The following is a 120,502-nucleotide window of genomic DNA, read 5'->3' on the forward strand; positions in this document are numbered from 1 at the left end:
ATGTAGCTATGAGGGCTCGTACACCTTGAAATGTGGTTGATGGAAAGGGAATATTGCAGTTAGCAGCACAATAATATCTTATTATTTTGAGAAAGAGTCTAATTAATGATGGAATGCTGTTGTGAGCCCATGAGAACTGAAGATTAAAATTCATTTGTTCCCTATTTTCTTGTAAGGTTTAATAATTCCCCAAAATCTGAATTGTTGTCAGAAAAAGTAACTTGGCACCTTGGCTTTTGTTACGTATAGAGTAACTCCAGCTAATGTGTATGCTGTAGGACTTACCATAGGCATAATCTTTCAATTCTTCTTAAACTGTGGATGAACTCAATGTAGTCTGTATCCAAGTGAGTTATTTCTACAATGTAAACTACTGAGCATTTTTCTAATACGTTGTCAAGAGCTGGTAATCAGATGGACTATTTATTCTTAACTTTTTCTGATCTTCTGTTGCTTTCCCAAAGCTTAGCATTTGACTGAGACATAATCACTGTGGCAGATCAGTTCTTGTGGCATGCCTTGCTGCAGTGTTCAGGGAGGCATGAAAGAGGGGTTGCCTCTTTGCTCCTATCATCTGCTGGTGCTGGCGCTGCATCCACGGTGATCTTCTCTGCTGCTCAGACCTCGCCTGCATTTGTCCAAGGGCTGATGTTTCCAGCTGTTGCTCACTTAAGAGAACCTAATTCTTCAGTGACACATTTGGATACCAGATCATCAGTATTGCTTCAGATTATTTGTATCACTGCTTTCTTGTGCACAAAGCTAACGCTGGATATTTTTTTTTGTCCAGCATGTCTGCTGAAGTGTGGAGCTCTGGGCTTTGTTGCTTCGACTGTTGAGAGTTATTGAATCTGTATTTGAAAGATGTATTTCTAAACTGTTTGAATTTTTTTTTTTTTCTTTTTTTAGATTATGAAAAAATCTTCTCTCTTCTTGAAGAGGTACAAGGACCTATGGAAATCCAGAAGTATTTCATTGAATTTGCTATCAAGGAAGCAGCAAGGTTTGTATGGGTAAAAATGACTCGGTCATAAATGGTTACTTTTGATTATGTTAATAAAATATAAAAATTTTTCAGTACTGCTACTTTGTTTTCCTATTCTGACGTATTTCAGTTAGCATAGTTGTTCTAGCTCTCAGTCTGCCCTTACATTTCCTGGAGTAAATGGCCATTAGGTGAAGAAAATGTAGAATAGAAAGATGGTGGTTGTTGGAAGAAAAACTCAGAATTTGTCTGAGTTGGGAATGGTGGCTGTACTAAATCACATTTGCCAGTCCAATCCTGAAATAAAGGAAGCTCTTCTATGCTGGTAACAGAGGCTCTGGTAGTAGTGTTTGTCATAGCTAAATGATACTGGGTTGTCAAACTGTTGTTTTTTGGGAAATAAATAAATGAATAACCTTCTTTCTCTTCCTTAGGTTTAAAAAACGTGTCTTAATACAACACTTAGAGAGAATACTAGAGGAACTAGAGTTCAACAGCCTACCCAACAGAGTTAATCATGTCAACAGTAGATAATAGTTTACCAGCCAGACGAATACGGACCAGGAATGAGTTTGCTGTGCCGCGGAAGAGTGGAAGAGAATGCAGCTGTTGCCGTCACCATCTTGGCAGTCAACTGATTTTACTGTCAGAGTCTGAGAAGAAGCAGTGGAGCTTTAACTTTACAAACCTCTATCGGCAGGAGCTGGGCTATAACCTTAAGGATTTGCTATGAAAGGTGTGGCTTTTTTCCTGTGGAGGGTGCTATTTGCTCGACAGGCTGAAGAAAATAACCATTGCTGCCCCTCCTGCAGGTGATGAGAATTTACTCATTTGAACACTGTCATTAGACATTTACGTGCTATAGGCAGCAGGTTGCACTAAATGGGGCACTGTCAAATGCACACACTGTCTGCATCGTGGAGAGAGATCCCATGTGTTCCCCAAAAAAAAAAACCCTCCCAGAAACACCTGCACTGGTAATATTGCATGTTGCCACCACAGAGACAAGGGTCTTGTTCCTGAGAACTACTAGCCATGCCTTTAAACTTGAGATTCAGTGTAGATTGAGAGTAAAGAAACTGCTATTGTGTTAATGAAAGCTAAAGACAGCCCTGTGACTGTTACCACCTGATGGTCACTAAACAATCTACCTCAGACTCTCTTCTGTTTTGTCTGCAGACATTATGAAAGTGCACCTGAGGCTTCCCAGGTCCCCGACTTCAGTTCTCTTTCATCCTGTGAGGAGGACGGAGATTCTTCAGGTGGCCTTGGCACACGCTGTGCTTTGGAAGCACTAAAAGGAAACGCTTTTAAAAACGTGTATTTTAATGTTCATACAAAAGAGATTATTTTGAACAGTATTGTTACCAGATCACTAATTTGATATTTTAACTGTATAAATTTTTTTGGAACATAATGTATATATAAAATAAACCATTTTATTAATTTTTAAGACGTGCTGATCTGAGGAGTCTGTAGCGGGCAGCATTGAGTTCCACCAGTTGTCTGTCAGCAGCAGGCTGCTGATGTTTTTGTAATTCTGGTCTGCACGCCCTCAAACTCAGCTTATGGTCGTGTTTGTATTCATCTTGCTATGGCACGAGCCCTGGGGTGCCTTGCCCCATCAGTCAGTTCAGCTTGTGCAGGGTGCACGTTTTCACTCACTGAGTTCCGTCTGACCAAATCCGTGGTTACCTGAGTTGGTATCCTCTCCTCTATTCCTCTTTTGTCAAAAGGCAATTTTATATTCACAGAACATGCAAAGAAGACTGAAGCACCTGCATGTAATTCAATTCTTCCTTTTAACAGTCCCAATAAGATGCCAGTAGTAGGTGGCTCTTCAGATAATTCTGTATTTTCAGTTGTTCACGTATAAAAACATCCTCTGATCCTTTAACAGCTTTGTTTTAAACGACAGGATGAAGTTGTGCTCATGTGAATGAGCTCTTTATGAAGTACTGTGAACATCCTAAGGATTCTATTTGACCAGCCAGCACGAGAGGCAGGGAAACTGATCAGAGTTGGTGACCTGGACTTCTGTTCCTACTGGTGTTTTCAGGACTAGCCAGCCTGTGAGATGTGTTTTCCTTGTTCTCTGAAGCACCTTCTGGAAGTGGTAGTTTGACTGTTGGAATTACACCAGTGAAATTCAGAAACAAAATAAATTCCAGCAGCAGCAACTCTCTGTTTTAATGTTATGTGGATGAAGTGATACAGGGAAAGAAGTGACTGTAAACTCTTAGCTGTTACTTATCTGTACAGTTGAACATATTTTTAAAAGATACAGTCCTACCTCGGAGATAAGTGATACAGATTGGGATTCGGCTCTTCAGAATCGTTATGTGGAGGTCGTATGTCACCAGAATGGACCTTGCATGCCAAATGTTGGGTTCTTGAGATGGAATTGATTGACAGTAGGTCACATGTACTGCCTGTACATGGTTTTAAAATGCATAGTGCGTCGAATTGCTTGTGATTACGCTGTTTTTTAATAGTAGGTGGTAAGAGGAGATGGGCTTCTTCCAGTCAATTCTTACTTAATTTTCTTTACTGATTCCAGGAGAGCTACTTGATCACGGTGTGCCTGTGCAGAGGCTGAGTTTTTAGCTAGTGACCTTGTTTGTGTAGTATCTGAACATAATCTTTTGATGTGATACAGTTGGCTGCCAAATCAGGTGTAGGGAGATGGTGGCCTTGTTTGGAAACCTGTATATCAGAAAATGCACAGGAATAAAATGAATCTGGGGAAGAACATCAGAGGAGAAGCAGCTTTACACTGAACTGGACATGAATCTTCATAAGAAAGAAAGAAGACATACCATCTTCAGATTGTTCAATGAGAAGATGAAGAAAAGTCTGGATGCACACGGTCCTACATCCCAAGTGGAGCACATAATGAACATTGTTTGCTTAGGAAGCCAGTGGATGTTCTCAGACTTGTGTTAAGGAGAATATTAACAGAATCCTTTGTAAAACAAACAACCTTGTTTGACGTGGGTGGCAAATGCATTGAAAAAAATACAGCCATGGCTTTCAAATAGCACAGTTCACTTTGATGTGCAACCAGGACAGCCAGGAAGGGTTGTGCTGGTGTCAGACCTTCCTTCTTGTGCGTGGAGACCGGGACCCCTGCAGCAGTGCTACTGAGTGCATCTGGTCAGCTTCTGAGCAGCAGGAGTGTTCCATGGGATGAGGAAACGGGCACAGGCTGGGCAGTGGAAATGTGTCTGTGGATGGAATTTGGAAAGCTGCGTGTGCTTTGTTTGTACTTGAGTTTGTTGAGCCCTTGTACAAGATTGGAATAATGCAGCACATCTAAAGTGAAATGTTAGGGGAAAAAAAACACAACTGTAGCTTGCTGTGTTTTCCATAAGGAGCATCATTTAACAGTCCAAGTTAACAGTGTATCTTCCTGCTAAAGGTGGAAAAGTGTGGTGCCCTGGTGTCCAGATATCTGTATGTGTTCTGCTTTTTCTGTTGACCCTGATTGGGCATCCTCAGTGCTTATTGTCTTCATTCTTCTCTTACAAACAAGAAGCTTTTCTCTTTCCTGAAGTGAGCCTGCAGACTTGCTGCTCTCAGGCCCACTTGCTGATGTCTCTTTGGTGCTCCTGTTTCCAGTTTGCGTGCTGTGCGTTTATGATGTGCAGGGATGTATTCTTCCCCAGGCCTAGCCAACATCAGAAAGCAACTGTCATCTTCTGAAATAACAGCTGGAGAGGCTGTTGCTCAGCTATGCTTGGCTTTGCAATGGTTAAGAGGTTTCATGTCTCCCATTACAGGAAAAAGTAATTTTCCCGTAACATTTTTGTTCTGTAGTTTTCTCTGGGTCCTGCCTCTGAGCTGGCTGGCTGAAATGGCAGTGATGTAGTGCATTAAGTTTTGTTTCTTTAATATCTGCTAAGAAGCTTCTGATGGAAAAAATAAGAGTGAAAATGGATTGCCTAATGGAAACAAACAGTTTGTAAAGCTGGAGTGTTTCATAACAGCCAGCATGGCAATATCACACCTTTAGCAAATGGGCTCTGTAGCACTTGTCCTGAAGAATATGCAACCTAGTTAAGCTGAAAATGAGGCCAAAGACACCTCAAATCTGGCAAAAACAGCATTTGGCAGAGATCTGAAGGATGTTAGTCACTGGATTTAAATGGAGCTACAACTTTCAGGTCTGCAAAAACAAGCTCTGAAGTCTGTCAAGTGGAAAAGGAAGAAACGGGAGAAGGAGAATGCTTTGGGATTTAGCAAAAGCTTGTGGCCTACAGGAATGGTTGTCAATGCTGTGATCAGCTTTTTGAGTGCCTTACTTACAGTGAGATTTCAGGTGGGGAAGACTAAACCAAAGCTACCAAGTGTGTCTGATTTACTGGGCCATCCCAGTCCAGCTGCAAATCAGCACATTACTTCATCCGTGGAGGCGGCCTGCTGGCTTGGCTTCAGTGTTGGTGCTTTTCTCTCTCCTGTGTTGATAGTGCTTGCAACTGGCTCTCGGTAGTGGCTGACGCAGCGTGGAGTTCTGCAGGAACCCTGTTGTCCATCAGGGAGTGCGAGTGCAGGGTTTGAGAGAGTTGGTGGGAACGGCAGCTGCCTCTTGGATGCTGTAAAAGCCAGTTTCGTTTCATCTGTTTTCTGCTTCAGAACCTTATTGAAGAAGCCTATGAGACTGTTCTCAGGGCTGGGGGTGCAGATGTGGTGACTTCAGCAGCTGATTGTTGAGAGTTCAGAAAAAGGGGGAAGAAATGCTGAGGAAGAGGTTAAACTGTTGTACAACCTTGCAGTCGGCTCAGTGTTTCAGATGTGGTGAAACAACATCACTGTGTATGGCTGCCCTGGACTGGCAGCCACGTGGGTTTTCCTGGAATGGAGACTGCTGATACCGTGTCAAGAAAAGGAGCCTTTAACATGAATTGGGGAGCTGATAAAGAAGCCGGCGTCTTTGTTTTTGAACTTGGACCAAAGCTCGCGTACAGTTTCTGGTTAAGCTGAGAAGAACAGCTTGGTCTGGGAAACACAGCAGAATGGAAACCCCCCAATCGGATTTTTGCTGCAGATCTGTTTTCTGAGAGCTGGGGGAAGTTTTATCTCTTTTATCTTCTGCAATGGGAGCTTCACAGTTATTTTTGATTCTAGGATCAGCTCCAGCTGCAGTGGAAGTAGCCAAACCCTTGGCATTTTTGCTGTCATCTCAGTCACTGCCACTCCTCTAATGCAGGCAGCACTGTGTGATGTCCCTGAAAATACAGTGCACCTCTGGCAAGTTTCTGGGTACCTGTGCTGCCCTGGCCATGCTGAGCAGGACAAAGCTGTTGGCGAGGCATCTGTGTGCTGTGCCTGTTTGTAAAATGCTTGCAGGACAGTGAAAAGGAGGAGAGGCTCAGAGTGTTTCTGTAGCCAAAAGGGCAAAGCTTGTTCTGCACGGCCTGCCTGGTTTTTGTCATTTTCTCAGAGTGCGTGCGTATTTTAATTTTACATTCTATTTGTCAATATTTGATTTGTAGAACATATCAGAGAGACCTTCCATCCTTTAGGAGCAATGCAGTCGGAAGGCTTTCCCTCTTGCTGCTGTGCAGAGGAAGAACCGTGCCCTGCAGCCATCCCACTGCATGGGCCTGGATGGGTGCAGTGGTTGGGTGCACTGACAGCACGCTGGCTGTTTGGCAGTGGGCAGCAGGAGTGTGGAAAGGCAGATGCTATTTCTTGAAATGGTGGTAGTGGTGTGAGCAGGTACTGCGTGCACAACTTGTTTCACGTAGGAAATGGTTGGTGTAATTGAGCTCTGAGCTCGGGACATTGAAGGCTTTTTGTCAGTTTCTCTTGCTGCAGCGGTTCTTGGTAAGGGGTGCCTCAGGAATCAAGGCTGCTTTTGTAAGTTGGACAGAAATAACAGTGAGCCTTCCTCCCCAGGACTAAAAAGTGCTAAAATTTTTGCTGATTGCAGACTATTATAATGCAGCTGCTCGACAGTGGCATCCCAGCCATGGAAAAATAACATCAGTTCTTGAAGCTATTTTCCAGTCTGTGCAGCATATTACAATCCTTTGTGCACAGCTGGCACATTTAACTTTGATTGTGTTGTTTAAGTGGCTGATCTGAGAGCAGCTTGGATCCCAGTTGCTTGCAGAATTCAAAGCTAAGATTGTCCTAGTTGATCTGCAGTTGGGTATTTTGGAAGGGAGACAAACTATCTCAAGTGCTTCCTGGGCTGCTAATTAGGGTGTCACGGCACTCCTCTGAGAGCATCTTTAAAGAAGGATGGAGGGACTTACCCAAGGTCGTATAGCATGTCACTAGCTAAGATTATAAAATGCATGCCCTAATTTGGTCTTGTACGCTGAATTCTTTCCCTGGTGTTGGAAATCCCACCCTACAGCAGCATGCAGGCTGCTGGGCCTGTGCTGTCAGTGGGCTGAGGAGAGCTGGAGAGAAGGGGCTGGGACAGCGGGGGGGGGGAGGAGGGCTGCAGAGATGTGGCCAAAGGCCATAGGCTGCTGTCTCCTCTTAAAACTCGAGTTCTGGTTTCTGACCTGAGCTGCTCCAGCACCTTGTCTTTCTCAGCCGTTACAAAAGCGTGTTTTAAATTCCTCTGGCATCCCTGGATTCAGTGCTCTCTCTTCTGCCAACAAGCAGTGGGCAGAGCGTAGAAGCCACAATCCAAAGTAGTCATTAGTGGGAGAGGAGATGGTGGGGGACTGGCGAGCTCTAGAAAAGGCCGTTTGAAATACATTGCGTTCAGCACATCCTTCTGCAGGAGTACGGGCAGAGAGCAGGAATACAAAGTCAGTGTACTTGAAATGCTGTGGCAGCACCATTCCCTTGCCCAGGGCTGGGTGTGGGCAGGGCGTGCAGGGGCTCAGTGCTGCCCTGGGCAGGGAGCTCACCTGGTGCAGGTGAGGTGAGGTGAGGGCAGGAGACTCTGCTCCTTCCTGGCAGCTGGCAGCATGTTCCCCAGGGGGAAGGCGGTCTGTGGTGAGTCACAGCCCGGGCTGAGAAAGGAAGCTGCTGCTGGGTAGGTTGGGTGCTGGCTTTTTCCATAAGTGAGTGCAACACAGCCCCAAGGAGGCTCTGACTTCACAGGGCAACTGAAAGCTGCCTGGGTTCCAGCTGCAAAATGCTGCGTTCACACAGATGTAACCAGAGAGCGCTTTCCTTCCTAGGGCCTGCATTGCACCTCAGGACTTGGTGTGCCCACCACGTTGAGGCAGGACAGGGCTGAGTGAGCAAGGACGTGAAGGGGACTGCTCATGTCACAGTAGGAAGCCTGTAGGAGTTTGAAAATGCCAGTTAAAGCTCTGCTCTGTCCATCCTTAGACATCAGTGCCCAGAGATGTCTCTCCTGAGATAGGTGCAAACCTCAGCCGTGCCTGTCTTTGGGAGGCTGTGTGCTTGTTCCCATTGCCAGCCGGGATTGTGGTTTTGGGCTGATGGGCATCTGTGCCCTGCTGCTCCTCTGGAACCGCATCTGCAGTGACTCACCTTGCTTCTTCCAGGGCTTCTGTCCTAACTTGTGTGTTGGCTGATCCCTGCTGAGTGTCCCAGCTGCTGGGAACGTTGCAGGTTTGAGTTCTTCTGAGCTGTGTGGCTCCCTCTTGGTGTGAGAAGCAAGGGCAGAAAGGAGAAAGCCTTGCAGCCCTCCCCAAACCACAAGAAATGAGCACTGTTCATGCTGTGCAGGGTAAGAGGAGATCTCGCCCTGTCTCTTCCAGAGGTTGTCCTCTGCTGTTAGCTCTGGCCAAACCCAAGCAGCAGCATTATGTTTGGGTTTATTAACCAGCCCTGTTCTACCCCAGAGGATATGTGGGTCTGTCCAATGGAAGAAGAGTGCAGGTCTCACTCTGCTGCAGGTTTTCCATTGCGATCCTTTTGGGGCTGTGCTATTCAGGTAGGTATTGCAGCAGCAACACAAGCAGAACTGCTTCCAAGTGGTGATGGTGGTGGAGCTGTGGCTGAAATCCCACTGGTTGCACTGAAGTCCCTGGGCACAGTTCTGTATGTGACAGAGGGCTGCCAACCACTTGTAGTGTCTGTTCTCTGCACTGGTGCACCCAGCACAAGGTGTAGATCCCTGCCTCAGCACTCACTGCAGCAGAGCCCTCTCAGGGCCCTGGGGCTCTGTGCACATCAGCTCTGGCCTTGCATCGCTGGCCCTGAACTTCCCTAAACCACACAGCTGAAAATTCTTGGGGGAGGAGAGGGTGATTTTTCTGTTTTAAATCTGGAGTGCCTGTGGCTAATCCTAGGGAACAGGTTCAGCAGCACCAGCAAGGGCAGGAGGGCACTGCCTGGCTGCCATGATTGCACTGGGCTCTGTGTGTTCCCGTGGACCACTGGTGTAGGATGGGCCATTGGTTGGATAATCCCATTTTCACCCTTTTTTCCCCTTCCTTCTTTTAAAAGTGACTGATTAAGTGAGACACTGCATTGCCTGCACCCCTGCCGAAGGGGTGCTCATGTTCACTGATGCTGTGTTCTATGCTCCTGTGTTCAGTGCTCCTGCACTCTGTGCTCCTGACAGCCTTCCTGCTTCTGCCAGGCTCTGTCTGGGCTGCCTCTCTGCTTCATGAACTCCAGTTTGCCTTTCGTGGCTGGAAAACAGATTAAATGAGCAAGACAGGAGAATTAATTAGCTGCCATTTTAAGGATATAGCTTTTGTTGCGGTCTGAAGTGTTTTGAAATGACATTGTGTCACTGAGACAAACGTCGGACTGATTAACAGGCCTTCACCTGCTGGGGTGCCCCATCTATTCCTACTGCACTTCTCCCCCAGGTGGTGAAGGTTCCAAGGTGACCCTCAAAGCCAAGCAGCCAGGAGGAGGTTTGCCTTCGCTGCTGGTTGTGGCCAGGGAAAGCTGGTACCAACGTTTTCTGCTTGTTTAACATTCAGAACAGCTTTTCTGTGCCCTTCCCCAGGATGCTGGCTGCCTGCCAGGCCTTGGGGCACCAGGAATTGCATGGGGATCTGCGGGATCCAGCTCCTATGGGGGGGAGAGGGGAGAGAAGAGAGACAGACCTTTGTGACACCAGACCTGGAACAAACGCGTGCCATTGAAGTCATTTTCAGAAGAGGTGCTGCAGTTCTGCCCTTACTGATCCCTCTTGGAGCACAGAGCTCTCCACCAGAGATCTCCCAGCCCCTGGCAGGGAACGATCTGTGACACAATGAATGCAGATTATCAGCTCCTTTTTTTATTTAGAATTTCATGTAGTAGAAATGTCACATCCTGCAGCCAAATCAGTTGAAGGCGGTAGAAGAGTGTTGGGTGAGGCTGAAGCTCTTCCTATTTGGTTTCATCCAAGGGGCTGTTGGCACAACTTATGTTTGCTTTTCAAGAAGGCTGGCTTATCTGTGAGGAACTGCCATGCAGGGTAAGCACACTGCATCCTTGGGAGCGGGTTAAGCTGCTTTAAGACACCAGTTGCTGGCTTTTGCACCCTTGTATTCAGTGCCGGATGCAGACAGCTGTGACAGCACAGGAAGCAGATGAAGGGTGAGCCTGCTGCTTTCTTCACTCTGTAGTTAAGCAAGCTCCTCTATTTTGATATCTTTCCAACCTTCCCCGTAAGAAAAGCAGAACAGGCAGTGCAAAGAGATCTTGCTCAAGTCTGCGATTGGAACTACCTCCAGCCTGGAAGCAGTCTGCCTGTTCCCCCAGCAGCTGTTGCAATAGCAGCCCTTGCTGGAGCCTGTCCTTGTGGGCAGGCAGGGCTAGGAAAGCCTTTGCTATGGTTAAACGGAAGGCAGAAAACATGTTGGCTGAGGGTTGCCAAGGCAGAAAACCACTGGCCTGTAACATTTTCATCCAAAGCGTCTTCTTTAGCTCCTTGCAGCACGTTATTTTCATTCCATGCGCTGATCTTATCTCCCAGAAATGAACACCAGGCCAGACACACACTGTCACACAGAGCTGCCATCATTAAGGCAAGATCACTTATTGTTGATAGAGTCACTTCAATATGCTCTCACTGGGGATTTCCTGCAGCAGGCTCCGGGTGAGAAATAAAGGCCACTCCCAAACACTTCTTAAGATATCAGTTTTTATTGGACATTGCAAGATCAATAAGAAAAAATAATTTGTACAGCTTTGTACACCATTGCTGCTGAAGAGTAAGGCTACTTGTCACATCACAGAGACCTGGTGCAGCCAACAGGGTGCTCCCAGCATGACTCACATCTGAGGAACTGATATTTCTCCAAGAATGACTTACAACTGTCAGATGGTAGCACTGCCCACCGTGGACAGGCCTGTGTAGCCTTACCATAGCACAAATGGGGCTTCTTAGACATATAAGGTGAGCAGCCTTGCTCTAAGATACCCTCTCCCAATGGCTCACTGCCAACCACAGTTGCAGGATCAGTCTGGTACAATGATTACAGACCTTTGGCCTCACTTTCCCTCCCTGACACCAGCTGGGGGGAACCAGAACATTTAAGGTTTTAACTGGCAGAGTAACCCTTTCCAACCAAACCCAGATGTTTAAGAGTGATTGTAGAGCAGCAGCTACGGGTATTGCTCTAGCATTGGGGCACCCAATCCATAGGATGGGCAGAGCTAGAAAGAGAGGCTTCAGTTTACACAGTAGTTTTGCTAAGCTTTTTGCCTTTGACGGTTCTTAGCTGTTTAAAAAACAGGTGCTAGAACAAAAGGTTGATTTTGCACAGAGGCAGTGAGACATCATCAATTCTAGTTGGCCCCATCAGTATCTCGCACTGCCCCCTCTTTGCTGTGGCAGGTAGGTGGGAGAAGAGCGTTCCACTGCTGGACTGAAATGCCAGACCAAGGAAAACGTGAGCACTGATTCAGCCCCTAAGAGGGGATGAGAATTTAGAAGTCAGTAGTTAAGGACCACATCATCTGTCCTAATAAACACAATCAAGACAGTCATTTTAAATCACTGCCAGGCTCAGCTAGAAAAAGAAATCAATTTTAATGGCTCTGTAGGCAGAAAAGGGGAAACTGTACTATAATTAGCTGAATACCTGTACTGTATTAATGCCAGCAAGCAGACACAGCTGCTGGACCTTGCTCTTGTAACCTTTACAGAAGGGACACTGCTTACTGATACTTAAATACCTCTCACAGAAAATGGGAACTAGTATCTGCTACCGTCCAGAGGTACTTCTGCACCATTCAGTCATCTGTATTCACAATCAAAGAACAAAAATGCAGTGGGTGAAGGAACTGAGCACAGTAGATCATTGATGTGATCAGCAGTGAGCTGCCTCCCCCACGCAGGCACCAACTGTACAGCCACATCCCTGGCAAACAGGGCAACGTAGGACAGTTTGCTTTTAAAGAAAGGAGGGCAACAAGGAAATCATTTGATGATGAAGAATTAAGGAGGGAAAAAAAAACAACCAAAACAAAACCCTTCACAAAACCACTTTCCAGTATTGTAAAAAAATAAAAACAAATGCAACCATTCTGACTTCCTGTACCTCCACCACACAGGTCTCTGTGGCTCTGTAGGAACAGGAAACACTGCCCTTCTTCTGCTGATAAGTGATGCAGTGCACACAGTATTTCTGAAGGAGTTTCTATAAACTGTAGTGCAAGCAAACTGAGAAAATAAATAGCACTCAAACATTCCCTCCTAGCAAAGAACAGTAATCGTGGTAAAATCTAGCTTGTCTTTCATTTTAGCTGAAGTTAGGTTACCTGCAACTTTGTTAGTATGTGAAATTTTGAAGATGTGCTTCACAGCATAACTGTAGAATAATTTACACCGCATTGCCAATTCGCTTTCATCAACAGCATACAAAGAAGGTCCTTAGTTTTTATATATATACTTTATAAAGTCTGGAAGATCAATATAAATACTGCTCCAGAAATTAAAAAAAAAGTGTTTACATCCCCGACTTCAATTTACATCTCTGTGTCCTGGGTTATTGTTAGGATCTGTAAAAGTCTTAGCGGCGCAGAGGTTCAAGTTTTCGAAATTTCAGTGATGAGCTGGATGACAAAGCATCTTGATTTGAAGAATTCACTGTGTCTGGGGACTGGAACAATACTCTACCACGATGATTAAATACATAAAAAGATGGATGGTTCCTTAACGTCTCAAACGTCCTTCAAAACAAAGGCAGATAGTCAGCGTTAATACTGTTTTAGAGCAGGACTTTTAGAAGAGTCAGGCTGGGGTATTCCAGCTTTTACAAAGCAATGCAGGTTTTGAAAGGAAACCTCAGGAAGGCCATGCTCACCTCACGTGTTTTCTAAACTAAGAGAAAATAAGACAAGGGGGAATGGCTTTAAATTAAAAGGGGACGTTTAGGTTAGATGTCAGCTCTTGATTGGAGGGCTGCACTGCTGCCCAGAGAGCTGTGCTCCACCCCTGCAGGTGTTCAAGGCTGGCTGGGATGAGGCCCTGGGCAGCCTGAACTGGTGGGGGCACCCAGCCCATGGCTTGGAAGTAATGATCTTCAAGGTCCCCTCCAAAGGCATTCCATGAAATACAAAGCCTGACAAATTCTGTGTGTTCAGTTTGCAGAGGCTGCCCATACTGCTGTCAAACTTCACTTTCCTTCCTTGAGCTCAGGGGCAGAGCTGTGGATGGCTATTTGCATGTATACCACACGTGACAGCCTCATGACTTGTAACACTGTCAGTTTCCCATTCCTTTCTACGTCTGAACTTCAGGGTTTTAAGTGCTATGAAGCAATGCTACGGCAATGTCAACTTGTTTAGTTTCCATATTCTCCTAGGCTTACAGGAGTGGACAAAAAGGCCACCCCTGCCATCCTAACTTCACATCCTTTTCAAAATCTCAATTCAAAGTTCATTATTTTCTTGAAATCTGCAGAAATCTGTCATTCTGCCTGGAATATTTCACTGTGAGATTCAAACAACACAGGCTTTTGCTGTGAAGAAGCCATAAGCAACGGGGGGTGTGACAGGCACACGGCCCTGTGATACGTGATACTGCCTCACAACAGTGCTCTGTGACTGCTGAGCTCTTACTCCCCAGGCAAACATTTCTGCACAGCAGGATTTTGGAACAGAAGAAGTAAAGGGAAAACATATTTAATTTGTTTCAGTTTTCTAACTCTCTGCCTTCAGTTCCACATGTTATTGGCTTCCCCAAATATGACTGATTCTGTGTGCCACAGCTGTGTGTGTGAAGGAGCTGAGCTAAGGAGAGGCCAAGCCTGATGCTGCCACTTTACAGACGTACCCCATTTGCACAGAGCGTAACGGATGTGTTTATGAGAAGAAATAAAACATACTTATTTTTTAGTTCTGAAGTGGCATCCATGTCTTTAAACTCTCCTGCGATATGTACAATCCCATAGCAGGTAACTGCAAAGGCTAACAGAGTCTGAAGAACTATCTGTAAGAGAGGGGAACAATGCAACACACCGATTACTAAATATTCTTCATGGTAACAAAAAAAAATATCTCATCTTTCAAACTGTGTCTCCTGCACTTTTCACCCAGTGACAGAAAGTGATTTCCAGTTCAACAGCAGGGAACTGAGGCACGGGATTATTCAGCAACAGAGATGAGAAAAGCTCACAGCACCTGACAACCTGTCTGTGCTGCATGAACTGCACTGATTCGCACAGCTCCATGGGGAGATCTGCACAACAACACGCTGTTCTTGTGCACTTAAGGATCTAATGTTCTTCCAGAGAAGTGTATCAGTGCCCAATGGTAGCTGCACAGAGGGGAGGGGTGCTGTTTGTAGGGGGTGAGCATCTCCTCACCTTTGAGGTTACACAAAACCAGAACAGAGAGCTGGAGTGGAATTTAAAAAAAGAAAAAAATAAAATACAGAAGGCCCTTTGGAAGCAGGTTGTGCTGGCATCAGACGGGCACAGAGCCACGCTAGATAAACAAATGTCAGCCAACAAGAGCCAGAGGGAGGATGGTGTTTATGCTGCAGAGCAGGAGACGAGGGCAGCAGCTGTCTGGAGCTCAGGCTGCACTCAGGGACTGCCTGGCTGAGAGGCAAAAGGACAGGGGGAAAGCAGAGGGCCGGGCCGTTGTGCCCTGACAGACACAGCTACGGGATGTGGGGATGGAGAAATCGCGTTCTTTTCAACAGAAGAAACCTGAATTGATGGGTAACCTAAAAGCTGCTCCGACACGGATTCCTGCCTATCACATCAACACAAAAGAGACCCAGCTACCAGCACGGCACCGCGCTTCTCAACCACCCGCCCGACCCCGACTTACATCTATGGGAAGCGTCTCGTCCTCCTTCTCTGTCAGCCGCATGTAGGAGCGATCTGCAACACACAAACGCGCGGGGCGTCCAACACGGAGCCCGGCCCGACCTCCGTGGACGCGGCACCTCCACCCCGCGCCGACCGCCGCGCACGGACACGGCCGGCCATCCCGGCCCAGTGCAGCTCCGAGCCCCGCGTCCCCCCCGCCCTGCAGGGCCGCAGCCCGGCCCCGAGTTCCCCGGCGTGCCGACCGCGCCCCGCCGACCCCCCCTCCAGCCCTCCGCGGCGCTGACGCCCGCACACTCACGCTGCGCCGCCGAGAAGGCCGCATGGGCCAAAGCGAAGAGGCCGAGTCCCACCAGCCCCTTCCACAGCGAGGCGGCCGCCATCCTGCCCGCCGCGCCGCCGCCAGGGGCGCCCCTACCGGGCGCGGGGTGATGGCGTCACGGGTGGGCGGGGCCACGAGGGGTCGGGACGGGAGGCTGGTGGGCGTGGCCTGCTGGTTTGTGGGGGAGCGGTATGTATGGTAGTGGGCGTGGCCTGAAGGGTTGTGGGCGGGGCAGTCCCGCACCCCTCCCCGCGCCGCAGCCCCGCTCGCTGCTCCTCACTCGCTTTGAGGACTTTTTCTCCTTTCGCCCACCTCGCAAACGGTCGCTTTGCGGCCCCGGCCGCGCAGCACCGCATCCTCGCCCCCACCCCGGCTCCAAACTTCGGCCCCGCGGTCTCCGCCCCTATCCGGGCTCCCGGCACCGCCGTCCCCGCCCCGCGCCTGCGCCCAGCGCCGCTTCCTGCTGGCGGCGGGGCCGGGCCGCGCCGTGCCGGGGCGATGGCGGGGCCGCGGCGGTGGCCGGGCTCGGGTCCGGTGCTGGCGGCGGGGCTATGGCTCGGGGCGGCGGCGGCGGCGGCGGGACGACCCGGGGCTCTGGAGGAGGAGATCGTGTCGGAGAAAGCGGCGGAGGAAAGCCACCGGCAGGACAGCGCCAACCTGCTGGTCTTCATCCTCCTGCTCACCCTCACCATCCTCACCATCTGGCTCTTCAAGCACCGCCGCGCCCGCTTCCTCCACGAGACCGGGCTCGCCATGATCTACGGTGAGGGACGCGGGCACGGCCGTCCCCTCCCGCCGGCACCCCGCGCACCCCCGGGGGCGGCGCCCCGATGCGCGCCTTCTCGCCTTCATCCCGGTGGCGGCGGGGTGCGGGCGGAGCCTGCGGGGGGCGCGGGCCGGGGAGCGCGGCGTGGCCCGCACCGTGCCCAGCTACGGGCTGTGCTGGAGCCCCGGGCACGGGCTGCTGCCGCATTTGGTCCTCCTTGTGCCTCGGGTGTGCAGGTGGAAACCCGGGTGTACCGGGGTCATGCGGTGTGGTTTGAAGGCCGAGCAGCCCTTGGCTGGGCGTTGTGCCGGGGGAATGATTAACGCGGGCACGGAGCCTTATCCAGGCAGGAGCGATGAGCGTAGCATAGGAAAGGCGTCTTCTGGTGGGTGTTGGAATCCACTTCCCTTCGTGCCGCCCACCCCGGGTGTTGTGCAGCCACGCTTGGTCGTGGCTGAGCTGCCCGTGGAAGGAAGCCCTGCTGTGAGGGTGGTGGCCCGCTGTGTTCCTCGCCTCTTGCTGCCCTACGGTTCAGCTGCAAGCGTCCTTCAGAAAGCTGTGGGGAGGCACGCGGTGCCTGCGCTCACCCATCCCTGCTCATCCATCCCTGCAGGCCCTGGTTGTCACCTCCTGGTTGCACTGTGCTCTCAGAGGATGAACCTCATCATCTCGGTTTCTAAAACATATCTTTTCCATCGGCTCTTTCACAGGCTGCACTTAGTGAGGTGTTGGCAAAAAAAAGTAACATCTCCTGTCTGACCAGGCAGAAAATCCCAACTTCTCACTGCTTTTTGTGCTCTGTACCTCGGGTCAGAACAGGGACGTGGTTTTGGTGGGAACCTGCTGTTCTGCAGCAACAACCTAAAAGCTGCTGGGAACAAAATCAGCAGCTTCAGCTTGGCCATACCCAGCTCCTGTGATGCTTTCAGCCCAGGGGAGATCAGTAGAAGACGTGGAAGTGCTGCAGCAGGAGAGCTGCACAACTCACATCTGGGCAGAGGAGCAGTTTGTAAAAGCTTGTCTTTTTCTAGTTGGAAAAAAAGAAAAGCCCAAGAACAGAACTTTTGCATGCATCTTTCGTGCTGACTAACTTCACAACTCCCTGGTGTCTGTGTTCTCACCCTGAGTTGTAAGCTGTTGCTTCGGGTGGATTTATACCTTACAAATTACACTGTTGGCTCAGGGCTGGTGTTCAGGAGCTGGAGTTATTTCACTGGGATAGACAGTAGGTGCTCAGCAGCCCCTAGGCTTCATTTCAGTGTTTAAAATTAGGTTCCCACACCCCAGGTACTCAGCATTTAGGCCAATTAAATGAGCAGTCTCGTTTTATTTCGGCTTGGGGGCTGGCGGGGATGTGCCGAAGCTTCTCCAGAAGTTCAGTTTCCTTGTACTGGTTCCCTCTTGGCCCCTGGATTCATCCCAGCTGGGTGTTGGCACGATGCTTTTGGGTGCTCACTGCATTTTTCTTTCCTTTTAGTGCCCAGATTAATGTGTGCCCTTGGCTTCCTGGTGCTGCTGCCATAATCTGTTAGCCTGTATTTTAAATCTTAACTGAGATATATTCAACAGCACCTGAAAAAAAAAAAAAAAAAAAAAAAAAGCCCGTGGGCTTTTCTTCTTTTTAATGAAGTTGGGATAAATGCAATGAAAATGAAGTCGTACTTTGCATAGAAGAGCTCCATGAATTCTCTGGCCTTGCCTGTAGCTCCTCGCTGCTCGCAGCTTCCTGGTGTCAGGTTCTCACTTTTGTCCCATGTTGATACCGGTGGGTGGCTCACAGATTGCTGCTAGGACAGCCCTTCAAATGCCAGAGGATTTTAAGGTATTTCCTAAGAGACCATCAGAAAGAAGAGGACATGCTGGGCTTGGTCTGCTTAGCCCAGGGCTGGTGCTGGTGTCTGACAAGTTGGGCCGTCTGGGTCAGGTTTGTGCCAGGAGCCTTTGGGCAGCTCCCTTACATGGGAGGTGAGCAGGGAAGGTTGGCTCCAGAGCATTCCCATTCCCTTCCTTCTCCTGTTGCTGGCCAGAGCTGGGATTTGGCTGGCATGCGGGGCTGGGAACAGCTGCGTGAGTAAGTGAGCTGGTAAGGATGAGCACCGCTATCAGATGTAGCCCCTCTTTGGGACAGGGATTAAGAGGCGAGAGGTGGGTGGGTCAGGATCCTTCCTGAATTCCCAGCCACCACCAAAACCTCTCCCTCCTTCCCCTGAGCAGGGCATCTCATTTCAAAGCCACGAGTCCTGGTGTCCTTGGGTGGGATTCCAGCTGAGGAGACAGACAGCTGCCACAGGAGTTTCTGGCTGTGCTGCCTGAATCAAGGAGTTTCCAAACTTTTTTGTGCAGAAGGCCAAGTGGGAAGAGTCCATGGGACATCCCGTGCTCACAGCCTGTGGCTGTCAGGAGGCACTGCTGGGAGAGTGTTCAGTGCACTGTGCCTGAGAGCGGGAGCTGGAGGAGCTCATGCTGGCAAATGCCATCTATCTGGATGCAAGACCTTGGCGTGCAGCTAACGAGCTGTGCTGCAAACGAGGAGTGCCGTATGAACTGCTGACTTGTAAATCCACCCCACTGGACCCCAGCAGGCAGCATTGGCTCACCCTTAGGTTGATGCTGGTGGTGTGGAGATAAAGCTTGCAGGGCACTGAGCAGAGCACTGTGATTGGCCCCAAATGTTACCTGAGTTACTGCAGCAGGGATTGCTGCTGGGAGGCTCCCTGGTGCAGGAGGTGGCGGCGTGGCTCCACTGCCTGGTGGGTACGGTCTTGCTGTGTGGGGAAGTAGGGAGCTATTCCCATTGTTTCGTGGAAGGAGGAGTGTAGAAGTTCATAGAATGACTCTGCTGGTTTGGAGTGAAGGAATTGATGGCACAAAAAGTGACCCCAAACCATCCGTGCTGTTCTGGCCAGTGTCTGTGAGCACCCCTTCACTCTGGCCTGGGACAGAAAGATGCTTACTGTCCTCAAAGCATTCACAACAGCTCCTGGTGTCTTTTTAAATCCCCTGCCAATTGTATTTCTCTGCTGGTGTTACATGTCCTATCAGGTCTTCACCTTCAAATGCTCACAGCGTCCATCCCCGGCCCTTTGTGCATCTCTCCCCAGGTGTCCTGGTTGGTGTGGTCCTGCGCTATGGCATCCACGTCCCCAGTGATGTCAACAACGTGACTCTGAGCTGCCAGGTGCAGACCAGCCCTGCCACACTGCTGGTGAACGTCAGCGGGAAGTTCTATGAGTACACTCTGAAGGGGGAAATCAGCGCCCACGAGCTCAACAATGTCCAGGACAATGAGATGCTGAGGAAGGTAAGGGTGCTGGCGAAGGGATGGGGTGCTCCTCACCAGTTCCAGTGGGTTTGTGCAAATACAGAAACCCTGTGTCCGCTGGATCAAGTGATTGTTTTAATCAGTATTTGCTTTGGTTCCATGCATTGTTAGCTAACGTGCAGTGTAATGAAGCTGTGGTTGCAGCTGATCTTAACTTGAGCTGCTTTGGGCTGTGGGTCTGAAAGATCCCTGACACCTCTATGCCCACCTTGTGGGAGTGCAGGGTATCTCATACCTCATTCTTCCTTCTTTTTTGTCTTGCAAAAGCTTAACAAACCATTCTACTGGTTTTTTGTGTGTGTTTGTTTTACAGGTGACTTTTGATCCTGAGGTGTTTTTCAACATTTTGCTTCCTCCAATTATATTTTATGCAGGCTACAGCTTAAAAAGGGTATGTGCCTTTACAATGCCCACGTTTTCAGTTCCTCTGCCACCAGAGCATTTTTCATACTTGAGAGTACTTTGAAGCTTGCTTAGCAGCCACAGCTGTGGAATGGAGTGCAGTGTTCCCAGTGCACATAGGATGGTGGGATGCAGGGTTTTGGGTCTCATTCTTGCCCCAGGAAGAGTTGGTGACCTCAGCTGTTGGCAGCACGGATTTGTGCAGGGGTTTGGATGTCAGCTGGGCCATTCCAGCCATCCCAACTTCTGAAACACTTTGGAGGAGGGAAGGTTTTAGAAAGCTCTGAAATGGAGAGGGAGAGGAAAACGATCCTGTTTAGCTTGCGGGAGAAGGAAGGAGAACTCATGCTGCATTAGGAAATCAGTTCCCAAGGCTCGGAGCAGCACCTTATTAAATGCATTGGTACAGGAAAATATCCTCATGTTTATTAATGCTGCACCAGCTGTGCTGCTCTGGCTGCACACCGTGCTGCTGTGCTCATGCAGCTCATGGTATTTGCAGCGGACACAGGCTGCAGTGGGTATCTCTCCATTGGCACAGCTTGAAATAAATTGTTAGTGAGGTGTCATTCATTTTCTTTCATTTTTTTTCCTTCTAGAGGCACTTCTTCAGGAACTTGGGATCGATTCTGGCGTACGCTTTTCTTGGCACTGCGATTTCCTGCCTGGTGATTGGGTGAGCAGCTGAGGCCGGGCGGTGCTGGGGAGGCTGTGAGCTGTGTGTGGATTGGGGCTGGGAGGTCAGGCAGGCTTCTTTGTACGCAGTGCTTCCTTTGCACCTCATGCAGAACATCCATACCTGCAGCCAGCAGGTGAAAAAACAGGTGCTAACTTGAAATTATTGAAAGTGCAGTCCTAGCAAGCATGAGACACACGAGTGGAGAGCAGAATCATAAATGTGTGTCCTGCCCTTACTTGCTGGAGACAGATGCCTGGCAAACACAGATTGTGTTTCTAACTATTTGTCTATGTGCACAGAGGGAGCTAGATAATTCCTGTTCTGAATAGCAATACGTGGATGTACGGTGTTTTCCACTGGAGATCCAGGGGATTCAGCCAAGCTCAGCACCTGCATTATCTCTTCCTAGCTGGAAGTTTGGGATGTTTTATAGTGAGGCCAAGGCTGTCCCACTGAAATGTGTTGGCGTGAAGTCTGTGAAGCAGACCCAGAGGTGTTGCCATGGCCCATCCAATTTCCCTGCCTGCTGCTCTTTGTGGCCATGTTGTCAGCAGGGGAGTTTCAGTGCCATCTCCTCCCAGTGCTGTTACTTTGGTGCTGTGCTGCCGGTGCTTTGGATTCCAGTTCTGCACTCTGCTTTGGGACCCCGGTGTTGCATCAGACTGAGTTCATGCAACGCAGCTCTTCAGTGTTCCTATCCTTGGACAACTCTGGGGAGTTACTTTGGCAGATTCTGGGGAACTCTTTGCTCTGCAGATCTGAGCAGTGGCCTCTTGTGCTCCCGCAGCTCGGTCCTGTATGGCTGTGTCGCACTGATGAAGGTCACCGGGCAGCTCGGGGGAGACTTCTACTTCACCGACTGCCTCCTCTTCGGGGCCATTGTATCAGCTACTGACCCAGGTATGTTAGGTGCTCTTTTTCCCTTGTTTTGCCTGTGTTTGGGGAAGAGGGGAAGAAAGGAGAGATCTGAAACCTGTGCAGTTTCCCATTTTCTGAATTTTGAAGGTTTATTTGCAGCGCTCTCAGCGGTCAGATTTCTTCCCTTTTGTTTCCTTCCAGTTGTGTGTAATATACTTTCCAAAATTCTGCTTTTCTTAGTCTTGGTCTGCTGTGAAGCCCAGTCTCTCTTTCACCTTTCCTGGGTCCATTGGGACAGGTGTCTGCTTCTGCTGTCTGCTTCTGACATCCTGCACAATTGGTGAATGCAGAACAATACTGTGTAGGAGGTTTTAGTTCAACCTTAATAAAACCAAATGCCTTCAGCCTCCGTTTGGATGGGATTTTGGAAGTGGCTAATCTAACAGAAAATTGATCTTCATGAGCAGTACTGAAGATAGTAATGACAACTTGGTCTGCTGAAGCAATTTGTAAATGAAAACTAAGAAAACCACACCTTGTCCAGCTGAACCTCACATGACTGATGGTTGCTTTTACATTGGTTGCTGTTTGTTTGCACATTCCAGTTTCCTCTAAAAAAGCAGGGCTGCTGCATTTGGGAAAGGTGTAGTGGAGTCACAGTAGCTCTGGGAGCTCTAAATGCAGATACTGGTCAGTTTTACATGAGAGGGAAGGGCTGCAGGCCTGGGTAAGCCAAATCTTCTGCCCTTCTGAAACAGGTGCTAGTGGCTGTCGTTTCTGATGAATTTGGCTGTTACCTGCTTATCTCATCAGTCATTTCCATTTTTGAAGACAAATTAAGGAGTGTTTGTATATGTATATGTGACTATTACTCCTGATAGTTTTATTAAAAAATCTAGCTGATGTGATTTCCCAGCTTCTCCAAGCATGTCCCCCTGAGGCTGAACCTCCTCTGTTCCTGGGGAACTGGAGTGCCTGCAATGGGGAGAGCACCCTGTGGGTGTGTGGGGAACCCCTATGGCAGATGGGCAGCCTCTTTAGGTAATGCTTAGAGATGATGCAGAGCTGTTGGTGAGACGTCCCTTCTTCAAGCTTGAAAGTAGAAGCAAGATTTCATGGGTGAAAAAAGAGCATAGGAGTTAAATCCCCATCAGTGTGCAAGAGGGAGTCCCTGAATATTCTCAATTCTAATGTATTTATCTTACTGGTATATCATAGAATCATAGAATGGCCTGTGTTGAAAAGGACCACAATGATCATCTAGTTTCAATCCCCCTGCTGTGTGCAGGGTTGCCAACCAGCAGACCAGGCTGCCCAGAGCCACATCCATTGTTGGAAAGGTGACCCCAAGAAGCTGGCTAGAGTTAGCAGCCCTTGGCAGCAGACTCTGCTCTCTGCTTCAGAATGCAGACCTGATGCCCAGGATGCATCTTCCTAAAAGGATGGGAAGGTCAATCATAAGACAAATCTGTGTCATAAAGAACAGAAGGAAGACAGGAAGAGCACAGGGGGGCAGCTGGTGCCTCTGGAAGTACAGAAGGCAGCTTTCTAAAAGGAACCTTTTGTCTTTGACACCAAACTGACGGCACCTTTTTGAATGTCTCTCTATTTTTCTATTTGTCAGTGACTGTTCTTGCCATATTCCATGAACTCCAGGTTGATGTTGAGCTCTATGCCCTTCTCTTTGGTGAAAGCGTCCTCAATGATGCCGTTGCCATAGTGCTGTCTTCGTAAGTTTGTCTGTTTTTACTTTTAATTGTTTTGTACCTTACATGTTGGGCACTGTGGGGAGCCACCAGGCCTCACTCCTGTAAAACAGGAGCATCAGTGCTGCCCAGACCAGAATTTCCTATTGAGTGTCCCCAGAAGCTGTAATGACCTTCTGATCACTCTCCTCCTTGAAGACGCTACTGGGGAATGTGGGTTGGAGTTACAGTGTCTTGCTGCATGATGTTGTGCTCTCTGATGGCCTGCTGACCCAGCCTCTCTGACGTGCCAAAAGCACTGCATCTCTATGCCAGCTACAGGATCCCACTGAAGCCCTTTGCTCAATGTCTGCTCCTGCCTGCCCCCCACCCACAAATGCTGTGTTGGTTTGGGTGGGAATAGATGCTACAGCAGCTGTCTGCTTTCTCTGCCCACTGTGCGTGCCTCAAGAAGAGGGCATTGCTGGATCCTGTGCTGAGCACCTGCACCAGAAAGTGGCTGCCTTTCTAAAGAGTGTTTTATAATATTCTTTAATATTTTATGTCCTCTGCATGTGGGACATATTTTATCCGCATTGCCTTTGTGTTGTCATCATGGGAGCCTATCTGGAAATACATCGTGTCTGCAGTTGTGACAGGTTAACTTATAGCTACGACTAATGCAGAAAACATTTCTGGAATATTTGTCACGCTGCTTGCGTGGGTTTTACTGACGTGGAGGCAGCACTGTGAGCTCCATACTGGTTTGCATTTACTAAATCGAGCATTTCTGGAACTGTTTGCATCACTCCTGCCCTGCAAAGAGGTGCATTGTGGCAGAGTTGGTGGCAGGGAACCTGGCTGTAAAAGGGAACTGAACCCAGAACTGAAAAATGGTGTGCAGTGTAGGGCTGGACTGCAGTTTGCTTCTCCCAAAGGGGATTTCACAGTGGCTGAAGCACGGCTTCCAAAAGGCGTGGGCAATGGTGCTTTATTAGTGGTGCCAAAAACAAAACCAGGAGGAAGGCTGCAAAAGGGTCAAGTGCCCAACCTACATCCAAACAGGGGGAAAGCAATTGGGATTTAAAAAAAACCCACACAAAACAACGAAGCCACAGAATGAGGCCATGGTGGTGAGTGGGAAGTAGAAGGTGGATGAAAGAAATGAAACCTGTGGCTTACGCTATAAAAGATGATGCAGAAGAATTAAAATTTATGAAAAGCAGGGAAATTTAGCAAGGGAAGGGACCCATTACAAGTTGGAAAGTGTTGGTTTATCCTTTGTGTTGCAGAAAAATGTTGGTCTGTTATTTGGGGGAAAGCTGGAGGAAGTGTGGGTGACAATAACTTTCCATTCCAGCATAACTCAGGAGGTTAAACAGCAACTGCCCAAAGGTCGTGTCCAAGAGGCAGCCAAGGGACGGCTAACCAGGAGTTAATGTTCTCAACACATGGACCTGAAAGAAAGCTGGTTGTGAACCAGCCCCATTCACCCTGCTGCCCTGTGAGATTGCACTTCAGCACCCAGAGCAGTGCAGCATAAACACAGTGCATGTTAAATGCAGTAAAACTGAGGAACTTGCAGTTCTCCATGGGATGTTTGCATCAGCTGCTTCTGCGGTGTCGGCAGAGAAGTGCTGGCTTCCCACTTAAATGCTCTGTGTTCCCAGAGGGTCTGGCTTTATGGGGAGCTGATGCCAGGCCCCCACATTGCCATTGTAAATAATGAACTGTTGCCTAGCAAATGCATTTGCAGATGTGCAAGAGATGGGCTTTGCTCTGATGCTCCGGAAGGAGCAAAGGCAGAGCCTTCCTGGGGCAGCTGGGCTGCAGGAGTGGGGCTGGGAGTGAAGGGCAGCCCAAGTGGGCCAGGGGCAGTTTGCTCCCTCCCCGCTGCTCTGTTTTCTCATGCTCACAGTTTGCAGCAATCATAGCATTTTGATAAGCAGACTAAGGAGTGTTTTGTTCTTGTGTGTGCTTCTCTCCCCTCTTTCAGCTCAATTGTTGCTTACCAGCCGGCGGGTGACAACAGCCACACGTTTGATGTCATGGCAATGTTCAAGTCCATTGGGATCTTCCTGGGGATATTCAGTGGATCCTTTGCAATGGGAGCAGCTACTGGAGTTGTGACAGCTTTAATATCCTTTTCTTTGTGTTCTTTTTCTTCCCCCCGAGCTTTTTCATAACAGCTTCCTCTTTCGCTGTGCTGTGTTTTGCCCAGACTCGGTATTTCATGATTGCCTATGAATGAAAGGCAGCACCATGGCCTTTGTGGGGGCAGGCGATGCAGTGCTGCTGTGACACACAGATTGCACACCTTTCACCTACAGTTGCTCTCTGAGTTGTCCTTAACCATCTGCAACGTCACCAAGTTCACCAAGCTGCGGGAGTTCCCACTGCTGGAGACTGGCCTGTTCTTCTTGATGTCCTGGAGCACCTTCCTGCTGGCTGAAGCGTGTGGCTTTACAGGTAAGCTCCAGCTCCACCTGGGATAGAAATCTGTAGGGATGCCACTGGGTTTTGCTTCTTGCAGAGGGCTCTCCTCTGCTTCCACAGGTTTAATTGCTCTGGGTTTTAGCATTATTGCATTGAACCCCATGCTGCTGGGGTGCAGCTTAGCTCCCTTTTCGTGGCCAGGAGTCTAACACAATGCTGTGCTCCCCAGGTGTGGTGGCTGTACTCTTCTGCGGGATCACGCAAGCCCATTACACCTATAACAACTTATCTACAGAGTCCCAGCACAGAACTAAGCAGGTGAGAGCCCCCGAGCCCCCTTCATCCTCTGAATCTGCAGTTCAGTATTCTCTGCTTCTCTCTAGCCAGAGTGAAGGGCATCTGCCAGTTTGCAGCTGTGTTTTGCTAGGGTTGCTTCTGCAGAAGTGTTTGTTCTGTGATGGATGGGCTAAGATTCTTCTTGTTAAATCTATGTTTAACTCCCTTTCAATTTTTATTTTTTTTTCTTGCAGTTGTTTGAACTTCTGAATTTCTTGGCAGAAAACTTCATCTTCTCCTACATGGGACTTGCACTGTTCACCTTCCAGAACCACATCTTTAACCCTACCTTCGTGGTGGGGGCTTTTGTATCCTTTGCTTTTTTTTTTTTTTAATTAATAAGAAAAAAAAAAAGGAGGGGTTCCTCATTCCTGGTTTGTGGTTTTTCATACAGATGCATTTTTTTTCCCCCACTCAGCCTAGCTTTATTTTTAAAAGAGGGTTTCTCCTGTGTAATGCTGCTGCTGCTGGTTATTTTATGACAGTGTTTTCCCAGCTTCTTTTTTACTGTCTTGCCTGCTTCCAAGGGCCATTCATTGGTTGCTGCAGGGGCTCAGGGCTGGATGTGAATATGATGCCTCATCATCATATGGCACAGGAGTGGCGTTGCAGATAGTCACCTCCTGATGCAGCAGTTTGTTTCCTTTGTTCTGTGCTATTCTCTTTGGTTAACCCTGAAAAAAGCATTTTTTGTCAAAATAGCATAGTGAAACTATAGGAGATGCTTCTGAGTGATGGAATGAGAAAGGATTTTCCCTTCTACTGGCTGATGGTAGTGGGGACACACAACCAGCCCTGCTATGTCTCAGAAAAGTGAGAATCAAAAGGAATTTTGTTCATATCATAGGGAAGCCATTGCAGATGTGTGGAATTATTTTTACTCTTTGCCTGCACTGAAGCACGTTTATGCAGATGAATAAATGTTGTTATCTTCACCAGTGCTGACCTGTGAGTTTCCAGTGGGATTTGCTGAATTTCCCCCCCACTTAGCTTTTGCAAAGTTGTTTTGGGGTAAAGGGAGTGAAGAACATAGAAATTCATTTGGGTGCTCAGATTGAAATTATGTGCTCTGTCTCTTAGTAGGAACTGGCTCAGTGTTGAAGTGGCTCATTCGTGTGAAAGAATACAGAATACATCTCTGATGCAAATTCATGGCGTTCAGGAAAGAACATAAAAGCTGGGAGCATTTTACATATTATTTGAGGCTGCACTGAATTCTGGTGGCTGCAAGATTAGTTTTGCCATCTGGGCATTGGTATTAAAACATACGGCTTCAAAGAGAAAAGCAGTATGAAGGGGCTGTTCTTTGTATCTTACAGGCTATGGAAACAGAGCATTAGGGTATTTTTTTTTCCTTCTCAGCTGCTGCTGCTTTCATTTTGCTGCATAATCTTTGGGAATGAGGCTTTGCTTATAGCTTCAAGCCGAGCTGTGTGGTGTGCTGAGGAATGGCAGGGGTTGTGGAAGCTGTGAAAACCTGAGCTTTGCAAAGGACAAGTAGTCCTTGTGGTGGAAAAGGAGCACAGCACAGGAGAACGTGCAGTGAGAAGTGGTGTTTTTCCTATTCTCTCTTGTCAAACCTGCCCTCTCATCATTTCCCTTGTTTATGTTTGTCTCTGTGTGATATTCCTGATCTGCTGTGTGTGGTTCACTTTGGTGATGCATAGCATGCTTTTCCTACACTGAGCTGGGTTGTTGTCTTTGCATCTCAAGGACTGGTGTTTACAGAGCTCCTCGTGTTGCTGCTTGGCACCAGGAATTGGCTCTGTGTGCAGAGGTGGGATACGATGGGAGACACAGGAAGAACAGTTTCCTTAACAAGTACAAACACAGCTTGCTATCTTCCTAGGAAGAGCTGCCAATATTTACCCACTGTCATTTTTGCTGAATTTGGGGAGGAGAAATAAGATTGGAACAAATCTGCAGCATATGATGATGTTTGCTGGTATGTTGTTGCATCCTTTTCTCCAAACACGTTGCACATCGTTTCCCACCCGAGCCACCTCTCAGGGCTGGGCAGGCCAGGGCTCTGTGGGACTCACCAGGTGGAGCAGGGGGGTCTGGGCAGTGGAATGTTGGTACTACGTTGCAGTAGAGATGGAGCCCTGTCCCTGATAGCTACTCCACTGTCCCTTGCTCTCACAGGGCTGCGAGGAGCCATGGCATTTGCCCTTGCCATCCGTGACACGGCCACCTATGCCAGGCAGATGATGTTCAGCACCACGCTGCTCATCGTTTTCTTTACCGTCTGGGTTTTTGGTGGGGGCACCACAGCCATGCTGTCCTGCCTGAATGTCCGGTGAGTACGGCCACCAGTGTGGGCATGGGAGCTGCAGAGCTCCCGTCCTTCCCCATGGCAGGCAGCACACACCCACAGGCATTGCCTGTGCTCACCCTGTGCTTGCTTTCTCCTCCTCAGGGTCGGTGTGGACGCGGACCAGGAGAACGTGGTGAGTGCAGCTTTTGGTCTTTGCTCTGCACTCCTTGGTGCAGGAATTGTGCCTGGGAGCCTGGGAATGCTCCTCTTTGCTCTGCTCCCTTCTTGCTGTGGGAGGATTTTCAGCAGTTTGCAGTCAGTAGGAGTCATTGCTTTTCTGTGCCCTCTGGAGTTGTAATGGGGCTTTCTTTTTGTTCAGTTTGAAAGAAAGCCTCAGAAGTGTTTCGTTGCAGTGTTTAGACACTCCGTGTTATTGCTGCAAGACATTTTGTCTCTCTCTTTGAAGTTAATATCAAAATCTGCATGACACACAGGCTCTCTGCCATCCCAGCATCCCATGCAGGACAGAAGTGCCATTCATTGCCCCATTTCATGTAGCATCTCCAGGCTTGCCGTGCCTCTGTGTGCTGGGAGCAGCCACGTGGCTGAGCAGGGACCACTGGTGGCAGTGAGATGAGTGCTGCAGCCCGGCCATGCTGTGGCTGTGCCTCTGGCTGATTTCAGGGTGGGCTCTGCACCCTGGGGGCTTGTTTCATTCAGTGCCTCTGGCTGGGTTGCTCATCTCCTAAAGAAAAAGGCAGCTGGAATCTGAAAGCCAAATTGCTGTGAAATGTGTAATTGTATTCATAGACCCTTCCAAACAGTTTTGTGTTTTTCTCCAACTAAAAGGAAGCACTGAGTGCCCGTGGCACATGATTATTTGCATATTAAACCTCAAGGGAGATTGGAAAGAGGCTGGCCCTGTCAGCTGCCATTAAGTGTGATGGCTGGGCACATTGCTGGCTGTGGGGCACTAATCTTTAGGGGCAGAAGCTGGAAAGCCCCAGCAGAAAATCTCTCTGAGGCTGTGAGTGATGTCCACGTGCTCACTGCACCCTACAGAGAGTCCACTCTCTGCTAGGAAGGTGTTCTCCTGCATTCCACAGAATCAGCATTTTGCTCTTCTACTGATAACGTTTTGCTCTCTCACAGGGCGTCCCAGAGAGTGAGAGGAGGAGCACGAAGGCAGAAAGCGCCTGGCTGTTCCGCATGTGGTACAACTTTGATCACAAGTATCCTTGAGTTGAATTTGAGGCTGTGCCAAATCCCCCATGCCAGCTTTGCAGATGAGCCAGCACTCACTTCCCTGTCCCATGGCCATTTAGCACAGTGCTGGCTCAGTCCAAAGCTGTGTTCTCAGCCTGGAAACCCAGAAGGTCTCCAAAGGTCTCCGGTGCCTGTTCCCCAGGGCAGGAGGGCAGGGAGGCAAGGGACATACCCTTTCATAGCCCTCCTGCTGGATCAGTGTCTCTCCTCTGTTTCAAATGCTTTGCCATGAGCTAACATATGCCAGGCTGAGAGGTGCAGGATGGTGGGACAAGGGATGCTGCAAATCCTCTTGCAGTGCCCTGATCCACTCGTATCCCTTCTGTTGGTTGCACTCAGGTTGCTTATCCCTTTCAGTTTTGTGGTTTCAGGGATTTGTGTTTCTTTCCTTCCTCTGATTTCCCCCAGACACCAAGCCCCACTGCTGCATCCACTCCTGACTCCTTGACACTGCTGTGCTCCTCTTGTGTTCCTTGTTCTTCCTTACCCCTCCCTGCAGCTACTTGAAGCCTCTGCTGACACACAGCGGCCCTCCCCTCACCACCACACTGCCAGGCTGCTGTGGGCCCATAGCCCGCTGCCTGACGAGCCCTCAGGCCTACGAGGTGAGTCCAGTGGTGCCCCCTCTTTGGTGATGTCAGTGGGGTTTGATGTGCTTGTGTTCCTCTGCAGCCTTTGGGTGCTAAGGAGGAAGTCAGATACGTGGGCTGAGTCCCATGAGCGTGTTGCTCTTTCAGCTGACTGTTCGGCCATGGAGGGTCGCATGATGTGTGGGTGGGAGTTCATGGCTGCATGAAGCTTGGGTGTCCTTTCTCAGGTTTTATCAGCAGGGAAGTTCAGTTTTGTCCACAGTGTAGGAAAGGCTGCGGTGCAGCGCCTGTGCTTCATTCAGCAGCGTGAATTTTGGATGATCCTGTTGGAGTTGGACTCAACGATCTTTATGCATCCCTTCCAACTCGGGCTATTCTACGACAGCTGTTTGGGAAACATTAAACAGCACTTTGCCTCTTTTCGTTGCCCAGAACCAGGAGCAGCTGAAGGACGATGACTCCGACCTCATTTTGAACGATGGGGACATCAGTCTGACCTACGGGGATTCCACCGTCAACACCGACTCGGTCACGTCCAGCAGCGTGCCACGGCGCTTCGTGGGGAACAGCTCTGAGGATGCTCTTGATCGAGAACTGGCTTTTGGGGACCATGAACTTGTGATCCGGGGAACACGCCTGGTCCTTCCCATGGACGATTCGGAGCCGCCATCAAGCATCCTGGATAGCGCGAGGCACGGCCCAGCGTAAGGCTGCTTGGTTTAATTGACAGTAATACTTGCATATATGATCAAGAAATGTGTACTACCTAAAGTCTAATGCATGTCTCAAAATGTTTAAGCTGTATAAATATTATTTATATGGTGTCAGAAGAATATAAATATTCTCTGCCAAGCACTTGTAAAGAACAAGCTGCAATTTTAAGTTAAAAACTGTGTTGACTGCACTGTGGAGGGTGGAACCGTTTTAGCATTGAGCCTATTGCACACAGCGAGCTTCTGTAATGTGTGATTTGATGAAGGGTTTTGTTCCCAGCTAGGTAAGTAAAGGAGCTGACTCCCTGCCCCTCCTCTGAACGCGGGAGGTGCTGGCCAGCAGCAGGAGTTGCTTTCTGCTCAGATGAGGGTTAGTTTTTGCCTCTGATCTTTGGATAGTTGTGCTTGATATGGCAGCAGAACAACAGACTGCAGGCTCTCATTGGCTGTCTGGGAACCTGAGCAGGGAGCTGGAGATTTTCTGCTTTTAGTGACACTACAGCTCTGTCCAGAGCTGATGGCAGACCCCCCAGACTAACAGCTTGATGGAGGGGTGAGTTGTGCTGGAGAATGAGCTGATCCTGCAGAAGCTACACAGGGTGTGCACAGGTTATAGGGCCGACTCTGCCTTTCAGCAGCTTTCTAGAAGCAGCCAACAAACCCTGAATTGGTGACCAGATTTCACATTTGGGAAGCGACTGTGTCTTTGTGCAAGCAAATCTCTGCTGAAGCCATGGATGTGCTGGACCAGAGTGTGGCCAGTCCTGATGGCTGCAGGCTGACACAGTGCCTCCGTGCTTCCCCAGGGGCACTCAGCACCTGAGTGGTACTGAAGGGAGTTGTCCATCTGTCCGTCCTCCTGTATGGTCGAAATCATTGCACTTTGTTTAATAACTCCTTAGCATTAGCATGCTGTGTGTCTGTAATCCCCACCTGATCTCTCTCACGTCTTTTACCATTTAATGAGCAATGTTTGCCAGTTGATTTTCTTCTTATTATTATTTTATTTTTTTTTCCCCAAGGAATTGTGCAGAACAGTTTGTGATTTCACACTAGTGTTACAGGATTTGAGCTGTAGTTACAGGAAAGGCTATAAAGGTGCAGTGAAATTATTAACCCTGACATCCTTCTTTTCCTTCTTCAATGGAGGAAAGCACGGAAATTCAATGTTTTACTGTCTGCTTTAGCTGCAGTTTTGCTCTACAAACCTTTCGGGGTTATCAGTGCACTGTGGCCTGTTCTGGAGTTTACCCACTCCAGAGGTCTCAGACAGAGGTGTTTAAAAAGAGAGTATTTGATGGTGCCAGGGGAGGGTGTGCCCTCCCAGCTCCCAGCTGCTTTCCTTGGAATGAACTCTGCATCTCATAGGATCCGACCCTGAGACCTCAGAGCAGTTTCTCTATGGCTGTTTTCCCCAGTGGCACCTGAGAGTTGGAGGAGACAGGAGACACTGAAATTCTGAGTGTGTATTTATGGGTGAGTAAATAAATTCAAATATATATTTCTTTTCATTTTCTCAGGTCTAAGTAACATTGCCTTAAATTTATGGATGCGAAACCAATTATTTTGGCAGTTTATCTCCAAGAAAATGCTTTCTTTTTCCTTCTGAACAAGATGTATATGTGTTGCCATCGGACTCCTCTGGAAGGGGGGTGTGCTCTGTTTCTATTTAGGTAGGGAATCTTCCTTGCACCAGTAAGTGGCAGTCCTGCTGTTAACGTAGCTGTTGGATTAGCGCTAGGCTCTTTGTTTCCTGCTATGCAGGAATTCCATAAAGTGTGCATTTTATATGGCATCTGTAACTTAACTCCGTGTGTTTGGAAAAACAAATGATTAAAATAAAACAAAATAAAGTAGGTACGTGTTGACTTTAGGTTTACTACATCACTCCTCCATCCTTTTTGTTCGTTTTGCCTTTTTGAAGAGGTGTGATAAATAACCACCTCTTGCTTTTTCCTGTGTGGTCGGACTATGAATTCAACCGGCGGTGCGGGCGCTGGGCTCCGTGCAGCAGAAGCCTGTGGGTGCTGCACGGCTCCCTCCTGTCATCCTGGCTGAGGTGCAGAGCTGCAGCCCATGCCACAGCCTTGGTGGCATCCTTCTCTTCCTCTCACTCTCCCACTTGAATCATTTATCCACTTCCTTCAAACTTGCCAACAGATTACTGTAAGCCTCAGCTTTTGATGGCAGTCACAGCTCAATTAGTACATATAAAAAATTAATAATAATAACAAATGATGATTGTATGGGGTACCTATGAACTGCTGTTATCCGTACATCATATAACCAGGACTATTTCACCAAAACTTTTTGAAAGAATGGATGTATGCTGCAGTTTGGGGGTGATGCAATAAATGACTCATCTAATCCTCACCTGATTCCCTTCTCTGGTCTGCAGCACGGAGCTCATGAGTGCTGGGTTGGGACGTGGAGCTGTACTGCTCTGTGTGCTGCAGGGGCTGGGACGAGGTATCCTGAGCCCCAAGGCCCTTTGCCAAATAGGACAACTCCGAGGAGGAAGTTTACATCTCACACAAAAATTTAGGGGAGGTGACCTCCTTCTGTGAATTGAATTGTCATGGTTTTTGCACAGGAAAAAGCACTGTAGGTGAAGTTATGGTTTGTACAAGTACTTTCAACTTGTGTGGTAATGGCATTAACCCTGTAGCTGTGGTGTTTGTGCAGCTGATCTGTGATAGCTGATGATCACTATTGGACCTTCTGTTTACACTGACTAAATCCTTTACTGTTGCGTTGTACTGTGAAAGAAGGATTCTGGGCCTATAAAATACCTTTTTTTTCTGGAATTGTGCGTATTGTTTCCTTAATTCACACAGAAATAAACCTGTAGCAAGGAGAAGAGGTGCTGCTTTACCTTCTTGGACCTCTTTGTGGATGTACAGAGCTTGCTGCTCCAAGCCTATGTCAATCCATTCTGGGTCATGTAAAAGATAGCAAGGCTACTCAGTTGTGCCAGCAGAACAGGGAACTTTCTGTGCAAGGACACAGTTTAGTGATCAAACAAATGCCTTTTGGCATCTCCTTATCTTCACAAACCCTCCAGAGAAGTGCAGCACACCCCTTACAATTAAACAGCTGTGTTGAAATAGGGAACGATTGGGCTCACCGTTGCTGAATGCTCTCTCCAGCACACCAGCACTCCCCAGTGCACATGGCTGCATTCATTGGAGCTGTTTTGCAGCACAGGCATTGGGGCTGAGTGTCTGTAAAAGGGGCAGCACTGCACAGGTGCTGCTATGGAGGAAGGAAGAGACAGATCCCAGCATAGACTTGCACTGCAGGTAGGTGCACAGAACTACTGAGCAGCCCCTGTTCTATTAGTTAAATTAACTGGAGAGGTCATGGGCAGCTTTGAGCCAAGCCACAATACTCACATGGGATCAATCAAGCACTGGGAATTGGCCAACACTGTATCTACAGCCTCAAACAAACCACAGGCCTGTGTTCAGAGCAGTGCTGTATTCTCATGCCTCAGTGCTGTGTGCTGGGCTCGCCACCTCCATGCCATGCTGAGAAAGCCTTCGTGTAAGGCAAAACTACCAAAAAAAAAGAATAAACTTTGGAATTTCTTTCCTTACCTCATGGTGGCATGCAAGGATCTCCTGTCCTCCCTGGGCCCTCTAGATGGCAATATTGCAAAGGGCAGCAGCTGTCCATCTCCAGCGTGCTGCTGGTCATAAGGCTCACAGACCTACGTTGTCTGTTCCTCCAGTACTGAGCTCCAAGCATCCCTCAGCCATCTGTGGTTGAAGAAAAGGCAAGTGGTGAGGAAATGGAGCAGCAGCTCCTTGCTGACAGTCAGCTCCGTAGAAAACTCTCTGAGGTTTAGGACTCCCATGTAGCAGAGCTTTGGATTTATTGTCAAATATTTAGACATACATAAACACAAAAGGATTTAATCTCTCTTAATTGTCCTTTCACAGGCAGTTCCACCATCTGTCCTCCCACCAGAGGCGCCAGCAGTTCTCTGGCCCTGAGGAGCCCGTATAAGGCTGTGATCCCTAACCCCGTGTGTTCAGCTGAATAGTGCAGTCATAGATACTTCTAAGGGTATGTGTGAACGTCACTCCCTTTCCTGTATGCATAAGCTGCCAAGAATGCAGACAAAGATAAAAAGTGCACAAACTACAGCCATCGGCTCTCTGCATGGTGCCTGCTCTTCTCCCAGCAGCAGCAAGGTTAGCACCCTCCAGCAGAGCTGTGCACCGTGGTGCAAAGGACACTTTGTGAACAGGAGGATACCAACCACAGAACATCAAAGCACTTCACAACGTAAATGTACTCAGTCTGAGACTGCAGTAGGAATACTTGCCCTCACCTTCTGTCTCCTCTGAGTACACCTAAAACATGGCTGCAGGTACCCAGCTAATGTCTCTGATTTAGGATGGGCTAATTAGAGACAATTAGAGGACAGCCACACCTCCCCAATTGTAGGCATGTTCTTCACCTGGAATGTATCTGCTGCACCTTCCTTGCCCCTCCAGTGTGGAGGGGACATCTCAGAATGAGTCCTTTCTGCTTAGTAGCTCTATAGGCATAACCTGAAGGATAGCCGAGTTCCTTCAGCATCCTGAAGTGCTGCTCTGTGATGATGGATGGCTAAATCTGCTTTCCAAGCTCCCAGAGCTACAAGGGGAACAACAGACTTGCTATGTTTTTTAGCTTTGGAGCCATTTAGCTAAGGTTGAGTGGTCTGAGGTCACTGTGTGCGTTGCTGTTTGTTTTCAAGGTGCAACACCAAGGCAGTGCTGGAGCCTGGATGACTCTGGATGAGCAGGTGTGAGCTATCAGGTAAAGAGATACAAAACTGCAAATGCACAAGGTCACATTTTCCACCGTGGGATCTCATGGTTGTGCCTGCTGCTCACATGAGAATGTCCCAGTTGTTACAGAAGGCAAATGAATTCCCCTGTGACTTGGTTCCTGCTTTTCCTGAACTGGTTTGCCAGCTGGAGCTTTGCTGCAGAGATATTTGCTGTCAATAAAATGCCTTAGCTCTGGGCCAGCTGCCTTAAAATGCTCAGTGCTATTGTCCCACTAGAGAGATGCCAGCACCGTTTGGCACAGTCGCATGCCTAAACTCAGCTCCCACCAGCAATGCATAGCTTCAGCTGGAATCAGCCTGTGCTGCGATGACAGAGCTGATAATAGACTGATGGCACTCGTGACAAGGGTGTAGGGGTTGAGTAAAACATTCCCTGGAAAAAGATGATCATCCCAGAGCTTCTCTAGCCAGCAGTTCTTCCAAATGCATTGGAGTAGCTGTGTTAGCAGCAGCACAGAGCAGGCTGGGCTGCAAGATCGGATCGCGTGGGGAGCAGTGGGACAAATCAAATGGTGTAGATCTGCTAAGACTGGAGCAACCTTGGGTTGGGAAGAGGAGTGTGAGGAGCACCTGCGGCTTTCCGGGGCTGACATGAGACATCAAGGCAGTGGGATCACAGTCTGGCTGGAAGTCCTGGACCACAACAAATGGGACAGTTAATACCTGGACTTCTGTGGCTGGCCGTGCTCCTGATGTAGCACAATGAGTCAAGCCAAGGCGCAGCGTGTAAATATTTACACCACAGTTACCAGGTTTCAAGTTTGGCTGGTCCCTCTTGGCTCTGACCACTCCATGTTTGTGGCTCTGAGTTGCCAGGGACACTCACAGCCTTGCTCAAAGGGCACAGACCTCTTTGCAGGAGCCAGGGGCATTGCTGCAGAGCTGCTCCCAGGCAGCAGAGCACAGGGCAAAGGCTGGCTCAAGCTGCAGGGCAACATCCCAGCATCAGCCCTGCACTCACCAAGCGCCAGAAGCCTTGGGAAGGGTGATACGAGGTACTGATGAGTCCCTAAATGTTGTTCTAGCAGCATTTTTCCCCCCAGACCCTCTGTGTGTGGGGAGAAAGGATTTCTGTGCAGCGTATTATGAAGTCAGTGTCTGCTCCAGCCTCTGCCGTGTGCAGATGGCTCCTTGCTGCAGGGTGCTGCTCATCTGACAAAATCTAAACGGCCTCAGCATACCTCTCACGTTCTTCCTCAGATCCACCGTGCCTACTGCCAAATATTTTTCCCCACTGTTGGTTCAGTTCATTCTTCTGTTCCCTTGCTTGAGCTGCCGAAAGGAAAAATCTCAATCTGTTTTTACTGAAGGTATTTATTTCAGTATGAAAGTGGCAGGAAGACAGTTTCTCTATATCCATGCATATATCTGAGCTCTTTCTCTTGGGTTTCTTTCAGCTTTGATTTCAAACCATCTCTGAATCACTTTTCTTCAGCAGAATTCAGCTAAGAAGAGGGCTCTCATTTTGGCATAAAAGCTGATTCCCACAAAACTTGGTTTAAAACCACAGAAAACACACCCGTGCTCCCTTTGTGATCTAAATCACTGCAAATCCCTGCTGAAATGGAAGGAAAGCAGAAGTCCAGCACAGGCAGATCCCAGCCTGGTGTTGTGGCTGAAACCTTTTGGTAGAGAAAGCTGCCTGATCGCTATCTGCTGCAGCTCCTCCAGCACATGAAGCTCAGGAAATTGCATTCATAATTTCCTTAGTGCCAAGGAGTTTGTAATTTTCCCATGACTATTTCTTTTTTTGTTGTTGTTGCTTGCAAAACAAAGCCTTTGTAAAGTGCTCAGAGATTGACTTTTTCCTGACTATGAAGCAAACATGAAGCACACAGTTTATGGGAACGCTGTCCAATTGTGAGACAGGGAATGAAGACCCCAGAAACCTTATTATTAGGGATTAAGCCTTCAAAAAATAGCCTTATAGTTTTAATCAAAGCTTCTTCAGAAAAGGGGAAATTGAACTGAGAGAGAAGGTAAAAAAGCTCGTGCAGACAGGGTGAAGGCAGCCACAAAGCAGGGACTGCATGCATTGGGCATGAGTGGGTCTGCCTGTACCAGAGCCAGGCAGGTAGTGCCCAGGGGACAGAGGGTTCGTGACAGCCAAGATGGAATGAGGCACTTGTAGCAGGATGAGGAATTCTGTTTGAGTTCCCTGAGCTGTAAACCCCAGCCCATGCTGTACCTATCATTTCTCATGGGCATCTCAATGATCTAACCGAGCTGTGTGTGTGTTTTCATGATCCTCAGCTTGGTGATTGATTTGATTGATTGACAGCTGCAGGCTCAAGCAAAACAAAATTTGTTGTGCTTTGAAAAAACCCTCTGCTACTTTAACACTTACTTTACTGACGTTAGTCTGTGGGTTCCTTGAAATATTATTACTATTATTATTATTTATTATTTTATGAGACTAAGATCAAAAGCTAAAATTAATAAAAGGACTTAATTTTGATCTGATATCCAGAAGCCATTTTTCAGAACATGAATATCACACTGAGACTGACAACATACAAAAAGAACACAGTTAGGGGAGTTATGGACAGCAAGATGAAACTAAGGATGTTTGAGGTGGCAATAAGAGATACGTCTGCAAACCCCATTGCTACGTTAAAAGTAAAACCTTGTACTGCTATCAGTTTGCCTCATTGCTGCAGCACCCTTTGTTTGATAAGGACAGGGTAACTTTGATATATGGGTGGATATATATCCACTCAATAGCAATAACTGATAACAACGAAGAAGAACTACACCTTATCACAGATGTTATCTGGTTTGCTTATGCAAATACTAAAATATTTGAGGGATATCAGCTGAAGATGTTCGCTGCAGGGCCAAAGTCTGGAAACATTTAAGCAAACGGTGACCCAGCAGCTGTGGAAGTCAATGGAAACTGATTTGACTTCAGTGGAGGATGGCTGAAAAATTTCAGTCACAGCAGTAGTTCTGCTCGAGGAAAGTTGTTTGCCCAGACTATTCCCTGTGCTGCAAACTGCAAGGGTCAGGAAAGGTTTACACAAGCCCTGGGACTGAAGGAGACCTCAGCATGGGGAGGGGAGAGCAGTTGTGTGCCCATTCACAGGGGTAGCGTGCCCCATAGGCGCACACCCACGTGCTGCTGCCCCTTGGCTTCCACATCCAGCAGCAAAGCAAACAAAGCACAGCACGTAAATGTGGCTGGAAACGCTGAGCTCCAAACGACAACACAGCACAAAGCCTCCAGCCCTGCCCTTGGCAGAGAATCTGATGTGTTTAACAGCCCCCCACAGGCTGCAGATAAATGCCCGCCTATGCTGCCAGCATTCCTTGAAAACTTATATTGTTGCTGGAAAGAGAGGTGGAAACCTTTGTCAGCATTGCCTTTTCAGAATGCAGCTGGGGAGCCAACAGATGGGTCCATTTCTGCAGGGCTCTGGTGCATCATCCTTTATAAATGGGAGTCACCTTTGCGATTTTCCATGTACAGGGAGAAGCGTTTTGGCCCCTGCCAAAGGCCAGCGTGCAGGCTGACACGGCCACCCCTCTTCACCTGACAGCTGAACCCTCCCCACAGCTGCTTTTTGAAGGTGGGAACAATCCTTAGTGAGATCCTCTCTCAAAGTGCAGGTTCTGGTGTCACTCAGGAAAATCTGAGTGGCGGTGATGCCTCGAATAACACGGTCACTGTAACTGCTCGCAGGCTTCTTTGGCACTGGCCCTTCAGCAGGTGATTTTCTAGCTTTTGAAACTCTTTTTTGATCCAGGTTTGCTGGTGGCATTGTAGGGCTGTGCTACAGACGTATTTTGACATTAAAGGGTGGAAAATGGAGTAGGGTGGCAGCAGCCACAGCCCTTTTCTTGTCTTACTGCCTGCCTGCTGCGCTCAGAACCTCCTCCTACATCCTTGGCTGGCGGCACAGCTGCTGATGGAAAAGGGTCCATTGATGCCCATTGGCAGCAATGTAACCCCTCTCTGTAGTGTGTGTATATGTACAATGCCCAGACCACAGCAACTGGAAGAATTACACTGTATGCAAAGATGGGTTTTACTGCAGAAAAAGTGGGGCCCTCTGCTTAGCAGTTTATCACCTGCTGAGAAAAATCAAACAAACCCAAAGCTGCACCTGGATGGGTTTGCTGCCTGCAGTGCACTGCTTTAGCATCTCCAGCTAGCAAGGCTGTGGTCAAGTAATGTTTTTTTTGAAGATGAGCACATGAATGGGCCTTTGCTGGGCTGCTGGTCCACCCCAGAGAGGTGGAAACGTACAGCCCTCGCCTCCTGTTGATGTTTGCTGGCTGCAAGGAGGGCTGAACGCTGCTCCTCAGGCTCTGCTTTCTGCTTGACCAACGCCTGTGCTTTGCAGAGGTGCACCTGGCACAGAGCCTGACAGCCCAGCAGTCTCCACATTAAACTCCATGGAAAAAGGGTTTACATCACTGACGCTTTAACCACACCGTTACAAAATCCCCAAAGCCCCACCCTTCCTTACTCCCTGAGAGGAATGACTCTGAAATACTTCAGCTTTTCCATTACTTCTCCTGCCTGGCGATGTGTTGCTGAGGCCTGCCTGCAGGTGAGGCTCAGCTGTTGTGGGTCCAGCTTGGCCAGAGTTGTTCCCAGGGCCGCAAAATGGCAGGCATGGAGACTGCTGTGCCTTCTCCCTTGCTTTGTGCCTTCTCTTTTTCCACCAGAGGAATGTTTCCTGCTCTCAGGCACTGGTGGCACAAGGGGGCTGTGTTTGCGCCAAGCCCCCATGTGGCTGCCCTCCCTCAGGCTGCAGTGTTGCAAGGGAAAAAGGGCTTTTCCAGGATTTTTGGAAGGAAAGAATAATGCTGCTTCTGAGAAAGGGTGTTTGCCTGGGGAGAGTCAGTGAGGGGAACTGATAATTGCCCCACCTGGAGTGAGCAGCTGTGAGGGGAAGGAAGGGAGGAGGCAGGAGATGGCTGGATGCTGCCTGGGCTATGGCTGCCGGGTTTTTGCATGCTGTGAGGACAGGATGTCTGTGCTGGCCTGGAGAGCTGTTCTGGCTCAGTTTGGTAGAGGACAGGTGTCGGTGATGGCCCTGTCCCCACAGATGGAGTGGCTGTTATTGGTGCTGATGTTAGCTCTGGCCTTGGGATGCCACGACAAGTGAAAATCAGGAGGATAGCCAAGCCCACCCAAGGGGTGCATGACCCTCATTCTGCACGGATGCGCCTCAAAATGTTTCTTTTGGTGTGCAAAAACGGACCTGATTACATAGAAGATTCCTCACTCTGCAGCTGCTGAGAGATTGAATTAAAGCAGGCTGGAGATCTACAATGTCTGAGATCTACACCATCCATTCCGGACGAGCTCCCTGCTCTCAGGTAAGCCCTTTGCTGTGGCCTTGGGGCAGCCTGCTGCTCCCTGGGGCTCCTTCCAGCGCTGCTCTGCCCTGCAGCAGCTTTATGAGCTCCGCTATTTCCAAATAAAGTTTCCCAGCAGTTAGCTTTTGGGTGAGTAATTCAGCCGACTCAGTTTGAAGTGCTTCATAGTTCATTTTGTTTGGATAGCTAGTCAGGGATACATTGGATTCCCTTTTTTTTCTTTTTGTTTTTTTTTTAAGTTTTACTGTGTTTGCCAAAAATCAATGCGCCCAATAACCAGCGATGTTCCTCACCAAGCAGTGGTGATAGCACTCAGAGCTGTCTCAACTCTGTGAAATGAATTGTGTCATTTTTGCAGTGCATTCTTGCTCAGGACAGAGCTTTGGCAGAGGCTTTTATAGCGCTATATTGTATCATCTGCAATTCTAACTGGAGTGCTTCTTCCTTGACTTTAGTCATATGCTGTCTATGCTCTCTAGATTATCTTCTGTTTAATTCCAAGCAGAATTAAGCTGCTATTTTGATGCATATGAGATTAAGAGTGCTTTAAGTCCTTCTGTGTCAGGTATACCAGTTGCTTTAAATCTTCAGATTTAAGGTCTGATCCTGCAAATGCTGACATGTTGTTTGGTTGTTCAGCTGCTACTCCATTAGGCGATAGACATAGGACGAATGCTGTCAGATTTGCCTACTTTGGTGCAGGTTCAACAGGCGAATGTGTTTAAATGCAAGAATGATTTGCTACCTGATAGTTCTTTTTCTCATGTCTTTGAAGAAAATACTCATCTTCTGGCATCACTTGAGCTGTGCTCTTCTGGCTGTGTTCCTCCCCTCCCTGCAGGCTGCTGCCTTGATGCACATCCCTCCTGTTTGTTTTCTGTCCTGAATCTCTATCTATGTACCCAGTGGTGACACAAGGCATGGCAGGAGATGTTTTAGATATGGGAGGGGGTTGCTTGGACAGAATGAGAGTCTGAAAACAAATCTCCCCCCATACAAAGATTTGGTGCTGCATTTTTTGTGCATGGAGAGCTCTGGAATCACCGTGGGGTAATAGTACTTTGCCCAGCCTGGTAAATCCCGTGGTCCCAGCAGCTTTGCTGCTGCAGGGGAGCGATGCTGGCAAAATGCCATTGCTGGTTGGGTTTTTCCCCAAAAAGTGCTGGTGCAGAGGCCCTGGGAGGAGCAGGCTGTTCCCCCCACCTCCAGCTGCTCCCTGGGCAGGACCGGTGCTATTGGCTGGATTAATTTTTTGCAACGCGCCTCCCTGCTATAAGTGTCGAAGCAGCAGCTGTCCAGCCAGGGGCTGGAGGCTCAGCCCTGGACCGAAGCTCTCCCACGTCCTGCCCACAGCACAGCTGCAAGGGGAGTGTGCTCCATCCCTTCCCAGCTCCAGGCTCTCCAGCTGCCAGTAAGCACATGCCTCTGTCTCACTCTTCTCTAGCATCCTCGCTGAGCAGGGAGCGTTTCAGCATCCTGCGTTCCACAGGTCTTTGGATTTCAAGGCTTGTGCTGGTTCCTTTCTCTGCCTTGGGGCTGCTTGGCTGGGGAATTGGCTGGGAAAGGCTGGGGGAAACGGGAAGTCTGCGAGTGCAGAATGTACTTCTAAAGCACTCCTTTTAGAAAAGTTTCCTCATGGGAAACTGCCTCTGCTTCAGGGATGTTTTGGTTGGGGGATTTATCTAAATTCTTGCTTCTGATTTCTCTTGCATCTTCTTTCTCTGATGTGTCTATTCCTCCCCCCCGTAAGGTGATGGCTTTGAGAGTACAAGCAATCACTACGTATAAATAGAGCTTTTCTCTGCTTCCCAGCCGAGTGTTGTTTGGGAGTGCTTGCAGTGGGCAGAGCTGTGTGTGAGCTGTCAGCAGGGCTCTCCAAGGCAGGGGATCAGCTGTGCCTGTTTGAAGTGGTTAAAAACAGCTGGGGAGGAGATCAGCAAACCAGCCGCTGTTCTGTCGGCAGCTCAGGTGATGCGATGTTCTTGCAAAGATAGGAGTTATACCCACTGCCCTGAGGGAGAATGCTGCATGGGACAGAGCCGGGGAAAATGTGGAAATGCCAGCTTTCAGCTAGTAACTGTCACTGCTTTCTTTCTATATTGTGAAGTATCAACAATTGCAGATTTTCTAACAAGTGGCACTCACAGCTGCTCCCATCTGAAAGCAAACGCCTTTATCTTTACCCAAACACTGCGCCCTCTTCTCTATCTGTATTTGTGGAATCACTTGGATGAGTGAAACTATTCACTGGTGTGTTTGCAAGATGGGTGTTTCTGTCATCAATCTTTTCTTTAGCAGCTGCCCACAAGATAAGTTAATGCATGAGATTCTGGTTCAGCTCGCACTGCGTAAGCAGGCGCTGGTCTGTGGCTTAGATATGAATGGGGTTGCTTTGTAAATAGCACACGAAAGGGAAAAAAAAGATTAGAGCAATCCATCTCTTAATTAGTTTTACCTTGTTTTGAGAGGAAGTGCTTTTTGTTTAAAAAAAAACTTCACAAAGGAAACTCTTTCAATTCTTAAGCTATGATGTATGAAGGAAATAGCTGATCAAGTAACCAAATATGGCTTTAAAAAGGGAAGTTGAAATGTTAATGATAAAAGCACTCACATGTTTCATCGCAGTGACAACACCCTCTGTATTTTTTCCCCTATTCCTGAATGCAAACCAGTTCCTAATTTCTCCTTAAGGAGCCCAGCACAGACAAATTCCTTACTGAGTGATACCTGCTGGAACAATGAAGGTGCAGGTGCTAAAACCAAGAGCTCAGGGCAGCAGAAATCCAACTGCTTCAGGTCTGGAACTGGAGCTTGGAGGGACCCTGTCAGAGCTGGGGCTTACAGCTTCTGTCTGAGTTGAACTGCTTTTGGGGAGTTTTGGCCAGGAGAGATCTGTTGGATTTTGGGCTCTTGGAGTGTTTCTAACAGAAGTTATTCCCTGCTGTGAATGATGGCTGGCCTCCACCTACGCTGGTATAGTTCTCTGCCTGGATGTAAATAAAGGCAGCTGTTCAAAAGGAGGCAGTGTTTATGGTACTCGAACGCTTGAATATAAACACTCTCCAGCCCATCTTGGCTGGCCTCTATTTCGGAAGCTGCCTCTCCATCGAACTGCACCATGAATGGAAAATGGAGATGTGTGGCACAGGGCGGCTGGCAGAGCTCTGTTGGGTCTGTGCTCATGAAGGGGGAAGGATGCTGCTGCATGTGTGCTAGCCCTGATCTAGGCTCATATTCTCTAAATACACTGTAGTACAGTCTGTCTGTTGCACTAGCATATAACACAGGCTTTAAAAAACTCTGTTCCTTGTCGCAGAGAAGAAAAATATTCCTTTTTGTGTAATACCTCGTGAAAACATGATATTCCATGGTTCCTGGGTACCATGGCTGAGCGATTGCCCTCTCCATCTCTGTCTTGGAAACTTGTACTTGCTGCCAGTGCTGTGAGCACGCAGCTCCTAGCACAGTGAGGCTGGGGCACGTGCTCCAGTGGAGATAATGATGATGTGAGCCAGGAATACTGTCACCTCCACAGCAGTGACCTATGTGAGTGATGCACTTTTGAGCTCAGTCCCACTTTGGGGACAGCACTGGGTAATTTAGATAGCAATGCTGAGATTTCAGATATAGTTCTCTAACTTCAGTTACGTAGAATTACTTTTGCTTGAGAAGGTAATGGAAATAATGTCTAAAATGTTTCCAGACCCGACCTGTCCCTTTTTTATTAAAAAACACACTGTAAGTTGTACAGTCAAAATGCTTCAGCTTCATTCATTGTGACTTTTTTTTTCCTTCATTTGTCTATTATGGAAAACTCAGACAGGGAAGATAACAAAGTTAAAGTGTCTGAGATCAGATATTTCATGTCTGACTTTGGCAGAGGGAGTGTGGGAGGAAGAAAGAGACCTCATGTTTCATTTAGATACCCTGATTTGGAGAGGAATTTTAACCAGATGGCTCTTGAGACAAGAGGACTCTAAAGGATTAAATGCTATTTAGATAAATGCTTTGTTTCCACTTCTGCAGCGTAGTTTTAGGAGAACTGTGCCGTATTTTCTGGCTTCAGTTCTTAGATCCCGAGGCTCTGGCGAAACCCTGTCTGCAGCACTTGGCAGTTTGTAGGAGCAAAGGCACTGGGGTATCCCTTGAGGTCAGACATGGATACAGCCCGGCATGCTTCAGCTCTGACCTGCGTGCCCTGCTGCTGTTGGAGGCCAGCAGCAAGGAGTCAGCCCCAGGCACATCACATCCTATGGCAGGACAAGGCTAGAAAGTCTTTTAGGGCTTAGGAGCTATTCAAAAGCAGGGCGAGGCTTGCACCATAGGCGTGCTGGAGTGAGATGCAATGTATCCTGCATGAGGCTGCACAGGGTTCCCGTCAGTGTGGGAGCTACAGGCCAGGATGGATGCAGTGGTATTTAGCTGCGCGCCTGACTGGAAACTTTAAGGCAAAGTTACAATTTTGGTTGGAACGGTATTGCAGAACTGCATTGTTTTTGCAAATATGAAATTTAAAACCTCTTAACTTCAGATTGCTTGGACAAGAATGGCATTTTCAGAAGATCCACTCGTTTTGGGAGTGTGCCTGCTTTGAGCTGAGCCTTGTGCTTGGTGCACTTTGGGGTGGCTTTCTCCTGTGTGGTGGGAAAGAGCTGGAGATGGAAACCTCTGCTGTCTCCTGCCTGGCAGAGCTGCCTGCTTGGCACACAAGTGCTCAGCAAGCAGCTGCTAACTCAGAGGGATTAAAGTGGTGGGTGCATTTATATTCTGCTGGGATTGCGTGTTGTCATCCAGACCTCCAGTGAAGAACAGGAAAAGACCATTCCTGCTAGAATAGGCACTGCAGGGCAGCTTTTCCACATCCTTGTTTCTAATATCCTTCCACTCGTGGAAGAGAGGAGACTGACATCTGCCTCACAGGAGGCTGCCTGACAGGTTTGTCTTAGGGTTTAATGATTGCAAATAAAGTGTTTTGGAGCTGGTTTACTTCTTGCTGAGCTGTAGAACCACAGTAAAACGAGTTTGTTCTGACATCTATCTGTACATTTGTGATGTGTATGGAAGGAAGAACAGGAGAAACAGCTGAAAAATGCTTTTCCTTCTGGAAAATCCTTCCACTTGTGTTCAAGACATTGGAGACCCTGATGCTTTGGGATGGGGCAGCTTTGGATGATGGTTGACTCCAATGGCATTTGTGTCCTGAAGTCGTGGCAAGCACTTGTGTGTGCTGGATGTGCTAAGGACTCCTTTTGGGAAGCACTTGGTGTAGAGATGGACAATCCACTTATTTTGCTTTAGGTTCTTGCAAGCTGGTTGTAGTGACAATGCAGTTGCACCAGTATGCAAGCTCTCCTGTGTGACACCCGTGTCCAAGCAGCAAAGAATTCAGAGCTTCTGGCAGAGCAAGAATTGCTTTCCATTGTTTTGTTTGGACAGAGGCAGCAAAAAAATAAACCACCAACAAACACTCAATTCTCCAAGGCTGTATTATGAACTAGCGTGCTGGATGTGCTTTTCTTCCCTTGCTAAGAAAAATAATGGTCAGCACACTAAACCCACAGCTGCTCTGGCCCACTGTGGCTCCTAGTTGGCTTTTGTGCTGGGATTTGGCTCCCAGCTCTTCCTTAATGCCTTCAGTGGGGTATATTCAGTTTTCATAGACTTCCAGTTGTCTCTGGCCACAATCCCCCCAAGAGTAGCTATGAAACCACTCAAAACACAGCTTCTCCATCCCTGATAGCGTCCTGAGGTGGGTGACTGAAGGGTAATGTATTTGTTATAAATTAATGCCCCCCAGCTGTGGGAACCATTTTGAATTGGCAGGCTGCTTGCATGGCATTTGCTATTTGTTTAGCTTGGGATTGGCTGCCTCTGGCAGTTGTTACCACTAGCTGCCTTTCTTATCTCTTCTTTTCTATAATAAACACTGGAGCAAAAGCATGGAATTAGTCACTTCTGAGGCACTGCCTGCCTTTCCAGCTTCTGTCTTACCATCTTGTTTCTGGACCTTTGAGCCTTTTCCACTCCACTCTGCACCCCTTAGCTTGCTCCTGTCTGCATATCAGAGAGCTTTTTTTAAACATCCCATCTGTGCCAAACCCAGGACTACCTACATCCCACAAGACAGGCAGCCATGGTACAGCTGTGTGCAGTCCTGCTGGGCCCTGTGTTATTCAGTGCTACTTACCCAATCTGGTGATGTGCCACACGAGCCATCTGGGTGATGTCCGCTCAGATGAATGACCTGCAGGGGCTCTGCTAGGATCCTGATAGCATCCCAGGGGCTTGGCACTACATCCTGCTCTTCTGTACACATTTACCACAGTGCTACTGGTGGTTTGAGGGAATGCAATGCAGGCACCACCTCCAGAAGCACAGGGCTCTGTGGTTCTAATCCAGTCCTGATGTAGATGTATGAGCAATTCCTACTGATTTGCTTCCACTTCAGAATTCCCTGATGAGCTCTAGGCGTTGTCTTGACCTGGCCGTGCTTCCAACAGTTCCACAGGCAAGGCAGTAATGAGCAGCCGAGGGTGCAAGAATCCCTCCCTCTCTCTCTGGTCTCATCTCACTTTAAAAATACACAGAGCTATATATCTCACTCAACACATGCAAATGCTGTTTCCTGTCTACCCCTGCTCTGCTGACTGAAAGCCAGTCACGCTTCCACCCTGGAACAGCCTGCCAGGTAAATGCTGCTTGATGGATAAAGCATGTCAGTGCTGCCTCTGGAAGTAGCATGGGAGCAGGACCAGAATGCAGCCCATGCTCACTCCATGGAGGCACAAAGTTGCTTGGCAGGGATTGAAGTCTCTTATTTTGTCCTAATTTTCATGAGCATGTCACTTACCTCCTGCTGAAATCTTCCCTTCTCCTTTGTATGATCCCACCTGTAGCCAAAAACCACCATGGTGACAAACTTTGAATCTGGATCTGCCTGTGAGGTGGGATGTGTCTTTCCCAGGAAGGGGACACAGCCTGTGTGCTTCTGTTTGGGAAGATGGGGCTGGGAGCTCAGCTGCAGGTTGCCTACTTGCAGGGCTTCCAAATGTTTTGTCTTGCAGGACTGAGCCCATCCGGGTAGGGTCTTTCTTGCAAAAACACATTCAGTAAAATGAACAGAAGCCCCAAAACCCCTCATGAAATGTATGATGCAATTTGTGCAATTTCTGAGCTGTACCATAGATTGGGTTTGGGTACAACAGAGAAATGGGCATCGCCGATTTCTTTTGAGTACTCTGAAGTAGTCCTGCTTCCCTGGCTTCTCCCTGCCCTTTGTGCTGGTGCTTGTGATGATGAATGGGGGGAAAATTCTTGCCCAAGAGCATAAGCAGGCAGTGGATCCTATAACAGGCTTGTGTCCTCATGGTCCTGACTTGTGAAATGGAGCTGAGGAGAGCTGGTGTTAGTGGAATTGAGAGGGTCAGATACCTGTTTTGGGAAGGATGTCTTGATTTCTGCCTGAGGAGGATTGTGAGCAGCCTCTTTCTGGCTTGTTTTGCTGTTCCAGAGGTGACTGACACCTGCCCACCGTCTGGGACAGCCCGAGGCTGCTGTGCAGCAGCACCTGAGCTCACACCATGCCACAAACCTGCTTTTTGCCATTTCATCTCACTGGGCCAGGCTCACGGTCAGCTTTCCCCCTGACCTCCCGTGCTAACACAGCCCATCTCCATAGCAATGGCTGTAAATACCGTCCTACGCGCTTTTGGACACGGTGTAGTGACACTCTCTGTGTACTTCACTCAAGGCTGAAACAAACAACCAATAAATCTGCTATAAACCAATGAGTAACTTGTTTTGGTTACCAGGGAGATTGCCAAGTGCAAATGCAACCTGAAATAGCGATGAGCTCATCCTCTGAGCAATGCCGGTGCCTGAGCTGGAGCAGCCGGATGGAAGGGGAGCCAGCGCCAGGAACGCTGTCTGCTCAGCCGACATTTGGAAGCTGTGTGTGCTGCTTTGCCAGACTGCTTTTGCCTTGCGAATGAGCTTGTGCAGGGGATGGTGCATGGGGCAGTGGCTGAGCACAGGCCCTCGCAATTCCTGGAAATGCAGCAGTGGTTTTCCCGGTGGGACTGTGGGTCAGAGAGCCCCGAGGGGGTGGCTGCTGCTTCCTCCCTGTATCCTCTATCTTGTGTTGGTAAAATCTGACCTACTTTCTGCAGCACACCATGGATAAGGGCTTGAAACTGTGGATTCTGCCATTATTGCGCCCTGAAGTGTTCCCAGGTTAAGTAACCATAACAGAGCTAAGACCAGGACTTGTTTGAGATTGGTGGCAGCGTGTTATTGTAAGATCAAGGAGGGAAGGTTTAGACTGGATGTCAGGGAGAAGGTCTTTACATTGAGTGGTGAAGTACTGGCATAGGCTGCCCAGAGAGATTGAGGATGCTCTGTCACTGGAAGTGCTCAAAACCAGGTTGGATGGGGCCATGGGCAGCCTGGTCTAGAACCACATCTGGAGGTTGGAGGCCATGCCTGTGGCAGGGGGCTTGGAACATGAAGTCCCCTGGGGTCCCTTCCAACCCAAACCATTACATGATTCCATGTTATTTCATTATGGCAGTTTTCTGCACCTGCCCATCCCTGCAGTGCCCCACACAGCACCACTTTCCCCTTTCTGGTGGCACCCACAGGGCTGCCTGCAGCACCTTGAGCCCCTGTTCTTCTCGTACCCTCAGCAATGAGCCCCAGGGTGGACGCAAGGCCTGGGCTCAGGGATAGAGGGAGGCTTGAAGCCATGCACAAACTGCCTCCCAGAGACCCAGTTCACCATGTCTTTAAGGCACAAGTACTGGTGATAAAAAGCAGATTACAGTTATTAACAGCACCAATACAGGCAGAAACTGAGCAACTGAAACTTAATCCTTGAACGTACTCACATGATACAAAAACACAATCTGTTCTTGGATTAATGGCATTGCTTATCCAAATGCATTCTGGAGCAAGGGACAAAGGCTGTGTCTATAAAAAGCACGTTGGTTTCAGTGGGGGTATTTTTATGTTCTGGAAGCCTTTTATTATAATTTTATAGGCGCTGAGTGTCAGGTCTCTGTGTTCTTTCAAGTCCCTTCCAGGCCTGGGGGTGGATTTTGTTAGCTGCTCTCTGGAGCCACATGAGAAATGTGCTGGGGACACAGCTGAGTCTCTTGGCACTGTGAGCAGTGCCAGCAAAGGGCATCAGGGAACTCCAGCGTTTGGAGCAGGTTGGCATTTGAAAGAAGGCAATTTTAACGTGATCAGCTGTAACCAAGTGAAATTTGGGCTTGCACAGCTGGGAAGAGAACTTTGCCCAATAGCAAGGTGGTGCTGGAGTCCCATCCCATGCCTTGTTATTGCTGGATGAATCCTCAAGGATTGGGAAACCTCATGTTTTCCCCATTGCCCTGTTCTGGTCACTGCAGGATAAGGGCGCTTGTGAGGCCTCGTGCAGTGCTGCTGCACAAGTTGGTTTTAAAAGAAACAAGCCACTATTTCACATCTGCTTTAGCTTTTTGATGGTTTTCTCTGGCACTTGTGTGCAATTAACACAATTAGTCATGTAGAGCTGACCCTCTATTGGTTTGATTTGGACCGTGGTTTGACAGCCAAGCAGCAATTGTACCGAGAAGGGCTGCTTCCCTTTGCAGACTGTGTTACTCATTGTGCCTCGATTTATTGTCTCACTCCTACTTGAAAAAGAAAACAAAACCATTTTTGGGCCCCGATCCAGCTGCAGAGCAGAGCATGGCTTAATGAAGCACTTAAGTGGTTGTACCAACTCCACTTAATTTCTATGTTTAAATTCAAGCACGCTTCTAAGTATCTTATTTTTCTTATCCTAAGCTTTCTGCCTGAGAAATGTAGCAGCCCACAGAGCCTGCGGTCTGAGAGCAAGTAGGGATAGTAATGCTGTGCCATGCTGCTGTGAGACCTGTGGAGGGAGCATGGGAGAGGAGAGGGGATGTCCAGCTGCTCCAGCCTGTCCTCAGGGAGGTGGGGATGAAAGCATTTGCAGCTCTGGGAAATGGGGAACAAACTTAATTCGGCAGCGTAATTCCATCCTGCAGGTAGGGTGCTCAGCTGGGACACTGCATGCCATGGCCAAGGGCTGTGTCCCTCTGGTTTTGGCTGAAGCTGAGTTCTAACCCCAATGAAAGATGTAAGGGTATTAGTTCCTTTTTTCTTTTTTTAATTTTAATTTGAATCAGTGTTTTTTAACCAACCCATGGAGAATACTTTTCAGCGTAGTCCTTGCCCAGCTCCCATCTGACATGATTTCCAGGGAGACCTGAGATCCTTACTGCTTTATGAAAAATGAGATTTACGTTCCTGTATCACACAGGCACTTTGAAAATATTATCCCTGGCTCCAGAGAAATGGCTCATACATTTTAATGCCACTATTAGAAATTGAATTGACAACACTTTTTCTCAGTGGAAACTGCTCTGCAGCTTAAGGGAAAGATATGCAGGAGGCACTAGTGGAGACCAGAGCTCTGGTCACTTGAGGTGTGTGTGCTTTTGGTGCAGTGCTTCTGCTGAACAAAAAGAGCAAGAGAAGGGGAAAGGAAAAGAGTGTGGGCCAGCAAACAGGGTTGAGATGCCAGTGGGGTCAGAAGACTGAAACAGCATCTGGTCTGAAGGTGTGCTCAGAGAAATGGAGCTGGGTGAGTGCTGGCTTACATGGGCTTCAAGGTGAACAGCTACTGAGGTCTCAGGAGGCTCTCACTGTTGTGGGGGTGTTGTGGACCTCCTCAAGTGAGCAACCTCTCCTCTGCTTGCTCTGGGGCGCATCCCCTGGCACATCCAGTGAGCATCCATGTGAGGTGGTGCCAAAAAAAGCAGCTGTGGCTTTGGAGCCACTCCAAAGTGTAAAAGGTTTTCATTTCTGCCTTTGTGATGTGGTGTGGCCCAGCCTGGCTCAGCCTTTGTTGTTGGTGTCAGAATGCAAGGAAGTGGACCCTTCTTCCATTTTCATACACGCTTCTCTGGAGCCAGACATGGAACCAAACCCTCTCAAAGCCCAGGTTGCTGAGAATAACTTCTGTGACTCACCCAACTCCATAGGCCTTACCGGAGGGCACTTTGCAGCTTTGTTTTTCCTTGTAAAGAATGCACAGCATATGTCCTGACAATTAGTCAGAGTGCCCAAAAATACCCCTTCAGCCCTGCAAGCTGATCTCCTCTGGCTGAGATGGACGCAGGGTTATGCACTGTGGGGCTTTGGGAAAGGTTATTTTTAAAGATGACCACGTAACAAGGGTGGTTTGGTCCTTTCAGCCACCAGCGCCATCTAACAAGTGAAAGTGCAGATAGCAGAATGCTAATCTTGCTGGAGGTGACTGTCCCATGCTTGTGGAGATGGGCTGACTGCTCTGATAAACCTATATGCCAGGGCTGGATCCTGCCAGCTTGAAATCAGAGCTTGGGACATGGCCTTGGCACCTGTGCCAAGTTCGGGCAGTGCTTTGATGATGTGCTGGATGCCAGGGAGTCTTCCCAACTGGTATGCTAGTGCTAGGAAGGACATGTCCTTCTCATCAAAATGGTGTGTCTTCACCCATAGCTGGGCAGCGTGCTTCTGCATGGCCTCTTTCTGAGAAGAATCTGCTTAGCCCATCTCACAGAATCACAGAATATCCCGAGTTGGAGGGACTCAGGAGGATTATAGAGTCCAACTCCTGGCTCCAGGCAGGACCACCCAAAATCAGACCATATGACCAAAAGCATCGTTCAGACACTTCTTGACCACCTCAACTGAAGCTGTTTATCCTCATTACAAGTGTTGAACGAACGCAGGATGCTCACATAGTGTATGCTGGGAAACATTTCTGATCCATAACGTGTAGATTTCCAAGGAAGGTGAATGACCCAGAGTTCAGGCAGTGATGCAAACTAATAGTTGAACCTCTGTGCTCATTACAGTGAGCTATTTGACTTCACTGGGGGGACAGCATTGCTCAGCCAGCTGCCATGCCTATGAGAGGCAATTAGCAGTGCAGAGAGCATACTGCAGGTTGTGAAATATTATTTCAGTGACGCCTCACTAAAAGCTTGGTGAAGCCCCAACACAAGTGGTTATTTTATGGGTACAGTAAGGTTATATTGCTGTGAGTGCACATCAGAGCTTGTCTCTTCTGGTATAGGCTGTCAAGCTGCCCGGCTGGGTGCTCTGTGCCTTTGCTGCACGTCTCTGCTGTTCTGTTCTCCATCCCCAGTGCAGAGAGAGATTGTCTCTACAAAGCAGCTCTTGATTTATACACAGATGCTCTCCTCGAGCTGTGGTGTCACTTGGCTTTCAGCAGCCACCGAAGGGCTGCCATGTCAGCAACAGGTGATGGGAACAAGTGCCAGTCAGAGCGTATGTGGAGGGGAGCTGCAGAGCAGATGGAAGCAGGGAAATAAACTTGGAGCTGCCATGGGAATGGTCCTGGAACTGCTCCAGCCTGTGGATGGAGGCAGATGGGAAAAACCCAGCTTATTTCTTCCCAGTTTTGCTGTTTTTCAGATCCCTCTGTTTCCAGCTCCAGTATCACTGTGCCATTCCTTCCTGTCTGTTACTACATCTTATTTTTTTTTCTCTTTTCTTATCCTTCCTTCTTTTCCCCCCTTTGTTTCTACTTGTGCTATATCTGAGTTCATGTAGGGCTAACTAACCTGTGTGTGCCTTCTTATCAGCTTATTCCCACTTCCACTGTGCCATATCTCCATCGCTGATCCTGAAAGCTTCCCTTGGCTGGAAGAACCCAGATCTCAGTCTCTGGGCTGGAGGTCAGCACAGTAGGAAGGAAATCATCCTGGTTCCCTCTTTGTGGGACTGTCTGCTTATAGCCCTCCGAGTGCAAACACCACCCTGTGGCCCTTCCACCAGCACAGAACTGGTGCTGGGAGCAGGAAGCACATGAAGTCAAGGCACTTGGAGAGCCAAGCACTTGGAGAGCTGCATCAGCCCTAGGGATCTGTCCTCTGCCCTAACCCTGCTGGTGCTTGTGTCAATGAGTCCAACTCCTTTGTTGCTGGCTTCCTGCAAACTTTGTCTTTAGCGAAAGGTAAAGGAGAAAAAGATGAGGTGGAGGGGGAAGGGGGGAAAAGAGTGAGCCCTGTTACTAGAATTACTTTGTTCAGTTTCTGCCTCAGAAGAGCCAAGGGGAGTTTAAGATCTGCAATAGTTTGGGCAGAAGGAGGGCTCCCTGCTGCAGGAGAATGCACGCTGTGCACCAGCTACGTGTGGATTTGAAGAAATGAAGCAACCCTGAATCAGCTGTTACTTGAAAAGAAGGAAATGTGTGTGCAAAGGGGCCGTGCCATTGCAGTGCTATTGCAGCAGTCTCGGCCTGCTGGTCCCATGGGAAGGCTGAGAACAACCTGGGCTCTTGCTTTGCTTTCACATGGAGCAGCTGAATCGCTGCTGTGCTTTTCTGTGCAGGTTCACTGTGCATCCAAGGCAGAGCTGATAGAAGCAGGAGGTGAAGTGTTGCCCTAAGAAGTGGACAGGTGCCCCCTTCCTGCTCGTATTTACTGCTGCCTGCTTCTTTCTTTGATGATAGTGACTAATAGTTTATCAATGCCTGGGTTCCATTGGCTTTATTTAGGACTCACAGCCTGTTGAGTGACAGTAGGATGTGTGGGCAAGCTGAGACGCCCAGACCTTTTCTGGCAGGATTGTTAGGGCAAGAAAATACTCTGGAAAGCACAATGTGAATCATTTGTCTATCCGAGCAGATGACACTATGTGCCAGCCACGCTGCTCTGCAGTCAGACCTGTGCGGTGGGATCACTGTGTCCAGATCCTGCTGTGCTGAAAACCCACAGGACATACTTAATGCTAAAGCCCTCAAAACCCAAGCCTGTGTGCCCTGCTGTGTGCTTACAGCACTCTTTCCTCTCTGCCCAGCTCTGGTAGAGAGTGGTGGCGTGGATGGGATGGGAGCAGAGGCATCGTGGTGATGCTGCACAAGGCTGTGTGTTATGTCTGGCAGTGGGATCTGCTGTCTGTCGGGACTGCCCTCCTTTCTCTGGAGCATGCTGTCTTTCCTGGTAGCTTCAGCTCCATGCCATAATCCACGGGGTGACAACATCCCTCCTTGGTGCTTGCGCTGTACCTTGCACCACTGATGTGTTTAATTGCATTCAGAAGGAGCTGGGCTTGCAGGGATGAATTAGACCTGTGGGGGGAAGATGGGAATTGCTCAAGGTCATATGGCTAAAATGAGACCAAAGAAAATACAAGAGCAGCCCTGTCTTCTCAGCAAGGCTTGTTCCCAGCCTGTCCTTGCTGTACTGGCCCAGGAGGCCACAAATTCAAGCAAAGATGGCCTTGTTATTACAGACTGCTTTTGGGGAATTGCCAGGCCGAGCTGTGCAGTAAAATGTTGCTGCAGGGAGATTCATGGTGAAACTTCATGGGTAGCAGTATCCTCTGTGTCCTGCTCCCGTTGTTTGGTCAAGCTTCCTCCCTGCCACCTCTTCCAACCCATGCCTGTTGTTGCTGCAAACACACATGCATTTGTGCACGTGAAGCGTTTTGATGGCCAAATATCTGAGATGCTGCCACGGCACAGCTGGACTGCAGCCATCTCTGGGTGGGACGAGGCAGTGCTGCAGTTCAGGATGGGGAGCAAAGATTGCTGTTTGTGATTGAAAACAGAGGGTGTCCTGGGGAAGGAGAAAATTATAGCCATGTGGGAATGTGTCAGCTCTTTTGTAGGGAACTAGAAAGGTGTGAGAGTGGTTAATGGTGCTAACTTGACATGTATTGCCAAAAAATGAACTAATGTCTGTAAATATTACACCATGCACTGCAAGATTAGCACAGGAAAATACCAGTTGTTACAGTTCCTGTTACCATCTGAATTATGCAAACAATTTGCAAGAGTTTATAGGTGAGCTGAAGTAATGTAAGGCTTTTCCTAGCCAAGGGATTTTGGTTTGCTTGTCTTTTAGCACATTTTCCAGCCTCAAACTGCTACACGAATGGGTCGTGCTGGGCCGTTCAGGGACAGCATGCTGGCAAGTGTGATTTTTCCAGGCATTGTTGAAAACTTGAGGATGCTGGGATGACGCTGACCTTGCATGTGTACTGCGTGATACCTGTACAGCCTGGTGCTGGGCTGAAGGCTCTGTGCACCCTGCCCCGTGGCAAGGAGCTTGCGGCATCTTTGGTGGGGAGCAGAGATGTGCTGGTGCTTGGCTGCTCAGAGGCCAGACGGCATTGAGTTGGCCTGTGAACAATAAACACTGGCTGTCAGGAGGTTAACTGCCTTTCCCACGGCCGTGCACTGAGTCAGTGTCGAAGCAGGATTAGCAGCTGGGCGGCCCTGGCCGCAGCCCCGAGTGCAAACACTGCTGCTGGCTGCGTGACCCGGAGCGCAGGGCCGTGGAGCAGCCTCTGCTGCCTCAGCCCAAATACCTCCATGCAGGAGAGCCCTGCAGCACGGCTCCCTCTGCTCCCTGCTGCAGCTCAGGTGGAAGTAGGTTGTGTGGATTCAAATTATGTACAGAGTTTCGGGGGCGTGTGAGCAAAGAGAGCAGAGGCACAAGCCTGGGCTCTGTAATCCCACAGCGGGGAGAGCCCAGCTGTGCTGATAGGTGCTAGAGAAGCTCCGTGATCGTGAAACCTGGCTTTTTAAGTGCTGCTCTTCAAGGATTTGTTTGCTTTGGATGATTAATGCCTTGAACTGCTTTAGAGTAAAGGCTGGAGGAGGTCCAGGCATGGTGGTTTTACAGGCAGTAAGACCTCAGCATGCCCCTTGCCTTGAAGACAAGCCCAACTCCTTTTGTACCTTTTGGTGCTTCCCAGACTCTCAGCTACGTCCCCAGAGGTACAACCTGTGGCTGCTCTGGGCCCTACAGCCAGGGGACAGCCCCTACGTGTGGTCTGGGGCTGATTCCTTACACCACAGCCCTGCTGACCCTGGGGGCTGTGATTCTTCTCTTCCCTTGGGCAACAGCGGTCGGAATTAATGCGGGTCTGTTATTTAGCTCAGGACTGATATGAGACACAATCTAGCTCTAAAGCCAAGGCCAAATAGTACTAGCATGGGGTCAAGTTCCTGAGACACTCTCTGCCTTTGGGACTAATTTGGGTGCTGAGTAGTGGGGCAGGTATTTACATGTTGCCTACAGAGGTCTCTGGATCCTATTCTTCTCCCTCAGATCACCTAAAATGGTAAGAATTTTCAAGGGGGATTAATGTTGTGATCTCTGGGGAGGGGAGTGGACATCTGGTAGGAGTCCTGTCCGTATTAATAGCCTTCGTTTAAATGTATGTTATCAAACGGGGCAGCTTCTGATCAGCCAAGAGTCTGTGCACTCTCTTGCCTGTGACTTTGGGCTGGTAATCATGGCTTTCCACAGGCACACAGGTAATGTGGACATGCTGCTGTCTGCACGTGTGTGGTAAATGGGGAGGAAAATTTTGCTAAGGGTGTCCAACTCTAAAGAAATAATTCTTTTGAATCTGGTGTTCAGTCTCTGTAATCAGCAGCTTTGACTCATGGTGGTGAATGGGACTAATGGTGGCAGCGTGTGGGAGCAGCGCTGGGAACAGGGCAGTGAGGAGCACAGGTGGCAGTGGCTTCATTGATCTGCAACGTGCATTGGATGTGCTTTGTGCCTGCTGCTGTGGGAGGGCTGGGCTCAGCTGCTGTTTGAGGGGAAACTGTGAGAATGGAGGATGGCACTTCACTGTGCAGTGAGTTTGTTGTGGCATTGCTGCCCTGAGCAGGGGAACTCCCAGCAGAAGCCCAGCAGGTAAACCCACCTGGTTTACCCAACTGCACCCAACTGCTCTAGTGGGAGGTTTTTGGTTGCTCTCCTTTCTCTGTGTTTATCTTTTAGATGACCAGTAATATGCAAACCTAATTTTTCCTTCCTGTTAACATACAGAAATGTTGAGGAGGGTATTTTGCATGTCCCCTTTGCATGCTGATATGTTGTGTCTTCCTACTGGTGCCTGTTCCCCTTTAGCTCTCCAAATACTGAGCATCCTAAGGTCTTTGGAGTTTTGAAAAGCTTATCTGGTTCTTAGAAGCTAAGTTCCTGTGTGTCCAGCATGTACTCACATTCCTGAATTGCAACATGCAATTGCAGTGCTATTGCATCTCTCAAATGAGATGCAGCCCAGGGGGTGGACATGCCCTGGGGTGCAGGGCTGAAGCATCATTTGGTATTAGAGCATCACTTTATAATACTTCCAGGTGTCTTTATCATCTTCCTCGGTGTGGATGTTCTCTGGTGCGGGGACCAGGCTCGGTTTGGCATTGGAGTGGTTCTAGTCCAAGTGCTACAAGCACTAATCACAGTTAACACACATACAGCATTAACGTTATTTTTATTACGCATGTGCTTCTTGTTGGTTGGAGGTGGTTCAGGCACTACACTGAGATGAGAGAGAGATGAGCTCCAGTTCCTATTTTACCAAACTCACTGGACAAATAACCAGGGTTGCTCACAAAAGCTCTGCATGCTCTAGCTCCTTGACAGTCGATACAAGCTGGAGTAGCCAGCATCCAACCTGGGATAAGCTGTGCAGATGAAGCAATGAACATCTGTGATACCTGAAGCCTTGTGCTCTTATCAGAGGGTGCAGAAACACCCCAGCCCTCAGGGCTGAGCAAGGGACCTCTGTCCAGCCCCGCTGCCCATCTTGCCAAGTAGGTGGATGCAGCAGCATCTCCCGAACCAAGGGCAGGATCTACCTGCCAGCACAAGCTGTGACACAAAATGCTAGTGCTGAGCACGTGCTGTGTTTGGAGTGCTGACACCACTGTGTTTTAAGACAGTGTCTGTTCCCAGACCAGCAGGGAGCCCCGTTCCCTAGGGCATCCCCCATGGGGTGCTGCCATGCCTGCAAGGAGCATGAGCAGACCTTGTGAACATAAGAGAATGAGAAGACTTTGCTCCTGGGCACATAGGCATGGAGTGTAGCTGGGAACATAAACCAGAAGACAGCCGCAGTCAGGTGCCAATTTTTTTTTTTGCTTTAACTTATTTCGGTCATTTTGAAAGGCTTAGACTTAGGCTGCCTGAAGTGCTCAGCCCTGCCCTGGGCAGTGGTGCTGTGTATGCCAGGAGCTTTGTTAGCCTTAGCTGAGCTCTGTATTAAGTGTAGAAGTGCGTGTTTTTTAAATAGCACATCCCTACTCCCCTGGGAAACTGACAAGATTTAATAATGATAGGGATGTGCTCAGACATGGTGGCAATAGGACCGTAGGGGATGATTTTGGCAATGGCCTGAGGAACTTGGAGCTGTTCTTGTTCTAAATAAAGAAGATTCTCTTCTATCAGCAGTGTAATTTTTGAATTATAGAGTATGAGACTTGCACGTGCCCCAGCCTGGCAGCGGGAGAGCACAGATCTTTGCTCTTTACTGTCAGTCCTCCCAGCAAAAATGACCTGCAAGAGATATGTAAAGCCAATGGAAAGGAATAAATGTGCAGGCACTGTGCCAGTGACCTTGAGATGCAGACCTGAGCACCTCTTTTCCTTTCTGATTAACAGTTCCCTTCTTCTAAAGCTGTTGTTCTTATAGCAAAATACACAACACTGCCTGGAAGAATGCTGAGCACAGTCACTCAGGTGACACACCACCAAGTGCCAGGTCCTGAGCCCAGACAGGCGGTTGTTGTCACCACCCGGTGGCACAGGGGCTGTCTGATGAGGAAAACAGAGCTGATGGAGAGCCAAAAGGCAGCTGCTCTTTCCCAGTGTATCCATACCCCAGCAGAGGGTCAACAGCCTTGGCCTCTTCCTTCCTGCACGCCACTGGAGAAAGGGGAAATGCAGCAAGTCCATAAGGTTTGAGTATGGTTTCCCTAGTTGGTTTTAGAGACCACACTTCAAGTTCTTCCTTGGTGGCTTATCACATTGAAACACATTCCCAGGAGACATTAACACACATCCTGTGCTAAGTGCTTTGCTTATCAGCTATGCTTCAGATCGTTAGCAGAATGCTGTGATTTAATTTGTTCCACAAACCACCCCAATGCCGTGTCATGGTGTACAGCTCGATGGTGGTATAAAGCTTGACTGGATGAGGAGAAACCAGCTCAGGGACCATGGGAACTGAAGGGACAGGTAGGGTTGGTGTTAATGCAATTGCTTCACTTGTTAGATCTGCATCATTTCCAGTCCCAAAGCCTGCCTTGACGCTGTACAGGCAAAGCCCTGACCACTGGCTGTAGGCAACCCCAGGGCCCATATGCTGGAGACTATTGAAAGATGAAGGGCTGTCCAAGGGCTGAGGGGCTGCTTTTGAAAAATAGTAGATGCTCTTTTGGGACAAGCAGCTGATTTTGTACCTCTGTGTTCAGGTGAATGTTAATGTTGAATATTCCAGTGGGTCTTTGTGCCAAATGCCCCGATATTTGAGAAGGCCACTGCTCTGGCTATCCGCCCTTTAGCTGTAGCCAAACTCATCAAGGAGCTGCATTTAGACAGCAGGCTCCCAGAGCTGGTTGGAGAGGGGCACCTTGCTGGAAGCAGAGAGAGTTTCTGGAGTAGCTTTTGGGAGATTGGTGATGCTTCTATCTGGAAAGCCTGAGCTCTAGGGTAAGAACAGGAAGAGGATTCGAGTATTGCAGGATTTTCCTTGAGCCCTTTATTGCGAGTCCTGCAGGCTGTGTGAGGATAGGCTTGTACTGCACTTAGCCTTTCCCCAGACACTTGCGCTGTCGTCTTACTGCTCCTCTCCAGCAGAGCATCCTCTGCCTGGGACATCATCCCAGACTGGAGAACTGTTCAAGTCTGTCCATACTTTTCCTCCATTTCCCAAATCACCATTGCCTGGTTTTTGAGTCAAGCTTTTGGCCTGTGAGATGGCTCAAGGTGGGCAGAAACTCCCTGGGCTGCCAGACCCTGTGTTATTTGTCCGTGGGGCTCCGAGCTGCTGTGATAAATGTGTCCCATTTGGCACATGGTGTGTTACACAGGAACACAGGGTTGTGTTACTCCTTGAGCCATATGTTCACAATTACGTGTTCTGCTTGAAGGCAACCCTAAACCTGAGATCAGGAACGTTAAGATACCGTTTGCCCTGGACTCTCCAACTGTGTTTCTTCTAAATAAAACCCGCTTGCTTGATGAAGCTCTACAGGGCTGGAGGTGGCTCGCATAGTTTCCATGTTTCCCAGCTGTTTGTTTGTTTCATTTCCTTGAAGCAGTACAAACACAGCCCTTGGCGTGGCTGTCAGCAGGACGTGGCCGTCTCCTGACCTTGGCCAAGCGGCAGTTCCAGCCCCGGTCCCCACAGAGCGCAATGCTGGCCAGCTTGGCCTCTGGCCCACTTCACTTAGTTCAACGGAAGGGAAAGGGAGTGAACCCAGCCCCCACCTCTGCTGCAGCCTCCCTGGGATCATCTGCCCTGATTTCTGGAGTAGAAATGCTCCAGCTCAATCTGCAGCTCAGGCTGGTGTTGGTGTGGTCGTGCCCGGGTCAGGGCTTGCTCAGTTTGATGCGCGCTCGCATTTGATAAGCAGGAGCTTAGCAGTGATTCCGTGGCTGGCAGGCTGGGCTACGCGGTTGATGGATAATTCTTGAATTACTGGGGTGGGCAGCTGCCCAAGAAGCTGTTGTGTAAGCAGGTCCTCGTGCCATAATGTGGCAGAGCTGCCCACGCAGCACCCAGCAGGCAAGTGATGGGCATTGGGAGGCTGTTCCCGGGATGACAGCTTCCCCAAAAGCCTGACTGCTTCCTTCCTGCAGTGCATGCTGGTGCTTCAGCTCTATCAGCAATAGAATTATTGAACTTCCTTTTGGTGTATTGTTGCCAAAATGCTGCTGTGGCTCTGTCTGGGTATGGAGCCTGGCCTGGGCTTCCTCTGAGGAAGGGCAATGGGGAAAGGCACGGAGCTGCTGCATTTCTTTAAGTGTAGGGAGATCTTGTTTTCTTGTTTTGTGACTTTGTATATGAAAGCCCAGTGATAGAGACAGCTGGAAGCTGCACAAGTATCTGGCACAAAAGGCCTCAGAGAGCTGCAGCTGGCTGCAGGCTTGGGCTGGAAACATGGAAACTATTCTGTTCCGCTCTTGGTTGGCGGTGATTTCTGCACACAAATTAGGCGGTGCCTCAGCCAGGATCTCGCCATGCCTGCAGCAGGTCTGCCATAATGTCCCGAGTCACTCTGAGTGAGTGATTAGGTACCATTATCCCTGCTTGACATGAATGATGTAAATAAAAGGCTGGTGTTCTTCCTCTGAAGAAGGTGACAGGGACAGGCTGTCGTGTGGCCCTGCTCTTCCCCGAGCCATGGAGCAAGCAAGCTCTGCAGTGCTGCAAGCACAGCGGTTCATTCTCCAGGAGGCCAAGAGCTGCATTTTTGTATTTGGCCAGAGCCCATCCTGCCTCTTTATAGGCAGAAATTTAGCACTCATATCTTGGATGGCTATTAAGGGCACGGAAAATATTTGTGTTACTAAAACACTGCTTATGCTAATTGCAAGCACAGTGCTTCCAGGAGGCTGGGCGGCAGCAGCCAGGAGTCAGCCCGCATAGCCTCACCCTATGGCCTGCTTTCTCTTCAATTCATGATACTTCTCTCCCTGTGTACCAAGGAACGTGTTCCTGATTGCTGTGACCAAACCCAGGCTGTGTACCGCAGCCGGACCCTGAGCCCAGTGGTGTGTGAGGTTATCCTGGAGGCACCTGGAAAGCTCTAGTGCTAGTGCAGGTAGCAAAGCTGGCTTGCTTTATAAACCCCCAAGCTGATAGAACCGTTGAGGTAGCTTTTGCTGTTCCAGAACCCGCTTTCTCTAGCAACAATCCCTTCAGGCACGTGACACCACCACACGCTCATGGCTGAGCCATTTTTTCATCACTTCCTGTGATGCTGGAGCAGTTACCAATGCTTCAGCATTCTAAGTTTACCCCCTTCCCTCCCGCAGGGCCCAGCAGTTACAGCGTGGGCACCATGTCGGAGCGCTTTGACTGCTATTACTGCCGCGACAACCTGCAAGGCAAGAAGTATGTGCAGAAGGAGGGCCGCCACTGCTGCGTCAAGTGCTTTGACAAGATCTGTGCCAACACCTGCATCGAGTGCAAGAAACCCATCGGTGCTGACTCCAAGGTAACTGCTTGGTGCTCACACAGGTGATGAGAGCAAGGCAGGCAGACGCTTGTTTCCCCACCCCCCGACCCCCAATTTGTTTCCCTTTCTTGCAAGCTTCTGTGTGGAGTTTTCTTTCAAATACCCTGGCTGTTGGGCTATGCCTGGAGGAGCTGCTTGGGCAAAGAGCCAGAGGCCGTGGGGCACTGCTCAGGCTGCCTTTGCATGGGATCTGGTTTCAGGATCTCGATTCGGCCATATGAACTGCTGCAAATGCCAACTTGTCCCAACTGGCAGTTAATCCAGCTTTTGTAGATCTCCCAGAAAACTCATCTTCTGGGCGAAGCACTCTGGAACATAGGATATAATAGTTATTATTATTTTTAAATCAGTTTGTAAATGTTTATGGCAATGATAACATACACCTCAACTAGAAGGAACAGGATGACCAAAGTAGCCCTTGCTTGCAGAACCCCACATCTCAAGGTTGCTAGCTTTAAAGCACATTCTGCTACCCCAAAATCCCAAAGTGCACTTATGCTCTTCCTAGATGTAGCTTTTCGTATGCGATGATAATAGCACTGGGACAGTAACTTGGTTCTAGTGGTGCTCAGCAGAAGGAGGGCTTATTGCTCACTGTTTCTGATCATTCCAGGAGCTGCATTTCAAGAACCGTTACTGGCATGACAGCTGCTTCCGCTGCGTCAAGTGCTACACGTCCTTGGTCAATGAGCCCTTCATGCTGAGGGAGAACAACAAGGTCTGGTGTAGCAACTGCACTGCTACTGAGGATGCACCCAGGTGTAAGGGCTGCTTCAAGCCTATCATCGCAGGTACCAGTGCTAGCAGCATGGATGTGATTACTGAGTGCTGCTAGGGCAAAACCCGAGGCTAACTAAGCAGCAGTTAGGAGTATGGCATCGTAATGCAAGTCTGGGGAGTAACAAAGGGGTGCAGGTTTTTACTGCTGCTCTTACCTGTCCATTCTAGACAAGGGTTAACTGCATGGCAGCCTCTGAAACCTCATGTGGACAGTGGATTTTAGTAGTCATTGTTAAACAATTTCTGTCAAAAGCTCTGCTATGTGAAACAAGACCCTCCTCTCAAAAGGCACAACACTTGGCAAACGTGAATCTAAGAAAATCTGGAAGATCCTTACTAAAATGGGATGTAGAAATTAGTTGTGAAGAGCTGTTGAAGTCCTGTATGGACAGATCTTGCAGCCATTACGCTGCATGAGGTTACTGCATGCTTGTCACAGGCCTGAAATCCGACCTGCAGTGTTCTTTCTTTCTGTTGTAGGAGACCAAAATGTTGAATACAAGAAGATGGTCTGGCACAAGGACTGCTTCACTTGCAGCCAGTGCAAGCAAGTGATTGGATCTGGGAGCTTCTTCCCAAAGGGTGATGAATTCTACTGCGTCTCCTGCCATGAGCATAAATTTGCCAAGACCTGTGCCAAATGCAAGAATGTAAGTCCTTCCCCTTTGCCACTGCAGCTGCCAGAACTGCCTGTAGCATCTGTGTCAGAAGCTAGGAGAGTAAGCCAGTAGACAGATCATCTTCTCATTGTACTATTGCTAGCATTTCTTTCTGGAGATACTGGTGCTGCAGCTAGCAGTGTAAGAGTGCGAGAGAGCTAGAGGCTATGGCACATTTGTACTAGAGCAGGGCCTGCAGGGTTTGCTAGGAGCTAATCTGTTGAAACCAAATGTTACAAGGCTGGCACAGCCTTGTATTTGCTTTAGGGATGGCAAGGCTAAAGTGGTTTAAAGTTCTCTAGCAATGTTCTCTAGTTTGTGTATTCAAACCATAAAACAATCTTTTGTAAAACAGCTGCTGTATAATCTTACAATTGATTAAAACAGAATTGCAGAGTAATTGCAAATAAGATAAACTATTATGAAAGCTCCAGACATGCGAAATTCCGGGCTTCAAGTGTTCAAGGATGAGGAGTTCAAATGTTGCACAATTTCATTTTAATGAAAACGTTTGAGTGACCTTCACCACGACCAAGCTCTCCTTCACGACACCTCATGCCTGCTTCACCTCTCTTCTGAAACATCTTTCTTGCTCTTTTCCTCTTAGCCCATCACTTCTGGAGGTCTCACTTACCAGGAACAGCCTTGGCATTCTGAGTGTTTCATTTGCTCCAACTGCAAGAAGCAATTGGGTGGGAAGCGCTTTACAGCTGTAGAGGATCAGTTTTACTGCGTTGAATGCTACAAGGAATGTGTTGCCAAGAAGTGTGCTGGCTGCAAGAATCCTATTACAGGTATGTTGGATTTTATGCAGCTTGAGACCGTGGGGTGCTTAAGGTCAGAACTCTGATCCCCAAAGATGTGCAGCTCGGAGGCCACTGACACCACAAGCAGCTGTAATATCCCAAACCTTACCCCAGCAATTTACATGTGATCTAACTATAACTCACATGCTTCTTTACCTTTTGTACTCCTCGTGCTTCTTTTACCTTTTACCTCCTCCAAAATTGCCCCAGCTGGAACTATTCACACATCAATATTAGTCTGAGAACTGCAAGTCTAAAAAAAGTAATTTTTTTATTGCCCTGAGTGACATTTGCTGTACTTCTCATCTATTTCACATGTCCCCGTTAGTTACTGGCTATGAAAACCCCACAAAGCTCAGCCAATGAGGGGTGCTATCCTGTCAATCCCACAGATCTTGCATTTCAGAGCATAGATTTTGAGCCTATAAGAACGAGGTAGGCTGTTCTGCCCAACCTCTGTGATCAGTGTCTCGATCCATGTCCTTCACATGGATTGTTCCCTGGAGAAGGAATCCAAGGGACGAGGCTTACTGCAGACAAGCCTTTGCTAAGCTGCCTGGATTGCATTCTCACAGAGAAGCAAACAACACGGTTCAGTTGCACTTTGGGCTAGTATTTTAGACACTGCAACTACGGTGTGTGAGACTACAGAAGCATGAGAGGCAGTAAGAATGGGATCTGCTGCATGGTGGGCTAACCCAGCCACGGGGAAAGCTACTATCGTCGTCCTATAATTGTGTTCTCTCCTAGCAGGATTTGGAAGAGGAACCAGTGTGGTTAACTACGAAGATGAATCCTGGCATGATTACTGTTTCAAATGCACAAAGTGTGCCCGTGGTCTGGCCAACAAGCGCTTTGTTTGCCATAATGGAAAAATTTACTGTGCTGAGTGTCCCAAACGACTGTAAGGAACAGACAGCAACTGATTTAAAAAGGATTTTAAAGGCCCGCTTTTCAAAATAGTCCTGGTAAAGGTGCAGGTTTTGCATGTTAAGAGTTCTACTTTTTTCAGTTTTAGTATAAAAACAACTAAAATAGCTTGAATAGACTGGGTATGAGTTTTGAAGCTCCTGCAGCAAGAAAGCATGTACTGCTGCAAAAGCTAACCTTGCCTTTAAGTAACTATTAGCTCAAAGGCTTGAACATTTAGACTTTAGCATTAGAAAATCCAAATACTACCATAATCTGTGTGTGGCTTAAACTAAAACAAAGCTAGTTGTAAACTTGCTTAGTATAGGCTTAAGCTTGGTGCTTGCACTAAGTGGTTTCGACAAGGCATGCACCTCAGAAAGGGAGATGCAGACGTTGCACCCAAGATCAGAGAGATCCATTTTGTCTTCTTGCAAGTACAGGAACATTACATGTATCACACCATGAACAGCAGCTCCATACTAAGTACCTCTGCTTATTTACCGCGCCAAATTGCAACAAGCATACGGAGTGGCTTTATCTTACATACATATAACAACATTTTGGCAGTACAATTTAGTGTTAGTTCTAAGTTTCCGTAAACTTGTTTTGTTTTTGATTTCTGCATGGTTTGCCCTAAAGTTTTGCTCACCAGCTTTTTTTACATCATGTTTAATAAGGTTGTCTACATCCAATTATTAATTTACTAATAAGAAACTCTTTCAACTACTGCAGAGTGCACGTTCATTTAGAAGTGCCTTAACAATAGCTCGGATGAGCACAGCTCTCCTATCATGTCAGTGTATGTTTTATGATTTAATAAAAATGAGACTAGTGCCTGCCTGGACTCCTACAATCTGGAAAACTGTTGTTTTTTCATTTTGCTATCTTGTATGATAGACATCTCTCATGAGCTGAGCTACTGAGATTGAGTCTGATATCTTGATACAGGAAAGAGCTCTTCTGCCAGTGTCCTTAGATACATGAGGATTAGAGCAACAATGTACATAAACCAATTAGAAAAACACATAATTGACAGCAGACCATCTGCCAAAACCAGCCTACGTGAAAAAAACCTTCTGGAAAACACTCAATCAGCCACTGTCCATACACCTCTATTACCTTTTAGTGACCTATGGGCTGGTTTGAAGGGTTTTCATGCTTTTGTTCCCCCCCCCATCACAGTAGCTGATACACATAGCAATATTTATGAACTGGATGCTGCTTCAGTCATTTCCCTTCATACACAAGAACCTACCAGAAACAGAAATACCCCAACAAAGGGCAGCATCTTGCTGTTTCCATGATGGTCACAGCTCCACAATGGCCATGGAGCACTGCAGGACTTACCCTTACAACAACAAGGTGCTGGTCCTACAAGAACGAGGCGAAGGCTTGCAGTGAAAAGCAAGTTAAAGAATTCAACAGTTATGAGACTCTCACAGATGCACACAAACACAGCAAGGTGTTTGTCAGTACAAATCCCTTTCCAACTGCACAAACGCTACTGCCACAGGGGCACCTGGTTTGGGACTCTGCAGGGAGGAGCAGTTAGAGCAGCACCAGAGGGCATCTCAAGGCAGGTCAGCATGGCAAGGGGCTGGAGCCTCCTAGTAAGGTAATGTTTAGCATTAGAGAAATAAAGCGTTGTTCAACTGCAAAGTTTATTTAACAGAGCGCACATATTTACAGAGAGCTGTAACAGACCGTTGGACAAAGAGTATATCAGCACAGAAAAAATATCCGCATCTTCTGTTGGGATGATTGTCTCTGCCAGAATGAAACAGCTTATCGTACAAAAATACACCTTTCTTTTCACCTAAGGCACTGCTCTAAAGTCTAAAAAGTACTACCATGTGCTGCGCAGCAAACGCAGGAAGAAGGCTGAGGGTTTCCTATTGCAGTCGTTGGGGAAAGAACACTTTTAGTTCCAGCAAAACCATTTTCATCAACCGCTGAAAATGCAGCAGCCATTGGGATGATTCATCCGCATGGAAGTATCAGCCAAGTGTTTATAGCAGGATTGGAGACAGCTATTCCTTAAATTAATCGCTTCGTTGTTCAGTATCTCTGTTACAGGAGACGTAAGAGCAAGACTGCATTATTACTTCTAGCAGCAGCTTTTGGAAGATGCTTGGTTAATCTCTTCATGCTGCAAAAGCAGGCAAGATTCAGGTTAAATAGATTATTTAATGCAGGCTTTAGGGGAAGGGAAACATATATGCAGCTTGCAGTCACTATAATAAAGCTAGAACAGGAATACTTGGAGTAATTAACATGAACAAAATATGACTTCAACGGTCTAATACTGTTATGTACACAATAAAATAATACTTACACGAGTGTAGATAAATAATTCAAAAGGAAAACACTTTTAAAAGCATGACACGTTAAACTGCACTATGACAAACGTATCCAGATATTCAACAGTATTGCAGTAAATTAGTGCACAGGCTGTAAAACGTTTTGATGTTTTCCAATAGATTAAAACATATTAGTGATGACACAACACTGCATTTTGAAACCGCCCATACTTTTATGTTAGAAAATAAGACATTCTGCCAGAACACTGTCACTGGTGTTCAGCTTTAACACACATTGAGGAAGTCTTCAAATGCCATTTTAGGAATATGCAAAATCCAGCCAGTAGCTAACTGGGAAGTCCCCAGGGGCACATTGCTGTGCATTACACTGATAGGAAAACAAAAAGACTCAAACAGGTTAGTGTAAAGTCTGTAAAAGGGAAACGAGCGTTACTTGCACAAGGACATCCTCTCTAACAACTAAACTAAACGAATGGAAAAGGAACATCAGCACAATAGTCTCCCTGAAATGCTTCAAGGTGCAAATCTAGAAGTTTGTCAGCCCTTTCTGGTGTTACTTATTTTTTGCAAACTTGAAGATGGATGAAGGTAAACAAGCAGCTTTTCAAAACAAGGCCTTCGGTACTTGATAGAGCACTGGATTACTGAAGTGCAATCAGATTATTTCCAGGTCTCAAGTGTTCACAGTTCTGTCCAAAGAGCAAAGAAAAGAAAGTGTAACCATCATACTGTGTGTATTCTACATAAATCTGTCCTCACTGTCAGAGTGCTGTTCATCCAGGAAGGTAAGCGCAGAACCACCTCTTACAGTGCAACATCAGCATAGTCGCTTTTCTTTCAAAAACAAAACATACGAGTATTCATTTCCAGAGCTGTGCATGTAACTCTTAAAGCACATTATCTCCAAACACATTCAAGTTCAGAATTAAAAGGCAACACTTCCTTCACTAAGAAATGAATGATTTTGAGCATAAGAAAACGCAATCAGCAGAATCACATGAAATCACTCTGGTCTCAGACTACTCAGCAGAGGCCCAAAGGAAGTCTCAGCGTGTCTCTATGTCCACCAGACCACAACTCACAAGACGCAGAGTGACAGAGGAGACTCAGGAAACAGTTCAGTCTAGAAAAGTGCTACACTTTAATTAAAAAAAAAAAAAAAAGTGCTACACATCACTGAAAGAAACTGTGGATACCAAGTCTTGTTTCTTCCCACTGTCATTTACTTCATCTGTTCACGCAGTCTTTATCTCATGGACAGAGATTTCTGCTGTGAGTGCATTCACATGGGGTTTTGCTCCAACAACTGAGCAGTTTAATCTTAAGAAAACCAGCACACCAAGGCCTCTCTGACACTACGCTGCATCACGGTCTGGGTTCTCAAGTACGTGGGCTTCAGATGCAGCCTGATTTCTTCCAGAAAATTCTGATTATTATGTGTGTAGCTTTATTACTCCTCCTAAGACGTAACACAACCGTTTGCGGAATTAAAAGTTGGTGTTACTCTCCTTCAGTGAAGCAAAAGCCTATTCTACAGTAAGTATAGAGGACAGGTACCTTGCCAGAGCCTGAAGAGACCTCTTAAAGACCATGCAGGTCAGCATCAAGGAGTTACAGAACATGCCTAGGAGTGGAAAGGGGAAAGTAGCCGGGTCTTGTCTGTAGAGTTACATCAGACACCTATTAAACTGTTAGTATCTTCAAAAGTAACACGTTCCATTTAAGACATCTTAGAAGAAATCAGAATAGAAGAACACAACAGATGGGCTTGAGTGCTGACAGGGGATGCAGGAGCTAAACAGGAGCTTGGCTTTGTCTTTGGAAGAGCCTTCTTGTCAGGCCTTAGGTGCTGCATAGAGCAAATCGCTAACAAGGCATCAACTGGTGGCTTCTTTTGACAGAATGCAAGTTGCAAGCACTAAAGAAAGAGCTTTCCCTCCAGTCTACACACTGGAGAAAGTGCCTTGAAAATAAGAAGCTGAAGTTAAGGCAAGGAGAGTAAAAATACAGCAAAGTTAATTATCTAGCCAGAGGAGGAGATAGATGGGGAAATCAGCTTGAATTACCTGATGAAGAATCTATAGGTTTGGTCAATGAATTCACTGCACCATCTTCCTCATAAGTCAATTTGGGACTAGAAGGTATTGTAGCAGCATCATTCAAGTTTTGATTACAGTTACCAGCAGAGATGCTGTCTGAACTCAGTTTGGTTGACTTGGAATGTACTCCAATGTCAGTGAATTCCTCGCAAGTCCACAGATCAGATTTTCCATTAAGATTCTGAATAAGTCCACTTGTATGATCAGCTTCATTAACACCCAACTTCACTGAGTCATCGATAACCATTTCTTTTGCAGGATGGCTACAAAAAGCAAACAGATCATTTGTATTACAATTTGTGGATTTTTAACCTCTAGATTCATTACAGGCCAGCCAATTAGTCTGCATACCTTGCAAAGCACTGCATATCCTGAAAGGCAATCCTAGACAAGGTCCTGCAGCTGCCACGTGGGATCTCGCTTCCAAGAACCAGTGCAAAGGAATGACTCGCCACCATGTAACTGCTTTTTAACTACACTAAGACTTCTCAGGTAAGGTCTGGCTCCAGAACTGACAGTAGGAACCAGCAGATTTAAAGAATTACCCTTAAAATTCTATTTCAGTAATATGCATTTCTCCTTTTGTTTCCCCTCCAGTTTGACTTTTTAAATACAGAACTGATCCTCAGAATACTGCATATCTTTAAAGAGATTCAAACTCAGAGTGATGAATTTTCATTCATTTTTGAGAAAATAATGAAAATGTCTTCATAATTCACCACTAGTGGAATTCATTTTTTAATCACTTTGCAAAGAGTTCACAATGCCATTTCTAAATCATTAGTGTTTAGATAAGCAAATGGAACTAGCATCAGAAGACAAATTTTCCAGCAGTAGATGCAAATATTTTATGTTTAAGAAGATAAATTTTGAAAAACAACAATATTGATAAAAGGAGGCTTTTGTGTTCTATCTGGTGTTTCAGCACCACTGAGATTCTTCTACAGCTTTCTACAGGTTATTTTTTTTTGTCCCCCTCCTCCTTGTTTAATGTTTTGTTAATGAGAAGTTACTTGAAGGGAAAAGACTTCAAGCCAGTATCTTTCTTTATAAGTAACACTGCTGTGTTGCTGGCAAAGCCAGTAATGTCAACATGTGTCATCTGAGCAGACAATTCTCCATAACTGCCTCTCCACAAGCCAGTATACTGACAGCAGTCACACACCACATACAGAAAAATACCAGCAAACTAGTGGGGTGCAAAATCTGACCCAATGCTAAATGCAGTACTAAAACTAATTAAAAAAGGAAAAAAAGAAAGGGATTTCTTGAGTGACAGAGAACTGCTCGACAGTGCAGACTCACCCGGAATCCTTCAATTCAGTAAAAAGTAGAGACCCCTCATCACTTTTCAAATCACTGCCATTCATAAATACTTCACTGGCCTTCAGCTCTGTCACAGTGTGTTGCTCAGGCTCTGTGGAGATCAAGCTCCGTGCAGTCTGTACACAACCCTCTGTCTCCCCTTTGACTTCCTGGGGTAAGTCAATGCCATTCAGCTTTCCTGAAAGCATTGGGGAAAGAAAAACAACACAACACAGCTTCAGGAACAGTGCTGCTATTCTAAATGAATAAAACGCAAGAGTCAAATTGACCCTCCCTTGCCAAAAATCTGAGACATTGTTTCAATGCAGAAACCAATCTATAGACAAGCTGCCTATAACGATGTATTTGTTTTCCATCTATAAAAATACACTTGTGAGGAGTGTATTTTTCTCACACAAATCGTTTTACATTTCATCATTTTGGATTTCTTCTGTGGGATGGAATTGGGTTTAAGAAGAAAGATCTCAAGTAAAAAGACTCTGTGGTACTTCTAGGACTTGTGTCCCAGGTAATCACAGCTGACGCCATTAACTGATCTGACATTTTTAACACGCCTGAAATGTCACCGAGACACTGACAGCAACTTAGATCTGACTTATCACATTTCCTTACCGGGTTGATCAGCCTTCTCAAGTCCCAGCTCTTCCTCCTCTTCTATATCCTCTCCCTCCATGACCTCACAGGCAGACTTTCCTTCATTCTGCAACTGAATTCCCACAGTGTTACTCACAACAGCTCACTACCAAGAAGCTTTTCAAAAAAGGTTCAAGCACGGCTCCCACGCAGGGCTGTTCTGCACCAGGCAGTAAGGCCACACTGCTCCAAAGGCTGACAGACAACCTGCAACCATGGCTGGGGACAGGGAGTCAACTAAGAGGGCTGCTGGAGCTGATTTGACTTTTCAGGTCACTCAGCAACAAGCAGATCTGCTGAGCCAGAGCATGTAAACATGTGGGAGACTTGCTTCCATCCCCTGCCTAGGAAATACTCCCGAGTTCCCTTTCCAAGGTGTGCAATAAATATTTATTGGTTTTCAGCCACATGGTATCAAAATAGGATGGCATTTTGAACAGTAGGAGAAGGATGACTGTTTAAAAAAATGAAATCCACTACTAACCAGTGTTTTTTGTACCCGGTCAGAAAGTGGCACTGCCAGATCACAGTGTTTCTGTATGCGTTCAACAAAAATGCATCAGACAAAGACTTCTGAAACAGCAATGCAAAAGGATGTGTACAATGTATGCAAGCTACTGAAAATTATTCTGGTACATTAGCACTTGGACCTTCACATGCAAGCTGGTTTGAGGGTAACAGAAGAACAAAGGTTACAAGACAAAGACAAAGGCTTTACACAGGGCTTCAGAAGGGCCTTTACACAAATCTAAGCAAATGAGTACCTTGGATTCGTTTTGATCCGATTTTCGTGTTCTTTTCATTATTTCTTCAATTCTCTGTTAAAAAGTGGAAAATATTTACAATGATAGAGTTTTATTTCAGCACTCTGGTTTAAATTTTCATCAATTATCATATATTTTCTTATTTCATACACTTACTACTTCACTCACTGCTTTTAAAGCTCACAAGTCACAGCTGACGTAAAACAACTACTACTGCTTCTGCTTGAATGAATCTGAGACAGGCTGCCTGCTCAGTTTATTTTAGTGCTAACACTTAACCCCTGTTCTAAGGGTAAGAGACTTCTCTGCTCTTGAAACAGCATACCTTTTTTCTTTCAAGCCTTTCCTGCATATTTTGCTGCATAATTCTCTCTCTTTCCAGCCGCTGTCTTTCAGCCTCTTCTTGAGCTTTTGCTTCAGCTTCTTCCCTCTGAAAATAAAGAGAACAGAAAGAAAAGCATTCAGTGAAAACCTCATCTCCAAGAATTCAAAGCAGACCAGTTACAGAGATTCTGGTGTAACACAGACAGGAGCTGCAGACAATCAGTATTTAAAAGGAGCACACATTGCAGCTAAATGCCAACTATACAGCTACCAATGTGAAATTTATACTACTATGACATTCAAAACCTGACTTGGAAAGAAAAACAGTATGCATGGCTATATTATCATTATGCAAACACTTTGGATGAAGCAAATGGATGCTGTTGGGCTGCCTAGGCTTTAAACTTCATGATGAAGTTTTTCTAAGAAGAACAATTTACAAAGTAGCAGAACAGCAATTGAGTTCTGTATGTCACAAGCTTAATTCAAAAATTTTGCCAGTCAGGCATTGTTGTTAAAAGGAACTCTGTGCTGAGTATCTTCTGCTCCTTCTTCACTAGAAAATCTTTTTCACTACGACTGGAAAGAAAATAAAAACACGGTCAACACTACATAACTGTTATAAATTTAAGCAAGCTTTTAAAGAAATGCTCAGACACATATCTATGCTATCCATAAGATACAGCTCTCTAAACACAAACCATCTCACTACAAGCTCTCATCTGTAAAGCTGCTTTGATTTTCTAAATCAATCTCATTTAAAGAAAGTCCACGTTCTTCAAAACAGAGTTTGTTTCACTCGGACAGATACCTTTATAGAAAGGCACAAAGGTATTAGCTGTGGAAGGCTATTTCTCAATTAGAAAAGCAGACTTGGAAGCACAACTGATCTTCCTTTTCACTCGTGTGGGAACAGAGGACATCAGATGACTTTCCAGGCAGACCGACCATATTCTTGTAACTCACAGCAGTATGTTGGTAAAACAGTCTTAATACAATACATTTGTGTGTGCAAAATAACATCCCAGATGGTTAAAAAAACCCAAACAACTCCAAAATGTGTGCTTTTGTCCCATACTTGAACCTATCAAAAGCTAACAGAAATCACACAGACTAAGGCAAGGCAAGGACTTCACAACATTCTCCAACCAATCTCAGCTGAAAGCAAACCTGGTGCTGAAGCTCTGCAAGCTTTTCCTGTTCTTCCTGTTCTCGGCGGATTCTCTCCTCTTCAGCTTGTCTTTGTTGTTCCTCATAAACGAGTCTCTTTTCTTCCTCCTGCTTGCGGAGCTCCTCTTCCCGTCGTGCTCTTTCTTCAACTGCTCTCTTGGCCATTTCTTCTTCTCTGACTCTAGTGTTGTCAAAATATAAATATGCATTTGTAAGCATGCATGCGAGACAGATTAGGAAAGCAAGGATTTCTACTTCAGTCAATCACAGAGTGACTTCATAAGGACAGTTTCTGTTGTAGATTCACAGATGTCACCAGTCAGACCAGTCCAAGGAAATGCACAAACACTTGGAGGAAACTATGTGCACCTTGATGTTCTTTGCTGATTAAGACAAGTCCAAGACCAGTTGTTTCAATAATGGAATGTTCCACTGAGACATGTATTATGAGACAACACCTTAATAACAGTCGCTGCATCCCTCATAGGAATGCAACTTTCAGTGTCTTAACAAATCTAGTCAGATTTTAGAAACAACTTCCTTTTACAGCCTTAGTTCCAGTGGTATACTGGAGGTGTCACACGGTCACACACATCCAATCTGATCCAATATGGGTATGACATGTTTCTGATAAAACATCAATATCAGACTGCATTTAAGTTTAGGCCAGCTTTATACCTGTGAGTAGAAAACATACAAAATCTGATACTGTAATGTTCAGAAAAGCACACACAGGTAACCCCCAAACTGGAGTAAAGTCAGCACAAAGCTGTAATTTTTAACAACTTCTATCTGGTAAACAAGGGTATTCTGATTTGTTGCTTTGAATTATTTGGCTGCAACATTTCTGATCCAGATGTTGGACCAGTAGAACAAGATTTCACGTACTCACTGCCTGAGTTCAGAGGAAAGTTTTGTACAGAGAGGCTGAATATTTCAAGACAACAAAGCGAAGAGTGTAAAAAGCACATTCTAGATTTGAAACAGAATTAGCAAGGGTGACTGTCTGGAAAAGAAAGCAGTGATCTGCACTGTGACCACGCATCACATGCATACTGAGGTACAGACTAACAATAGACAAGCAACTTGTCCCATCTCAAACTCAATGCTTAGGGAAACGTACAGCTGAAATGTCCACACCAACCACACCAACAGCAGGAAGCATCACCCCCTTCTCCCACAGTTACCTTTCCTCTTCCTGTCTCTGAATTCTCTCCTGGTCTTCTCTCTCTCTCTGCTCCCGTGCTAAACGCCGCTTTTCTGCCAAGATTTTAGCAGCTTCTTCAGCTGTGGTGGTCCCTGCTGCTGCTTTGCTACCTGACTCTGCTAAGTGGAACAGAAACTGCTGTTTAAAAGCCCATGTAACTTAATTTTAAGAAAGATGTTATCATCATATGATGACAATTCTTTCTTGCCACTAACATTTAGATCAGCCCCCATCACCCAGCAGCAAGCATCTCTGCATGCAGAGACCCACATGAGCCAAAGGGTGATTCTGAAGGGGTGCCCAATGATGCTGAAATAATTCATTTCAATCATGCTGTTCCAGTCATGCAGCAGACAATATGGTTAATGATACTCTCCAATTACCACAGTACTTTATAACATATTCCTAAAAGACAGACTCATTCCAGAACAATTAGATGTATCTAAAGAAAAGTGGAAAAAAATTGCTTCAGGAAATACATTAAATTTTCTTCAAATAAAACAGAATGCACGTTCATGATGAGGAAATATTAATTCTAAAATCTGCCTTCTTTCATAACATTAATGCCTTTGTATTTATAGAGTATCATCATTTTACCTGGCCTTGAAGGCTCACACTAATTACTTCAGTAATATCATGTGTTAGCAACAAATCATTTTCCAATTTACATGGAGATGAGAATGGTTCCAGCTACCAGGTTAACAGGTTTTTATATAGCCTGCCATTTATGGCTGCTCATGCCCTGCCTGGTGTTACCATGTCTGAATCTCAGAGATACTATTATAAATTAACATTAAAAAAAAAAACACAAACAAATCTTGTCAGCCAGTTACACTCAATAAATATTTAAAGAACTCCGATGGCTATCAGTTATTCCCACTCTATAAATATTACTTTTCCATGACAATAGCTCATCTACACATTCACAGAATTAGCTCTCAGTGTCAGCAGAGCAAAAGCAGGATAATATTGGTGAGGAATGCCTTTCTTTTTTAATATTTCACACATTAGCACATACATTCTGCTTAATTTTTATAAAGCCTTCCAGCTGAGGTCATTTTAACAAACGTGACATCAGTTATTTTTTCCTTCTGATCTAAAGACAATACATTCAAAACACAATGCCATCATTAGGCACTTTAATACCAAAAAACAGCTTATGTCCCACAGCCACATAATTGCTACCTGCAGCTACAAAGCCTAATTTCACCAAGCACACTCAGCAGCTGAATCAGGCTTGTGTTATGTGCATAAGAATTCTTACAGCCCCAGGGAAAAGATTCCAGACAGACAGAGGGCAGCCACCAAATCTAGCACACGCTGCATGTATGTGGAATAAGAGCCTCAGCCACAGAAAGGCACTCACCTTCTTTGGTTTTTGTGCTAGCCACTCCTGCATCCCTGTCCAAGGCTGATGGGGCACCTTGCTCATGTCCTGTTGCTTCTGTGCTCTTCTCCTTTGGTTTGCTCTCTGCTTCAGTTTTCTTTTTGGTAATGTTGATAACACCTGGTGTGAGAGGTGGGCGTTGGATGGGTGCTGGTTTATGGATCGGAGTAGGAGATGGCGGCCTCTGTTTTGCTATGCCAGGCGAAGGCGGGCGAGTCTTCTGTCTGCAGGAGTAAAGAACATTTTTCAGGGATAACGCTGAAAATCTCACGTACACTACGGAGCTGAGAGATCCAGCCAGGACACACACCTAACTGCAGATGGTGATGGAGGACGCTTCACCAAATTGGCAGGAGAAGGGGATCTTCTACGGGCAGACACCGATGGAGAGGAAGGGCGACGCAACCCAGAACCTGGGGATGGTTTCTCAGTCTCTGATTTCTAAGAAGACAGGCAAAAATAAAACGCTCACTACAGGATATGTTAAAGTCAGGGTAGCTGCTGCCATAAGCACACAGATTTTCAGCAGTGTGTACTTCTGTGTTCCAAAACACAGACCCAGTCAGTATGTTATCTAAATTATCCTTCAGGAGCCACAAGCAGCCGACAGCTTGCTTTTAAAATACTGGAATGATCAAGGACTGTAAAACTGCAATGCAGTTTCAATACTGTATTTCTGAAGCATATATGAAGTGATATAGGACATCTGCTGAATCAGGATCCCATCCTGAGTGCTTCCAAACCCCGAATTAATACAAACCTAATTCCTCTGGAATTTCAACAAACCTGGGTTGGATCTGGTGAACTTGCATCAGATGAAGATACAGAGGACTTCAATCTGTCGATGCTACGACTGCGCACGGGCACTTTAGGAGTTGGGACTGGGGAACTGATGGAACTGGCTGAAGCTGAACGAGGACAGAGGTGAGATTCTATAAAAGTTAGGAATTTGACAAGACAAAACAAGAACCAAGTGCACAGCATAAGAATAGGAGAAAAGGAAGAGGGAGAGAGAGAAAAAGAAAGATTGTGTGTTAGAAACCGCACAGAGAAACACCACAGGAAGTGCACATTGCAATGGGTCATGGACACAGACACCACCACCACACGATTAGTACTTTGGAAGCAGCAGCACTAAGAACAAAACCACTCTGAAAGCAGCAATCTGACGGAGATAAAAATAAAATGCTTTTCCAAACAATGCTGAAATAAGCAATATGGTAGTGTTACTTTGATTCCAGTCAAGCTGCATCTTATCACAAATGCTTCACAACAGTGTTAAAGGCTTATCATAATTCTTTACCAGTTCTTCATGACTGGTTCAAATTTTAAGCACGTTCCCCCCCATGCTCATGGGGAAATCTTCCTTCTTTTGTAAGAGTTTCACAGCAGCATTACATGAGGAATCTGAGCACTACTTTACAAACCTATCTTGTGAAATAAGCTTTTATGCAACATTATTTTATTCTACTTTGCCTCTCTGACCCCTATATTACAATATATTTGTGCCCTTTATCCACATTACCAAATCAAACTATGCTGAGAAAAAGAAGCATATCAAGAGAAAAGGGTCAACTGTGAAACCACAATAGCTTTCATGTGGTAACTGTCAATCGCTTCACAAGTAATACAATTTCTTCCAACATTGTATTGTCTAATTACTTTCTTCACTAAAATAATTATAGATGGAAAAGCATACATATATGTAAAAATCTGAAACTAGATGTGATTTATCTGTAGTATGAAAAAATTCTGACAGATGCCAGCAATTAGTTTTGTCACTTTATGGAAAATACATTTTATTTTTATATTTAAAGCATTTGTGTAAGGAGAACTGCATTCTGTTTGTGCTTAGTTTGTGCTAAAGCACTTTTAAGTAAACTGATAAGACAGTAAGTTATCTTTAATTCAGCAACAGTGAGTAAGTCACATGCTGTCAGCAACAGTGAAAAAGATGGCATCTCCCCACATGACACAAACTAAAATATTCATGGTAAAATAAAAGTGGCATATAGATAGGTGTGCAAAAATGTGACCACTACAAACCAAAAACCTGAGTTTCATACAAGGGGAGCAGTGCAGAAATGTTACCGTTACCAACAAGGATCAAGTTAAGTGGCATAAGATCAAAAACAAAGATGGAGGAATCTACTAAAGAGGAAATAAGCAAAACTGGGAACACAAGTTATAGGGTAAGAGAGGAGAAAGGACTCTGCATTGGTTCCACATATGTATTTACTGGGGTATGCTCAACACCAGTAACAATTACAAGGCATGTGGGATGCAGCCAGGGCTTGCAGCTGAGATGATGTAGAAATTCCTGTGCTACTATTGAGCTGAGCCACTGTGTGAGCTTACCAGCTCCATTTGGACCAGTGTAAAATTGCATGAGCCAGCCAGTATGTGCTGCTGCTGGTGTGCCTCTATGCCTACAGTCAGCCCGAGTGAAGCAGCTCAGGGCTCCCAGCCCTTATGGTAAGGCCATTCCTTCCCCACGTTTGTACGTTTCTCCCACTAAAGAAATCCAGACCTTGCACTTATTCTTTCAGCCTCCTTTGAGATGATTCGTTGTTTTTTCCCCCCTTTTGTTTAATTTCCTGGTACTGTTTTCTGACCAGTCTGTCTCAGATTCATTTGAGCGTACACTCCAATGTAGATCTCTCAGTCAGTTAAGAACAACAAAACCACAAACAAACAAACAAACTGGCACCATAATTTAAAAGCCAGTATTATTCTCTGGTTTTGCAAAGCAAACATGCAACACAGCATATGAATTGGTTGTTACTGACCCAAGAAAACATTGGATAAGTAATATTATACATAACCATATATCAGGTATCTGATTCACACTGATGGGTAGCACAGTTAGTTACTGTTATGTTCTTGTTTGCAGAACAATTGCAAAAACCTTTCAGGCTTGCTGCCTTCCTGTTACCTGAGGGATCCTGTCCATCAGCCGACAATGTAGCAGCACTTTTACTCCTAGCTAAGGAGGCCTGAGTGGGGGCGAGGAGGCGACTGATTACGCTACTGTCCAGAGGACTGACCTGGGAACGACGAGCTAAACGATGGGAACAAACCAAAAAGGATCCAACATGAAATCATGTAATGAAAAAGACAAGCAGTACAAAGCAAAGGAGGTTTGTAAGCATCATTGCAAATCGTAACAGTTTTGGAAGAAAAACACCAAAGTCATGGAGATGGAAACCAAAACTAAAAGCTCAGAAAGGTTAAATGCTGCAAATCTCTTATGCTGCACTTGTCCTTGGTTTGCTTGATACCAATTAAATTAATGAGTAGAATGACATGCATATAAAAGAAATGAGTGCTGAAGTCGGTTAAAACATGAAGTTTTTTTTACCAGCTCTTCAGAGCTATACACCCTGGATTGCAGGAAAGGTGTTCTGATGTGATAGAAAGGTTTGCAAAGCAAAGCCAATGATTATCACCGGGCAACACTCACACAGATTCACATGGCACCCAGCATTTTCCCATACAGGAAAGATTCTGAAACAGAATAAAGTTTCCACTGCTGGCAACAGCTGCTAAAAAGGAAAGTTTCAGAACTGTTAACTCAAAAGGAAAAAGAGTGTTAGAGAAGTTTCTAGTCTTCTGCATTAGGATGAGGTGCTAGAAAAGAGAAATTTTAACAGTGAGAATAGAGAACAAAAGAGAGTGAAGTGGTAACTGGCTTCCTCCACCATTCACATGCAGAGTTTAGATCAGCAGCAGGACCAGAGAAGATGCTGTTAAACTGAACCATGAAAGGGAGCTCAAAAAAATACTGAAGTAAGGTTTAACCAAGAAGTGAACACATCACTGACATTTACTATAGCCGAGTCCTGCCAGCTTCCAATCACACATCTCTCTTCTTAGCAAAGGGACAACTTAACAGTCTGTTTAGAGCCCAATCCAACAAAATTATGTCCTTCTTACAGGATTTTTTTTTTGTCCAAAGGAAGAAATTCTATCTTTACTATTTTATCTTTACCACTAGGTAACTAAAAAGCCCTTAAAAAGTCCTGAAGGTTTCAGAACCAAAGGAAACCAGTGGAAGCAGTCCTATCCAAACTTTACTGGGAATGGGTTTTAAAAGAAGTATTCAGTTTTATGAAACAAACCACCTGTTTTTTCTTCCTTTTTCACTTTTTCTAGTTCAGAAGAATGGGGTTTACTACTCATTCTATTCAAAGATGTGCTCCTCTTCTTTTCTGCTCCTCCTAGAGACGAAGCGTAAGGAATGTTACTTCAACACGACGCTTACATATGTAATTTTCTAAGCTGCCATTCCCATGCTTTGCTTTTGCCAAGAAATCTACTACAAACACTGATCTGTCATTATGAAGAAGTAGCTTCTCGTAGGCTAAATGGCTTGGCTACCATTTGTCTATTCTCCCCCCACCCTTCCCCTTTTAGCAGAAATCATGATTTGTAGGAGGTTACCCAATATCTGGCACTGGAATGCTCGTAACTATTGTTTTGCCTCAGTGCATTGCAGCAATGAAAGCATGGGTAAAAACAGGTATAGTGAAACTGGGGCATGGCTTAAAGTCAACTTCAAATATCCCGTCTATGCCTCCCAACTCTCCAGACCAAGTCGTTTCTAGCACCTTTCTGTTCCACCTGTGAACCTTTGACTGCTGACTGCTGAGAGTGCAGAGGGACTTTGTTATTCAGCCTGTTTAATGAGGCGCTTCGCTTTGCGGTACCTGGAAGTGAAAGTGCATTGATTAATTTTATGGGAAAGCTGAGAAGTCCCCTCCAACACCAGCCCCAGCACCCAAAGATACAGAAGCACAATTAAGTCACTCTGTACTACAGATCCTTCAGAAGCAGAAAAACTGGATCAGGGAAGAATTACTCCATATAAGCATTATTTCTTTTACTCCTGTACATTGCTTATCATAGAGACAGGATGCCAGTCATACAGACTTCATGTTTTGACCTATTAAGGTCATCCTTATATGCCTCTGTGAATAAATAACTGGAAAAAAAGTGCTCACATTCGGTGTAACAAAGTGCTCAGCTCAGCACTGAGGAAATCCCCCACTGATCCAGGGAGAAGCTCCTCTCTCATTTCAGCATTTTGTCCCTCCACCTTCCCATACACAAGGCAGAAGCAATCTGGTCATTTTTGTAGCTGTATTTTCCTCTGTCATTTGAATTTAGTCATTATTCAGCAAACATTTCCTCCTGAGCACCAGACCAAGAGCAAAGAACTGCTGTCATCTAAATCTGTCAGTCTATTACCTCTACACCCAGCTGATCCAAGCACTCAGAAGATTCTATCCAAATTTCTTCCTTTTCAAACCACCTGAGATTTTTCTCCTCTCCAAAGCAAACGAAGATTCACAGAGGATTTCAAGGTAGACAGTAAGTTTGAAAAGCAATTCCATTTAATTGATAATTACTGTCTTCCTTTGTTAGGTGCTTAATTTGTACTCTATGGCAGTTTCTGACTCATACCCAGAGCTGAACCCTGCAGGCATTATATACAAAAATCATTTCAGATTGCAAGCAGTCCCCAGTGACTCAGAGACTGCCCCTGCAGCTGTGTCACTATGGATATAAATTCACCAGTTTCCCCAGCAGGCAAAGAGTGTACGAATGCAAGTTTTTTCTGCTGCATCACCTTCCAACCTCAGTCTGCAAAAATACTGCTAGCTGTGCCCTTGGTATGCTTGATAGGGGTTTTTCTAGCCTAGCTAGCTTGCACATACACACTAAGCGTTTTCCAATGGAATCCACAGAAATTGTAGCTGATCTCTTAGAGCACAAACACCCTCAGATATCCATTAAAACAACCAACCAACCAAAGGAATAGTGCTTGTTGTCCACTTCTATTCCTTGATATTGGCACAGTAAGGTACACCTACCTGGCTATAACCGCTCTACAACTCCACGTCACAACAAACCAACCTACTCCCACCCAAACAAAATCCCATTTCATGCGTTCTTTTCTATTTGGTTATAGCAAAATTCTAAGATTAAAAAGAAAGCACGTGTTTATGGAGCGCAGGACCTGCAGAAAACAAAGATCCCAAAACTAACTTGATTCTTTCCCTGCACACAGGCAATCAAATGACCGTCTGAAAGAACAACTCAAACTATTCTTTGTCCTATTTTTAGTTTGCTGAAAATTTAGGATGTAATTTAAGGCATGCAACCCTCTAAAAGCAGTGAAATGATTTGGGAATCAATCATTCACTAAGATTGGACTTTGGTCACGTGATTCCAGAAATAATTAAAGAAAACAACAAAGCGACAAAGAACAGCAATCTTTACCGTCATTCTTCTCCTCTAAACAGAGATCACATCAACTGGGTGAAACCCCTGAACAGTCAGGCTGGATTAACAAACTGCATAAAATGCATTTGAGGTGAAAACAGGAACTGAGTTACAGAGCAAGGGAGGAAGAGGAGCATCATTCCTCCTCCTGTCCCCTCCCTGGTAGCAGGTAAGCAGTACACCTGCTACCAACAGAAACCCAAACACTTACTTCGATCAGAAGCATTTAAAAGTGCTGCAGATGATGACAAACGTTTATTCATGGCAGCTTCTGTTGGTTTGAGGTTTGCTGTGGAGGTGGACCGCTTGCTGGCTGTGTAAAGAAGTGGTTACTTTAGAATTCATCTTCATACCTAAGGAAGAACCTTCCACGCTTTCCTGAGGCAGCTTGGGAAGCATTACATCCGAAGGGTACTTTAGCTTTTGGTTAACGAGAAACAGAGGTGTTTGGTTTTTTCTTCCATTGAAGGTTCTTGATACAATTAGCATCAGATGTAACAAGCACAGAAAAGGAATTTAGTTTTAGTGGAATAAAGCCAAGGTTTTAAGCAATGTATGCAAACAAGAGACTTTAAGCCCTGTGCTCCTAACACATAAAGATGAATGCTGAGGCTGGGTGCTGCTACCAGACTGCAAGACAGAGAAGGGAACATCACACCCTGAGCAACAGTGATTTCTCCCTTCCTAACTCCCACTCAGGTTGTGTCAGACCAGCTATTCAGTCACTAGTTAACAAAACAAAAACAACAAATGCTTCTGGAAGGATGAAAGCAAGTCCTGAAGAAAGCCAAGAAAGCGTTATTTCCAATTACTTCTCAAGAGCTGCTTCATTTTAAAAATCTCCTGATTTTTGAAAAAGCTATTCCTTAAGCATTCCTTATTCCTAGCAGCCTTCCAACAATTGTACTGGGAAGCATTAACCTATTTGTGCATACAAACACATACACAGACATGTATAATATCATATCTCATACTGCAAAAACCTCAGGTTCACCACTACCCTGATAAAGACCTGCTTTTTAATTTCAAATTAATCCAGAGCACAAAAACCTTGGGAAAGCATGCATCTATTGCTATGGAAACTCACTACATAGAAAACAGTACTGCACATAAAGCAATGAGGAGCAGCACAATAAACATGAGAAATTCTATACATCTAACAGAAAGAATTGATTTTGCTGGCATACTGAACTGCAGAGATGATTAATGTGAACTCATTAGTGCATAAATAATGTCAAAGGAAAAAGCAGCTCTACTCACCAGAGGCAGCTTCTTTTCCCTTTGGCTAGCAAGCTATAGCAGCTCCTTACAGCAAGAGCACAGGGTCCCCATGGATATCCCTGCCTCTGCTTGTACTTGTGGTTCACATACCCAACCCAGATTTCCTGAAACACCAGAAGCCATGGGGCTCCCTCATAAAGCAACAGAGCCACGTGAAGGGAAAAGCACATTCTGAAGTTGAAGCTGAAGAAACTGAAAGCTCTTGTGATAGAGAATAAAGAAGTAAGAGGGAGAAAGGGGAATCTCTGATCATTCAAGTTAAGAAACTAAGATGTGAGCTTAGATTTTCCTAATGCAACAAAAATGGTATTTAGTGAATGAAGCCGGAGTACTCTGGTAACTAAAACAGCCTTGAAAGGTTTTATGTGCAATAAACCAGGAACTCATAATGCTTACATCTGGGTGTTTTTGAAGGGAAACACTCCCCTCTAGTGGCTGCTGCAAAAAAAGGGAAACAAAGGGGGAAAAAAGCACAGCTCAAACCTTAACTTAAGCATGAGGGAGTCAAATGCCTCCTAACATCATGGAGATATTTACACATGTCTCAGTTTAAATTGGAACTTCACAACTTGCATGAAGCCTGAGCCTTGGTCTGTGATCTACTGAGACCCAGAAGCTTAAATCTTGCCTTGAGAAAAATTACACTAAGACAAGTATTTCTACTTCAGCAAGTTCACAACTTCTGAAGGTGGTCAGCGCTGTTTAGCAGAGATAAATGATGAAACTGCTGTTAGGAGACTCAAAAGAAAAAAGTATAGTGTATAGATAAGCATTCAGATAGAAAAATACCCCAATTCATGACTTTACTGAAAAAATCTAACTGGTAAAGTGTATTATTCACAATGAGATTTTTTTTTTTCCCTCCAGGAAAGTTTATCTTGCATTAACTGTCTAAGATCTTTATAACTTACAACTGCAAGAAGCATATAGCATCATTCCACATGGTACTAAAAAGCTGTTATTATTTAATGCAAGGGAAAAACTAATTGTGGCAACAAAGCCAAAGAAAGAATCAGTAACTTGGTAATGAGCTGTGAAATGCAGTATCTTAAATATATCACTATGACAGAGGGCAACTCTCAGCCTTAGCTTCTCACAGAGCTTCACTGAGCAAGGACATTGCCTTCAAGGGGTGCATAAAATAAGGCAACATAAAATCAGATTCTCTGCCTCTTAGTTCAAGTTTCTACTAGGATAAGGAATCTCTTTGCTTAGAAAAGAGAGAACGTAGCAGCCTAATTTCTATTCTAATAGCACAAGTCTCCAGGTGTGCCCAAACGTCGAGTTTTGCTCAGCAGTCATCACTAAACCTCCCTCACTTATAAGGGCTCTGTCATTAAGGATGCTTTATTACACAGCCTTGCCACTTCTCTTGGCAGACCCACACCCAGCATGTTTCATCTCAGCACTGACAGCAATGTCATTAACGTAGCATTTGACTCTGGGGCTTTCATCAATTTTTAAATTTCAGGCCATTTGGTGCAGCCTGAGTGAATCACATTCTGAACATAACACAGAAAGGCTGATGGCTGGTGAAATGTTCAATTACACGGGCTTTACCTTCCAGAGCACATCACCTCTATCACCACAAATGCTGCTTTACCAGTCAATGTTCCTGCATATTGCTGTTGACATGGCTGGATCATGGAAGGACACCTCATTTTATATCTATAAATCTATAAAATTATATATATGTATTTATTTGTATATATAAATAATTATTTTTTTTCTGCAGCAATTCAAAAGACAAGAAAGACTTACACAGCACATGAAATAAAGAACATTTGAAATCTGCCTCCTGGTGTTCCTCAACTTTAGAAATGGGAATGGAGCCTTTAATCCCAAATCCACAGCAACTGATGATGGAAAAATACCATCCTGAAATCTGCTCCAGCCGTGCTGATGGAGCAGGTGCATCACTCAGCCACAATGACGTAATGCAGCAGAGCTCATATGGTGTCATCTTCCCCAAATCCACAAGTAATTGTTCTCTTTCCAGCAATTAAACAAATATAAGGTGAAAGAGATCACAAAGATTTTTCTTACAAATCTGGCTGGATTTATGCATCTTACCCCATGGGGGTTTTTCTGTGTAGATTTTTAACAACCTTTAAGCAACAAGCTCCCAGAAAGTTAGGAAGCAAAGGGCATGCCTAAAACAGGAATAAATATGAAAAGAATTGAATCCATCAGCCCAGCAAAGACAGCTGTATGTTGGAAACAATTTAAAAACTAACAAAGCTTAAAACAGTGTGGATGCATGAAAGTGTCCTGGTCAAATACCGTGCTGCTTATCTCCACAGTCAAATTTTTCAAAATCAGTGCCAAATTACTCAAATTTGTCTCATATAGCAGAACATGGGTGCTCTTCCTGTTTCTACTTCATGATGCTTAAGGCACGGCTTAAGTTTTTATCTTCACATTAGGAGCATGTTTGTTGGAAGACACTGTCTATTTTTGATGTGCTACAGCAGCTCTGTGGACCAAGTCTTCCTCCACGATCAAAGGACAGACAGGACTTGTTTCCTCACATCAATTAGGAGAGAGCAAAGGGCATTATTTTATGCTTGATAAAAAGTTTAGCTTTAAAATTAGTTCAGTTTTAAAATTAAAGAATACGGGAGAAAAAAAATAGCGCTTTTCTAAACATGCAAGACAAATGTGATATCCTGCCCTCTAAGTTCAATGATGTTTGGTAGTGTGAAATACAGTAATTGCATTTAGATGTGTACCCAAGGAACATATGGTTAACAGGTAAGCCAATACAGGGAAAGTGGCTAATTTTGGAGAAAATGAAGGATTCATGCTGTGCAGAGAAAGGGATGAGAGAATGAAATGCACATGCCTCTCCTGTGCAGCCAGAATAAGCCATGGTAGTTAAATCATACTCAGATTTTCATTGCATTTTCAAGCCTCATATTGTCAGCATTATGAGACAGCTGTGTTGAATTAGTAATGCTGTGAGCATGCACAGATTTTCAGTACTCAGATTTGGCTGGCTCTCAGCTGAGAGCTGTTGCTTTCAACTAGCTACATGAAATAACTGCATATTAAACATACAGACTTCACAAATACATTACTGTTCCAAAGGGTTTCTATGAATGGCTCAGTCTGTACACTGGCAAACATAGAAATATGAAGAAAATACATTTAATATACAGACTTATACAGGACATATCTGGCTTGCAAAATCCTTCATGGAAAAAGAAACTTCACACGGAATCCATTCCCTTTCACAGCGTTTTAGCAACAAATGGTCTGATTTTACTACTGTTACTTCAATTGCTGGTTAAAAACAAACAAAAACCAACAAGAGATATCCCACAAACAAAAATTAAACCAATGCCCACTTTTTAAAATTAGGAAACAATGAAAGGACTGAAATTTTCCCATTTTAAAAGGAAAGCTTAAACTACTCAATTTATGGTCAAATACACTGAGGATTTCTCCTCCCCACATCATCTTTAAAAACTCAAATGCTCATATCCTCTCCTTCAAAATTCCCTCAGGACGCCATGACTTAAGCTGTAGTTTAATTAGCTGGGAGGGATAGTTAAAAACATAGAGGGCTGCTTTCCACTTAGGGATCACATTCCTTGTACAGCTGGCCAAGATCCAGGAAAAGTTCGACACGAAGACGGTTTTCTTTAGTTTCAGAGAATCAAGAACTCAAGTTTAAAAGGTTAGCAGTGAGCGTAAGACAACAGAAAAAGAACATTTTGGAAATCAATACCACCAGTTTCACCTTCATCTGTGGTCTGTTGCTCTGTGGAAGAAGAAGGTTCATAAGCTTAGTCACAGAGTATAAAAATAAACAATGTAAGGCAGCTAAGATTGGGGAAGCTGGGGATCATAACGATAACTCCTATCACAAGTACTTTCAAACATGTTATACACAAACACTTGCAAATCAACACTCAAGCTGACAGAAAAAAACACTACTAAAAACAAAAGCTGAAACACACGGTTCAATTGCAGCAATTCAGAAGGTAGGCTGAACTGAAGAGTTTTTGGCTTTATTTTATTCCTGGATAATAACAGATTTTTAAGTTACTTATTCCCCTTCAGCTAGGCAGTACATAAAAGCCTCCCTCCCAATACAATCCTGGTTAGCTGCTTTGATTTCAGAATATTTACAAGCAAAACTAGTTATTTGTGAGAAGCATGCAACAATCTGAGCTTCAGTTAGAAACTATTAAGATGCATCACTTAATCTAGGACACAACTTGTTCTCCAGGAAGCTCAGACACTGTCCACTGTACCTCCTTGCCCATTACTGGTCATTCGAATAATCAGTTGGTATTCTAAAATGGTTAATGTGTTCAAAACGTTTTAGATAGAATACTACTGAATGATTTTTTGGGGTCACGTTTATCACCACTCTGAGCATAACATTATACATATTGCAACAGAAGAACTACTGTAGAATTTCAGAATTATTTTTAAATTATGCATTACAATTCCCTTATCTGACGTGTGGGAACTACCAATGCAATGCTGCCAGGTATATATTTGCCATGCAATTTCCATTTTCCAAAGTCAAAACCAGCTTCTATCTCAGCAATACTAATAGGAACCAACTCATGGATCCTGTTATAAAATCCAAGACAGGAAAGGATCCTCAGGTCTCTATGAACAGCACTACACCTGCCTTACACCCACAATATTCTGCAACTAGCTATGCTAGGAAAGGTGCTACTTACCCGTTTTGCTCTCTGAATCTGGAGTTACAGATCCTCCCCATGACCATCTCTTCTGTCGTGTTTCCAGTCGCTGACTCCGTTCCAAGGTACGATGAAGAGCTGCTTCGTGTCTCTCCTGTTAACAAACAACACCTCTGTGAAGCTAGCTATGTAAGTATAAAGCACAGGTATGCCACAAGACAAAACGTACAGCAAGATTTACAACTTGTTGCTGGTTTATTTTTTTATTTTTAATTTTGTTGCAAAAGCCATCACACAAAAAATGTCAATGGTAATTAATGGTTTCAAAACTGTGAACGTAATTAGGCTGAGCTAAACCACAGATAATCTATTCTACTCTTTACTTAAAATAGCCACCAGATTTCCTATTCAGTAAACAGCACTACTTACTTTCTAAACAAGGACGAAGTCCATACTGAACAAAAATAATTGCTTATTCTTTAAATTTACATCCTGCAGTTAGTTCTAAGAGGCGCTGAAAATTCTCCAGCATAAAATACCAGGTGTCAGCATAAGGCTATTTGTATTTTCAGAAAACAACACAAAACACAGACCAAGTACTAACAGATATGGACATTAATACAAATACAGTGAAACCAGAAATAGCAAGATGTGAAGGCAAAACTGCAGAAAACATCCATCAGCTGCAGCACACAGCGATCACTGCTGACAGGACAGAGAACCAAGCACAGCTCTCCTGCCTCCAGGACAGTAAGCGCTTGTGTGGGAATTCCAGCTCTTGTGCATAAAGACAGACTGAACCATGCTGGACCATTTATTCTCCATTAACAGCCAGCTTTCTATACAGGTGTCAACACAGATTTTTGCATGGAATAGTCACATCTCAAGCGATCTTTTGAGGCCGTATTTACTGCTGATGCGTTACAGCAAGATGCCTGGGGACTCGTCATCAGAAAGCTTCCCCCTCCTGAGGACAGAAGACTTTCACCTTCTTTCAACGCCATTTCACAACAGACTGTCACAGTCACTGTGTGATGCAAAGCAAGCTTAGAAGGAAGGATACTCTCCATACACAGAAAAAGATAAATGTAAAAGGGTTTTCCTTGCCAAACCACCTAGCCCTTATGTAACCTTTCTGTAACCTGCAGATATTTCCATGAGGTATCTGCTACGCAGTAATTCCTGAAAGTCACAGTAAGAGACATAAGTTTTGCTTTATGAAAAAATCAGTTATCAACTCAAGATATCAATGCAATCAGTTGCACAGCTGTACAGAATAACTGAGTAATTGTTTTAAGACAGGTATCTCAACCCTAGCCATGCCTAATTGTCTTCAAATCTGGCTGAGACAGAGAATACTTATTTTTCCAGTGCCTGTGATTGTGCTTCCTCTGCATTATCTAAAGGTGATTAACTAAATGAGACTTGGCTAAAGTATCCAACAAGAATGTGGCAGACTGCGTATTTTCTGATGCCCTTCTATCTGCTGAATTACAAGTGTAGATGAGATCTTGCTGACAAACACTGCCTTAAGACAGCTTCTTTAAAAGCAATTATTTTCTAATGTCAGAGTCCAAATGTCAGGATCTGTTTTCACTTTTTAGTTGAAAAAGAGGCTTACAGATCAACTGTAAAGATCACTATCTCCTTGCCTGCCAGATGTATAACTGTGCATAACCATCATTTCCCAGGGACCAAGTACAAGACAAGGTTAACCCAAACGAACACTCATCAGCTAGTCCTGCCATCGCTTATCACCATGCCTATTTAAAACACACCCACCATCTTCTAAATGTCATGAATAAATGTACTGTAGGCTTAAAGCATACCTCATGAAGCATAATGCATGTTATATGCTTAAAGCAGTTGCTTGAAAAGACAATACTGCACTGGGCTGTGGCCAAGGTCCACCCCAAACATTTCTGCTTATTCTTCAAAAATGTAAACCATTCCATGAATGGAATATCAATCTGAACACACCCAGAAGCTGATTACAGAGAATGAAACACCAGACAAAAAAGGTAACAAAACCAAACAAACACACACCCCAATTCCTAGAACAGTGTAACAACAGCTGGACTCTCAGAAGACACCCAGCCAGGCTTACACCCTATTTATCAGTGACCCACTGTAAGTTCTCACAGCTGGCTTACAAAAGCATTGTGTGTGTGTTATGCTTTTATTGCTGACACACTGCTTCTGGCAATCGACCCTTTCATAACTAAAGAACTTCAAAGCACCATACCTTTTCCTCTTCTATTTTTTGTTTTCTCTTTTCTTCTACAGCTGCCCTCCGTTGTTCATCTTTTTGCTTTTGCTCTTTTAGCTTTCTCTGCCTTTCTTCTAACTGTTTTTCATACTGGAGTTTTGCTTTTCTCTCCTTTTCGAGGATTTGTGACTCTTTGGCAGCTGAAAAGAAAAAACTGAAGTCAAACTTAATTACTCATTGATATGACAGCATAGATTACAGGCAAAAGGCTACCAAGTAAATCTACCACCAGGCAAAATCATCACCCCTTAAAGTTAAAACATACACCAAGATTAGCTAGTAGTGCTGGATGATGCTGCACATGATGACAGAGATACCTTTAATTCTGTCCACAGGATGGCAATGAATTTGAACACTTTCTGCCATTACACTTCACAGTCCAGACAGGAAAGTCAGGATATGTATATAACCTATATTATACACACACCTTTCTCACCATCATAATAGTGAAATCTTAGTAAGCAGCTGAGTATCAAAGGGTGGAACTTTTGTATTTTGCAATTCTCTCCCATTTTTTTAAAATAAGATGTAACAAAAAGATGTAAAGCACTGAGCAACAAGATAGGAAAACCCTGCAGATATACTGCATCTGAGATCAAAATCATATTGTTATTCTCCACAGCTGTGTAGTTTAGCAGGAAGCTTCAGCTCCCTGGACAAAAAGCCAGCAGTTGAATACGCAGCAAAGGTATTTGCTTTGGCTAGACAGATGAAATGAGCCAAGAAACAAGATAATTACATTAACAATGCATTTGTACTATCTACATACAAGGCTCCCAAACTACTTCTAGATTTACATATGTCCTGCTCCTATTTTCTCTGTTCCCACTCCTATGTGTCTCTGCACATACGTTAAGCAACACAGAAATGCAGGCCAGGAAAAGACTGCTCTTCAGCAGCTGGGAGACTAAGAGTAAGGACTGCAGGCCACACTGGGAACCCTTTATCTCTTGCTGCATGTATATAAACTGAGATTCACATCTAAAGCAATATAAAGCTGGGTGAAAGTTTTATACTTTAATTCTCAATTCTTAGCTGAGATAAAGCAGATACTGCTGTCACTTCAATCCAGGAATCTTTTCAGTGTTCTAGGAAACAAGAAAAGCAGTGTTCAAAGCAATCAAGCCATTCCACTAGCTATATTCTTTTTGGTTTCCTCTGTGTTTCCCAAACCTCAGTGTTCAGGTAGTGGTTCTAAGCTAAGGGTTATTATTTCAGAAGTGTTTTTGTTAACACTGTGAATACGAAGGCAGCTAATTTTGCTTGGTGATCTCCAGAAAACTGAATGTCAGAAATGACATACAGCTTCAAGAAGCCACAAATCTCTGGAATATTTTCCTCCCAACTCTAATAGTTCTCCTTTCGGGTTCACCGATGGTCAATGAAACAATACCATGGGCAGATTGTTGTCTGTCCCCAGCAAGCTGAAAAATAAGTGACTGAACAAAAGTAAGAGAATAAGCTATTATTTTATCACAAAGATTTTCAGAAATTATACGTAAGGTTGTACATGAAAATACCGTTTTGCTTTTCCCTCTCCTCTCTGCGCTCCCTGGCCAGTCTTTGCCTTTCTTCTGTTCTTAGAGTGGAACCATCTATCACTGTCAAAAGAAAAATTGAAAACATGTAATTGTCAGTTATTTTGAACACTGAAATCTAAAGATTCTGAGCCCTTCCAACTGAAAGGTTTATAGGACATTCTCAGAGAGAAACTCACCAGCAAAGCACTGCACACTTTATACAGAGATCACAGTGCTCAAATGGAAAATTCAAGGAAGCTGAATACCCTCCTTTTCCCTCTTTCCATTCCCTTACTCCAGACGATCCTATATTTTTAATGAGTGCAGCAGAAAGCATGCAGCAGATTAAAAGGCCACTGTGTACAGTCAATAGAAGGCCTGAACAGACATCAGACATGCTGTGACGACATGTGCTTATTCCAAATTCAGCTCTGATCCTTACTCTTGAACGTATTAATTCCTACTATCAAGAAATACAGGAATCTAGGAAAATTCTATCTGGGCATCATGCCAAATTCAAAGTGCTGCAGGACAGCCACTCTGCAGGCTAAGCAGAACCAAGACTGCCCCAGTCTTTGCAGTTACAAACACTTGAATTTGAGCCAGCAGTGAACTGGTAAGCATCCCAGAACGCTGCGAATGGATTCATCTTCATTGTGACACCCTGCAGGAACAATAATCAACTTTACCAGTCGAACTCTGAAAGCCATAAACCAAAAGCTGTCACCAGAACCACACCTCCACTGACTGTGACCCATCTAACAAGGGACATTATGCTCTGATCTCCCAAGCAAACAGCATCAAACTTCCCTAAAGGAAGTTTTGTGTTCCTGTCCTCCCCAGTAACTCTCCCTGTGAGCCCAATACTTCATGAAGAACAAGGACCAATAATTATACCTGGTTTAGTCGCTGTTCTTACGTTTATTGAGGTCTGGACTGCAATAGGGCTGACACCACTTTGGCTTCTTCTTTCATCTGCTATAGCTTGGGCTGCAGCAACTGCAGGAAAGAAACATTCCATTTGAAGACAATCTCTAAAACCAAGACTCATTAAATACATAAAATAAATGCATCAAATCCTATTTGAGTTTGCAGATCCTTTTATTAAATTACTAAATTGAGACTGCTGATCTCTTAACCTTTCCAAAGAGATTCTGGAGGTAGCGCAGCTTTTACTTTTAAGAGGAGCAGAGACAAAAGCTTATGCTTTAGAAATGTGTAGGAAAAACAGTTTCAAGAAAAATCTAACTTATTTAATAGTGAATTATGAGTCCGACTTAGTAAGAATTCTTTCCCATCACTCACATATTGGCAGGCTGAAACAGATATATGGCAGACTGCTGGCAGTGGTAGAGTAATATTCTGATGAGACCCAACCAGGGAAAGGTTTCTGAGCATCTTTCATTATTTCATGACGCAAAACAGAAAAAGGGCCAGTGGTATAAAGTGAGCTATTAAGGAATGCTTACAGTGTACAACTGAAATTGGGTCCTCAAAAACAAATTTTAATTATAAGTTAGACTCCAAATTTCGCCTTACTGTGTGTTACCAAGGTGTGTACAGAGGACTGCAGGGCTACAGCTCCCAGTTAATCACACAGAAATAAAATGCCAGCTGTATCAGTTTCACCAAATAACAAAAGCCATTCGGAAGTCAGGGAGACTTTTTACTGTATCACTTTTCGCAGATTTGCTTTATTTCAGTATCCAGCTTTCATGTTGTCCCCACTCAGGGTATGAAGGTGAAGTGCTGCAGCAAAAGCCCTGATACCAGTAAAACAGTAGACGGTGATAGGGTAGATAGCAATAGGACGGTGGGGAATGGTTTTAAATTAGAAGAAGGAAGATATAGATTAGATGTCAGAGGCAAATTTTTCACTGAGAGGGCGGTGAGGTGCTGGAACAGACTGCCCAGAGAGGTTGTGGATGCTCCGTCCCTGGAGGTATTGAGGCCAGGTTGGCTGTGGCCATGGGCAGCATCATCTAGTGCTTCATCTAGAGGCTGGCAGCCCTTCCTGTAGCACGGGATTGGAACCTGATGATCCCCGAGGTCCCTTTCAATATGAGCCATTCTACAGTTCTAGTGACACGTTGCCATCATCATCGCAGAATCCACGAAAGTAACCACAATTTAAACCATAACGTGAAGAATGAATAGTAGGATTTGGTGTTAGTAATAAATAAAACCCAAAACTTTGCCAAGGATCTCAGGCTTTCCTTCTTTAATAGGGGAATACAGACAGGAAGGGAGGAAGGAAGAGCCTCTTTCCCTTCATGTATTGCCATGACAACTTGTTCTGCCACAGTAATAATCCCTCCTAAGGTCACGGCCAAGAACAATCACCTCCAAGTGTTTAATCCCATGTGATGTCAGCGATAAATGCTGATTACAATGCTTATTCAGCAACTCTAAATTGTCACCTGCAGCTGTTGCCATGTCTTGAATTCATTTTTCATTGCAGCCCCAAACAAAAGTCTTCCTCAATTGCACCCAATGCATCTCTGAGGCTGTTTCTAGCAACCAAGTTCTAGTGACGACCAACACAGGGATTTTATTGTACTCCCCAAAACTTTAAACATGCAAATTTCTATATGAAAGCTACAGGAAGAAGCACGTTGTAATTTAAGGAGGTATAAAATTCATCTTACTTCATCTGCAGAAGTATTTTATTAACAGAAGTCTTGATGAACAAAGCAGCCATTATGGATTGTGTATTTTTAGATGTGATTAAGTTTATACATTAAAAAAACGAAATGCAAACACTTGGGTGGTATTTATGATTAGAAGGCACCTTTTAAAAATGTGTCATATCTGCAAGGCAATCAGTTCATCTTAAAAATATAATTCAGGTTGCAGAAATCACTGGAGATTCTATAGAACAGGAAAGTGGGTTGCAGAAACAGCCTGCAACGGACACAGAGGAAAAGACAGGCCTAGAAACACTCAGCCAAAGCATTCTGTGTGTCAGTTACAGTGTTTGTTATGCAGGGCAGCATCCTGTATGACTGAAAGCAAGCACAGCGCCCAGACCCGATGTTACCCAGGGCCACGTGTGCAGCCCCCTGCCCACCCTGCAGCCCCACTCACAGCACGGTGCCACTTCCCTCACTGATGAGGTTTCCAATATGTCCTGAGCAGACTGCTGCTAAAAATACAGCGTGGTTTCTATTTCTGTCCTTGCACCGGGTTAACACTCCTGGCTGCTGCTGCAGCTCTGAAGGCCACATGGGGTACTGCTGTTCTTAGCACACCTCGCTGGTGCCCGCACTGCCTCTGCATTCACACGGATCTCCTCAAAGTTAAGCAGCATTATAAGTCTAAATACATATCCAAAAGTTTAAAGCAGGCACCAAGAAGCCAATAAGCAAGGCACAGAGTGGAATGAACGCGGATTTCTCAGCAAACACCTCTAGTTTTACAGTGGATCACATCAATCTGCAAGATGCCACTGCTGACCTGTAGTGACACTCACCACAGAATGGCTTAGGTTGGCAGGGACCTTAAAAATCACTGAGTTCCAACCTTTCCTACATCCTAGAGATCCTTTTCAGAACCGCTCCTCAGATCCCAATTCCACTCATGGTTTCCCCAACCGCTTTCAGGAACACAGGAGGAAGTTTGGATTCAAGGCTGAGATTTCTGTGCATTTCCCTTTAAGCTGATTTCCACTCATTAATTAACACAGGTTAAGACAAACAGACACAAACCCACACACTGAGCAGTTTACACAACTGGGTTGTGCTTTTACACAATTCTTTTACTCTTTTTACTCTTCAGCACGGGGACACAATCTCCCAGTAAAACAGGGGCAGAGCAGACCCCTCTCCAAGCTAAACTCATGTCCCCAATTCCATCCCACCTGGGGCTGCAGGGACACGGCTCCTCCAGCAGCAGCTGGCAGGCAGATGGCCCTCTGTCCTGTCTGGGCAGCCAGCAGATGGGAAGGAAGCTCACAGATCTCCCAAAAACATCACTGCTGTCTCTCAGCCTCAGCAGGGCAGAGAGCTGCTGGATGTCCTGCCCTTATTCCACCTGCAGCCTTTCTTTTTATATTTATTCCCTATGTGGGATATCTATTTTATGACCTTCGTGTGCTTGCCTACCCCCACATTTGTCATTGCAGTATTTAAGCCCGTTTCTAAACCTAATTCACTGCTACAATCTGGTTTTCTTGTCAATGCTCAAGGCAGCTTAGGATGACTTCTTTGGTTCATCACCAATACTGATCCACTGCAAAACCACTTGACATAACTGCCTTGCAGCTTGTGAGTTAGCAGCTCGAAAAGAAAACAAGTAAATGTTTGAGACGCATCTGCAAGAATGTAAGTTTTTACTTATCCTTAAAAGATCCATACTCAGATCATGAGCCAGAAACACGACAAAAATCCCCACATCTAACAAAACACTACTTATTTCCTATAAGGAAATCTAAAAAGCTATGGCTGAAGCAATCTCAAGGACACACTCCCATGTTCATGCAGCCCCAGCAAGGCACCAGGAAGGCTGCTGGTGCATCTGTGGGTTGATCTCTCTATGTGTTTCCCTAAAAGAAAACACAACCTAAACTGAACCCGAATGAAAGCGCAAGACAAGGAATCAAAATTTGCTGTTACAACAATTGGCAGCCACCTACAAAAGCTTTCTGTGGTCAGAGGTGCTACAGCATTGTCTGAAAACAGCACCAGCTGAGCAGCATCCTTTGTTCCAATGCTGCTGATACACACTGAATGTACCCCCTACAGAGAATCCTGCTATCTCTCATGTTGTTATTCTAACCTTACTCACAGTGCTCAGCCCAGAGCAATGCTTCTAAATAACGGGGAAAGCACCTGCCTGCACAAGGCTTAAAGAGGAAGAAGAGATGTCACCAACTCCAGCCACGGTGAGATGCTCCATGCACATAGAGGATTTGCACAGGGCTGACAAGCCACGTCCACCACGTGCTCTGGAGAACAGACCAGGCTTTGCAGCCTGGGGTTCACTGCTGGCCAGGTACACTGGTGCTCACCACTTGAAAGGAGTGAAACTGAGTCATGGCAGACAGTCTATTCTCAGTTGGGAAATGCTTCTCCAGTTCACACAATCCCCACTCTGTGCAAGGTTTAACGTGACTTCAATCACTGCCCTGCTCCACCTGGCATTAGTTATTAATCTGTTTATTGCACTGTGCTTACCAAGCTGATTTGCTCAGTGACCTTTCTTTAGACCTGACACTTCCTACATAAAGGACACAGAAGCATTACAATCCCACCTGCACTTTGCAGCAAGCAGCCATGCACTGCTGTTGGTTCCTTGCTGTCTAGACACAGAGACCATTATGTTTCTCAGTGAAAGAGCTGGGCACTAAAATATTTGTGCTCTCAGTAAAATTCTCCAGCAGAACACATTACAGTCACATTTTGGATGTAAAGAGTATTTCAGCACAAAGCTTCTGTGGGCGGGCAACTACAAACTCCACTTGCTAGCTGCTAAACAAACAGAAAAGCTTTCATCCACCTGGAGTGATTGCTATTAAAGAGCTTTTAGATACAGCTTTAATGCTAATGGCATCAGCTATGACTGGAGATCTCTTGTGAGCCTCCACAAGTGTAACAGAAATCCCTATTTACCTATCATTGCAGAGAGGAAATTCCAATATCCTAATATTCTAATCCACCTAAATGAAATGAAGTAATATAATAATAAGCCCTTGCACGGTTCCAAGTGGATTCACTGTGAAAAGAAAGGGTTACACAATAAGTTACATGCTTATATATAGGCGTATGCAAGCCTGACAGAACGAGAGATGGGTTTAACACAGAAGAAAAATAAGTTTTTACATATATTTTATGATTCCTTTCCTTCACACTGCCTTCACTTCTCCTATCCTCTACTTCCCTCTTCCCTGAGCAGCCTGGTTGCTTTTGCTCACTTGAAGCACTTCCTTGCAGATAAATGCTTCTGCTCTCCTGTTTGGTGCCTGCCCACTGCCTAACTCTGCTAGGCAGATATAACTCTCACAGCAGATGAAGCTATTCACAGCCACTGCAGCACCCCTGCTCCCTCCAAAGATTCAGGCCAGTGCATTTAAACAGCAGAGGGTGTCAGTGAATTAACAGCCAGCTCATAAAGCTCATAAAGTTTTAAAATACTGCTCATAAAGCAATATTTTAGAAGTTCCCTGTGAATTACGAAGGCAGAAAAACACTATGAGGAAAGGAAGAGCTATTCTGAACACTGCCAGTGGTACCAAGCTAACTACCAGCATCTCCAACAGTTTTAATTATCTGACAGGCACACATGAACACATCAAAAGCATATCATGAGTTAAGGACTACCTGGCTGTAAGAGACATAATTAGGAGCTAAACAGTTCTAATTCATTTGTGGTAGATCAGGCATTTGAAGTCCCGAGTTTGTTGCTGAAGTACAGCAAGTCAGCTGATACATCATGTTCGGAAAGTCATTACAACTGCATGCTCAGAACTTTCTTTGTCATCCTTTCACAACAGGACTACAGGCACTTTTAATAACTGAAAATTAATAACGGTGTATCAGTAATTTAAACGATCCCACCCATTTTCTTATTTCAAATGTACCTAAAGAGAAAGCAGTCCTTAATTCCAGTCACATTTTAAGGCTGTGTGCTCAGGGACAGCAGAAACCACAGCATCTATTTCACCATTACAGCTGTGATCCTTGCAAGTCATTGTTTGTGTAACACTTTTATCTAAATGGAAGCATGGAATTCAAATGTATCTTTTGCAACGTTAACGCACCGAGCACGTACAGAATGGAATGCTGTTTCCCAAAGTATTTTGTATGTGCCTATGTTTTTAATTTTTTTTTTTTTTTAAAAAAAAAACTTCACAGAAAGGAGGATTTCATGTTTTTAATGTTTTGAGACATTTGAATAGTTCAAAAGTTTTGGACTGCAGACTGAGCCATCGGTACAGATTTCACCAAGACAGACAACAACCGAATGCTGAAGATGCTTTTCCCTGTAGCATCACCAATGCCATTGGGAACCTACTTCCTTGCCTTACAGTTTTGAAAACCACCTTTAAGTCACAACTACCACATCAAATCCAAAAGCTTTTGAGGATCTACATCTGAAAGCTTATTCTTTCTCTCTTCCAACATGAAGCTCTGATGATCAGCCCATCACTCGTTTGATGGGTGCTGCTGGGTCCCAAAGCAGTACCTCTGGGTGCCAACCAGTGATCTGTTCACCAACACCTGCTGTGGAACTCTGCCAAAGAGTCCTCCAGTACTGCCATAGCTGTTGCTATCAGTTCTGTGCACTGAAGACACATTGTCTATTACCTGGAGACAACTCTAAGTGTGTTCCTTTCTATTTGCTTGAGGAAGGAATTACCACTGTTTGTTTTTCACTAAAAATTCTCTCAGTGCTAATTCTGTATGTATGTATTTAATATTAAAAAAAAAACAAAAAAAAAAAAAACCACCAGGAGCTGTGTTCCAGGTAAGGACAAAGCCATAGAATCACTCAGGCAGGGAGAAACAACCCATCAGACTGACTGGAGCTGCTCTTGCAGCAAACAACTTATGACCAAACTGGGCTTGGCCACAAAGGCAATGGGAATTACATCTCTGCTTAGGTTTGTAGGAAAGACAACTGGAGAAAGGCACTTTGTTTTTGTTCCAAGTCCTGAGACAGGATTCCCAAGAGACTGAGTAGGTCTAGGAAGTGAAAGAGCATTTTAATATACTAAATATGTATGTTTTGAACCACCTGCATTATGGTGACTCAGCACACAAGTGACATCCTAGCAGCTGAGCTGCCAAGCTCTGGCGAAAGCAAACGCTTCTTCCCCATCACAGATACTGCAAATAACAAGCTGAGAGATCTCAGGATTCCACTGAAAATGAAGATAAAACAATAAAATACATCTAGGCTACATCAGCTTAAATGATGACCTGCACCACTCACAAAAACCTCACCTACCTGGTAAGCCACAGGTAACCGACCATCTCCCTTTTTCCAATCTTTACAAGCTCAGTGCTTATGCTGTTAGAATCTGAGCAAACTTCCTCTTTGTCCCTGATGGATAACAATAGCTTGCATCATAAGAACGGGGTAACAAAGTGCCATTTATGGGCTGCTTTTTCATCGTATGCAATCACTATTCTATATATACTAATGGAAGCTGCCTGCTCATGCATCACTGGCTGCAATGCTACCTAGCTTCTAGCTGTAGAAGCAAACTCTGTTTTTTGTCATCTACCAAAATGAAATAAGACTGGACAGATGTAAAGAGGAAGAAAACTGTTGCAGGGGAATTGCAGCACTGATACTGCAAGAGTGACTTGGCCTGCAGAACCTTAATTACAGCTGAGACCCTAACAGGAAGAAACACCTTTCCCTTAAGTGAATACTAGCATGAATTTCAAGAGATAACTCATACAAAGCATACATCCTTTTTGTCCTGTCTGGGAGCCACAGTTTCTGAGCAAGGCACTGCCTATTTGTCTTTATTGGCCTTAGACATGAAATGCCCAAACAGAAGTTCACAGGCAAAGGTCTGAGGGTACATCTGTTTGTACAGACATTTGTTCTCCAGACACACAGCCAAGTACACAACTTCCCATAGAACAGCAGAGGCTGGCTGGAAGTGTTATGGTAAGCTGCTCACAACCCTGCAAAAGAGTAGCAAACACAACGGCAATTATCTTGCAAATTCCATTGTCAGCCACTGGATTGTGAGGACTATTTCTAAACATTCTGCTCTCCCTAGATAGCGAGGGAGAAATCAGGGGCAGCACTGCAGCAGCATATGCTCACAGCAGCACTGCTTCGGCTCACATTAGCACTGACTTCATCTTCCAGCACTAAGTGGTACAAATGCATTCTGTGTAAGCTGAGGTTTAGGCTCTGGTTCAATGACTCCTATATTCCCCTCAGGGGAGAAAATAAATAAATTGAAGTCTATTCTTTCTAGGATCTAGTGAGGGGTTTTTAATTTTTAAACATGATGGGCACATTATAACATGTGCATGTGTATCTAAAGAACCTGGTTAAAGAACATCTCACCTCTGGCTTTGGGACTAAACCTGGCCATGACAGCTGTCAGCAGACACGAGTGTCCTCTTCCTGAGGACTTGTGCAGAAATGCAGCACGAGAGCACAATGCTGCAGTCCCAGCAGGGAGGATACGGGTGAAGCAGACACAGCCTGTGCAATGAGGGGCACCATTTCTGTCTGGCTGTTACCTCGCTCAAGCGCCAGGCTTACCTTGTCTTAATTTCAACAGAGAAATAAAAAGAGTAACTAGGCAACATTCCTGACAAAGAACATGGGGAAGAAGAATAGAGCACCTGGGACCTTTTGCCAGCACTCTTCTTTATGTCATTGCAGCACCAACACTATGGGAGGCTGTCACAGTAGTCCTTGCACAGAGCCCATGTTAGTTTAGATCAAACCAAGACATCAAAATGCACGATACCCTTTTTAAAAAATCGCTGTGAGGGATTATTCACCTTTCATAATTGCTCACACACGAAGCTGTGAGTGCAGCAGTGCTACAGAACCGTGCTTGGCACACGCATCGAGCACGTCGCAAAGTACAGTTATTTGGGGTCTTAAAAATAAATAAGCACGTGAAAACGGGAGGACAGAACCAGAGCAGCGCAGGGTACCTTCAGCCAGCACACAAAGGAGGGGAGAAAGAAAGAAGCAACAGAAAGTATTATCGCATCTCTGATTAGCAATGCCACATCCTGTCCCCTCCTCCTGCACTTCGGAGGGGTCCCAAGGCGCACCGCCAGGACCAAGGCGCTGAAGGAGCTGCAAACCGAGGGACGTCCGAGCAACGGGCGGTGCACGCACCGCACGGCCGGAGCCCCGGGGCGGCGCGGCCCGGTAGGGCGGGAGCGGCTCCCCGGCCTCTGCCCCGCACAAAGCCCGCGCTACGGCCCCGCTCCGTGCCCTCAGGCCGCCCGAGCCCGCCCCCGAACCCCCTCCTTCCCCTCTCACCCATCTGCTCCCGCAGCCCCTTCAAGGAGGAGGAGGAAGAGGAGGAAGAGCAGGAGGGGGGGGGCGCGCCTCCGCCACCCTCCGCCATCTTCAGCGCCGCCGGGACGCGCAACTCCGCCGGCCGGGCTGAAGGGGGACGCGGGAGCGCAGTGCGCACGCTCCGCACCGCCCGGCAGCGCCGCCGCGGGGGTGGGCAGCGCCGGGCGGGGAGGGGCTGGGCGGGGTGGGCCGGGCCGTGGCGGCTGCTCGGCGCCGTCCCCTCGCGGACCGCGCTCACCGGGGCACCGTGGCGGCGGGCGGGGCTTTTCCCCGCAGCCTCGAGTGATGGGGGAGCGCGCGCGGAAATGGACGGAGGAACCCAACGCCGCGGGTAGAAATGGCCGCTCGCCTCCGCCGGGGGATGGCCGGGAGCGGGGACCCCGCGCCGTCCTGCTATTAACTGTGATGGATTGCCCTCGAAGAGCGAGTTCTGAAAGAGGGAAGTCCAGCCAGATGTCCGCGATAAGGAGACGTTAAAATGCTTTGTCTGTGAACTCGCTTGTCCCACGGAGGGGAACCAGTGGGTTTTCAGGCTGTGCCCTACGAGCCGTGGTATCGGCTTGGGTGCATGGATGGCAGGCAGGTGGCTGAGCGAAGTCACCTGGCTGTAACTGGAGGTGGCTCAGAGCGGCACAGACTCACACAACTGGACGAGCTCGCAGGGGCTGTCGTGGCTGAATGCCACAGACTCGATTGTCCCGTGCTGCAGAGAAGCACGTCTTGGGATCCATCGGTCCTGTGGAAATTCAGGTTCACTGAGCTCAAAAGAAGTACGGAGCCACAAATGTATGAGCTGGGTTACACCCACGGCTGGCGGCGGGGCTGGGGATGGAGCCCTGTGCTCCACGTGTACCCAATGGCATGAGGGCCCAAGCTGCAGAGGAAAAAGCTCAAAAGCTGCTGAATCCCAGTTATTATCATTTGATGATAATTTTTCTCTTGTTATTTTGCTACCTTACTTGGTTATCGGTGAATTTCAGAACAGTTTCTTCTTGTTTTGCCTCTGTGTTTATGCTCTGCTATGGGTGAGGATAAATGAATCAGTGGCTCTATAAAGAGTTCCTTGAGCTTTGTGCTCCCTTTGAAATCACAAATGGAAGGTTGTCCTGCCAGAGGGCTGTAGAATTATCCCATAAATAGGGAGAACATGGAAAAAGCAGCTATAAGATCATCATGTATGTGGAGTTAGAAGAGAGTAAAAAAGAACCTTACAAAAATGTATTGCAGGGCTCTGTGGGAACATGAAGGTTCAGACTACAGCCTGGCCCTGTCCTTTGTTGCATTGGCTTCCCCCACTTCAGCATGTGTGTACAGAGAATCCTGTGTCTGTTGTTTCCTCTCAGTGTTTTAGAATGGCAGTGATTATTGTTTTTAAAACAAAAGGGCAGCTCAAGAGGGGGAAAAAAAACCACAGTGTGTCAATTTTCACATGTTTGTGTTTACAATGCATAGCAATAATACCTTGCATTTATGTAGCACTTGCCATTTGGCAATCAAAATGAGCATTATGCACATGCTGAATGGAATTTCACCATTACTCAAAGACACATAGATGTGTTATCCCCATTTTACAGGTAAGAAAACTGAGTCTCAGAAATGAATGTCTACTGTTATGGACAAAGCAGTGCAGCAAATAAAAGTTGGTTCTTTATCCTCGTCTTTTTCTCAATTCTGTTCATCAATAGCAGTTTTAAAATATCACCAGAAGAGCTTGGATTGATTCTGTACAGCATAAACTACAACAGACACGGCATGAAGAGTGGGCAGACTACCTGATGCAATAGTTTATATGATTTGCAGTGTGTTTGTGGTGGGACAACAGAAGCTGTGAGTTTAAAAGGCCAAACACATTCAAATTCATGAGTGATAAAAGAGCTCTTGAGGTGGAAGTGAGACATTATTCCTTCCTGATCTCCATTCATACACATGCTGATGATATGCATGTCTTTCATCTTCAGACACACAGGAACCCATCTGAGAAAATCTGCCCCAATGTGGAAAATGTATTATAATATCTTTTTCTCTGATGAGCAGCTTATAAACGTTTGAGCTAATGTTTCAGCAATCGGAACGATACCTTCCATCTTAATTTCCTGTTTGACCTCGTTTCTCAGGTTTTCAGTTCAATCTTGCAATTACTGCTTATGCGTTTTTAGGAGAACTTCATTAATATTTTGACCTTGTATTGGCTTCAGCAGCACTGGCATTCATCTTTCAGTTTTGCAGCATTTGCAGATTTGATTGCGGTAGCTGATTTATTCTCGTCCTTTTTTCCTCTGTCCACGTGGAAAAGTGAACAATTTAATATAATGATTCTTTCCAGAATGTTTCAGGTCAAATTGTTGATTGGTGCATATTGGCATTACGAGATGAAAATCAATAGAGCTGTGGCACTCTATGCAGTTTGGGATTCTAGGGGTTTAATACTCTCCATTTCAAGAGATGACTACTGAAATTAGTCAAAGTAATAACAGCTGAAATTATTGGAGTGGAAGCTTGCACAGACACAGGTGCTAAGAAATGCCAACTTAGAAAATAATCATGTCACTGTTAAATCTGGGAAAGGTGTCAGGAGGAGCAGCCACCCATTACCAACTTCTTCCCCTTTTTCCCCAAGTATGTGGAGTTACAATTAGGTGCTGTGCTTGACTGGATCTCAGTTTGAGAGATGGTATAACAGGTTTTGTGTTCTGGTTCAAAGCAGCCCCCACATTTGCTGTAAGCCTACAGATGCCAACTGCTTTGATCATTGAGGTTTCTAATAGTAAAATGTTCTTGTTATTCAGCTTCATTTGTGTAGGAGTCTCACTGCGTAAGGGCTAAAACAAGAAAGCAGGGAAGTTAGATACTTCCATATGTCTGTGCACGGGATATAAAAAATAGGAAAAAGTATTTCAGAATGTTCTAAATCCAAAAGTGTAAGGCATATATTGTTACAGATGATAGTAGGTTTCCTGTGGTGAATGTAACTGCTGTGGCTGATAGAAAGAAAATTGGTGGCATGAAACTGCTGTAGCCATAGGGCGTTCTCTCCAAATGGACTTTAACTGCATGTTCTTGTTTATTGCTGTCCTGCTGGGACAAGTACCTGCAACCATCTCTGTTACCAATACGTCTGCCCTCTAAGGACCTCATTTTTCAGCCTGGGCTCAAATTGACTTCAAATTTGACTTGTGTTTATGTGTGTAAATTATTCCTTGGGTGTAAAGTTAGCAGACAATATTCCTTAATATAAGAGATAATCAAGAATCAAGCCCTTAGTTTGCTCTTGGCCTAGCGTTGTTTATTAATTATCTGAACAATAGAATGGGAAGCGTTCCTATTACATTTGTAAGCACTGCTGATATGCTAGAGGGCAAGCTTAGAATTCAGAATGATCCTGGCAAGTTATTAATGTAATACCTGAAAAAAAATGAAAATAGGGAGCAGTACAAAGGGAAACATTTGGACAGGAATAATTAGCAGCAGGAGAATGAGACAGAGGACAGCTTGCTCAGTAGCAAATAGAACAAAAAAAACCAAAACAATCTGGAGTGTCACAAGCTAAGCATGAACCAACAGTGTCACAGTGTTGTGAAAAGGGAAGCGTCCTCCCTGCAAGCATGGACAGAAGCACAGTCTCTTGGACACCCAGCAGCACTTCCACTTAGCTCAGCAAAAGCTAAATGAGTTTGAGGGAAGGCAGGGTGATGGTGCATCTGCCTTGGGTAATGAGGAGAAATGGTCTGATGCTTCAGTTCTGTATCTTAGATCATTCTTTGCTATATGATGGTTCTGTAAGGACAGGAGACCAATGTATACAAACAGGAATAAAGTGAGAATGAACAAGCACCAGGCGTCTGATATGTGCATTATAACACGTGTGGAAACAGGACCACTCCTTTCCTGTTTGTGATGCTGTGCGTGCCCACCGGGTCTCATTTAACAGGGCAACACCCAGCTGTTGCCTTAGCATACATATTCCCCGTGACATCCACCTTTTGTTATTGCTGGAATCAAAATAGGGATATGAAAGCTCATTCTCCCATCTTGTCTTTTTGGCATTCATACATTGATTTATTTGTTCTCTGCCTTTCCTTCAAGCAGAGCTCTCGAGGTTGCTACTGAGTGCGTGTTTGGTGGGTTGAGTGCACTGAAGATAGTAAATAAAGTAGTCAAGATAGTAAATAATGGAAGTCAAATTCTTGGGCTAAACTTGCTAAAGTGACTGCATAAACAGCACAGTAAAAGCTGCATCTGTTGATCTAAACTGAGATGCATTCGTGTGCTCACTGCACATGGAAGCACCTAATGCTGTCATCACCAGCTGTGTGTGTTACCCTGCCCAGGAGCCTGCAGTGAGCTGCTGCTTCACAGAGCCAAAATCTTGGCCAGAATTTGTTGTAGGATTTATAGAGTTGCCAAGCTGTTCAGGTAGAAGTTTTCTTATATTTGCTTCTGTTGTGTCCTGCTCTCATTTGAAGTCATCCATCCCCCCCAAAGACAAATGCACGAAATCAGTTTTCTTAAGGTAGAAATCCCATCGCTCTGAGTTGTTGTACAAATGCTGCACTGATTTCATTTGCCTTGCAGCCCAATCTGGCAATTATTACTGAATCATTGCTAAATTATCCAGAATTTTGATGTGATTACTGTCAATTGCACTAAGTAATACAAGTCCAACAAGCTGAACGCTGATATGGTAATCCTTATCGCTTCTAATACCAAACAATTCAATCTTATCATCATGTGCTGATGAGATAATATATTCCAGCAGCGACTTTTTTTATGAGCATTGTGTTATTCCAAGGGGTGCTGAGATAAAACACCACTGTGGAGAATTGCTAATAGTGCTGTGCACCATGCATTTGTGCACTGTGACTGAGAGGACAATTTCTGAAGACTCTTTACATGACTCTTCAAATCTATGCAATGATCTGAAGATCTTCCTGATGGTTCCCCACCTCGAAGTAAATACTGAAGGGAATTTGAGATGGCAAAGTAATTTTTCAGTTATGAAAGTATCTCTCAGTAACTCAGTGCTGCCAAGATGTTTTTATGTTACTGCAAAACTGGGTTCTTTTGAAAGATCAGCTTTCAAACTGGCGAAAAAAGGGAGAACAAAATTCAACTTCCCAGGGTTTTTTGGGATTTACCTCATTGAAATGGCCTCCGTTGTCCCAGTGCCATCTAGCTGCAGTTCTAAGCAGGTTGTAAGGGGACCCCTCCACAACTCACTAGTAATTTATATTTTAGGATGCCTGTATGCAACTTGCTTTCCTCTCTATCAGAGGCTAAAGACTGTGTGCCTGGCACAGGCAGATACTGGCTGCATTTGCAGTGTTGAGAAGCTGTAGTTCCATCTATTTTATGGGAGTTGCAATCTGTTAACTCTGCTGCTGAATCAGCCTCTCCCCATTCAATTAATGCAAACGTACCAACTTAAGTGTGGATTAAAAGCTATGGGTCCTATTCAACTGCACTGAGAAAGATTTCAGTTCTTTGTTTACTTTCCTCAGCTTTCAAAGGCCAATTTCATTCTGAAATATCACTTGGGAAACAGAGGGTAGTTCCTTTTTGTAAGGAAAATATTTAGAGAAGAGACTGCAGCAGCATAGCTGTTACTGACATCTATGGTTTTCTTTCCTGTTTTGGCTTGGAGATTGCTGCTTTGGCAATTCCCACTGGCTTCTTACATGGATTTGAAAGACCCTGGTCTCACGGGCTGCTTTTCCATAGACCCTACCTTGTCCTCACATGAAATGGCCCTACAGCCCTGACCCAGCTGAATGGGCTGGAGTGGGATTCTGCAGCCGAACCCAGCAGGCACAGAGGGAGGCCTCTTCCACTGTAACACTGTGGAGCTCCTGTATTCCAGCACAAAAAGAGGGCAAGGAGATAAATGACTCCAGTGTTTGTTTGTTTGTTTTGCCTAAGAAGCTTCTTTGTGTGCATATTCCACATGAGTATTCTTCTGTCCACGTAAAATGGATTCCTTGTGTCTGAATTTAAGTCTCTGTATATTGTTACTTGTGCACTGGCTTAGAAATACTTTAGAGGCATTATCTAGGAGCTTTTATGACTTGTATCACATATTTCCTCTGCCTCCCTGCACCCACACATCCATGCACACATAACGAGAGATGCAGGATCAGATTCTGGTTAGATTTGTGCTCATTTGACACAAACAAAATGCTCTTTTTGCACATTTCTTTTCCCCTGAATGTAACCTGAAAGTCAGTTTTGGACCCATCAGATGGCACTTGGTAAACAGACACCCAGTAAGTTCTGTGCTACTGAGAAAGTCAGGACTTCACGTTCAGCAAGGAGTGATAAATGGCTGCATTTGGAGGGGAGAGCTGTAAAACACAAGCATCAATGTGTCTGGGGCTGGTTTCCTTGTAGAGTAGGGCTGTTTTGACAATTCGCTGCTACAGTGGCATTTACTCTTGAATCTGCAGACTGCATTGCACAGGCAGCCATTTCATTATCATGTGTCATAAGCAGGCTTCGTGCTTTCCCATTTGGAATGCTCTTCATTTAAAGCTTTGAATGGTGGCATGGAGTAGGAAGAGAAAGGCCTCTTATGCTTCTCCTCGAGGATTTTCTAATCATCCATCATTCAAAATCTAACCCTTCCATGATCTCTTTGACCTCACATCTGTTTTTTAACTTCAACTTTGGAAGTCTTTGACAATGAAATCTAAAGAAAGCATTTTGGCTTTGCAGTAATAACATCACAGGGTAATGGAATAGAATAAAGTAAAGTAGAGTAGACTGGAACAAAGCAGAACAGAATAGTATAGAATAGAATAGTTGGAAGAGACCTTCAAATATCATGAAGTCCAACTCCCTGACTTCTTCAGTGCTGACCAGAAATTAAAGTGTATTACTGAGGGCATTATCTGGATACCTCTTGAACACTGGCAGTCCTGGGACATCAATTGCCTCTTTAGGCAGCCCATTCCAGGATCTGACCAACCTCATGCTGAAGAAATTTTTTCCAGTGCCCAGTTTGAACCTACCATGGTGCAGCTCTGTGCTGTTGCCATGCAGGGAGAAGAACTCAGCACCTCCCTCTCCACATCTCTTCCTCAGGAAGTTGTTGAGAATTGTGCTTGCAGAGTTTTCCTAGCAGAATTCATTTTCAAAATACAGCTGTGAGCTGCAATGGAAGTAGGCTTTCCACACAGAGGAAGAGTATGCTGCGCTTGAAGTATATCTAGAAATAGAAATTGAAGCTATAAAATGATAAGTTTTCAACAGGTAGGCAGGAAGATGTCCCTGACTTGACCGTATGAAGGTGGCCTGTGTGAAGTCTGTTTACAATAACTCATTTTTTTAAATAAGAGCTACAGATCATGCACGTACTGAAAGCATGCTGGTTACATTTTGCATGCACGGCCAAGCAGTTATTACATCCCCCTTCAATGCAATCAGTGATGTACTCTGCAATTAGGCCTCCAGTGTGGCTGTGTAATGAACACTGGCTCAGTTCCGTGAGCGTGGAGAATTGGGTAAGAGCATAATGATCAGGGACTAGGCGCTGTGGGCTATGGATTTAGCAACATGCAGGATTGTAGCCTCCCCAGAAATCCACTCTGTCCAGCTTTGCATTTATTTACAACTTTATCAAGAACAGTTAGATTTCTTTCTTCTAGAAAATGCCAAACCAGCAGTGCATTTATATGTTTCTGAAATAAATGAGGCATAGGAATAGCGAGTGGGAATCCTTTAGGTTCATATTACGGCAATGCTAGATGTCCATACAAATGGTATGAATTCAAACAGCACACTCCAATTTACCATCACTCTTCCATACCCTTGCCCAGCAGCCACCAACCATCTGGATGCCCAGCATCCAAAAAACCCAGCTTCCCTATAGCAGTCCAACACATGCTGTAGTGAGCTAGAGCAAACTAGCTCCGGCACTCTCCAGCACTCTCTGCCTGCCAACATGAAACTCTGTGGCTCCTGTTTTTTGGGTGTGAATAGCTTTTGATACAATTGTGATTAACACAGGTCACAGCATCACTCGTAATGTTTCTCCTGGCTTGTTGGCCAAGACTTCTGCTTTCACATGCGTACGTTTGGCTCAAGTCAACAAGAGTGAGCCCCAAGTGGTTTGAAATTCTGTGGTAAGTGGTCTGGTGTAAATTACTGTGAACACAGCATGATAATACCCATATGTGTATGAACTCTGCTGCAAGCCTGTGGTTGAGGTTGAATGGTTTGTCCAGTGAAGGCGGAAAAGGGAGAGAAAAGGCCTGAAGAGTCTGCTCTAAGGCATGATGATGCAGCACCTGCCTTGGTACATAAAATATGCAATTTCAATACTTTTTAGCACTGGTTGAGGGCAGGTGGCTCACACAGAGGTCCTTTGAAGCTTGCTGTGCTGCAGGAAATGAAAGAGGTGCCTCGTGCTTCTGCATGTGCCTGTGTGGTGCTTCCATCCACCTGCAATATGGGTTATTCTTGCTATGCTGTTAGGGGAATCCCAGGGATTTCAGGCAGCCTGCATCCCCTGACTCCTGCAGTGTCGAGGCTGCATAGCTTGTGTGAAAAGAAACTGTGACAAACCCTGCATGAACAGCACTGGAGCTGTGCAACTTTTGTTCCAGTGGCACATGGGTGGAACAACGTGTGGGGGTGGGAGGTTTCAGTTTGAAATTTCCATCTGAATACTGACATTTACTCATTATTACTACAAAGTGACATCTGAGAAAACTCTTGCCATCCCATAATTGGAAAAATAACTACTTCTATTATTACTCAGTGTGATAAGTGTTGGCTTCTACATACTTTTCAGTAGTAGTTCCTTATCTGCTTGAAAGTGATGCCATGAACCTTCAATTAGTTCATGGTTTCAGACTGTAAGACACTATCTGTCTTTTGAGTATAATGTTTCTAAAGTGTATTGACAAGCAGCAAGCAGTGCTGTAGGCCAGAATGAATGAAAGAATCCATAATGTTGTGTCCCCCAAAATGCACAGAAATAAGGGATAATCTTCATTAGTTCCAAATTGGTTGTGTGCCATGTACCATGGGTACATGGAGAGCTGAATGAAGAATCGCACATAACACCGCTAGCTGCCAAATGGAACAGTGGTGGGTGTAGTCTGCCAGCCAGTCTTTGTGCTTTGTGTGCTTTGTGGAGCAGGGTGGGGAAGAGGATAGGACAGGTATAGCATCATTTGTTTCCCATTATTTCCAGCCCTGGAGCTCATGGTTTCTCTGAGCATGACAGTGCAGTACTGTATGGGTTTGTTTATTTTGAAATGCAGGAATCAAGGATGAAGCTGACTTCCTTATTTTGCTCATCAGCCAGTGGTGAATTTAACGTGTTGCTAAAGCGGTGAATTAAACGTGTTGCATTACTAAGCCATGACATTTGGGGGCTCAGGCCCCTGAGCTGTCTTTCTCTCCTTTGCACATGAATATGGCAGATATGTTTGGCTGAAGATAGAGTAACGGCTCCAAGAGGCTGCAGTGAAATGCAATCTGGCTTTGACATGATGCAGTGAGTCAGGCCATCTGTGTGAAGGAGCACCCAAAAAGGGAACTGGCACTGGTGCTAATCCTCAGCTGAGCCCTGAAGACTCAAAGCACCCAGGCTAACCCTGTAGGAGTTGACAATTTGCACATTTGAGAGTTGTGACTCTCATGGCGTGGAGGTTTTGCAGTGACTGTGAATGGTTAGGAATGAAGATGCTTAGTTTACATCTCTTCAGCAGGGCCTTCTTTTAGTGCTGGCTCTTTCAGTGGTTCACCAGATCTACGTAGGTTGAACAGAGCTGCCATGGAGCAGGATGTGGTGCTGAAAGGAGCAGCTGCTTGGCCAGGTGCTTGCCTCTGTCCTGCCATCACTTGGGTGACTCAGTCCTGGTGGCAAGGTGCACTCAGTAAGCAGGATCTGACCCTGCAAAGGGTGGAAGGGTGCTCCAGCAAGGTGGATGAGTGGGTGCAAGGAGTGGGTAGGACACAGAACTGGGAACGGTGGACTGGTTGGTGACATCTCCTCCCAGAGAGCAGCAAGAAGAGGAACAAGGACTAGGAAGAGCTTTTGAAACTAAGAAAAAGATAAGAATTTGAGAAATTTAGTGAGGAATATGAAGTTGTAAAAGTCTCTTCCAGGTAGGCATTGGGTTTGGTGCAGAACAGAGAGATCCAGCTCTTCCTTCCATTGGCTTCAAATACAAATTCCTATTGCTTCCAGTAATACAGCAGTGGAGGATTCATGCTGGGAAAAGAGGAGGGGAGTTTGGCTGGAAGAAATAGAGCCCAGGGGGACCTGGGTTTGAGCTGTGGTCAGGATGGAGGGGAAATTCCTGGAAATGCTATGATTGCTCTCAGGTGCTGGTGGAAGAAATATTGCATCTGCTCAGTGAGTTGCATCTGATGGCAGTAGCACTGAGGGATGAGGATCAAATCAAACTCTATTGCCTTTGCTATGAATTGTTCTAGTATTCAGGTTCTGGTATTCAGGAAAGGGTTATGAGAATAGCATAGGGATCAGTTTTTAGATACCCGGAATATCTTTAGAAGAGGAAATGTCTCAGAACTAAATGCTTGGTGCCACCTGCAGAAATAAAGAGAGAATTACTCATGCCTGCTCACCGGTTTTCTGACAGCCCATTTCCAGAGAAAAGTGGTGCAAGCACAGAGCTGTAATCCGCATTCAGATTTCATCCTGCTTTCATGGGACAACTTTCTTTCAAAGCCTCTGGTGCAATAGATGTTGAGAAGCTACTATCATCTTGAATGCACTGTGTGGTTTAATGCTAAAAAATGAAACAATGTGGATATCTAAGTACAGATGTAGCTCAGAAGGATGCTCTGTAGCATCTGATCTGGAATTCATATCCAGCAAGCAGTAGCAGAACAGAATAAATGAGGAATTAGAAATGCTGCTTGTGGTGGAGGGTGCTTCCATTGCAAGTGTGGTAAAACTGGTGGTTCACTTACCTCTGTGCTCTTTGAAGCTGAATAGAAAGAGCAGTTACCACCTATTTCTGTAATGACAGCTAAGAGACAGTATTTCTCTTTGGTTTTCCAGCCAAAGCAGTGGTTTGCATGCCAAAGCTTGTACCTGCAAATGTAAAGGCTGGAGGATTTGAGGGAAGCCAGGTGGTTTGTGTGTTGGTGGGAATCAGAGTCCTCCGATGGGCTCATGAAATCCAGCAGGACAGACTGCTGTGGGACAAGGCCATGTGAATGGCCATGATTTGAAAACACCCAACAGGGGAAACTGTGCTTGGTTTTTTTTCTGCTGCACTCAAGGAAACGAGACTGTGCAATATTGTAAATAGAACTGTATATTACAATAGATATTGTAATATCTAACGGAGTTTTTTATCCTGCTGGCAACAACACAGCGAGACCCTGGTTCCTAGCTGTTGTACATCAGCTCAACACACACACTTGTGATTCAGGCAGTGTCCCCTCACCTTCCATTCTCCTCCTCATGGACAAACACCAAAGCGACGTTCAATTAGCAGTGAGCTGGGATAGCACAATTAAAAGCTCTCTGCAGCTCCCAAACTCCCTGAACAGCTCAGACATAATGTTCTGGGGTGGAGACTTGGCTTCTGCGACAATAAATCCATCCTACAGGACTCAAACCTGGGCTGAGATACGCCCAGGAACTGGAGACTGCTTTGGGCCATGGCTCATTTCTGTGTGGGGTCTGGGGTTCTGTGTGTTAGGAATTCAGTATCCCTGCACAGCAAAGAGATAACTCTGTGTTAGGAGTATTAGGATGGGTTTAGATAGCACAGGGAGTGCATAAAAAATCCATTTATCCCTCAGGCATCTGCTGAAAGGACCAGAAAAGCAAAAAGCTTTCGTCTCTCAAGTGTGCTGTTTCTATCTGGAAAGGCCATTAATGGCAATGTTATTTCAGAAACATTTCGGAACAAAGGTCTGAATTGTACCGAAGCAGTTAATATGCTCATAAAGAAAATGTTTAGGGCTAGTAAAATGTGTCCTTTCCCAAGTCTTAACAGCAATTATACAACAGAACATGGAATTAATCAAAGAAAGGGCTTGGGAAGATCTCTAGGCGGGTGGTATTGATTTTGCAAACACACGCTGCAATCCTGTCACTATTTTTAACTGCCTGCCTCAGCTAAAAAAGGAAAAAAACATCAGAAGATGCAGAAAATGTGAAGAGGAAGTAAAGCAGAATGAACCCTGGGGGATTGCTCGGAAAGGAAATGAGTCAGGCGGTTGCTAAGTGAGGCCGTTGCTTATTTACAGAGGAATTAAAAGAGTTAAAGGGAGCCTGACGAAATTCCCAATCAAAGTTTTCTGCGGATGGCACGAGGATGCACTCAGAATAAATGGGTCTGGATAAAACTGCCAAACTCCCTGAGGTTTGCCTGCCTGGCAGTGATAAAACAGTCACTGCAGACACAGAGGCAGAGCCATGGGGCAAACCCAGCTTTACCCTCAGCAAGCACTGATGTGAGTGCAGCTGTGCCCATAGGGAGCAGGGCTGCTCCTTCACGGCAGCCCCAGAGCTGTGTTTCCATCCACCAGGCTCTACCTCCTCTGGGTTTTGCCTTCTCACCAGCTGCAAGCAGATAACTAGCTAGAATGGAGTGAAAAGAATTGCTCCTCCTCCCACTCATATTTAGTGTGCATAATTAATGGGTAAAACACATTTCTCTTTGGGAAGAGACAAAGTAAAAAGACTTCTGGCACTGCTCAGTAATAGAAGAAAAAAGGCCATAAAACTAGTAAGAAGTCATGGCTTGTGAGGAGTGTTATGGGCCATTGCTCCTTTCCATGTCAGTCTGTCCAGGCTAAATCAAGTGCTGCTGGGACAACGTGGTGCTGCCAGCTGGTAGCACGTCCTCTTACTGGGCACTTAATGCACAGCCAGGGCTAAATCCTGGCCATGTGCAAGCAGAGGGAGGACTGATATCACGGGAGTGAATCTCACCCTTGTATGTTTCATCCCTAAGCTTTTGCAGGTTTGGGTTCACGTCTAGTGAGTGTGTTAGGATCACTTTAAGAAATTCCCCAGCCACGGGAATGAGAAAAGCAGCAGTGATGTGACACATTGAATTTGGGCTGTGGAAAAAATCTTGGCTATGGCACTAATCTATTTGAGTTTCTGTGTCATCTGCTCTTTCCTCACAGAATAGCTGGCATAGCTTGGCTGCCCCGCTCCCGCTGGGTGCAGCAGCACACGAAATGTGCTCTCCTCTCCTTCACATCTGCAGCCACCCATCCTCTGGACCATTCTGGAGCAAGGTTTCCTCCTGCTGTTCCATATGTCTGCTCTCAGCCCCCACTGACTGCTTGGGATGTTTTGGCTGTTATCACTGCTGATTTTGATTGCAGGTGGGAAGGAGCAGCCAGTGAGTGGGTCCGGGATGTGTTTGTAATGGAAATGGTCCAATGCAAAATTAAGAGCAGAGGACCTTTTTACTGAAACCATAGGCACCAGGCATGGAAGAGTCAAAATAATGGTCTTGGTAATTTTAAGGAAGTTCCCTTTGCTCCTCAACCATGGAGGTCTCTCTGCTTTTGGGCTCCGTCTGTCTAGAGCTGTTTGGGTCAGATGAAAACCATTGATTCATGAGATGTCCATGAAGAGCACTGAGACTTAGCTGAGGAAGAGGAGGTTCAAAGTAACCTGAGATATATTAAAGGCACAGGGCCAGATCTCTGGTTTGTCATTTTGCTGGTCTCGTGCTACTGACACAAATGATTCTAAAGGTAATGTCAAGAGATTTCTGAAGTGTAGGGATGCCAGGTCATTACTTTCTGGCTTAAGAAGAATGGCAGCAGAAATGATTAACCTCTGGATGTTACTCGTGGTGATTGGTTTTGCTGCTGTCCATGTGCCTGGGGTCTGGATGCAGCATGGTGTGTTCCCATCTGTGAGCACAGCAGAAGTGAAGAAGTGAGCTTACACCACTCTCAGGGAGCAATGAACCGAGGGCAGAACTCCCTCCCTGTTTCTTGCAATCCCACTTTTCCTTTTGAATGCTGCTTTGGAAAGCTAAGCAGCTTTCTTCTCCTTGTTCTGCTGCTTTTCGCCTTACCTTGATGACAGCGTTTTCCTTGCAGGAGCCACCTGCTGTGCGTCCAGGAGCAGCAGAGTTTGTGTGGGGCAACAGTGACATCCAGCGGCCCCGTGTCGGCTCACGGCGTGCATCGTTCAGCCGTGAGGCGATGAACAGGATTCTCTTTGACCCAATGGGGGGTTTGACGCTGGTTTTGTAGAGCCAGCACAGCCCAATGCCACTCGGATCTTTGTGCCTTGTCGTGGCTGTGACATGAGAGCGGCTGTGACAAAGGAAGGACAAGAAGTTGTTCAGAATAAAATAGATGTGAAATTCCATCCAAAGATTTCCTGCATGAAAAGGAAAGGTGTGTTGGTAGCTCTCCTGAATACCATTACAGTGTGTGACTGGAGTGCTGTTTGTTGTCTGTCTGCTGTGCTCGCCCACTGGGAGCTGCAGGAGCTCCGTCTCAGGACCCACTCTTCGTGTTCCTTAAACCAAAGCAGAAAGTCACAGAGTTCTGCAGCACCTTGGGATGATTTGAATTCAGTTTGGGTTTGGGGATTTTTAAGTGGATAATCAGCTTGTGCAGAGCTGGGCATCTGAGTTACTGCTTTCTGAGCAGACCAAGTGTGGAGACAGGATGGGTTTAAACAGGTTATTTCTAGAATATCTTTATTTCATTTCAGGTGACGTTTCATGCTACCTGGTCCCTTCTCTTTTGCACTCCCACCACAGACTCTCATATCTACCGCAGCTTTCCTCCCCTTTCATTACACAGATATCCCCCAAGGTGAATCTAAAGCATGAGCTACTCAAGCCATAATGGTCCTGTTCCAAAGTCTAATCATGTCAAATTACTTTCAAGGCAATTTTTGTAATCCATAACTGCAGAGAACTAAGAGATGGTACTACTAATTAAATCAGTTCTGAGATTAGCATTGTAATTTATGTAAGCCTCCACACTGCAGTCACTTCAGTGTCATTAAGTTGGGGAGTGGAGCAGAGGTGGGCATGACATTTTCCATCCCAGCATTAAGAGATTATGTGTTGTGGTTCTAACAGTAGGGGGTGGATCAAGGAACATCTGTTAGGTGCTGCTGAGAGCTTCATAGAATCATTAAGGGTGGAAAAGGCCACCAAGATTGTCTAGTTCAACCATCAACCCATCACCACCATGCCCACTACATTGTGTACCTCAATGTCACGTCTGTCCTTTTCTTGAAACCCTCCAGGGACAAATATCTGTAAACAGGCTTGCAGGAGGGAAAGGGGCAGCCCTGAGTGCTGTCTGACAGTGGTGGCCATCCTCTCCTTCTGGGAGCATATCAGAGGTAGAGCAAGACCCAGCGTGTTGGATTTAGAGCTGCAAAATGATGCCCAGACACCCTTCCTACAGCTGTGTTTTTTGTAGTCAGACAGACAAAATACTCTGAAAGCATGCAAACAAATGATCCTCATGTGTGGTGACAGGAAAGTCCACGCGGGCAGCTGCACCCAGTGCTCAGCTGTAACACCTGGTCAGTAAGTGCTTGTAGCATGATAGTGACTGCATGCCACGAGCAGCGTGCAAGCAGGTAATCACCTGGGGTGTATGTTGCCCACTGCAGGATGCACAGAGGCACACTGACAAGACCCAGGGAACTCTGCCCAAGCAGCAGTGCTGTCACAGCAGCAATGAATGGAAGTGTCAGTGGTCCTATTGGATGTCATGTCCTGTAAGCTTGTCCTGTGCTTCTGCTGTGCAGAAAGGCAATGTGAGGTGATGGCACAGCATGCAATAAGCGAGGTGCAAAATGCTGGCTGACAGCTGGGTTCTGTAAGTGCTGCTGCTCCAGAAGGAGCAGGGTTTTCACTTTGCTAAAATCCTCCTCCTTCTTGGGTGGAAACATAATTGAGGCAGAGAAAGGAAAACATCCTTCAGAACACATTATTTGTGTCAGAAAATATTTGTTCCAGTTTGAATTTTGAACGCATGATTTTTAAAAATTTAAGAACAAACTTAGAAAACTTGAATTTTTCTTTTTAAAAATAACTGCTTGGGGGTATTTTGACAGAATCATAACGGTATGCAGTTCTAAAATCAGCCCAAATAACTCCCAAAGTTTGGTTGTGTTCCTACAATCATACATCTTAAGTGCCTACAAATTCATGGAGGTCTTACCCTGATTTCTGCCATGCCTCCTACAAGATTCATTAATCACAGTCAATAAGCTTTTTTTTAGAGCTTTGAAATGAGAAAGAAATGAAAAAAAATCATTTTTGTGTTAAAACCAATATTTACATCCCTCAACAGTTTTGAAAGAGAAGACAAACACATTGCTAATCTTTTCACGTTGCTAATCTTTTCCTTCCTGCCCTCAGTTAGTGAACTAATCTAATCTCCTGCAATAAAATGTGAAGGATTACGGTTTATGAAGAGTATGTTATGTACAGCCCATGTTCCTGCTGGTGCCACACAGGGCAATGCCCAAAGGCCAGATACTGGTTCTGAGACTCTCTGGTCCTATGGTTCTATGAATCTGTTGTCCTTCAGTTCTTTCATTCTATGGTTCTACAACTCTATGACTCCATGACTCCATGACTCTATGGTTCTTTTGTTCTATGACTCTATGTCTCTACAGTTCTTTGGTTCTATGGTTCTATGACTCTATGACTCTATGGTTCTTTGGTTCTTCGGTTCTATGGTTCTATGACTCTATGGTTCTATGGTTCTTTGGTTCTACGACTCTTTGACTCTATGATTCTACGACTCTATGACTCTATGGTTCTATGACTCCATGGTTCTTTGATTCTATGACTCTATGGTTCTTTGGTTCTTTGACTCTATGACTCTATGGTTTTTGGTTCTTTGGTTCTATGGTTCTTTGGTTCTATGACTCCATGGTTCTACGACTGTATGGTTCTTTGGTTCTATGACTCCATGGTTCTATGGTTCTTTGGTTATATGACTGTATGGCTCTTTGGTTCTATGACTCCATGACTCTATGGTTCTATGACTCTATGGTTCTTTGGTTCTTTGGTTCTATGGTTCTTTGGTTCTTTGG

The 120,502-nt window shown here is 45.7% G+C and overlaps 5 protein-coding genes across 11 annotated transcripts in view; 3 read left to right on the forward strand and 2 right to left on the reverse strand.

Annotated features, from left to right (window-relative positions):
• LOC122183021 (integrator complex subunit 6-like) overlaps positions 1-2,438 on the forward strand; it is a 34,059-nt gene extending 31,621 nt beyond the window's left edge. For 3 of the 5 annotated variants that reach the window (XM_042876740.1, XM_042876739.1, XM_042876741.1), the window contains 2 exons: positions 910-1,003; positions 1,420-2,438. In XM_042876740.1, coding sequence (XP_042732674.1) covers positions 910-1,003; positions 1,420-1,519 — 194 coding nt within the window. In that variant the 3' untranslated portion in view covers positions 1,520-2,438. The remainder of the gene's footprint in view (positions 1-909; positions 1,004-1,419) is intronic. The other 2 variants (XR_006180067.1, XR_006180068.1) reach the window with 2 other exon arrangements.
• An 8,557-nt stretch (positions 2,439-10,995) lies between these two features.
• On the reverse strand, positions 10,996-15,566 carry MMGT1 (membrane magnesium transporter 1). Its single transcript, XM_042876838.1, has 4 exons — positions 15,458-15,566; positions 15,158-15,210; positions 14,206-14,309; positions 10,996-13,048 (listed from the first exon to the last, which is right to left on the reverse strand). Exons 1-4 carry the CDS (start codon positions 15,537-15,539, stop codon positions 12,889-12,891), a joined length of 399 nt encoding a protein of 132 aa, XP_042732772.1. The 5' UTR covers positions 15,540-15,566; the 3' UTR covers positions 10,996-12,888.
• Positions 15,567-15,587: 21 nt separating this feature from the next.
• Positions 15,588-33,595, forward strand: SLC9A6 (solute carrier family 9 member A6). Its single transcript, XM_042876771.1, is given in 18 exon segments — positions 15,588-15,671; positions 15,714-15,819; positions 15,822-16,241; positions 19,346-19,545; positions 19,880-19,957; positions 20,568-20,644; positions 21,435-21,547; positions 23,130-23,235; positions 25,187-25,328; positions 25,554-25,659; positions 25,856-25,944; positions 26,157-26,270; positions 27,796-27,907; positions 28,108-28,261; positions 28,382-28,412; positions 29,372-29,451; positions 29,985-30,090; positions 30,508-33,595. Coding segments are annotated over 18 exon segments (2,394 nt in total). The 3' UTR covers positions 30,784-33,595.
• Positions 33,596-42,243: 8,648 nt separating this feature from the next.
• FHL1 (four and a half LIM domains 1) lies at positions 42,244-67,041 on the forward strand. Of its 3 annotated transcripts, none has more exons than XM_042876443.1 (6): positions 42,244-42,376; positions 62,832-63,013; positions 63,648-63,825; positions 64,295-64,464; positions 65,081-65,267; positions 66,030-67,041. In XM_042876443.1, exons 2-6 carry the CDS (start codon positions 62,858-62,860, stop codon positions 66,185-66,187), a joined length of 849 nt encoding a protein of 282 aa, XP_042732377.1. In that variant the 5' UTR covers positions 42,244-42,376; positions 62,832-62,857; the 3' UTR covers positions 66,188-67,041. The 3 variants fall into 3 exon arrangements, with proteins under 3 accessions (XP_042732377.1, XP_042732375.1, XP_042732376.1); XM_042876441.1 differs by lacking the exon at positions 42,244-42,376 and adding an exon at positions 57,228-57,313; XM_042876442.1 differs by lacking the exon at positions 42,244-42,376 and adding an exon at positions 57,230-57,313 and having other exon boundaries at positions 66,033-67,041.
• A 793-nt stretch (positions 67,042-67,834) lies between these two features.
• MAP7D3 (MAP7 domain containing 3) lies at positions 67,835-103,552 on the reverse strand. The gene is made up of 21 exons (XM_042876440.1): positions 103,420-103,552; positions 94,342-94,443; positions 93,445-93,525; positions 91,901-92,064; positions 89,695-89,809; positions 88,737-88,757; positions 83,922-84,023; positions 82,033-82,131; positions 81,547-81,642; positions 80,358-80,483; positions 78,209-78,330; positions 77,733-77,863; positions 77,402-77,646; positions 76,016-76,151; positions 74,829-75,009; positions 73,660-73,764; positions 73,335-73,388; positions 72,550-72,643; positions 71,917-72,115; positions 70,579-70,874; positions 67,835-69,971 (listed from the first exon to the last, which is right to left on the reverse strand). Exons 1-21 carry the CDS (start codon positions 103,505-103,507, stop codon positions 69,946-69,948), a joined length of 2,583 nt encoding a protein of 860 aa, XP_042732374.1. The 5' UTR covers positions 103,508-103,552; the 3' UTR covers positions 67,835-69,945.
• Between the last annotated feature and the right edge of the window lie 16,950 nt (positions 103,553-120,502).

Source organism: Lagopus leucura, unplaced genomic scaffold (assembly GCF_019238085.1).
Source record: "Lagopus leucura isolate 7727_CA_CO unplaced genomic scaffold, USGS_WTPT01 Super-Scaffold_100016, whole genome shotgun sequence".
Lineage (NCBI taxonomy): Eukaryota > Metazoa > Chordata > Aves > Galliformes > Phasianidae > Lagopus > Lagopus leucura.

Excerpts from the sequence above, each read along its gene's own strand:
- MMGT1 (XM_042876838.1), bottom strand. The coding sequence starts at position 15,539 with ATGGCGGCCGCCTCGCTGTGGAAGGGGCTGGTGGGACTCGGCCTCTTC. Across the intron at positions 15,211-15,457 it reads GGCCTTCTCGGCGGCGCAGC|ATCGCTCCTACATGCGGCTG; the intron begins GTGAGTGTGCGG and ends TGTGTGTTGCAG. Across the intron at positions 13,049-14,205 it reads ACTTCAGAACTAAAAAATAA|GACGTTTGAGACGTTAAGGA; the intron begins GTATGTTTTATT and ends TTTGTTTTGAAG.
- FHL1 (XM_042876441.1), top strand. The coding sequence starts at position 57,292 with ATGGCTTTCCACAGGCACACAG. Across the intron at positions 57,314-62,831 it reads GGCTTTCCACAGGCACACAG|GGCCCAGCAGTTACAGCGTG; the intron begins GTAATGTGGACA and ends TCCCTCCCGCAG. Across the intron at positions 63,826-64,294 it reads CTTCAAGCCTATCATCGCAG|GAGACCAAAATGTTGAATAC; the intron begins GTACCAGTGCTA and ends TTTCTGTTGTAG.
- MAP7D3 (XM_042876440.1), bottom strand. The coding sequence starts at position 103,507 with ATGGCGGAGGGTGGCGGAGGCGCGCCCCCCCCCTCCTGCTCTTCCTCC. Across the intron at positions 81,643-82,032 it reads TTCACAGGTGGAACAGAAAG|GAGGAGCAGAAAAGAAGAGG; the intron begins GTGCTAGAAACG and ends CTTCGTCTCTAG. Across the intron at positions 76,152-77,401 it reads TAGCACAAAAACCAAAGAAG|AGTCAGGTAGCAAAGCAGCA; the intron begins GTGAGTGCCTTT and ends TCCACTTAGCAG.